The sequence below is a fragment of the Saccoglossus kowalevskii genome, chromosome 1, assembly GCF_978046115.1.
Source record: "Saccoglossus kowalevskii chromosome 1, keSacKowa6.1, whole genome shotgun sequence".
NCBI lineage: Eukaryota > Metazoa > Hemichordata > Enteropneusta > Harrimaniidae > Saccoglossus > Saccoglossus kowalevskii.
Window position 1 is genome coordinate 44498796 of NC_140641.1, and position 144179 is coordinate 44642974.

General features: G+C 31.3%; 1 protein-coding gene and 1 long non-coding RNA gene across 2 annotated transcripts; one reads left to right on the forward strand and one right to left on the reverse strand.

Moving 5' to 3' along the window:
- Positions 1 to 37683: 37683 nt before the first annotated feature.
- On the reverse strand, positions 37684 to 109795 carry LOC102808469 (retinal homeobox protein Rx1-like). Its single transcript, XM_085498068.1, has 5 exons — positions 109720 to 109795; positions 108094 to 108184; positions 105895 to 106018; positions 105179 to 105251; positions 37684 to 38531 (listed from the first exon to the last, which is right to left on the reverse strand). The coding sequence occupies exons 1-5, from the start codon at positions 109793 to 109795 to the stop codon at positions 38089 to 38091; spliced, it is 807 nt and encodes a 268-aa protein (XP_085354194.1). The 3' UTR covers positions 37684 to 38088.
- Positions 102065 to 103065, forward strand: LOC146750920 (uncharacterized). Its single transcript, XR_014928842.1, has 2 exons — positions 102065 to 102394; positions 102888 to 103065. It is a non-coding gene; the product is annotated as an uncharacterized LOC146750920 (long non-coding RNA).
- Positions 109796 to 144179: the final 34384 nt, after the last annotated feature.

The following is a 144179-nucleotide window of genomic DNA, read 5'->3' on the forward strand; positions in this document are numbered from 1 at the left end:
AGATAGTGCATATCAGCTATGTTACCAGTTAACATGAAGTCAGATAGTGTAGATCAGTTATGTTACCAGTTAACATGAAGTCAGATAGTGCATATCAGCTATGTTACCAGTTAACATGAAGTCAGATAGTGTAGATCAGTTATGTTACCAGTTAACATAAAGTCAGATTGTGTAGATCAGTTATGTTACCAGTTAACATAAAGTCAGATAGTGTAGATCAGTTATGTTACCAGTTAACATAAAGTCAGATAGTGCATATCAGCTATGTTACCAGTTAACATAAAGTCAGATAGTGTAGATCAGTTATGTTACCAGTTAACATGAAGTCAGATAGTGTAGATCAGTTACGTTACCAGTTAACATAAAGTCAGATAGTGCATATCAGCTATGTTACCAGTTAACATAAAGTCAGATAGTGTAGATCAGTTATGTTACCAGTTAACATGAAGTCAGATAGTGCATATCAGCTATGTTACCAGTTAACATGAAGTCAGATAGTGCATATCAGCTATGTTACCAGTTAACATGAAGTCAGATAGTGTAGATCAGTTATGTTACCAGTTAACATAAAGTCAGATTGTGTAGATCAGTTATGTTACCAGTTAACATAAAGTCAGATAGTGTAGATCAGTTATGTTACCAGTTAACATAAAGTCAGATAGTGCATATCAGCTATGTTACCAGTTAACATAAAGTCAGATAGTGTAGATCAGTTATGTTACCAGTTAACATAAAGTCAGATAGTGCATATCAGCTATGTTACCAGTTAACATAAAGTCAGATAGTGTAGATCAGTTATGTTACCAGTTAACATGAAGTCAGATAGTGTAGATCAGTTATGTTACCAGTTAACATAAAGTCAGATAGTGCATATCAGCTATGTTACCAGTTAACATAAAGTCAGATAGTGTAGATCAGTTATGTTACCAGTTAACATAAAGTCAGATAGTGCATATCAGCTATGTTACCAGTTAACATAAAGTCAGATAGTGTAGATCAGTTATGTTACCAGTTAACATGAAGTCAGATAGTGCATATCAGCTATGTTACCAGTTAACATGAAGTCAGATAGTGTAGATCAGTTATGTTACCAGTTAACATAAAGTCAGATTGTGTAGATCAGTTATGTTACCAGTTAACATAAAGTCAGATAGTGTAGATCAGTTATGTTACCAGTTAACATAAAGTCAGATAGTGCATATCAGCTATGTTACCAGTTAACATAAAGTCAGATAGTGTAGATCAGTTATGTTACCAGTTAACATGAAGTCAGATAGTGTAGATCAGTTATGTTACCAGTTAACATAAAGTCAGATAGTGCATATCAGCTATGTTACCAGTTAACATAAAGTCAGATAGTGTAGATCAGTTATGTTACCAGTTAACATAAAGTCAGATAGTGCATATCGGCTATGTTACCAGTTAACATTAAGTCAGATAGTGCATATCGGCTTTGTTACCAGTTAACATAAAGTCAGATAGTGCATATCAGTTATGTTAGCAGTTAACATAAAGTCAGATAGTGCATATCAGTTATGTTACCAGTTAACATAAAGTCAGATAGTGTATATCAGTTATGTTACCAGTTAACATAAAGTCAGATAATGTATATCAGTTATGTTACCAGTTAACGTAAAGTCAGATAGTGCATATCGGCTATGTTACCAGTTAACATAAAGTCAGATAGTGTATATCAGCTATGTTACCAGTTAACGTAAAGTCAGATTGTGCATATCAGTTATGTTACCAGTTAACATAAAGTCAGATAGTGCATATCGGCTATGTTACCAGTTAACGTAAAGTCAGATTGTGCATATCGGCTATGTTACCAGTTAACATAAAGTCAGATTGTGCATATCGGCTATGTTACCAGTTAACGTAAAGTCAGATTGTGCATATTGGCTATGTTACCAGTTAACGTAAAGTCAGATTGTGCATATCAGTTATGTTACCAGTTAACATGAAGTCAGATTGTGCATATCGGCTATGTTACCAGTTAACGTAAAGTCAGATTGTGCATATCGGCTATGTTACCAGTTAACATAAAGTCAGATAGTGCATATCGGCTATGTTACCAGTTAACGTAAAGTCAGATTGTGCATATCGGCTATGTTACCAGTTAACATAAAGTCAGATAGTGCATATCAGTTATGTTACCAGTTAACATAAAGTCAGATAGTGCATATCGGCTATGTTACCAGTTAACGTAAAGTCAGATAGTGCATATCGGCTATGTTACCAGTTAACATAAAGTCAGATAGTGTATATCAACTATGTTATCAGTTAACATAAAGTCAGATAGTGTATATCAGCTATGTTACCAGTTAACATAAAGTCAGATAGTGCATATCAGTTATGTTACCAGTTAACATAAAGTCAGATAGTGCATATCGGCTATGTTACCAGTTAACGTAAAGTCAGATTGTGCATATCGGCTATGTTACCAGTTAACATAAAGTCAGATAGTGCATATCAGCTATGTTACCAGTTAACATAAAGTCAGATAGTGTTGATCAGTTATGTTACCAGTTAACATAAAGTCAGATAGTGCATATCGGCTATGTTACCAGTTAACATAAAGTCAGATAGTGCATATCGGCTATGTTACCAGTTAACATAAAGTCAGATAGTGCATATCGGCTATGTTACCAGTTAACATAAAGTCAGATAGTGCATATCAGTTATGTTACCAGTTAACATAAAGTCAGATAGTGCATATCAGTTATGTTACCAGTTAACATAAAGTCAGATAGTGTATATCAGTTATGTTACCAGTTAACATAAAGTCAGATAATGTATATCAGTTATGTTACCAGTTAACATAAAGTCAGATAGTGTATATCAGCTATGTTACCAGTTAACATAAAGTCAGATAGTGTATATCAGCTATGTTACCAGTTAGCGTAAAGTCAGATTGTGCATATCAGTTATGTTACCAGTTAACAAAAAGTCAGATAGTGCATATCGGTTATGTTACCAGTTAACATAAAGTCAGATAGTGCATATCAGTTATGTTACCAGTTAACATGAAGTCAGATAGTGTAGATCAGTTATGTTACCAGTTAACATAAAGTCAGATAGTGTAGATCAGTTATGTTACCAGTCAACATAAAGTCAGATAGTGCATATCAGCTATGTTACCAGTTAACATAAAGTCAGATAGTGCATATCAGCTATGTTACCAGTTAACATAAAGTTAGATAGTGTAGATCAGTTATGTTACCAGTTAACATAAAGTCAGATAGTGCATATCGGCTATGTTACCAGTTAACATAAAGTCAGATAGTGCATATCGGCTTTGTTACCAGTTAACATAAAGTCAGATAGTGCATATCAGTTATGTTAGCAGTTAACATAAAGTCAGATAGTGCATATCAGCTATGTTACCAGTTAACATAAAGTCAGATAGTGCATATCGGCTATGTTACCAGTTAATATAAAGTCAGATAGTGCATATCAGTTATGTTACCAGTTAACATGAAGTCAGATAGTGTAGATCAGTTATGTTACCAGTTAACATAAAGTCAGATAGTGCATATCAGCTATGTTACCAGTTAACATAAAGTCAGATAGTGTAGATCAGTTATGTTACCAGTTAACATAAAGTCAGATAGTGCATACCAGCTATGTTACCAGTTAACATAAAGTCAGATAGTGTAGATCAGTTATGTTACCAGTTAACATGAAGTCAGATAGTGCATATCAGCTATGTTACCAGTTAACATAAAGTCAGATAGTGCATATCAGCTATGTTACCAGTTAACATAAAGTTAGATAGTGTAGATCAGTTATGTTACCAGTTAACATAAAATCAGATAGTGCATATCGGCTATGTTACCAGTTAACATAAAGTCAGATAGTGCATATCGGCTTTGTTACCAGTTAACATAAAGTCAGATAGTGCATATCAGCTATGTTACCAGTTAACATAAAGTCAGATAGTGCATATCAGCTATGTTACCAGTTAACATAAAGTCAGATAGTGCATATCGGCTATGTTACCAGTTAATATAAAGTCAGATAGTGCATATCAGTTATGTTACCAGTTAACATGAAGTCAGATAGTGTAGATCAGTTATGTTACCAGTTAACATAAAGTCAGATAGTGCATATCAGCTATGTTACCAGTTAACATAAAGTCAGATAGTGTAGATCAGTTATGTTACCAGTTAACATAAAGTCAGATAGTGCATATCAGCTATGTTACCAGTTAACATAAAGTCAGATAGTGTAGATCAGTTATGTTACCAGTTTACATGAAGTCAGATAGTGTAAATCAGTTATGTTACCAGTTAACATAAAGTCAGATAGTGCATATCAGCTATGTTACCAGTTAACATAAAGTCAGATAGTGTAGATCAGTTATGTTACCAGTTAACATAAAGTCAGATAGTGCATATCAGCTATGTTACCAGTTAACATAAAGTCAGATATTGTAGATCAGTTATGTTACCAGTTAACATGAAGTCAGATAGTGTAGATCAGTTATGTTACCAGTTAACATAAAGTCAGATAGTGCATATCAGCTATGTTACCAGTTAACATAAAGTCAGATAGTGTAGATCAGTTATGTTACCAGTTAACATGAAGTCAGATAGTGCATATCAGCTATGTTACCAGTTAACATAAAGTCAGATAGTGCATATCAGCTATGTTACCAGTTAACATAAAGTCAGATAGTGCATATCGGCTATGTTACCAGTTAATATAAAGTCAGATAGTGCATATCAGTTATGTTACCAGTTAACATGAAGTCAGATAGTGTAGATCAGTTATGTTACCAGTTAACATAAAGTCAGATAGTGCATATCAGCTATGTTACCAGTTAACATAAAGTCAGATAGTGTAGATCAGTTATGTTACCAGTTAACATAAAGTCAGATAGTGCATATCAGCTATGTTACCAGTTAACATAAAGTCAGATAGTGTAGATCAGTTATGTTACCAGTTAACATGAAGTCAGATAGTGTAGATCAGTTATGTTACCAGTTAACATAAAGTCAGATAGTGCATATCAGCTATGTTACCAGTTAACATAAAGTCAGATAGTGTAGATCAGTTATGTTACCAGTTAACATAAAGTCAGATAGTGCATATCAGCTATGTTACCAGTTAACATAAAGTCAGATAGTGTAGATCAGTTATGTTACCAGTTAACATGAAGTCAGATAGTGTAGATCAGTTATGTTACCAGTTAACATAAAGTCAGATAGTGCATATCAGCTATGTTACCAGTTAACATGAAGTCAGATAGTGTAGATCAGTTATGTTACCAGTTAACATAAAGTCAGATTGTGTAGATCAGTTATGTTACCAGTTAACATAAAGTCAGATAGTGTAGATCAGTTATGTTACCAGTTAACATAAAGTCAGATAGTGCATATCAGCTATGTTACCAGTTAACATAAAGTCAGATAGTGTAGATCAGTTATGTTACCAGTTAACATAAAGTCAGATAGTGCATATCAGCTATGTTACCAGTTAACATAAAGTCAGATAATGTATATCAGTTATGTTACCAGTTAACATAAAGTCAGATAGTGTAGATCAGTTATGTTACCAGTTAACATAAAGTCAGATAGTGCATATCGGCTATGTTACCAGTTAACATAAAGTCAGATAGTGCATATCGGCTTTGTTACCAGTTAACATAAAGTCAGATAGTGCATATCAGCTATGTTACCAGTTAACATAAAGTCAGATAGTGCATATCAGCTATGTTACCAGTTAACATAAAGTCAGATAGTGCATATCGGCTATGTTACCAGTTAATATAAAGTCAGATAGTGCATATCAGTTATGTTACCAGTTAACATGAAGTCAGATAGTGTAGATCAGTTATGTTACCAGTTAACATAAAGTCAGATAGTGCATATCAGCTATGTTACCAGTTAACATAAAGTCAGATAGTGTAGATCAGTTATGTTACCAGTTAACATAAAGTCAGATAGTGCATATCAGCTATGTTACCAGTTAACATAAAGTCAGATAGTGTAGATCAGTTATGTTACCAGTTAACATGAAGTCAGATAGTGTAGATCAGTTATGTTACCAGTTAACATAAAGTCAGATAGTGCATATCAGCTATGTTACCAGTTAACATAAAGTCAGATAGTGTAGATCAGTTATGTTACCAGTTAACATAAAGTCAGATAGTGCATATCAGCTATGTTACCAGTTAACATAAAGTCAGATAGTGTAGATCAGTTATGTTACCAGTTAACATGAAGTCAGATAGTGTAGATCAGTTATGTTACCAGTTAACATAAAGTCAGATAGTGCATATCAGCTATGTTACCAGTTAACATAAAGTCAGATAGTGTAGATCAGTTATGTTACCAGTTAACATGAAGTCAGATAGTGCATATCAGCTATGTTACCAGTTAACATAAAGTCAGATAGTGCATATCAGCTATGTTACCAGTTAACATAAAGTCAGATTGTGCATATCAGCTATGTTACCAGTTAACATAAAGTCAGATAATGTATATTAGTTATGTTACCAGTTAACATAAAGTCAGATAATGTATATCAGTTATGTTACCAGTTAACATAAAGTCAGATAGTGTAGATCAGTTATGCTACCAGTTAACATAAAGTCAGATAGTGTAGATCAGTTATGTTACCAGTTAACATAAAGTCAGATAGTGTAGATCAGCTATGTTACCAGTTAACATAAAGTCAGATAGTGTAGATCAGTTATGTTACCAGTTAACATATAGTCAGATAGTGCATATCAGCTATGTTGCCAGTTAACATAAAGTCAGATTGTGCATATCGGCTATGTTACCAGTTAACATAAAGTCAGATAGTGTAGATCAGTTATGTTACCAGTTAACATAAAGTCAGATAGTGTAGATCAGTTATGTTACCAGTTAACATAAAGTCAGATTGTGCATATCAGTTATGTTACCAGTTAACATAAAGTCAAATAGTGTAGATCAGTTATGTTACCAGTTAACATGAAGTCAGATCGTGCATATCAGCTATGTTACCAGTTAACGTAAAGTCAGATAGTGCATATCAGCTATGGCCGATGACACGCAGCAACAGTAACAGATTATGTGTGAAAGACGAATCAGGAATCAGGATAGTAGGTGCAGTGGGTGGAGCTGACATCATCAGAACCATGCGTTTGTATACAATGGCTGGATAAATGGTGAGTTTGGAATCGCTAGAACCCTGTCGCCAAACTGGATAGTCTTGGACCAGCACCACAAGACCCCGTCAGAAATACGGATTTTTTCACATGTAAGGTGCTTACTGAAGTTAATTTCTGATGGTGAGCGGGGAACCAAATTTGATTTACGAAAAAAAAGTAAAAAAACCAAAGGAGAAAGAAATGCTGCCCACCATGTAATATGAAGCGGACTGTGATGGTTAAGGAGAAGGAAGATGCGAAGCAAGATGTACGGAGTAATGGGCAAACAATGAATAAATAAACGGCTGACTTGATTGAAACAAATAATGAACCTAACAAAACTGAAAAACAAACAAGTGACATGCGCAGATCTCCAAGCGAATGGCGTGAATAATTAACCATTGTGAAATGAATACAAAATTACAAACCAATTGGAAAGTACGGGCAGCTCCAGTTACCGTCTATGATCTTTATGCTTTCTTTCAAAATAATAAATGTATATTATTATGTTTCTATTTTATTTTTGCCATGGAGCCTCCGACCTATAGAGTATGTAGTCATAGTACAAAAGAGGTGTAGATATGGTCAAGGCAGTTTTCCCATTCACAATAATAAAGTTTCTATGACTAATTGTTAATAATGAAAACATAATCATTAAAAATAACATGATTGATAATCATGGCAGATTTATTCAACGAAAGGATATTATCAATCAAAAACTGAAACTGACTATATTCGGTTACTCAATTTATTCTTAAATAATTATGCAGTGAGACGTGCATTACAAATATTAATATTTTGGAAAGATTTTAATTTAACATGCTATTTTGAAAAATAATCCTTAGGTAGGGAGGGAAAAGATCCTTTAAAATCCTGAAGGCAATTATGGTATATTTTAATAAGAAGCTTTACGTGGAGAAAATAATTACCGACTATCATATAGAGAAGATTAGATTATTAAATGTAAGGATGTCGGAGATAATTGCGGGCTTGTGATCTGATTACTCGCCAGTATCAAGTAAAAGAGTGTCAAATTAATTGCCGTTCAAGTTTGATAAAAGTCCGGCATATAAAACCCAACTCGAGAAATTGGTTAAATAATGATACCTGGAATATAAATCTCTCAATCAAAGTATTGGAATTACAGTAAATTTAAACATAACAAACTGCTAACCGATCAAGATTCTTTCAATTTTTACGTCAATATTATATATAGAAAGAGGTCTGCAAATTCAATAAGAATAAATATACAACAATATATTGTAGGATCTATGTAGAGAAAATAGAAACTCGGTCTTCTCTAGTGACATATATAAGCTTGTAGTATGAAGATTTGTAGTATGAAGCTTCATCATTAGAAATAGACTATAAGACACCAGTATGTCGTGAAAAATGATATTAAACTGCAGATAATAGGTTTGAAACATCGACAGACTGAACATCTCATGAATTTGAACTAGAAAAGGTTGATGTTTCTTAATGCCGTTACTTGTCTGGAGACATAATGTCGCCTCATTAGAAGTACGTAGAAGGTAATTTGGTTCACATTAGGAATTAAGAATGTTTTAGGTATCTCGAATATAAACAGGGTACACAACAACTAAAATACGCTAAATATGTTACAATCTATTCGATTAAGTTATTGTCATACAAATTTACGATCTTGTAATTGTTTACCTGTTGAGAAGTTTAACAATTGTCATTCCAAATCAAATCGTCACCTTACCGCGACCACTTTTACGATTTTTATCTTCGGTGTTTTTAAAGAAGTTTCTTCAATTTCCATTAGACCCGTTCAGTAGACCTTTCAAGTTTTTTTTCGCATAATTTCGTACACCATTATTCTGTTTCCCATAAAGTTATCAATCTATCGCAGTAGTTCTTTACTCTGTCAAATAGATGTTAGGCTGCGTACCTCTTCCAGTTAAACTAGTGTTTAAAATATTTAAATGTCAATAGTTGTAAAAATAACATCGTAAATTACGGAAATCACCGAAAATTATTATCGCAGAAAATAAACGGCAGTTTTTGAAATCCAGGCATTGATAGTCCCTTACAGACCGCCTTATAATGTCAATGTGGAATCGTCGTCTACTCAACGCCGATATTTACGCCAGACGTCTGGCAACGTGGGGAATTACAGGAATAATCTTGTCTGGTCAACACGACAACTTACGAGTACAAGGAACAATATAGTCTTGCCTGATCAACACGACAACTTACAAATACAGAGCACAACATAATCTTGCCTGGACAACAAGACAACGTACAAATATAGGGCACAAGATAATCTTGCTTGGACAACACGACAACTTACAGATAAAGGGCACAACATAATCTTGCTTGGACAACACGACAACTTACAGGTACGGGGCACAACATAATCTTGCCTGGCCAACAAGACAACTTACATGTACAGGGCACAACATAATCTTGCCAGGCCAACAAGACAACTTACATGTACAGGGCACAACATAATCTTGCTTGGACAACACGACAACTTACAGATACAGGGCGCAACATAATCTTGCCTGGCCAACACGACAACTTCCAGGTATAGGGCACAACATAATTTTTCTTGGCCAACGCGACAACTTACAGATACGGGGTTAAACATAATCTTGCTTGGACAACACGACAACTTACAAGTACAGGGCACAACATAATCTTACCTGATCAAAACGACAACTTACAGATACAGGGCACAACATAATCTTACCAGGACAACACGACAACTTACAAGTACAGGGCACAACATAATCTTACCAGGACAACACGACAACTTACAGATACAGGGCACAACATAATCTTGCTTGGACAACACGACAACTTACAAGTACGCGGCATAACATAATCTTCCCTGGCCAACACGACAACTTACAGATACAGGGCACAATATAATCTTGCTAGGCCAACACGACAACTTCCAGGTACAGGGCACAACCTAATCTTGCTTGGACAACACGACAACTTACAAGTACGCGGCATAACATAATCTTGCCTGGCCAACACGACAACTTACAAGTGCAGGGCACAACATAATCTTACCAGGACAACACGACAACTTACAGATACAGGGCATAACATAATCTTGCCTGGCCAACACGACAACTTACAGATACAGGGCACAATATAATCTTGCTAGGCCAACACGACAACTTCCAGGTACAGGGCACAACCTAATCTTTCTTGGACAACACGACAACTTACAAGTACGCGGCATAACATAATCTTGCCTGGCCAACACGACAACTTACAAGTGCAGGGCACGACATAATCTTACCAGGACAACACGACAACTTACAGATACAGGGCACAACATAATCTTGTTTGGACAACACGACAACTTACAAGTACGCGGCATAACATAATCTTGCCTGGCCAACACGACAACTTACAGATACAGGGCACAATATAATCTTGCTAGGCCAACACGACAACTTCCAGGTACAGGGCACAACCTAATCTTGCTTGAACAACACGACAACTTACAAGTACGCGGCAAAATATAATCTTGCTTGGACAACACGACAACTTACAAGTACAGGGCACAACATAATCTTGCCTGATCCAACGTACAAGTACAGGGCACAGCAGAATCTTGCCTGGGTAACAAAACAATGCACAGGGACAGGGCACAACATAATCTTGCCTGACCAACAAGACAACTTACAGATACAGGGCACAAGATAATCTTGCCTGGCCAACACGACAACTTACAAGTGCAGGGCACGACATAATCTTACCAGGACAACACGACAACTTACAGATACAGGGCACAACATAATCTTGTTTGGACAACACGACAACTTACAAGTACGCGGCATAACATAATCTTGCCTGGCCAACACGACAACTTACAGATACAGGGCGCAACATAATCTTGCCTGGCCAACACGACAACTTCCAGGTATAGGGCACAACATAATTTTTCTTGGCCAACGCGACAACTTACAGATACGGGGTTAAACATAATCTTGCTTGGACAACACGACAACTTACAAGTACGCGGCATAACATAATCTTGCCTGGCCAACACGACAACTTACAAGTGCAGGGAACAACATAATCTTACCAGGACAGCACGACAACTTACAGATACAGGGCACAACATAATCTTGATTGGACAACACTACAACTTACAAGTACGCGGCATAACATAATCTTGCCTGGCCAACACGACAACTTACAGATACAGGGCACAATACAATCTTGCTAGGCCAACACGACAACTTCCAGGTACAGGGCACAACCTAATCTTGCTTGAACAACACGACAACTTACAAGTACGCGGCATAATATAATCTTGCTTGGACAACACGACAACTTACAAGTACAGGGCACAACATAATCTTGCCTGGGCAACAAAACAATTTACAAGTACAGGGCACAACATAATCTTGCCTGGCCAACACGACAACTTACAAGAACAGGGCACAACATAATCTTGCCTGGCCAACAAGACAACTTACAGATACAGGGCACAACATAATCTTGCCAGGACAACACGACAACTTACAGGTACAGGACACAACATAATCTTGCCTGGCCAACACGACAACTTACAAGAACAGGGCACAACATAATCTTGCCTGGCCAACAAGACAACTTACAGATACAGGGCACAACATAATCTTGCCAGGATAACCCGACAACTTACAGGTACTGGGCTGAACATAATCTTGCCTGGCCAACACGACAACTGCCAGGTATGGGGCACAACATAATCTTTCTTGGCCAACGCGACAACTTACATATACGGGGTTAAACATAATCTTGCCTGGCCAACACGACAACTTCCAGGTACAGGGCACAAAATAGCGTTGCTTGGCGAACAAGACAACGTACAAGTACAGGGCACAGCATAATCTTGCCTGGGCAACAAAACAATGCACAGGTACAGGGCACAATATAATCTTGCCTGGCCAACAAGACAACTTAAAAGTACGGGGCACATAATAAGCTTGCCTGGAGAACAAGACAACGTACAAGCCCCCAGTACGGGGCACAACATAATCTTGCCTGATCAACACGACAACTTACAATTGCAGGGCACAACATAATCTTGCCTGGACAACAAAACAATGCACAGGTACAGGGCACAACACAATCTTGCCTGGCCAACAAGACAACTTACAAGTACAGGGCACAACATAATCTTGCCAGGACAACACGACAACTTACAGGTACAGGACACAACATAATCTTGCCTGGCCAACACGACAACTTACAAGAACAGGGCACAACATAATCTTGCCTGGCCAACAAGACAACTTACAGATACAGGTCACAACATAATCTTGCCAGGATAACACGACAACTTACAGGTACGCGGCTGAACATAATCTTGCCTGGCCAACACGACAACTGCCAGGTATGGGGCACAAAATAACGTTGCTTGGCGAACACGACAACTTACAAGTACAGGGGACATCATAATTTTCCTGGACAACAAGAACACTTCCAGGTACAGGGCACAAAATAACGTTGCTTGGCGAACACGACAACTTACAGATACAGGGCACAACCTAATATTGCTTGGACAACACGACAACTTACAAGTACAGGGCACAACATAAAAATACCTGATCAAAACGACAACTTACAAGTACAGGGCACAACATAATCGTGCCTGGCCAACAAGACAACTTACAGATATAGGTCACAAGATATTCTTGCCAGGACAACAAGACAACTTACAGGTACGGGGCTGAACATAATCTTGCCTGGCCAACACGACAACTTCCAGGTATGGGGCACAACATAATCTTTCTTGGCCAACGCGACAACTTACAGATACGGGGCACAACCTAATCTTGCTTGGACAACACGACAACTTCCAGGTATGGGGCACAACATAATCTTACCTGATCAAAACGACAACTCACAAGTACAGGGCACAATATAATCTTGCTAGGCCAACACGACAACTTACAAGTACAGGGCATAACATAATCTTGCCAGGACAACACGACAACTTACAGGTACAGCGCACAACATAATCTTGCCTGGCCAACACGACAACTTACAGATACAGGGCACAAAATACTCTTGCTTGTCCCGCACGACAACTTACATGTACGGGACACAACATAATCTTGCCTGGACAACACGACAACTTACATGTACGGGACACAACATAATCTTGCCTGGACAACACGACAACTGACAAGTACGGGGCCCAAAATAAGCTTGCCTGGAGAACACGACAACTTACAATTACAGGGCACAACATAACCTTGCATGGCCAACACGACAACTTACAAGTACAGGGCACAACATAATCTTGCCTGGCCAACAAGACAACTTACAAGTACAGGGCACAACATAATCTTGCTTGGCCAACAAGACAACTTACAGATACAGGGCACAACATAATCTTGCCTGGCCAACACGACAACTTACAAGTACAGGGTACAACATAATCTTGCCTGGCCAACAAGACAACTTACAGATACAGGGCACAACATAATCTTGCCAGGACAACACGACAACTTACAGGTACAGGGCACAACATAATCTTGCCTGGCCAACACGACAACTTACAAGTACAGGGCACAACATAATCTTGCCTGGCCAACAAGACAACTTACAGATACAGGGCACAACATAATCTTACCAGGACAACACGACAACTTACAGATACGGGGTTAAACATAATCTTGCCTGGCCAAGACGACAACTTCTGGTACGGGGCACAAAATAACGCTGCTTGGCGAACACGACAACTTACAGATACAGGGCACAACCCAATCTTGCTTGGACAACACGATAACTTCCAGGTACAGGGCACAAAATAACGTTGCTTGGCGAACACGACAACTTACAGATACAGGGCACAACCTAATTTTACCTGATCAAAACGACAACTTACAAGTACAGGGCACAATATAAACTTGCTAGGCCAACACGACAACTTACAAGTACAGGGCACAACATATTCTTGCTTGGACAACACGACCACTTACAAGTACAGCGCACAACATAATCTTGCCTAGCCAACACGACAACTTACAGATACAGGGCACAAAATGCTCTTGCTTGGCCCACACCACAACTTACATGTACGGGACACAACATAATCTTGGCTGGTCAACACGACAACTTACAGATACAGGGCACAACATAATCTTGCTTGGCCAACACGACAACTTACAGGAACGGGGATAAATATAATCTTGCCTAGACAACAAGACAACGTACAAGTATGGGGCACAATATCATCTTGCCTGGAGAACAAGACAACGTATAAGTACAAGGCACAACACAATCTTGCCTGGGCAACAAAATAATGTACAGGATCTGGGCACAACATAATCTTGCCTGGACAACACGACAACATACAAGTACAGGGCACAACATAATCTTCCCAGGACAATCCGACAACGTACAAGTACGGGGCACAATATCATCTTGCCTGGAGAACAAGACAACGTATAAGTACAAGGCACAAATTAATTTTGCCTGGCCAACACAACAACTTACAAGTACAGCGCACAACATAATGTTGCATGGACAACACGACAACTTACAGATACAGGGAATGACATCATCTTGCTTGGCCAACACGACAACGTACAAGTACAGCGCACAACATAATCTTGCCTGGTCAACATGACAACTTACAGATACAGGGCACAACATAATCTTGCCTGGACAACATGACAACTTACAGGTACGGGGCACAACATAATCTTGCCTGGTCAACATGACAACTTACAGATACAGGGCACAAGATAATCTTGCCTGGGTAACAAGACAACGTACAGGTACAGGGCACAACATAATCTTGCCTGGTCAACATGACAACCTACAGATGCAGGGCACAACATAATCTTGCCTGGACAACACGACAGCGTACAAATACAGAGCACGCTATATGGCCTAATGAAAGCATATTATGACATGATGAAAGTATATTATGACATCATGAAAGTATACCATGACATCATGAAAGTATACCGTGACATGATGAAAGTATTCTATGACATGAAAGTAATTTGACATAATGAAAGTGTATTGTGATATGATAAAAGTATATTATGACATGATGAAAGTATACTATGACATGATAAAAGTATACTATGACATGATGAAAGTATACTATGACATGATAAAAGTATACTATGACATGATAAAAGTATACTATGACATGATAAAAGTATACTATGACATGATGAAAGTGTACTATGACATGAAGAAAGTATGTTATGACATGATGAAAGCATACTATGACATGATAAAAGTATATTATGACATGATAAAAGTATATTATGACATGATGAATGTATATTATGACATGATGAATGTATATTATGACATGATGAAGTATATTATGACATGATGAATGTATATTATGACATGATAAAAGTATACTATGACATGATAAAAATATACTGTGACATGATGAAAGTATATTATGACATGATGAAGTATATTATGACATGTTGAAAGTGTACTATGACGTGATGAAAGTATACTATGACATGATAAAAGTATACTATAACATGATAAAAATATACTATGACATGATGAAAGCATACTATGACATGATAAAAGTGTATTATGACATGATGAAAGTATATTATGACATGATGAAAGTATATTATGACATGATGAAAGTATACTATGACATGATAAAAGTATACTATGACATGATAAAAGTATACTATGACATGATAAAAGTATACTATGACATGATGAAAGTGTACTATGACATGAAGAAAGTATATTATGACATGATGAAAGCATACTATGACATGATAAAAGTATATTATGACATGATAAATGTATATTATGACATGATGAATGTATATTATGACATGATAAAAGTATATTATGACATGATAAAAGTATACTATGACATGATAAAAGTATACTATAACATGATAAAAGTATACTATGACATGATGAAAGCATACTATGACATGATGAACGTATACCATGACATGATGAAAGTATTCCGTGACATGATGAAAGTATTCTATGACATCATGAAAGTAATTTGACATTATGAAAGTGTATTGTGACATGATAAAAGTATATTATGACATGATGAAAATATACTATGACATGATAAAAGTATACTATGACATGATGAAAGTATACTATGACATGTTAAAAATATATTATGACATGATAAAAGTATACTATGACATGATAAAAGTATACTATGACATGATAAAAGTATACTATGACATGATAAAAGTATACTTTGACATGATAAAAGTATACTATGACATGATGAAAGTATACTATGACATGATGAAAGTATACTACGACATGATGAAAGTATGTTATGACATGATAAAAGTATACTATGACATGTTAAAAGTATATTATGACATGATAAAAGTATACTATGACATGATAAAAGTATACTATGACATGATAAAAGTGTACTATGACATGATAAAAGTATACTATGACATGATAAAAGTATGCTATGACATGATAAAAGTATACTATGACATGATGAAAGTATACTATAAAATCGCAAGTCTGAACTCAAATAGGCAACGTGAATGCATTTTTTTTAAACATACCATGATGCACACCATAACATATTAAATGCGCAATATGAAATGACAAATGAGTATCATAAAATAACAATAGTGGTCTTATGGCATGTACATTTGATAGATAGTGTAAGAAGCTTATAACCGCAGTGGAAATAGTCATTTGATATTGAATTAGACTCTCTCGCTTGACATTGGCGACTAAGGTGACGAATACATTTCACTTGTATGTCACAGCGTGTGTTATCGAATATAGGTGAAAACAAGCCGCCTGTGTGAATATGGTCTCCACTGAGCACCTTGCTGTTCAACGGATACCACGCGAACATGTTATTTGAGATGCATCATTTGCTCAAATCAAGACGTGTCATTGTGCACAAAATATCATATGAACCTCGATATTTTAGTTAAAAGAAATCGGAACAAATCAAAGAAAAGATATCAAAGCAGTTCAATATAGCCCCGGGATTACGACGGTAGACGTTATCTCTTAGAAAAACAAGGTTTTATAAACAATGACAGACTGTCGATCATATGTACAGTTCAATGCATCTTTACGTCAATATATAGATGCCATGACGCTCAAATGAACGTAAAATTCAACAACAAAGTTCAATATTATTTTAGTTATGATACTGATAATCCACGCTCTAAAAATTATAGTTTTGATTTAACGATACTAAAAATAGTTCATTTCCAATATAATAAGCCTGAAGGCGTATAAGAATAGTTATCAAATGGTCAACTAGACGGCAATCAATAGCTCACATTGTCACTGATGAGGGAAAAGATAAGACAAACACAAATAACTGCATCAGGTCACACTGAGAAATAATTGCGTCCGTTTATACTACATTATTTATAACACTATGTCATACGTAATAATACACCGTTACACCACAACAGAGTCGCATCAATACAAAACAATAAACCCTGTGTCAAACCTAGAAAATACATCGTTACAACACACAAATCACATCAATACACACAATAAACACTGTGTCATGCCTAGAAAATACATCGTTACATCACACAAAAGTCACATCAATACACACCAATAAACACTGTGTCATACCTAGAAAATACATCGTTACAACACACAAGAGTCACATCAATACACAGCAATAAACACTGTGTCATACCTAGAAAATACGTCGTTACATCACACAAGAGTCACATCAATACACACCAATAAACACTGTGTCATACCTAGAAAATACATCGTTACAACACACAAGAGTCACATCAATACACAGCAATAAACACTGTGTCATACCTAGAAAATACGTCGTTACATCACACAAGAGTCACATCAATACAAAACAATTAACACTGTGTCATACCTAGAAAATACATCGTTACATCACACAAGAGTCACATCAATACAAAACAATAAACACTGTGTCACACCTAGAAAATACATCGTTACAACACACAAGTCACATCAATACACACAATAAACACTGTGTCATACATAGAAAATACACCGTTACAACACACAAGAGTCACATCAATACACAACAATAAATACTGTGTCATACCTAAAAAAATACATCGTTACAACGCGCACAGTCACATCAATACACAATAATAAACACTGTGTCATAGCTATAAAATACATTGTTACAACACACAAGCGTCACATCAATACACACAATTAAACACTGTGTCATACCTAGAAAATACATCGTTACAACACACAAGAGTCACATCAATACAAAACAATAAACACTGTGTAACACCTAGAAAATACATCGTTACAACACACAAGTCACATCAATACACAACTATAAACACTGTGTCATACATAGAAAATACATCGTTACAACACACAAGAGTCACATCAATACACACCAATAAACACTGTGTCATGCCTAAAAAATACATCGTTACAACACACAAGCGTCACATCAATACACACCAATAATCACTGTGTCATACCTAGAAAATACATCGTTACAACACACAAGAGTCACATCAATACACACAATAAACACTGTGTCATACATAGAAAATACATCGTTACAACACACAAGAGTCACATCAATACACAACAATTAACACTATGTCATACCTATAAAATACATAGTTACAACACTCAAGAGTAACATCAATACACACAATAAACACTGTGTCATACCTAGAAAATACATCGTTACAGCACACAAGAGTCACATCAATACACACCAATAAACACTGTGTCATACCTAAAAAATACATCCTTACAACACACAAGAGTCACATCAATACACAGCAATAAACACTGTGTCATACCTAGAAAATACATCGTTACAACACACAAGAGTCACATCAATACACACAATAAACACTGTGTCATACCTAGAAAATACATCGTTACAACACACAAGAGTCACATCAATACACACAATAAACACTGTGTCATACCTAGAAAATACATCGTTACAACACACAAGAGTCACATCAATACACAACAATAAACACTGTGTCATACCTAGAAAATACATCGTTACAACACACAAGAGTCACATCAATACACAGCAATAAACACTGTGTCATACCTAAAAAATACATCGTTACATTACACAAGAGTCACATCAATACACAGCAATAAACACTGTGTCATACCTAAAAAATACATCGTTACATTACACAAGAGTCACATCAATACAAAACAATTAACACTGTGTCATACCTAGAAAATACATCGTTACATCACACAAGAGTCACATCAATACAAAACAATAAACTCTGTGCCACACCTAGAAAAACAACATCGTTACAACACACAAGAGTCACATCACTACACACCAATAAACACTGTGTCATACCTAGAAAATACATCGTTACAACAGACAAGAGTCACATCAATACACACAATAAACACTGTGTCATACAGAGAAAATACATCGTTACAACACACAAGAGTCACATCAATACACAACAATAAACACTATGTCATACCTAGAAAATACATCGTTAAAACACTCAAGAGTAACATCAATACACACAATAAACACTGTGTCATACCTAGAAAATACATCGTTACAACACACAAGAGTCACATCAATCCACACCAATAAACACTGTGTCATACCTAAAAAATACATCGTTACAACACACAAGAGTCACATCAATACACAGCAATAAACACTGTGTCATACCTAGAAAATACATCGTTACAACACACCAGAGTCACATCAATACACACAATAAACACTGTGTCATACCTAGAAAATACATCGTTACAACACACAAGAGTCACATCAATACACAACAATAAACACTGTGTCATACCTAGAAAATACATCGTTACAACACACAAGAGTCACATCAATACACAGCAACAAATTCAGCGTCATACATAGAAAATACGTAGTTACATTACACAAGAGTCACATCAATACAAAACAATTAACACTGTGTCATACCTAGAAAATACATTGTTACATCACACAAGAGTCACATCAATACAAAACAATAAACTCTGTGCCACACCTAGAAAAAACATCGTTACAACACACAAGTCACATCAATACACACAATAAACACTGTGTCATACCTAGAAAATACATAGTTACAACACACAAGAGTCACATCAATACACAACAATAAACACTGTCTCATACCTCGAAAATACATCGATACAACGCGCAGAGTCACATCAATACACAACAATAAACACTGTGTCATACCTAGAAAGTACATCGTTACAACACACAAGAGTCACATCAATACACAACAATAAACACTGTGTCATACCTAGAAAATACATCGTTACATCACACAAGAGTCACATCAATACAAAACAATAAACACTGTGTCACACATAGAAAATACATCGTTACAACACACAAGTCACATCAATACACACAATAAACTCTGTGCCACACCTAGAAAATACATCGTTACAACACACAAGTCACATCAATACACAACAATAAACACTGTGTCATACCTAGAAAATACATCGATACAACGCGCAGAGTCACATCAATACACAACAATAAACACTGTGTCATACCTAGAAAATACATCGTTACATCACACAAGAGTCACATCAATACAAAACAATAAACACTGTGTCACACATAAAAAATACATCGTTACAACACACAAGAGTCACATCAATACACGGCAATAAACACTGTGTCATACCTAGAAAATACATCGTTACATCACACAAGAGTCACATCAATACAAAACAATTAACACTGTGTCATACCTAGAAAATACATCGTTACATCACACAAGAGTCACATCAATACAAAACAATAAACACTGTGTCACACATAGAAAATACATCATTACAACACACAAGAGTCACATCAATCCACACCAATAAACACTGTGTCATACCTAAAAAATACATCGTTACAACACACAAGAGTCACATCAATACACAGCAATAAACACTGTGTCATACCTAGAAAATACATCGTTACAACACACCAGAGTCACATCAATACACACAATAAACACTGTGTCATACCTAGAAAATACATCGTTACAACACACAAGAGTCACATCAATACACAACAATAAACACTGTGTCATACCTAGAAAATACATCGTTACAACACACAAGAGTCACATCAATACACAGCAACAAATTCAGCGTCATACATAGAAAATACGTAGTTACATTACACAAGAGTCACATCAATACAAAACAATTAACGCTGTGTCATACCTAGAAAATACATTGTTACATCACACAAGAGTCACATCAATACAAAACAATAAACTCTGTGCCACACCTAGAAAAAACATCGTTACAACACACAAGTCACATCAATACACACAATAAACACTGTGTCATACCTAGAAAATACATAGTTACAACACACAAGAGTCACATCAATACACAACAATAAACACTGTCTCATACCTCGAAAATACATCGATACAACGCGCAGAGTCACATCAATACACAACAATAAACACTGTGTCATACCTAGAAAATACATCGTTACAACACACAAGAGTCACATCAATACACAACAATAAACACTGTGTCATACCTAGAAAATACATCGTTACAACACACAAGAGTCACATCAATACACATCAATAAACACTGTGTCATACTTAGAAAATCGATCGTTACAACGCGCAGAGTCATATCAATACACAACAATAAACACTGTTTCATACCTAGAAAATACATCGTTACAACACACAAGAGTCACATCAATACACAGCAATAAACACTGTGTCATCCCTAGAAAATATATCGTTACATCACACAAGAGTCACATCAATACAAAACAATTAACACTGTGTCATACCTAGAAAATACATCGTTACATCACACAAGAGTCACATCAATACAAAACAATAAACACTGTGTCACACATAGAAAATACATCGTTACAACACACAAGAGTCACATCAATCCACACCAATAAACACTGTGTCATACCTAAAAAATACATCGTTACAACACACAAGATTCACATCAATACACAGCAATAAACACTGTGTCATACCTAGAAAATACATCGTTACAACACACCAGAGTCACATCAATACACACAATAAACACTGTGTCATACCTAGAAAATACATCGTTACAACACACAAGAGTCACATCAATACACAACAATAAACACTGTGTCATACCTAGAAAATACATCGTTACAACACACAAGAGTCACATCAATACACAGCAACAAATTCAGCGTCATACATAGAAAATACGTAGTTACATTACACAAGAGTCACATCAATACAAAACAATTAACGCTGTGTCATACCTAGAAAATACATTGTTACATCACACAAGAGTCACATCAATACAAAACAATAAACTCTGTGCCACACCTAGAAAAAACATCGTTACAACACACAAGTCACATCAATACACACAATAAACACTGTGTCATACCTAGAAAATACATAGTTACAACACACAAGAGTCACATCAATACACAACAATAAACACTGTCTCATACCTCGAAAATACATCGATACAACGCGCAGAGTCACATCAATACACAACAATAAACACTGTGTCATACCTAGAAAATACATCGTTACAACACACAAGAGTCACATCAATACACAACAATAAACACTGTGTCATACCTACAAAATACATCGTTACAACACACAAGAGTCACATCAATACACATCAATAAACACTGTGTCATACTTAGAAAATCGATCGTTACAACGCGCAGAGTCATATCAATACACAACAATAAACACTGTTTCATACCTAGAAAATACATCGTTACAACACACAAGAGTCACATCAATACACAGCAATAAACACTGTGTCATCCCTAGAAAATATATCGTTACATCACACAAGAGTCACATCAATACAAAACAATTAACACTGTGTCATACCTAGAAAATACATCGTTACATCACACAAGAGTCACATCAATACAAAACAATAAACACTGTGTCACACATAGAAAATACATCGTTACAACACACAAGAGTCACATCAATACACAGCAATAAACACTGTGTCATACCTAGAAAATACATCGTTCCTTCACACAAGAGTCACATCAATACAAAACAATTAACACTGTGTCATACCTAGAAAATACATCGTTACATCACACAAGAGTCACATCAATACAAAACAATAAACACTGTGTCACACATAGAAAATACATCGTTACAACACACAAGTCACATCAATACACACAATAAACTCTGTGCCACACCTAGAAAATACATCGTTACAACACACAAGTCACATCAATACACAACAATAAACACTGTGTCATACCTAGAAAATACATCGATACAACGCGCAGAGTCACATCAATATACAACAATAAACACTGTGTCATACCTAGAAAATACATCGTTACATCACACAAGAGTCACATCAATACAAAACAATAAACACTGTGTCATACATAAAAAATACATCGTTACAACACACAAGAGTCACATCAATACACGGCAATAAACACTGTGTCATACCTAGAAAATACATCGTTACAACACACAAGAGTCACATCAATACACAGCAATAAACACTGTGTCATACCTAGAAAAAATATCGTTACATCACACAAGAGTCACATCAATACAAAACAATTAACACTGTGTCATACCTAGAAAATACATCGATACAACGCGCAGAGTCACATCAATACACACAATAAAGACTGTGTCATACCTAGAAAATACATCGTTACATCACACAAGAGTAAAATCAATACAAAACAATAAACACTGTGTCATACCTAGAAAATACATCGATACAACGCGCAGAGTCACATCAATACACACAATAAAGACTGTGTCATACCTAGAAAATACATCGTTACATCACACAAGAGTAACATCAATACAAAACAATTAACACTGTGTCATACCTAGAAAATACATCGTTACATCACACAAGAGTCACATCAATACAAAACAATAAACACTGTGTCACACATAGAAAATACATCGTTACAACACACAAGTCACATCAATACACACAATAAACACTGTGTCATGCATAGAAAATATATCGATACAACACACGAGAATCATATCAATACACGGCAACAAACACTGTGTCATACATGTACCTAGGAAATACATCGTTACTACACACAAGAGTCACATTAATACACACAATAAACACTGTGTCATACCTAGAAAATACATCGTTACATTACACAAGAGTCACATCAATACAAAACAATTAACACTGTGTCATACCTAGAAAATACATCGTTACATCACACAAGAGTCACATCAATACAAAACATTTAACACTGTGTCATACCTAGAAAATACATCGTTACATCACACAAGAGTCACGTCAATACTCAACATTAAACTATGTGTCATACATAGAAAATACATCGTTACAACACACAAGAGTCACATCAATACACACAATAAACACTGTGTCATACCTAGAAAATGCATCGTTACAACACACAAGAGTCACATCAATACAAAACAATAAACACTGTGTCATACCTAGAAAATACATCGTTACAACACACAAGAGTCACATCAATACACAGCAATAAAAACTGTGTCATACCTAGAAAAAATATCGTTACATCACACAAGAGTCACATCAATACAAAACAATTAACACTGTGTCATACCTAGAAAATACATCGTTACATCACACAAGAGTAACATCAATACAAAACAATTAACACTGTGTCATACCTAGAAAATACATCGTTACATCACACAAGAGTCACATCAATACAAAACAATAAACACTGTGTCACACATAGAAAATACATCGTTACAACACACAAGTCACATCAATACACACAATAAACACTGTGTCATGCATAGAAAATATATCGAAACAACACACAAGAATCATATCAATACACGGCAACAAACACTGTGTCATACATGTACCTAGGAAATACATCGTTACAACACACAAGAGTCACATTAATACACACAATGAACACTGTGTCATACCTAGAAAATACATCGTTACATTACACAAGAGTCACATCAATACAAAACAATTAACACTGTGTCATACCTAGAAAATACATCGTTACATCACACAAGAGTCACATCAATACAAAACATTTAACACTGTGTCATACCTAGAAAATACATCGTTACATCACACAAGAGTCACATCAATACTCAACATTAAACTATGTGTCATACATAGAAAATACATCGTTACAACACACAAGTCACATCAATACACACAATAAACACTGTGTCATACATAGAAAATATATCGATACAACACACAAGAATCATATCAAAACACAACAATAAACACTGTGTCATACCTAGAAAATACATCGTTACATCCCAAAAGAGTCACATCAATACACAACAATAACCACTGTGTCATACCTAGAAAATACATCGTTACAACACACACGAGTCACATCAATACAAAACAATTAACACAGTTTCATACCTAGAAAACACATCGTTACATCACAGAAGAGTCTCATCAATACACAACAATAAACTCTGCGTCATACATAGAAAATACATCGTTACAACACACAAGAGTCACATCAATACACAACAATAAACACTGGTTCATACATAGAAAATACATAGTTACAACACACAAGAATCACATCAATACAAAACAATTAACACTGTTTCATACCTAGAAAACACATCGTTACAACACACTAGAGTGACATCAATACACACAATAAAGACTGTGTCATACCTAGAAAATACATTGTTACATCACACAAGAGTCACATCAATACAAAACATTTAACACTGTGTCATACCTAGAAAATACATCGTTACATCACACAAGCGTCACATCAATACGAAACAATAGACACTGTGTCATACATAGAAAATACATCGTTACAACACACAAGAGTCACGTCAATACAAAACAATAAACACTGTGTCATATCTAGAAAATACATCGTTACAACACACAAGAGTCACATCAATACACACAATAAACACTGTGTCATACCTAGAAAATACATCGTTACAACACGCAAGAGTCACATCAATGCACAACAATAAACACTGTGTCATACATAGAAAATACATAGTTACAACACACAAGAATCACATCAATACAAAACAATTAACACTGTTTCATACCTAGAAAATACATCGTTACAACACGCAAGAGTCACATCAATGCACAACAAAAAACACTGTGTCATACATAGAAAATACATAGTTACAACACACAAGAGTCACATCAATACACACAATAAAGACTGCGTCATACCTAGAAAATACATCGTTACATCACACAAGAGTCACATCAATACACAACAATAAACTCTGTGTCATACATAGAAAATACATCGTTACATCACACAAGAGTCACATCAATACACAACAATAAACACTGGTTCATACCTAGAAAATACATCGTTACATCACACAAGGGTCACATCAATACACGCAATAAACACTGTGTCATACCTAGAAAATACATCGTTACAGCACGCAAGAGTCACATCAATACACAACAATAAACACTGCGTCATACCTAGAAAATACATCGTTACATCACACAAGCGTCACATCAATACAAAACAATAGACACTGTGTCATACATAGAAAATACATCGTTACAACACACAAGAGTCACGTAAATACACAGCAATAAACACTGTGTCATATCTAGAAAATACATCGTTACAACACACAAGAGTCACATCAATACACACAATAAACACTGTGTCATACCTAGAAAATACATCGTTACAACACGCAAGAGTCACATCAATGCACAACAATAAGCACTGTGTCATACATAGAAAATACATAGTTACAACACACAAGAATCACATCAATACAAAACAATTAACACTGTTTCATACCTAGAAAACACATCGTGACAACACACTAGAGTGACATCAATACACACAATAAAGACTGTGTCATACCTAGAAAATACATAGTTACATCACACAAGAGTCTCATCAATACACAACAATAAACTCTGCGTCATACATATAATATACATCGTTACATCACACAAGAGTCACATCAATACACACAATAAACACTGTGTCATACCTAGAAAATACATCGTTACAACACACTAGAGTGACATCAATACACACAATAAAGACTGTGTCATACCTAGAAAATACATCGTTACATCACACAAGAGTCACATCAATACACACAATAAACACTGTGTCATACCTAGAACATACATCGTTACATCACACAAGAGTCACATCAATACACACAATAAACACTGCGTCATACCTAGAAAATACATCGTTACATCACACAAGAGTCACATCAATACAAAACAATTAACACTGTGTCATACCTAGAAAATGCATCGTTACATCACACAAGAGTCACATCAATACAAAACAATTAACACTGTGTCATACCTAGAAAATACATCGTTACATCACACAAGAGTCACATCAATACACAACAATAAACACTGTGTCATACCTAGAAAATACATCGTTACATCCCAAAAGAGTCACATCAATACACAACAATAACCACTGTGTCATACCTAGATAATACATCGTTACAACACACAAGAGTCACATCAATACAAAACAATTAACACAGTTTCATACCTAGAAAACACATCGTTACATCACAGAAGAGTCTCATCAATACACAACAATAAACTCTGCGTCATACATAGAAAATACATCGTTACAACACACAAGAGTCACATCAATACACAACAATAAACACTGGTTCATACCTAGAAAATACATCGTTACATCACACAAGAGTCACATCAATACACGCAATAAACACTGTGTCATACCTAGAAAATACATCGTTACAGCACGCAAGAGTCACATCAATACACAACAATAAACACTGCGTCATACCTAGAAAATACATCGTTACATCACACAAGAGTCACATCAATACACACAATAAACACTGCGTCATACCTAGAAAATACATCGTTACATCACACAAAAGTCACATCAATACAAAACAATTAACACTGTGTCATACCTAGAAAATACATCGTTACATCACACAAGAGTCACATCAATACACAACAATAAACACTGTGTCATACCTAGAAAATACATCGTTACATTCCAAAAGAGTCACATCAATACACAACAATAACCACTGTGTCATACCTAGAAAATACATCGTTACAACACACACGAGTCACATCAATACAAAACAATTAACACAGTTTCATACCTAGAAAACACATCGTTACATCACAGAAGAGTCTCATCAATACACAACAATAAACTCTGCGTCATACATAGAAAATACATCGTTACAATACACAAGAGTCACATCAATACACAACAATAAACACTGGTTCATACCTAGAAAATACATCGTTACATCACACAAGAGTCACATCAATACACGCAATAAACACTGTGTCATACCTAGAAAATACATCGTTGCAGCACGCAAGAGTCACATCAATACACAACAATAAACACTGCGTCATACCTGGAAAATACATCGTTACATCACACAAGAGTCACATCAATACACACAATAAACACTGCGTCATACCTAGAAAATACATCGTTACATCACACAAAAGTCACATCAATACAAAACAATTAACACTGTGTCATACCTAGAAAATACATCGTTACATCACACAAGAGTCACATCAATACACAACAATAAACACTGTGTCATACCTAGAAAATACATCGTTACATCCCAAAAGAATCACATCAATACACAACAATAACCACTGTGTCATACCTAGAAAATACATCGTTACAACACACACGAGTCACATCAATACACAACAATAAACACTGCGTCATACCTAGAAAATACATCGTTACATCACACAAGAGTCACATCAATATAAAACAATTAACACGTTGTCATACCTAGAAAATACATCGTTACATCACACAAGAGTCACATCAATACACAACAATAAACTCTGTGTCATACATAGAAAATACATCGTTACATCACACAAGAGTCACATCAATACACAACAATAAACACTGGTTCATACCTAGAAAATACATCGTTACATCACACAAGAGTCACATCAATACACGCAATAAACACTGTGTCATACCTAGAAAATACATCGTTGCAGCACGCAAGAGTCACATCAATACACAACAATAAACACTGCGTCATACCTGGAAAATACATCGTTACATCACACAAGAGTCACATCAATACACACAATAAACACTGCGTCATACCTAGAAAATACATCGTTACATCACACAAGAGTCACATCAATACACAACAATAAACACTGTGTCATACATAGAAAATACGTCGTGACAACACACAAGAGTCACATCAATACACAACAATACACACTGTGTCATACCTAGAAAATACATCGTTACATCACACAAGAGTCACATCAATACACACAATAAACACTGTGTCATAAATCGAAAATACATCGTTACAACACGCAAGAGTCACATCAATACACAACAATAAACACTGTGTCATACATAGAAAATATATCGTTAAAACACTCAAGAGTCACATCAATACAAAACAATTAACACTGTGTCATACCTAGAAAATACATCGTTACATCACACAAGAGTCACTTCAATACACAACAAGAAAAACTGTTTCATACATAGAAAATACGTCGTGACAACACACAAGAGTCACATTAATACACAACAATAAACACTGTGTCATACCTAGAAAATACATCGTTACATCACACAAGAGTCACATCAATACACCCAATAAACACTGTGTCATAAATAGCAAATACATCGTTACAACACGCACGAGTCACATCAACACACAACAATAAACACTGTGTCATACATAGAAAATATATCGTTAAAACACACAAGAGTCACATCAATACCAAACAATTATCACTGTGTCATACCTAGAAAATACATCGTTACATCACACAAGAGTCACATCAATACACCCAATAAACACTGTGTCATAAATAGAAAATACATCGTTACAACACGCACGAGTCACATCAACACACAACAATAAACACTGTGTCATACATAGAAAATATATCGTTACATCACACAAGCGTCACATCAATACCAAACAATTATCACTGTGTCATATCTAGAAAATACATCGTTACATCACACAAGAGTCACATCAATACACCCAATAAACACTGTGTCATAAATAGAAAATACATCGTTACAACACGCACGAGTCACATCAACACACAACAATAAACACTGTGTCATACATAGAAAATATATCGTTAAAACACACAAGAGTCACATCAATACCAAACAATTATCACTGTGTCATACCTAGAAAATACATCGTTACATCACACAAACGTCACATGATTACACACCAATAAACACTGTGTCATACCTAGCAAATACATCGTTACAACACACAAGAGTCACATCATTACACAGCAATAAACACTGTGTCATACCTAGAAAATACATCGTTACATCACACAAGAGTCACATCAATACAAAACAATTAACACTGTGCCATACCTAGAAAATACATCGTTACATCACACAAGAGTCACATCAATAAAAAAACAATAAACACTGTGTCACACCTAGAAAATACATCGTTACAACACACAAGTCACATCAATACACACAATAAACACTGTGTCATACATGTACCTAGGAAGAGATGCTTACAGTGTTATATTGAGGCATGGGACAAGAGATGCTTCCAGTGTTATATTGAGGCATTGGACAAGTGATGTTTCCAGTGTTATATTGAGGCATAGAACAAGAGATGCCTCCAGTGTTTTATTTAGGCATTGGACAAGAGATGCTTCCAGTGTTTTATTGAGGCATTGGACAAGAGATGCTTCTAGTGTTATATTGAGGCATTGTACAAGAGATGTTTCCAATATTATATTGAGGCTTTGGACAAGAGATGCTGCCAGTGTTATATTGAGGCATTAGACAAGAGATATACTTCCAGTGTTATATTGAGGCATTGGACAAGAGAAGCTTACAGTGTTATATTGAGGCATGGGACAAGAGATGCTTCCAGTGTTATATTGAGGCATTGGACAATAGATGATTCTAGTGTGATATTGAGGAATTGTACAATGAGATATTTCCAATGTTATATTGAGGCTTTGGTCAAGAGATGGTTCCTGAGTTATATTGAGGCATTGGACAAGAGATGCTTCCATGGTTATATTGAAGCAATAGAAAAGAGATGCTACCAGTCTTATATTGAGGCATTGAACAAGAGATGCTTCCAGTGTTTTATTGAGGCATTGGACAAGAGATGCTTCCAGTGTTTTATTGAGGCATTGGACAAGAGATGCTTCTAGTGTTATATTGAGGCATTGTACAAGAGATGTTTCCAATATTATATTGAGGCTTTGGACAAGAGATGCTGCCAGTGTTATATTGAGGCTTTGGACAAGAGATGCTGCCAGTGTTATATTGAGGCATTGGACATGAGATGGTTCCTGAGTTATATAGAGGCATTGGACAAGCGATGCTTCCATGGTTATATTGAAGCAATGGAAAAGAGGTGCTACCAGTCGTATATTGATGCATTGACAAAGAGATGCTTCTAGTGTTATATTTAAGCATTGAACAGGAGATGCTCCTAGTGTTATATTGAGGCATTGGACAAGAGATACTTACAGTATTATACTAAGGCATTGAACAAGAAATGCCCCCAGTGTTATATTGAGGCATTGGACAAGAGATGCTTCCAGTGTTATATTGAGGCTTTGGACAAGGGATACTTTCAGTGTTATACTAAGGCATTGTGCAAGAGATGCCTCCTGTCTTATATTCAGGCATTGGACAAGAGATACTTACAGTGTTATATTGAGTCATTCGATACGTGATGCTTCCAGTGTTATAGTGAGGCATTGGACAAGAGATAAATACAGTGATATATTGAGACATTGGACAATAGATACTTACAGTGTTATACTGAGGCATTGGACAAGAGATGCTTACAGTGTTATATTGAGGCATTTGACAAGAGATGCTTCCAGTGTTATATTGAGGCTTTGGACAAGGGATACTTTCAGTGTTATACTAAGGCATTGTGCAAGAGATGCCTCCTGTCTTATATTCAGGCATTGGACAAGAGATACTTACAGTGTTATATTGAGTCATTCGATACGTAATGCTTCCAGTGTTATAGTGAGGCATTGGACAAGAGATAAATACAGTGATATATTGAGACATTGGACAATAGATACTTACAGTGTTATACTGAGGCATTGGACAAGAGATGCTTACAGTGTTATATTGAGGCATTTGACAAGAGATGCTTCCTGTGTTATATTGAGGCTTTGGACAAGACATGCTGCCAGTGTTATATTGAGGCATTGGACAAGTGATACTTACAGTGTTATATTGAGGCATTAGACATGATATGCTTCCTGAGTTTTATTGAGGCATTGGACAAGCGATACTTCCATGGTTATATTGAAGCAATGGAAAAGAGATGCTACCAGTGTTATATTGATGCATTGTACAAGAGATGGTTCCAGTGTTATATTGAAGCAAGAGATACCTACAGTTATATACTTAGGCGTTGGACAAGAGATAGTGTTATATTACAGTGTTATATTGAGGTATTGGACATGAGATGCTTACTGTGTTATATTGAGGCATGGGACAAGAGATGCTTCCAGTGTTATATTGAGGCATTGGACAAGAGATACTTACAGTGTTATATTGAGGCATTGGAAAAAATATGCTTCCAGTGCTATCTATATTGTAGCTTTGAACGAGAGATGCCTCCAGTGTTATAATGAGACATTGGACAAGAGATGCTTCCAGTGTTATATTGAGGCATGGTACATGAGATGTTTCCAATATTATATTGAGGCTTTGGACAAGAGATGCTGCCAGTGTTATATTGAGGCATTGACAAGAGATATACTTCCAGTGTTATATTGAGGCGTTGGACAAGAAATGCTCCCAGTGTTATATTGAGGCATTGTACATGAGATGTTTCCAATATTATATTGAGGCTTTGGACAAGAGATGCTGCCAGTGTTATATTGAGGCATTGACAAGAGATACTTATGGTGTAATATTGAGGCAATGGCAAAGAGATGCTTCCAGTGTTATGTTGAGGCATTGAAAAAGAGATGCCTCCAGTGTTATATTGATGCATTGACAAGAGATATACTTCCAGTGTTATATTGATGCATTGGACATAAGATGGTTCCTGAGTTATACTAAGGCATTAGACAATAGATGCTTCCAGTGTTATATTGAGGCATTGTACAAGAGACGGTTCCAGATTTATATTGAGGCATTGGACAAGCGATGCTTCCATGGTTATATTGAAGCAATGGAAAAGAGATGCTTCCAGTGTTATACTGAGACATTGGACAAGAGATTCTTCCAGTGTTATATTGAGGCATTGTGCAAGAGATGGTTCCAATGTTATATTGAGGCAAGAAACACTTACAGTGTTATACTAAGGCATTGGACAAGAGATGCTTCCTGTGTTATACTGAGGCATTGATCATGAGATGCTTCCAGTGTTATATTGAGGCATTGAATAAGAGATGTTTCCATTGTTCTATAGAGGCATTGGACAAGAGATGCTTCCAGTGTTATATTGAGACATTGGACAAGAGATGTTTAAAGTGTTATACTAAGGCATTGGACAAGAAATGCTCCCAGTGTTATATTGAGGCATTGGACAAGAGACGCTTCCAGTGTTATATTGAGGCTTTGGACAAGAGATACTTACAGTGTTATACTAAGGCATTGTGCGAGAGATGCTTCCAGTCTTATATTCAGGCATTGGACAAGAGATGCTTCCAGTGTTGTATTGAGGCATTGGAAATGAGATATACTTCCAGCGTTATATTGAGGCATTAAACAAGAGATGATTCCAGTGTTATAATAAAGCATTGTACAAGAGATGCTTCCAGTGTTATATTGAGGCATTGAACAATAGATGATTCCAGTGTTATATTGAGGCATTGGACAAGAGATGCTTACAGTGTTATACTGAGGCATTGAACAGGAGATGCTCCCAGTGTTATATTGAGACATTGGACAAGAGCTACTTACAGTGTTATATTGAGACATTGGACAAGAGATGCTTGAAGTGTAATATTGAGACATTAGACAAGAGATGCTTCCAGTGTTATATTGAGGCATTGAACAATAGATGATTCCAGTGTTATATTGAGGCATTGGACAAGAGATGCTTCAATGTCATATTGAGGCATTGAAGAACAGATGCTTTCCGTGTTATCTTGAGACATTGGGCAAGAGATACTTACAGTGTTATATTGAGGCATTGAACAAGCGGTGATTCCAGTCTTATATTGATGCTTTGAAAAAGAGATGCTTCCAGTGTTATATTGAGGCATTGGACAAGAGATGCTTACAGTGTTATACTAAGGCATTGGACAAGAGATGCTTCCTGTGTTATATTGAGGCATTGGACAAGGGATGCTTCCGGTGTTAAATTGAGGCATTGGACAAGAGATATACTTCCAGTGTTATATTGAGGCCTTGAACAAGAGATGCTTCCAGTGTTATACTAAGGCATTGTACAAGAGATGTTTATAGTGTTATAGTGAGGCATTGTACAAGAGATGCTTACAGTGTTATATTGAGGCATTGAACAATAGATGCTCCTAGTGTTATTCTAAGGCATTTTACAAGAGATGGTTCCATTATTATATTGAGGCATTGAACAGGAGATGCTTCCAGTGTTATACTGAGACATTGGACAAGAGATGCTTCCAGTGTCATATTGAGGCATTGTGCAAGAGATGGTTCCAATGTTATATTGAGGCAAGAAATACTTACAGTGTTATACTAAGGCATTGGACAAGAGATGCTTCCTGTGTTATATTGAGGCATTGGACAAGGGATGCTTCCGGTGTTAAATTGAGGCATTGGACAAGAGATATACTTCCAGTGTTATATTGAGGCCTTGAACAAGAGATGCTTCCAGTGTTATACTAAGGCATTGTACAAGAGATGTTTATAGTGTTATAGTGAGGCATTGTACAAGAGATGCTTACAGTGTTATATTGAGGCATTGAACAATAGATGCTCCTAGTGTTATTCTAAGGCATTTTACAAGAGATGGTTCCATTATTATATTGAGGCATTGAACAAGAGATGCTTCTAGTGTTATAGTGAGGCATTGAACAAGAGATGCTTCAATGTTATATTGAGGCATTGAACAAGAGATGATTCAATTGTTATATTGAGGCATTGGACAAGAGATGCTTCCATGGTTATACTGAAGCAATGGAAAAGAGATGCTACCAGTGATATATTGAGGCATTGGACAAGAGATGTTTCCAGTGTTATATTGAGGCATTGTACAATAGATGCTTCAATGTTATATTGAGGCATTGAACAAGAGATGATTCCAGTGTTATATTGAGGCATTGGACAAGAGATGTTTCCAGATTTATATTGAGGCATTGAACAAGCGATACTTCCAGTGTTATAATAAGGCATTGTACAAGAGATGCTTCCAGTCTTATTTTGAGGCATTGAACAAGAGATGCTTCCAGTGTTATATTGACGCATTGGACAAGAAATGATTCCAGTGTCATATTGAGGCATTGGACAAGATACACTTACAGTGTTATTTTGAGTCATTTGACATGAGATGCTTACAGTGTTATAGTGAGGCATTGTACAAGAGATACTCCCAGTGTTATATTGAGGCATTGGACAAGCGATGCTTCCATGGTTGTACTGATGTATTGTACAAGAGATGCTTACAGTGTTATATTGAGGCATTGAACAATAGATGCTCCTAGTGTTATTCTAAGGCATTGTACAAGAGATGCTTCTATTATTATATTGAGGCATTGAACAAGAGATGCTTCTAGTGTTATAGTGAGGCATTGAACAAGAGATGCTTGCAGTGTTATATTGAGGCAAGAGATACTTACAGTGTTATATTGAGGCATGGGACAAGAGATACTTACAGTGTTGTATTGAGGCATTGGACAAGAGATGCTTCCATTATTATATTGAGGCATTGGACAAGAGATAATTTTAGTGTTACATTGAAACAATTGACAAGAGATACTTTTAGTGTTATATTGAGACATTGGACAAGAGATGCTTCCAGTGTTATATGGAGGCATTGGACAAGAGATGCTTCCAGTGTCATATTGAGGCTTTGGACAGGAGATACTTACGGTGTTATACTAAGGCATTGGACAAGAGCTACTTCCAGTGCTATATTTAGGCATTGGACAAGAGATGCTTACATTGTTATATTCAGGTATTGGGCAAGGGGCATAATTAACGTATCAGCTGACTATATATGATGATGGGATCTCATTAATTTTGCCAGCATATCAAATTAGTAGACTTAGAGATGTTTAACAAACTATTTATCAGGAAATGCTTCAAGGTGTATACAGCACATGTTCTAGCGCCCTTAGTCACGAGAGGCTCGAAACCTGGTCTTGCTGCTATGCATCTATATTTGGATTTGGGTTGTTTCAGTCATTTCGGCCTGGCATTGTGCAGCACATGTTTTATAGCATAGCAATCGAGTTCGTCGGCAAGCACGGCATAGGTGTTTGTTTCTACTACGATATATTAGAATGGCATATAATACTTAAACTATCAATTCATGCGTACACCAAGCACGACATATCAATTTGCGTCTACAAATATTTTGTTCGTACTAATATATACTCGCCAATCGAGCGGGATTTTAGTTGAAAAAACATACAATGCGAACGAGGTATCAGTACACGAAAATAAATACGCCGTGCTTGTAACGAACGAGCTGTTACTAAAGGACACCAGTATATACTAGTTATAACGAACGAGCTGTCACTAAAAGACACGAGTATATACTATTTAAATTCAGTTAACTAGTTATAAACGCATTGGAGAAAGCGAACACAAACTCTAATAATTGTTTACAATGACAACATACTTTAATATTTGTAATCTGCATTTGTGAGTCGACTGTTAAATCAACAATATAAAATATGTTACACAAGTATATTTTTAACAAGTGTTATTATTCTGAAGTCTGCGAACATGATGTAACAGTTATGCTGTGAATGCATAAAAACACTACACTTTTAAAATAGAAAACAATGAAAGAAAATAAATAGAAATAGAAATATGGGTAACAATGGTTATAGTTAAACGGAAATTTGGCTCTAGCGCCCCCAATCACATCAATCTATGAATGTGGGAATAACTTGTGGTAATTTGAAAATATAGATATTATTTGTTTTATTTTTTCTACTCTCAATTATTATGCTATCATCTTTATCATAGTTGATATGTTCATCTGAACAACAAAAAGTCTTGATTTATAATCCTTACACATCGTGAATAACCTCTGTAACTTTCTAAATAGCACAAGGGTTGAAACTAACGCAGATCATATCCATGGACCGACCTGAAATTAGCCGGACAATTAATGATATGCAGAAATAAACATAAATAAAGTGCCCGCACACTATTGGCAAAGATACTCAGACGGAGACAGTCAAGAGTTAGTTTTATTGTTGACATAAAGCAAACGAAAAAAACTCATGACTGAAACTGAATTGACTATTGGGAAATTTGTTGTTTTCAAGTCACTTCCGTCTAGCAGTATTCAGGCCAATCTCGTGCCAAACTCTTTGAAAAACGAAATGGTCTGCCAAAGTTTCATCCCTTGTTTTTAGTTTTTGTTGTTTTTTGTTTGTTTTTTAGTGTAGTCAAAGGATATCATTTGAATAAAGTTGATAACGAGCTAGGGTTAGGTGGGGTACTGTAAATATATATATTTATAGTTTTGCTATTAGAATTTCACTCGTGTCTGTTTCGTTTTTTTTTTACACTTACGTATCCGGCAACGACTGACTCTTATTGTGTTAGCGCTGAATATTCACTCTTATTGTGCTAGCGGTGAATATCGACTTCTGCCGATACCCGCTCTCAGAATGGATACACTGACACGTACTTCCTCATAAAGAACACTCAGGACGCTATTATCGTGAACACACTCAAAACGAAGCGCTACTAGCACTGGTAGCACTGGCTGAAGTCTGACCTAACAAAGTATGGAATGATTGTTTTGTTATACAGCTGACATCGAAAGTTCATTTGCTTTTGATCGCAATACATTTAAACTCTGCATTCGTTTCGATTCACCTTCTTCCTCGTCCGAGTGCTCATCAGTTGGATGCTTGTATTTGTCACCTTTCTTACCGGTAACCTCAAACGACGGGTGTACACGAAACGGTACATTCTGTGATGATTGGATGACTGTTGCCATAGGCGCTGTAGGCATCAATCCGGCATAGCCAATATCAGCCATGTGATGGCCCCGCAATCCATGCATCATTGGCTGTGTGAAATATGGTGATATTGCAGTCGGTGTCACGGGAAACATAGGCCACAAGTCACGTGAGGTATCCATATGTATCGTGCAACTAGGGATATCATCAAGCTGATTGGAATCGTTGTTTACTGTCGGTGATGATCTGTTTATTGCTTGCATGGACAACTCATCGTATATTCCTAAAAAAAAAGTACGTATGAATAACGTACTGTTAGTGATGCGCGGTGACGTAGTGATTTAGATATATAGTGTAATCAGTTGATATAGTGATTTAGATGCATAGTGTAATCAGTTGATATAGTGATTTAGATACAAGTAACGTAAATGAAAGCAATAAAACGTACAACGTTAAGCTTTGGAACCCTGCAAGTAGGCCAGTCTAACTGGTTCTCACCACAAGGGGTTATGATCTCCCCTACCAGTCCCAAAACAGAAATAAAACACACAACAAAGTTTAAAAACTACGTGATAATACTACCAGTTGATTTATTCGTGATGAAAAGTGGGCATGATTTAAAATGACAGTAGGCGAGTTCAGTGTGTGAAAAAACAATACTTTATTTGAGATTTGACAGTCACCCGTGACACGACGTGGCGGAGCGTACTCAGGCCACCCAACGTAGCTAACTGGAAGCTTGGTGTTTATAGAAACCGACCAAAACTTGAAGTGAAAATCAACGTGATATACATAAAGTATGTCACCCCACGAAGCCGACTTAAAGCCGGGTACACCAGCACCTATGGGTCTACTCAACTGTGACGACCTTACCCGTGAAAACAATACCAATACAACAGACTGGTCCAGGAATATGAATAATAATGGGATATTAACTTGTAGCAGACTACAAACGTACTTCTAAGTAAACAGCAAGCTCGTCATTGTGCACAGAACATAGCGCATCGCATATAGCCCACTTATTGGTTAAAACCTGTAATTTATTACTTATTTTGAAAAAGTCAAATTCGGCTTTTAACCTTGAAATGAAGCGCTGCTTAAAGATTTCAAGTTGTTCGATCACGCCATTTTCTTGGCGTTTGTTGCGCCTACTGATGTGGATCGAAATCATAGCAGTACAGGCAATATAATTAAATAAGTTACGTGCTTGAAGAGATACGAATAAACCAGATCTACAAGGAGGCAATAAAATAAACCACCACACAGGTATGTCAGCATCGGATACAACAAGATTTTTTATTATTGTTTTGATACAGTTGAACAGAGGAACAATAACAGGACAATCAAGAAATATGTGACGTAAGGAGTCGTTGTCCCCGCAAAGTGGGCACGTGTTCGATTGCGGAAAAGTGGCATGAACCAGAAATCTGCCAGTAGTGTATGCTCCATGTATAATGCGCCACTGTAAGTCCCTTTCTAACTTAGTAACCGGGGAAGCATAGCAAGCTTTGAAGTTTGGTTTATCTTCGTCCGAGAGATTCAAGATTTCCCGCCACACTGTGTTACATTTATCCGGATGCCGTTTAATATGAAGCAATGTAATCATGTATTTATACACTGTCCCTTTTTCTAGTTTATATAGGGGCAAGTTTATTTCATTAGAATGATGAAGTTGGTAGTAGTCATTCCAGGGTTGGGGTGATTTAATCTCGTTATCAGTAGATATAGTGGTTTAGATATATAGTGCAATCAGTAGAAATAGTGATTTAGATATATAGTGTAATCAGTAGATAAAAGTGATTTAGATATATAGTGTAGTCACTATATATAGTGATTTAGATATATAGTATAATCAGTAGATATAGTGATTTAGATATATAGTGTAATCAGTAGATATAGTGATTTAAATATATAGTGTAATCAGAAGATATAGTGATTTAGATATATAGTGCAATCAGTAGATATATAGTGTAATCAGTAGATATAGTGATTGAGATATATAGTGTAATCAGTAGATAAAAGTGATTTAGATATATAGTGTAATCAGTAGATATAGTGATTTAGATATATAGTGTAGTCAGTAGATATAGTGATTGGGATATATAGTGTAGTCAGTAGTTATAGTGAATTAGATATATAGTGTAATCAGTAGATATAGTGATTTAGATATATAGCGTAGTCAGTAGTTATAGTGATTTAGTTAGATAGTGTAATCAGTAGATATAGTGGTTGAGATATATAGTGTAGTCAGTAGATAAAAGTGATTTAGATATATAGTGTAGTCACTAGATATAGTGATTTAGATATATAGTATAATCAGTAGATATAGTGATTTAGATATATAGTGTAATCAGTAGATATAGTGATTTAGATATATAGTGTAGTCAGTAGAAATAGTGATTGAGATATATAGTGTAATCAGTAGATAAAAGTGATTTCGATATATAGTGTAATCAGTAGATATAGTGGTTAAGATATATGGTGTAGTCAGTAGATATAGTGATTTAGATATATAGTGTAGTCAGTAGATATAGTGATTGAGATATATAGTGTAATCAGTAGATAAAAGTGATTTAGATATATAGTGTAATGAGTAGATATAGTGGTTTAGATATATGGTGTAGTCAGTAGATATAGTGATTTAGATATTTAGTGTAGTCAGTAGTTATAGTGAATTAGATATATAGTGTAATCAGTAGATATAGTGATTTAGATATATAACGTAGTCAGTAGTTATAGTGATTTAGTTAGATAGTGTAATCAGTAGATATAGTGGTTGAGATATATAGTGTAGTCAGTAGATATATAGTGAAATAGATATATAGTGTAATCAGTAGATATAGTGATTTAGATTTATAGTGTAATCAGTAGATATAGTGATTCAGATATATAGTGTAATCAGTAGATATAGTGATTTAGATGCATAGTGTAATCAGTTGATATAGTGATTTAGATATATAGTGTAATCAGAAGATATAGTGATTTAGATATATAGTGTAATCAGTAGATATAGTGATTTAGATTGATAGTGTAATCAGTAGATATAGTGATTTAGATATATAGTGTAATCAGTAGATATAGAGATATAGATGCATAGTGTAATCAGTTGATATAGTGATTTAGATATATAGTGTAATCAGAAAATATAGTGATTTAGATTTATAGTGTAATCAGTAGATATAGTGATTTAGATATATAGTGTAATCAGTAGATATAGTGATTTGGATGCATAGTGTAATCAGTTGATATAGTGATTTAGATATATAGTGTAGTCAGTAGAAATAGTGATTGAGATATATAGTGTAATCAGTAGATAAAAGTGATTTAGATATATAGTGTAATGAGTAGATATAGTGGTTTAGATATATGGTGTAGTCAATAGATATATAGTTATTTAGATATATAGTGTAATCAGTAGATATAGTGATTTAGATTTATAGTGTAATCAGTAGATACAGTGGTTTAGATATATGGTGTACTCAGTAGATATATAGTGAAATAGATATATAGTGTAATCAGTAGTTATAGTGATTTAGTTAGATAGTGTAATCAGTAGATATAGTGGTTTAGATATATAGTGTAGTCAGTAGATATAGTGATTTAGATATTTAGTGTAGTCAGTAGTTATAGTGAATTAGATATATAGTGTAATCAGTAGATATAGTGATTTAGATATATAGTGTAATCAGTAGATATAGTGATTTAGATGCATAGTGTAATCAGTAGATATAGTGGTTGACATATATAGTGTAATCAGAATATATAGTGATTTAGATATATGGTGTAGTCAGTAGATATATAGTGAAATAGATAAATAGTGTAATCAGTAGATATAGTGATTTAGATGCATAGTGTAATCAGTAGATATAGTGATTTAGATTTATAGTGTAATCAGTAGATACAGTGGTTTAGATATATGGTGTACTCAGTATATATATAGTGAAATAGATATATAGTGTAATCAGTAGTTATAGTGATTTAGTTAGATAGTGTAATCAGTAGATATAGTGGTTTAGATATATAGTGTAGTCAGTATATATATAGTGAAATAGATATATAGTGTAATCAGTAGATATAGTGATTTAGATTTATAGAGTAATCAGTAGATATAGTGATTTAGATATATAGTGTAATCAGTAGATATAGTGATTTAGATATATAGTGTAATCAGAAGATATAGTGATTTAGATTTATAGTGTAATCAGTAGATATAGTGATTTAGATATATAGTGTAATCAGTAGATATAGTGATTTAGATGCATAGTGTAATCAGTTGATATAGTGATTTAGATATATAGTGTAATCAGAAGATATAGTGATTTAAATATATAGTGCAATCAGTAGATATAGTGATTTAAATATATAGTGTAATCAGTAGATAAAAGTGATTTAGATATATCGTGTAATCAGTAGATATAGTGATTTAGATATATAGTGTAGTCAGTAGAAATAGTGATTGAGATATATAGTGTAATCAGTAGAAAAAAAGTGATTTAGATATATAGTGTAATCAGTAGATATAGTGGTTTAGATATATGGTGTAATCAGTAGATATAGTGATTTAGATACATAGTGTGATCGGTAGATATAGTGATTGAGATATATAGTGTAATCAGTAGATATAGTGTTTTAGATATATAGTGTAGTCAGTACATATAGTGAATTAGATATATAGTGTAATCAGTAGATATAGTGATTTAGATTTATAGTGTAATCAGTAGATATAGTGATTTAGATTGATAGTGTAATCAGTAGATATAGTGATTTAGATATATAGTGTAAACAGTAGATATAGTGATTTAAATGCATAGTGTAATCAGTTGATATAGTGATTTAGATATATAGTGTAATCAGAAGATATAATGATTTAGATACACAGTGCAATCAGTAGATATAGTGATTTAAATATATAGTGTAATCAGTAGATAAAAGTGATTTAGATATATAGTGTAATCAGTAGATATTGTGATTTAGATATATAGTGTAGTCAGTTGATATAGTGATTGAGATATATAGTGTGATCAGTAGATATAGTGATTTAGATATATAGCGTAGTCAGTAGATGTACTGAATTAGTTAGATATTGTAATCAGTAGATATAGTGATTTAGATATACAGTGTAATCAGTAGATATAGTGATTTAGATATATAGCGTAGTCAGTAGATGTACTGATATAGTTAGATATTGTAACCACTAGATATAGTGATTTAGATATATAGTGTAATCAGTAGATATAGTGATTAAGATATACAGTGTAATCAGTAGATAAAAGTGATTTAGATATATAGTGTAATCAGTAGATATAGTGGTTTAGATATATAGTGTAGTCAGTAGATATAGTGAATTAGATATATAGTGTAATCAGTTGATAGAGTGATTTAGATATAAAGTGTAAACAGTAGATATAGCGATTTAGATATATACTCTAATCAGTAGATATAGTGATTTAGTTTTATAGTGTAGTCAGTAGATATATAGTGAAATAGATATATAGTGTAATCAGTAGATATAGTGATTTAGATTTATAGTGTAATCAGTAGATATAGCGATTTAGATATATAGTGTAATCAGTAGATATAGTGATTTAGATGCATAGTGTAATCAGTAGATATAGTGACTTAGATATATAGTGTAATCAGTAGATATAGTGATTTAGATGCATAGTGTAATCAGTTGATATAGTGATTTAGATATATAGTGTAATCAGAAGATATAGTGATTTAGATATATAGTGCAATCAGTAGATATAGTGATTTAAATATATAGTGTAATCAGTAGATAAAAGTGATTTAGATATATAGTGTAATCAGTAGATATAGTGATTTAGATATATAGTGTAGTCAGTAGAAATAGTGATTTAAATATATAGTGTAATCAGTAGATAAAAGTGATTTAGATATACAGTGTAATCAGTAGATATAGTGATTTAGATATATAGTGTAGTCTGTAGAAATAGTGATTGAGATATATAGTGTAATCAGTAGAAAAAAGTGATTTAGATATATAGTGTAATCAGTAGATATAGTGGTTTAGATATACGGTGTAATCAGTAGATATAGTGATTTAGATATATAGTGTGATCAGTAGATATAGTGATTGAGATATATAGTGTAATCAGTAGATATAGTGGTTTAGATATATAGTGTAGTCAGTACATATAGTGAATTAGATATATAGTGTAATCAGTAGATATAGTGATTTAGATTTATAGTGTAATCAGTAGATATAGTGATTTAGATTGATAGTGTAATCAGTAGATACAGTGATTTAGATATATAGTGTAAACAGTAGATATAGTGATTTAGATGCATAGTGTAATCAGTTGATATAGTGATTTAGATATATAGTGTAATCAGAAGATATAGCGATTTAGATATATAGTGCAATCAGTAGATATAGTGATTTAAATATATAGTGTAATCAGTAGATAAAAGTGATTTAGATATATAGTGTAATCAGTAGATATTGTGATTTAGATATATAGTGTAGTCAGTTGATATCGTGATTGAGATATATAGTGTAATCAGTAGATATAGTGATTTAGATATATAGCGTAGTCAGTAGATGTACTGAATTAGTTAGATATTGTAATCAGTAGATATAAAGTGTAATCAGTAGATATAGTGATTTAGATATATAGTGTAATCAGTAGATATAGTGATTAAGATATACAGTGTAATCAGTAGATAAAAGTGATTTAGATATATAGTGTAATCAGTAGATATAGTGGTTTAGATATATAGTGTAGTCAGTAGATATAGTGAATTAGATATATAGTGTAATCAGTTGATATAGTGATTTAGATATAAAGTGTAATCAGTAGATATAGCGATTTAGATATATACTGTAATCAGTAGATATAGTGATTTAGATTTATAGTGTAATCAGTAGATATAGTTATTTAGATATATAGTGTAATCAGTAGATATAGTGATTTAGATGCATAGTGTAATCAGTTGATATAGTGATTTAGATTGATAGTGTAATCAGTAGATAGAGTGATTTAGATATATAGTGTAAACAGTAGATATAGTGATTTGGATGCATAGTGTAATCAGTTGATATAGTGATTTAGATATATAGTGTAATCAGAAGATATAGCGATTTAGATATATAGTGCAATCAGTAGATATAGTGATTTAAATATATAGTGTAATCAGTAGATAAAAGTGATTTAGATATATAGTGTAATCAGTAGATATTGTGATTTAGATATATAGTGTAGTCAGTAGATATCGTGATTGAGATATATAGTGTAATCAGTAGATATAGTGATTTAGATATATAGCGTAGTCAGTAGATGTACTGAATTAGTTAGATATTGTAATCAGTAGATATAAAGTGTAATCAGTAGATATAGTGATTTAGATATATAGTGTAATCAGTAGATATAGTGATTAAGATATACAGTGTAATCAGTAGATAAAAGTGATTTAGATATATAGTGTAATAGTAGATATAGTGGTTTAGATATATAGTGTAGTCAGTAGATATAGTGAATTAGATATATAGTGTAATCAGTTGATATAGTGATTTAGATATAAAGTGTAATCAGTAGATATAGCGATTTAGATATATACTGTAATCAGTAGATATAGTGATTTAGATTTATAGTGTAATCAGTAGATATAGTTATTTAGATATATAGTGTAATCAGTAGATATAGTGATTTAGATGCATAGTGTAATCAGTTGATATAGTGATTTAGATATATAGTGTAATCAGAAGATATAGTGATTTAGATATATAGCGCAATCAGTAGATATAGTGATTTAGATATTTAGTGTTATCAGTAGATATAGTGATTGAGATATATAGTGCAATCAGTAGATAAAAGTGATTTAGATATATATAGTAATCAGTAGATATAGTGATTTAGATATCTAGTGTAGTCAGTAGATATAGAGATTGAGATATATAGTGTAGTCAGTAGATATAGTGAATTAGATATATAGTGTAATCAGTTGATATAGTGAATTAGATATAAAGTGTAATCAGTAGATATAGCGATATAGATATATACTGTAATCAGTAGATATAGTGATTTAGATTTATAGTGTAATCAGTAGATATAGTTATTTAGATGCATCGTGTAATCAGTAGATATAGTGATTAAGATATATAGTGTAATCAGAAGATATAGTGATTTAGATATATAGTGCAATCAGTATATATAGTGATTAATATATATAGTGTAATCAGTAGTTATAGTGATTTAGATATATAGCGTAGTCAGTAGATGTAGTGATTTAGATATATAGTGCAATCAGTAGATATAGTGATTTAAATATATAGTGTAATCAGTAGATATAGTGATTAAGATATACAGTGTAAACAGTAGATAAAAGTGATTTAGATATATAGTGTAATCAGTAGATATAGTGGTTTAGATATATAGTGTAGTCAGTAGATATATGATTTAGATATATAGTGTAATCAGTAGATATAGAGATTTAGATATATAGCGTAGTCAGTAGATATAGCGATTTAGATGTATAGTGTAGTCAGTAGTTATAGTGATTTAGTTTGATAGTGTAATCAGTAGATATAGTGGTTTTGATATATAGTGTAGTCAGTAGATATAGTGAATTAGATATATAGTGTAATCAGTTGATATAGTGATTTAGATATAAAGTGTAATCAGCAGATATAGCGATTTAGATTTATAGTGTAATCAGTAGATATAGTTATTTAGATATATAGTGCAATCAGTAGATATAGTGATTTAGATATAAAGTGTAATCAGTATATATAATGATTGAGATATATAGTGTAATCAGTAGATAAAAGTGATTTAGATATATAGTGTAATCAGTAGAAAAAAGTGATTTAGATATATAGTGTAATCAGTAGATATAGTGATTTAGATATATAGTGTAGTCAGTAGATATAGTGATTGAGATATATAGTGTAGTCAGTAGATATAGTTAATTAGATATGTAGTGAAATCAGTTAATATAGTGATTTAGATATAAAGTGTAATCAGTAGATATAGCGATTTAGATATATACTGTAATCAGCAGATATAGTTATTTAGATATATAGTGTAATCAGTAGATATAGTGATTTAGATGCATAGTGTAATCAGTTGTTATAGTGATTTAGATATATAGTGTAAACAGTAGATATAGTGATTTAGATGTATAGTGTAATCAGTAGATACAGTGGTTTAGATATATGGTGTACTCAGTAGATATATAGTGAAATAGATATATAGTGTAATCAGTAGTTATAGTGATTTAGTTAGATAGTGTAATCAGTAGATATAGTGGTTTAGATATATAGTGTAGTCAGTAGATATAGTGATTTAGATATTTAGTGTAGTCAGTAGTTATAGTGAATTAGATATATAGTGTAATCAGTAGATATAGTGATTTAGATATATAGTGTAATCAGTAGATATAGTGATTTAGATGCATAGTGTAATCAGTAGATATAGTGGTTGAGATATATAGTGTAATCAGAAGATATAGTGATTTAGATATATAGTGTAATAAGTAGATATAGTGATTTAGATTTATAGTGTAATCAGTAGATATAGTGATTTAGATATATAGTGTAATCAGTAGATATAGTGATTTAGATGCATAGTGTAATCAGTAGATATAGTGATTTAGATATATAGCGTAGTCAGTAGATGTACTGAATTAGTTAGATATTGTAATCAGTAGATATAAAGTGTAATCAGTAGATAAAAGTGATTTAGATATATAGTGTAATCAGTAGATATAGTGGTTTAGATATATAGTGTAGTCAGTAGATATAGTGAATTAGATATATAGTGTAATCAGTTGATATAGTGATTTAGATATAAAGTGTAATCAGTAGATATAGCGATTTAGATATATACTGTAATCAGTAGATATAGTGATTTAGATTTATAGTGTAATCAGTAGATATAGTTATTTAGATATATAGTGTAATCAGTAGATATAGTGATTTAGATGCATAGTGTAATCAGTTGATATAGTGATTTAGATTGATAGTGTAATCAGTAGATACAGTGATTTAGATATATAGTGTAAACAGCAGATATAGTGATTTAGATGCATAGTGTAATCAGTTGATATAGTGATTTAGATATATAGTGTAATCAGAAGATATAGCGATTTAGATATATAGTGCAATCAGTAGATATAGTGATTTAAATATATAGTGTAATCAGTAGATAAAAGTGATTTAGATATATAGTGTAATCAGTAGATTTTGTGATTTAGATATATAGTGTAGTCAGTTGATATCGTGATTGAGATATATAGTGTAATCAGTAGATATAGTGATTTAGATATATAGCGTAGTCAGTAGATGTACTGAATTAGTTAGATATTGTAATCAGTAGATATAAAGTGTAATCAGTAGATATAGTGATTTAGATATATAGTGTAATCAGTAGATATAGTGATTAAGATATACAGTGTAATCAGTAGATAAAAGTGATTTAGATATATAGTGTAATCAGTAGATATAGTGGTTTAGATATATAGTGTAGTCAGTAGATATAGTGAATTAGATATATAGTGTAATCAGTTGATATAGTGATTTAGATATAAAGTGTAATCAGTAGATATAGCGATTTAGATATATACTGTAATCAGTAGATATAGTGATTTAGATTTATAGTGTAATCAGTAGATATAGTTATTTAGATATATAGTGTAATCAGTAGATATAGTGATTTAGATGCATAGTGTAATCAGTTGATATAGTGATTTAGATATATAGTGTAATCAGAAGATATAGTGATTTAGATATATAGCGCAATCAGTAGATATAGTGATTTACATATTTAGTGTTATCAGTAGATATAGTGATTGAGATATATAGTGCAATCAGTAGATAAAAGTGATTTAGATATATATAGTAATCAGTAGATATAGTGATTTAGATATCTAGTGTAGTCAGTAGATATAGAGATTGAGATATATAGTGTAGTCAGTAGATATAGTGAATTAGATATATAGTGTAATCAGTTGATATAGTGATTTAGATATAAAGTGTAATCAGTAGATATAGCGATATAGATATATACTGTAATCAGTAGATATAGTGATTTAGATTTATAGTGTAATCAGTAGATATAGTTATTTAGATGCATCGTGTAATCAGTAGATATAGTGATTAAGATATATAGTGTAATCAGAAGATATAGTGATTTAGATATATAGTGCAATCAGTATATATAGTGATTAATATATATAGTGTAATCAGTAGTTATAGTGATTTAGATATATAGCGTAGTCAGTAGATGTAGTGATTTAGATATATAGTGCAATCAGTAGATATAGTGATTTAAATATATAGTGTAATCAGTAGATATAGTGATTAAGATATACAGTGTAAACAGTAGATAAAAGTGATTTAGATATATAGTGTAATCAGTAGATATAGTGGTTTAGATATATAGTGTAGTCAGTAGATATATGATTTAGATATATAGTGTAATCAGTAGATATAGAGATTTAGATATATAGCGTAGTCAGTAGATATAGCGATTTAGATGTATAGTGTAGTCAGTAGTTATAGTGATTTAGTTTGATAGTGTAATCAGTAGATATAGTGGTTTTGATATATAGTGTAGTCAGTAGATATAGTGAATTAGATATATAGTGTAATCAGTTGATATAGTGATTTAGATATAAAGTGTAATCAGCAGATATAGCGATTTAGATTTATAGTGTAATCAGTAGATATAGTTATTTAGATATATAGTGCAATCAGTAGATATAGTGATTTAGATATAAAGTGTAATCAGTAGATATAGTGATTGAGATATATAGTGTAATCAGTAGATAAAAGTGATTTAGATATATAGTGTAATCAGTAGATAAAAGTGATTTAGATATATAGTGTAATCAGTAGATATAGTGATTTAGATATATAGTGTAGTCAGTAGATATAGTGATTGAGATATATAGTGTAGTCAGTAGATATAGTTAATTAGATATGTAGTGAAATCAGTTAATATAGTGATTTAGATATAAAGTGTAATCAGTAGATATAGCGATTTAGATATATACTGTAATCAGCAGATATAGTTATTTAGATATATAGTGTAATCAGTAGATATAGTGATTTAGATGCATAGTGTAATCAGTTGTTATAGTGATTTAGATATATAGTGTAAACAGTAGATATAGTGATTTAGATGTATAGTGTAATCAGTAGATACATTGGTTTAGATATATGGTGTACTCAGTAGATATATAGTGAAATAGATATATAGTGTAATCAGTAGTTATAGTGATTTAGTTAGATAGTGTAATCAGTAGATATAGTGGTTTAGATATATAGTGTAGTCAGTAGATATAGTGATTTAGATATTTAGTGTAGTCAGTAGTTATAGTGAATTAGATATATAGTGTAATCAGTAGATATAGTGATTTAGATATATAGTGTAATCAGTAGATATAGTGATTTAGATGCATAGTGTAATCAGTAGATATAGTGGTTGAGATATATAGTGTAATCAGAAGATATAGTGATTTAGATATATAGCGTAGTCAGTAGATGTAGTGATTTAGATATATAGTGCAATCAGTAGATATAGTGATTTAAATATATAGTGTAATCAGTAGATATAGTGATAAAGATATACAGTGTAAACAGTAGATAAAAGTGATTTAGATATATAGTGTAATCAGTAGATATAGTGGTTTAGATATATAGTGTAGTCAGTAGATATATGATTTAGATATATAGTGTAATCAGTAGATATAGAGATTTAGATATATAGCGTAGTCAGTAGATATAGCGATTTAGATGTATAGTGTAGTCAGTAGTTATAGTGATTTAGTTTGATAGTGTAATCAGTAGATATAGTGGTTTTGATATATAGTGTAGTCAGTAGATATAGTGAATTAGATATATAGTGTAATCAGTTGATATAGTGATTTAGATATAAAGTGTAATCAGCAGATATAGCGATTTAGATTTATAGTGTAATCAGTAGATATAGTTATTTAGATATATAGTGCAATCAGTAGATATAGTGATTTAGATATAAAGTGTAATCAGTAGATATAGTGATTGAGATATATAGTGTAATCAGTAGATAAAAGTGATTTAGATATATAGTGTAATCAGTAGAAAAAAGTGATTTAGATATATAGTGTAATCAGTAGATATAGTGATTTAGATATATAGTGTAGTCAGTAGATATAGTGATTGAGATATATAGTGTAGTCAGTAGATATAGTTAATTAGATATGTAGTGAAATCAGTTAATATAGTGATTTAGATATAAAGTGTAATCAGTAGATATAGCGATTTAGATATATACTGTAATCAGCAGATATAGTTATTTAGATATATAGTGTAATCAGTAGATATAGTGATTTAGATGCATAGTGTAATCAGTTGTTATAGTGATTTAGATATATAGTGTAAACAGTAGATATAGTGATTTAGATGTATAGTGTAATCAGTAGATACAGTGGTTTAGATATATGGTGTACTCAGTAGATATATAGTGAAATAGATATATAGTGTAATCAGTAGTTATAGTGATTTAGTTAGATAGTGTAATCAGTAGATATAGTGGTTTAGATATATAGTGTAGTCAGTAGATATAGTGATTTAGATATTTAGTGTAGTCAGTAGTTATAGTGAATTAGATATATAGTGTAATCAGTAGATATAGTGATTTAGATATATAGTGTAATCAGTAGATATAGTGATTTAGATGCATAGTGTAATCAGTAGATATAGTGGTTGAGATATATAGTGTAATCAGAAGATATAGTGATTTAGATATATAGTGTAATAAGTAGATATAGTGATTTAGATTTATAGTGTAATCAGTAGATATAGTGATTTAGATATATAGTGTAATCAGTAGATATAGTGATTTAGATGCATAGTGTAATCAGTAGATATAGTGATTTAGATATATAGCGTAGTCAGTAGATGTACTGAATTAGTTAGATATTGTAATCAGTAGATATAAAGTGTAATCAGTAGATATAGTGATTCAGATATATAGTGTAATCAGTAGATATAGTGATTAAGATATACAGTGTAATCAGTAGATAAAAGTGATTTAGATATATAGTGTAATCAGTAGATATAGTGGTTTAGATATATAGTGTAGTCAGTAGATATAGTGAATTAGATATATAGTGTAATCAGTTGATATAGTGATTTAGATATAAAGTGTAATCAGTAGATATAGCGATTTAGATATATACTGTAATCAGTAGATATAGTGATTTAGATTTATAGTGTAATCAGTAGATATAGTTATTTAGATATATAGTGTAATCAGTAGATATAGTGATTTAGATGCATAGTGTAATCAGTTGATATAGTGATTTAGATTGATAGTGTAATCAGTAGATACAGTGATTTAGATATATAGTGTAAACAGTAGATATAGTGATTTAGATGCATAGTGTAATCAGTTGATATAGTGATTTAGATATATAGTGTAATCAGAAGATATAGCGATTTAGATATATAGTGCAATCAGTAGATATAGTGATTTAAATATATAGTGTAATCAGTAGATAAAAGTGATTTAGATATATAGTGTAATCAGTAGATTTTTTGATTTAGATATATAGTGTAGTCAGTTGATATCGTGATTGAGATATATAGTGTAATCAGTAGATATAGTGATTTAGATATATAGCGTAGTCAGTAGATGTACTGAATTAGTTAGATATTGTAATCAGTAGATATAAAGTGTAATCAGTAGATATAGTGATTTAGATATATAGTGTAATCAGTAGATATAGTGATTAAGATATACAGTGTAATCAGTAGATAAAAGTGATTTAGATATATAGTGTAATCAGTAGATATAGTGGTTTAGATATATAGTGTAGTCAGTAGATATAGTGAATTAGATATATAGTGTAATCAGTTGATATAGTGATTTAGATATAAAGTGTAATCAGTAGATATAGCGATTTAGATATATACTGTAATCAGTAGATATAGTGATTTAGATTTATAGTGTAATCAGTAGATATAGTTATTTAGATATATAGTGTAATCAGTAGATATAGTGATTTAGATGCATAGTGTAATCAGTTGATATAGTGATTTAGATATATAGTGTAATCAGAAGATATAGTGATTTAGATATATAGCGCAATCAGTAGATATAGTGATTTACATATTTAGTGTTATCAGTAGATATAGTGATTGAGATATATAGTGCAATCAGTAGATAAAAGTGATTTAGATATATATAGTAATCAGTAGATATAGTGATTTAGATATCTAGTGTAGTCAGTAGATATAGAGATTGAGATATATAGTGTAGTCAGTAGATATAGTGAATTAGATATATAGTGTAATCAGTTGATATAGTGATTTAGATATAAAGTGTAATCAGTAGATATAGCGATATAGATATATACTGTAATCAGTAGATATAGTGATTTAGATTTATAGTGTAATCAGTAGATATAGTTATTTAGATGCATCGTGTAATCAGTAGATATAGTGATTAAGATATATAGTGTAATCAGAAGATATAGTGATTTAGATATATAGTGCAATCAGTATATATAGTGATTAAGATATATAGTGTAATCAGTAGTTATAGTGATTTAGATATATAGCGTGGTCAGTAGATGTAGTGATTTAGATATATAGTGCAATCAGTAGATATAGTGATTTAAATATATAGTGTAATCAGTAGATATAGTGATTAAGATATACAGTGTAAACAGTAGATAAAAGTGATTTAGATATATAGTGTAATCAGTAGATATAGTGGTTTAGATATATAGTGTAGTCAGTAGATATATGATTTAGATATATAGTGTAATCAGTAGATATAGAGATTTAGATATATAGCGTAGTCAGTAGATATAGCGATTTAGATGTATAGTGTAGTCAGTAGTTATAGTGATTTAGTTTGATAGTGTAATCAGTAGATATAGTGGTTTTGATATATAGTGTAGTCAGTAGATATAGTGAATTAGATATATAGTGTAATCAGTTGATATAGTGATTTAGATATAAAGTGTAATCAGCAGATATAGCGATTTAGATTTATAGTGTAATCAGTAGATATAGTTATTTAGATATATAGTGCAATCAGTAGATATAGTGATTTAGATATAAAGTGTAATCAGTAGATATAGTGATTGAGATATATAGTGTAATCAGTAGATAAAAGTGATTTAGATATATAGTGTAATCAGTAGATAAAAGTGATTTAGATATATAGTGTAATCAGTAGATATAGTGATTTAGATATATAGTGTAGTCAGTAGATATAGTGATTGAGATATATAGTGTAGTCAGTAGATATAGTTAATTAGATATGTAGTGAAATCAGTTAATATAGTGATTTAGATATAAAGTGTAATCAGTAGATATAGCGATTTAGATATATACTGTAATCAGCAGATATAGTTATTTAGATATATAGTGTAATCAGTAGATATAGTGATTTAGATGCATAGTGTAATCAGTTGTTATAGTGATTTAGATATATAGTGTAAACAGTAGATATAGTGATTTAGATGTATAGTGTAATCAGTAGATACATTGGTTTAGATATATGGTGTACTCAGTAGATATATAGTGAAATAGATATATAGTGTAATCAGTAGTTATAGTGATTTAGTTAGATAGTGTAATCAGTAGATATAGTGGTTTAGATATATAGTGTAGTCAGTAGATATAGTGATTTAGATATTTAGTGTAGTCAGTAGTTATAGTGAATTAGATATATAGTGTAATCAGTAGATATAGTGATTTAGATATATAGTGTAATCAGTAGATATAGTGATTTAGATGCATAGTGTAATCAGTAGATATAGTGGTTGAGATATATAGTGTAATCAGAAGATATAGTGATTTAGATATATAGTGTAATCAGTAGATATAGTGATTTAGATTTATAGTGTAATCAGTAGATATAGTGATTTAGATATATAGTGTAATCAGTAGATATAGTGATTTAGATGCATAGTGTAATCAGTTGATATAGTGATTTAGATATATAATGTAATCAGAAGATATAGTGATTTAGATATATAGTGTAATCAGTAGATATAGTGATTTAGATTTATAGTGTAATCAGTAGATATAGTGATTTGATATATAGTGTAATCAGTAGATATAGTGATTTAGATGCATAGTGTAATCAGTTGATATAGTGATTTAGATATATAGTGTAATCAGAAGATATAGTGATTTAGATTTATAGTGTAATCAGTAGATATAGTGATTTAGATATATAGTGTAATCAGTAGATATAGTGATTTAGACGCATAGTGTAATCAGTTGATATAGTGATTTAGATATATAGTGTAGTCAGTAGAAATAGTGATTGAGATATATAGTGTAATCAGTAGATAAAAGTGATTTACATATATAGTGTAATGAGTAGATATAGTGATTTAGATATATGGTGTAGTCAGTAGATATATAGTGAAATAGATATATAGTGTAATCAGTAGTTATAGTGATTTAGTTAGATAGTGTAATCAGTAGATATAGTGGTTTAGATATATAGTGTAGTCAGTAGATATATAGTGAAATAGATTTAGATGCATAGTGTAATCAGTAGATATAGTGGTTGGGATATATAGTGTAATCAGAAGATATAGTGATTTAGATATATAGTGTAATCAGTAGATATAGTGATTTAGATTTATAGTGTAATCAGTAGATATAGTGATTTTGATATATAATGTAATCAGTAGATATAGTGATTTAGATGCATAGTGTAATCAGTTGATATAGTGATTTAGATATATAGTGTAATCAGAAGATATAGTGATTTAGATATATAGTGTAATCAGTAGATATAGTGATTTAGATTTATAGTGTAATCAGTAGATATAGTGATTTAGATATATAGTGTAATCAGTAGATATAGTGATTTAGATGCATAGTGTAATCAGTTGATATAGTGATTTAGATATATAGTGTAATCAGTAGATATAGTGATTTAGATATATAGTGTAGTCAGTAGAAATAGTGATTGAGATATATAGTGTAATCAGTAGAAAAAAGTGATTTAGATATATAGTGTAATCAGTAGATATAGTGATTTAGATGTATAGTGTAGTCAGTAGTTATAGTGATTTAGATACATAGTGTGATCAGTAGATATAGTGATTTAGATATATGGTGTAATCAGTAGATATAGTGATTTAGATACATAGTGTGATCAGTAGATATAGTGATTGAGATATATAGTGTAATCAGTAGATATAGTGGTTTAGATATATAGTGTAGTCAGTACATATAGTGAATTAGATATATAGTGTAATCAGTAGATATAGTGATTTAGATTTATAGTGTAATCAGTAGATATAGTGATTTAGATTGATAGTGTAATCAGTAGATATAGTGATTTAGATATATAGTGTAAACAGTAGATATAGTGATTTAGATGCATAGTGTAATCAGTTGATATAGTGATTTAGATATATAGTGTAATCAGAAGATATAGTGATTTAGATATATAGTGCAATCAGTAGATATAGTGATTTAGATATATAGTGTAGTCAGTTGATATAGTGATTGAGATATATAGTGTAATCAGTAGATATAGTGATTTAGCTACATAGCGTAGTCAGTAGATGTACTGAATTAGTTAGATATTGTAATCAGTAGATATAGTGATTTAGATATACAGTGTAATCAGTAGATATAGTGATTTAGATATATAGCGTAGTCAGTAGATGTACTGATATAGTTAGATATTGTAACCACTAGATATAGTGATTTAGATATATAGTGTAATCAGTAGATATAGTGATTAAGATATACAGTGTAATCAGTAGATAAAAGTGATTTAGATATATAGTGTAATCAGTAGATATAGTGGTTTAGATATATAGTGTAGTCAGTAGATATAGTGAATTAGATATATAGTGTAATCAGTTGATAGAGTGATTTAGATATAAAGTGTAATCAGTAGATATAGCGATTTAGATATATACTCTAATCAGTAGATATAGTGATTTAGATTTATAGTGTAGTCAGTAGATATATAGTGAAATAGATATATAGTGTAATCAGTAGATATAGTGATTTAGATATATAGTGTAGTCAGTAGATATAGTGAATTAGATATATAGTGTAATCAGTTGATATAGTGATTTAGATATAAAGTGTAATCAGTAGATATAGCGATTTAGATATATACTCTAATCAGTAGATATAGTGATTTAGATTTATAGTGTAATCAGTAGATATAGTTATTTAGATATATAGTGTAATCAGTAGATATAGTGATTTAGATGTATAGTGTAATCAGTAGATACAGTGGTTTAGATATATGGTGTACTCAGTAGATATATAGTGAAATAGATATATAGTGTAATCAGTAGTTATAGTGATTTAGTTAGATAGTGTAATCAGTAGATATAGTGGTTTAGATATATAGTGTAGTCAGTAGTTATAGTGAATTAGATATATAGTGTAATCAGTAGATATAGTGATTTAGATATATAGTGTAATCAGTAGATATAGTGATTTAGATGCATAGTGTAATCAGTAGATATAGTGGTTGAGATATATAGTGTAATCAGAAGATATAGTGATTTAGATATATAGTGTAATCAGTAGATATAGTGATTTAGATTTATAGTGTAATCAGTAGATATAGTGATTTAGATATATAGTGTAATCAGTAGATATAGTGATTTAGATGCATAGTGTAATCAGTTGATATAGTGATTTAGATATATAATGTAATCTGAAGATATAGTGATTTAGATATATAGTGTAGTCAGTAGAAATAGTGATTGAGATATATAGTGTAATCAGTAGATAACAGTGATTTACATATATAGTGTAATGAGTAGATATAGTGATTTAGATATATGGTGTAGTCAGTAGATATATAGTGAAATAGATATATAGTGTAATCAGTAGATATAGTGATTTAGATTTATAGTGTAATCAGTAGATACAGTGGTTTAGATATATGGTGTACTCAGTAGATATATAGTGAAATAGATATATAGTGTAATCAGTAGTTATAGTGATTTAGTTAGATAGTGTAATCAGTAGATATAGTGGTTTAGATATATAGTGTAGTCAGTAGATATATAGTGAAATAGATTTAGATGCATAGTGTAATCAGTAGATATAGTGGTTGAGATATATAGTGTAATCAGAAGATATAGTGATTTAGATATATAGTGTAATCAGTAGATATAGTGATTTAGATTTATAGTGTAATCAGTAGATATAGTGATTTTGATATATAATGTAATCAGTAGATATAGTGATTTAGATGCATAGTGTAATCAGTTGATATAGTGATTTAGATATATAGTGTAATCAGAAGATATAGTGATTTAGATATATAGTGTAATCAGTAGATATAGTGATTTAGATTTATAGTGTAATCAGTAGATATAGTGATTTAGATATATAGTGTAATCAGTAGATATAGTGATTTAGATGCATAGTGTAATCAGTTGATATAGTGATTTAGATATATAGTGTAATCAGTAGATATAGTGATTTAGATATATAGTGTAGTCAGTAGAAATAGTGATTGAGATATATAGTGTAATCAGTAGAAAAAAGTGATTTAGATATATAGTGTAATCAGTAGATATAGTGATTTAGATGTATAGTGTAGTCAGTAGTTATAGTGATTTAGATACATAGTGTGATCAGTAGATATAGTGATTTAGATATATGGTGTAATCAGTAGATATAGTGATTTAGATACATAGTGTGATCAGTAGATATAGTGATTGAGATATATAGTGTAATCAGTAGATATAGTGGTTTAGATATATAGTGTAGTCAGTACATATAGTGAATTAGATATATAGTGTAATCAGTAGATATAGTGATTTAGATTTATAGTGTAATCAGTAGATATAGTGATTTAGATTGATAGTGTAATCAGTAGATATAGTGATTTAGATATATAGTGTAAACAGTAGATATAGTGATTTAGATGCATAGTGTAATCAGTTGATATAGTGATTTAGATATATAGTGTAATCAGAAGATATAGTGATTTAGATATATAGTGCAATCAGTAGATATAGTGATTTAGATATATAGTGTAGTCAGTTGATATAGTGATTGAGATATATAGTGTAATCAGTAGATATAGTGATTTAGCTACATAGCGTAGTCAGTAGATGTACTGAATTAGTTAGATATTGTAATCAGTAGATATAGTGATTTAGATATACAGTGTAATCAGTAGATATAGTGATTTAGATATATAGCGTAGTCAGTAGATGTACTGATATAGTTAGATATTGTAACCACTAGATATAGTGATTTAGATATATAGTGTAATCAGTAGATATAGTGATTAAGATATACAGTGTAATCAGTAGATAAAAGTGATTTAGATATATAGTGTAATCAGTAGATATAGTGGTTTAGATATATAGTGTAGTCAGTAGATATAGTGAATTAGATATATAGTGTAATCAGTTGATAGAGTGATTTAGATATAAAGTGTAATCAGTAGATATAGCGATTTAGATATATACTCTAATCAGTAGATATAGTGATTTAGATTTATAGTGTAGTCAGTAGATATATAGTGAAATAGATATATAGTGTAATCAGTAGATATAGTGATTTAGATATATAGTGTAGTCAGTAGATATAGTGAATTAGATATATAGTGTAATCAGTTGATATAGTGATTTAGATATAAAGTGTAATCAGTAGATATAGCGATTTAGATATATACTCTAATCAGTAGATATAGTGATTTAGATTTATAGTGTAATCAGTAGATATAGTTATTTAGATATATAGTGTAATCAGTAGATATAGTGATTTAGATGTATAGTGTAATCAGTAGATACAGTGGTTTAGATATATGGTGTACTCAGTAGATATATAGTGAAATAGATATATAGTGTAATCAGTAGTTATAGTGATTTAGTTAGATAGTGTAATCAGTAGATATAGTGGTTTAGATATATAGTGTAGTCAGTAGTTATAGTGAATTAGATATATAGTGTAATCAGTAGATATAGTGATTTAGATATATAGTGTAATCAGTAGATATAGTGATTTAGATGCATAGTGTAATCAGTAGATATAGTGGTTGAGATATATAGTGTAATCAGAAGATATAGTGATTTAGATATATAGTGTAATCAGTAGATATAGTGATTTAGATTTATAGTGTAATCAGTAGATATAGTGATTTAGATATATAGTGTAATCAGTAGATATAGTGATTTAGATGCATAGTGTAATCAGTTGATATAGTGATTTAGATATATAATGTAATCTGAAGATATAGTGATTTAGATATATAGTGTAATCAGTAGAAATAGTGATTTAGATTTATAGTGTAATCAGTAGATATAGTGATTTGATATATAGTGTAATCAGTAGATATAGTGATTTAGATGCATAGTGTAATCAGTTGATATAGTGATTTAGATATATAGTGTAATCAGAAGATATAGTGATTTAGATTTATAGTGTAATCAGTAGATATAGTGATTTAGATATATAGTGTAATCAGTAGATATAGTGATTTAGATGCATAGTGTAATCAGTTGATATAGTGATTTAGATATATAGTGTAGTCAGTAGAAATAGTGATTGAGATATATAGTGTAATCAGTAGATAAAAGTAATTTACATATATAGTGTAATGAGTAGATATAGTGATTTAGATATATGGTGTAGTCAGTAGATATATAGTGAAATAGATATATAGTGTAATCAGTAGATATAGTGATTTAGATTTATAGTGTAATCAGTAGATACAGTGGTTTAGATATATGGTGTACTCAGTAGATATATAGTGAAATAGATATATAGTGTAATCAGTAGTTATAGTGATTTAGTTAGATAGTGTAATCAGTAGATATAGTGGTTTAGATATATAGTGTAGTCAGTAGATATATAGTGAAATAGATTTAGACGCATAGTGTAATCAGTAGATATAGTGGTTGAGATATATAGTGTAATCAGAAGATATAGTGATTTAGATATATAGTGTAATCAGTAGATATAGTGATTTAGATTTATAGTGTAATCAGTAGATATAGTGATTTAGATATATAGTGTAATCAGTAGATATAGTGATTTAGATGCATAGTGTAATCAGTTGATATAGTGATTTAGATATATAGTGTAATCAGAAGATATAGTGATTTAGATATATAGTGTAATCAGTAGATATAGTGATTTAGATTTATAGTGTAATCAGTAGATATAGTGATTTAGATATATAGTGTAATCAGTAGATATAGTGATTTAGATGCATAGTGTAATCAGTTTATATAGTGATTTAGATATATAGTGTAATCAGAAGATATAGTGATTTAGATATATAGTGTAGTCAGTAGAAATAGTGATTGAAATATATAGTGTAATCAGTAGAAAAAAGTGATTTAGATATATAGTGTAATCAGTAGATATAGTGGTTTAGATATATGGTGTAATCAGTAGATATAGTGATTTAGATACATAGTGTGATCAGTAGATATAGTGATTGAGATATATAGTGTAATCAGTAGATATAGTGGTTTAGATATATAGTGTAGTCAGTACATATAGTGAATTAGATATATAGTGTAATCAGTAGATATAGTGATTTAGATTTATAGTGTAATCAGTAGATATAGTGATTTAGATTGATAGTGTAATCAGTAGATATAGTGATTTAGATTGATAGTGTAATCAGTAGATATAGTGATTTAGATATCTAGTGTAAACAGTAGATATAGTGATTTAGATGCATAGTGTAATCAGTTGATATAGTGATTTAGATATATAGTGTAATCAGAAGATATAGTGATTTAGATTGATAGTGTAATCAGTAGATATAGTGATTTAGATATATAGTGTAAACAGTAGATATAGTGATTTAGATGCATAGTGTAATCAGTTGATATAGTGATTTAGATATATAGTGTAATCAGAAGATATAGTGATTTAGATATATAGTGCAATCAGTAGATATAGTGATTTAGATATATAGTGTAGTCAGTTGATATAGTGATTGAGATATATAGTGTAATCAGTAGATATAGTGATTTAGCTACATAGCGTAGTCAGTAGATGTACTGAATTAGTTAGATATTGTAATCAGTAGATATAGTGATTTAGATATACAGTGTAATCAGTAGATATAGTGATTTAGATATATAGCGTAGTCAGTAGATGTACTGATATAGTTAGATATTGTAACCACTAGATATAGTGATTTAGATATATAGTGTAATCAGTAGATATAGTGATTAAGATATACAGTGTAATCAGTAGATAAAAGTGATTTAGATATATAGTGTAATCAGTAGATATAGTGGTTTAGATATATAGTGTAGTCAGTAGATATAGTGAATTAGATATATAGTGTAATCAGTTGATAGAGTGATTTAGATATAAAGTGTAATCAGTAGATATAGCGATTTAGATATATACTCTAATCAGTAGATATAGTGATTTAGATTTATAGTGTAGTCAGTAGATATATAGTGAAATAGATATATAGTGTAATCAGTAGATATAGTGATTTAGATATATAGTGTAGTCAGTAGATATAGTGAATTAGATATATAGTGTAATCAGTTGATATAGTGATTTAGATATAAAGTGTAATCAGTAGATATAGCGATTTAGATATATACTCTAATCAGTAGATATAGTGATTTAGATTTATAGTGTAATCAGTAGATATAGTTATTTAGATATATAGTGTAATCAGTAGATATAGTGATTTAGATGTATAGTGTAATCAGTAGATACAGTGGTTTAGATATATGGTGTACTCAGTAGATATATAGTGAAATAGATATATAGTGTAATCAGTAGTTATAGTGATTTAGTTAGATAGTGTAATCAGTAGATATAGTGGTTTAGATATATAGTGTAGTCAGTAGTTATAGTGAATTAGATATATAGTGTAATCAGTAGATATAGTGATTTAGATATATAGTGTAATCAGTAGATATAGTGATTTAGATGCATAGTGTAATCAGTAGATATAGTGGTTGAGATATATAGTGTAATCAGAAGATATAGTGATTTAGATATATAGTGTAATCAGTAGATATAGTGATTTAGATTTATAGTGTAATCAGTAGATATAGTGATTTAGATATATAGTGTAATCAGTAGATATAGTGATTTAGATGCATAGTGTAATCAGTTGATATAGTGATTTAGATATATAATGTAATCTGAAGATATAGTGATTTAGATATATAGTGTAATCAGTAGAAATAGTGATTTAGATTTATAGTGTAATCAGTAGATATAGTGATTTGATATATAGTGTAATCAGTAGATATAGTGATTTAGATGCATAGTGTAATCAGTTGATATAGTGATTTAGATATATAGTGTAATCAGAAGATATAGTGATTTAGATTTATAGTGTAATCAGTAGATATAGTGATTTAGATATATAGTGTAATCAGTAGATATAGTGATTTAGATGCATAGTGTAATCAGTTGATATAGTGATTTAGATATATAGTGTAGTCAGTAGAAATAGTGATTGAGATATATAGTGTAATCAGTAGATAAAAGTAATTTACATATATAGTGTAATGAGTAGATATAGTGATTTAGATATATGGTGTAGTCAGTAGATATATAGTGAAATAGATATATAGTGTAATCAGTAGATATAGTGATTTAGATTTATAGTGTAATCAGTAGATACAGTGGTTTAGATATATGGTGTACTCAGTAGATATATAGTGAAATAGATATATAGTGTAATCAGTAGTTATAGTGATTTAGTTAGATAGTGTAATCAGTAGATATAGTGGTTTAGATATATAGTGTAGTCAGTAGATATATAGTGAAATAGATTTAGACGCATAGTGTAATCAGTAGATATAGTGGTTGAGATATATAGTGTAATCAGAAGATATAGTGATTTAGATATATAGTGTAATCAGTAGATATAGTGATTTAGATTTATAGTGTAATCAGTAGATATAGTGATTTAGATATATAGTGTAATCAGTAGATATAGTGATTTAGATGCATAGTGTAATCAGTTGATATAGTGATTTAGATATATAGTGTAATCAGAAGATATAGTGATTTAGATATATAGTGTAATCAGTAGATATAGTGATTTAGATTTATAGTGTAATCAGTAGATATAGTGATTTAGATATATAGTGTAATCAGTAGATATAGTGATTTAGATGCATAGTGTAATCAGTTTATATAGTGATTTAGATATATAGTGTAATCAGAAGATATAGTGATTTAGATATATAGTGTAGTCAGTAGAAATAGTGATTGAAATATATAGTGTAATCAGTAGAAAAAAGTGATTTAGATATATAGTGTAATCAGTAGATATAGTGGTTTAGATATATGGTGTAATCAGTAGATATAGTGATTTAGATACATAGTGTGATCAGTAGATATAGTGATTGAGATATATAGTGTAATCAGTAGATATAGTGGTTTAGATATATAGTGTAGTCAGTACATATAGTGAATTAGATATATAGTGTAATCAGTAGATATAGTGATTTAGATTTATAGTGTAATCAGTAGATATAGTGATTTAGATTGATAGTGTAATCAGTAGATATAGTGATTTAGATTGATAGTGTAATCAGTAGATATAGTGATTTAGATATCTAGTGTAAACAGTAGATATAGTGATTTAGATGCATAGTGTAATCAGTTGATATAGTGATTTAGATATATAGTGTAATCAGAAGATATAGTGATTTAGATATATAGTGCAATCAGTAGATATAGTGATTTAGATATATAGTGTAGTCAGTTGATATAGTGATTGAGATATATAGTGTAATCAGTAGATATAGTGATTTAGATACATAGCGTAGTCAGTAGATGTACTGAATTAGTTAGATATTGTAATCAGTAGATATAGTGATTTAGATATACAGTGTAATCAGTAGATATAGTGATTTAGATATATAGCGTAGTAGGTAGATGTACTGATATAGTTAGATATTGTAACCACTAGATATAGTGATTTAGATATATAGTGTAATCAGTAGATATAGTGATTAAGATATACAGTGTAATCAGTAGATAAAAGTGATTTAGATATATAGTGTAATCAGTAGATATAGTGGTTTAGATATATAGTGTAGTCAGTAGATATAGTGAATTAGATATGTAGTGTAATCAGTTGATAGAGTGATTTAGATATAAAGTGTAATCAGTAGATATAGCGATTTAGATATATACTCTAATCAGTAGATATAGTGATTTAGATTTATAGTGTAGTCAGTAGATATATAGTGAAATAGATATATAGTGTAATCAGTAGATATAGTGATTTAGATTTATAGTGTAATCAGTAGATATAGTGATTTAGATATATAGTGTAATCAGTTGATATAGTGATTTAGATATATAGTGTAATCAGAAGATATAGTGATTTAGATATATAGTGCAATCAGTAGATATAGTGATTTAAATATATAGTGTAATCAGTAGATAAAAGTGATTTAGATATGTAGTGTAATCAGTAGATATAGTGGTTTAGATATATAGTGTAGTCAGTACATATAGTGAATTAGATATATAGTGTAATCAGTAGATATAGTGATTTAGATTTATAGTGTAATCAGTAGATATAGTGATTTAGATTGATAGTGTAATCAGTAGATATAGTGATTTAGATATCTAGTGTAAACAGTAGATATAGTGATTTAGATGCATAGTGTAATCAGTTGATATAGTGATTTAGATATATAGTGTAATCAGAAGATATAGTGATTTAGATATATAGTGCAATCAGTAGATATAGTGATTTAGATATATAGTGTAGTCAGTTGATATAGTGATTGAGATATATAGTGTAATCAGTAGATATAGTGATTTAGATACATAGCGTAGTCAGTAGATGTACTGAATTAGTTAGATATTGTAATCAGTAGATATAGTGATTTAGATATACAGTGTAATCAGTAGATATAGTGATTTAGATATATAGCGTAGTAGGTAGATGTACTGATATAGTTAGATATTGTAACCACTAGATATAGTGATTTAGATATATAGTGTAATCAGTAGATATAGTGATTAAGATATACAGTGTAATCAGTAGATAAAAGTGATTTAGATATATAGTGTAATCAGTAGATATAGTGGTTTAGATATATAGTGTAGTCAGTAGATATAGTGAATTAGATATATAGTGTAATCAGTTGATAGAGTGATTTAGATATAAAGTGTAATCAGTAGATATAGCGATTTAGATATATACTCTAATCAGTAGATATAGTGATTTAGATTTATAGTGTAGTCAGTAGATATATAGTGAAATAGATATATAGTGTAATCAGTAGATATAGTGATTTAGATTTATAGTGTAATCAGTAGATATAGTGATTTAGATATATAGTGTAATCAGTTGATATAGTGATTTAGATATATAGTGTAATCAGAAGATATAGTGATTTAGATATATAGTGCAATCAGTAGATATAGTGATTTAAATATATAGTGTAATCAGTAGATAAAAGTGATTTAGATATGTAGTGTAATCAGTAGATATAGTGGTTTAGATATATAGTGTAGTCAGTACATATAGTGAATTAGATATATAGTGTAATCAGTAGATATAGTGATTTAGATTTATAGTGTAATCAGTAGATATAGTGATTTAGATTGATAGTGTAATCAGTAGATATAGTGATTTAGATATCTAGTGTAAACAGTAGATATAGTGATTTAGATGCATAGTGTAATCAGTTGATATAGTGATTTAGATATATAGTGTAATCAGAAGATATAGTGATTTAGATATATAATGCAATCAGTAGATATAGTGATTTAGATATATAGTGTAGTCAGTTGATATAGTGATTGAGATATATAGTGTAATCAGTAGATATAGTGATTTAGATACATAGCGTAGTCAGTAGATGTACTGAATTAGTTAGATATTGTAATCAGTAGATATAGTGATTTAGATATACAGTGTAATCAGTAGATATAGTGATTTAGATATATAGCGTAGTAGGTAGATGTACTGATATAGTTAGATATTGTAACCACTAGATATAGTGATTTAGATATATAGTGTAATCAGTAGATATAGTGATTAAGATATACAGTGTAATCAGTAGATAAAAGTGATTTAGATATATAGTGTAATCAGTAGATATAGTGGTTTAGATATATAGTGTAGTCAGTAGATATAGTGAATTAGATATATAGTGTAATCAGTTGATAGAGTGATTTAGATATAAAGTGTAATCAGTAGATATAGCGATTTAGATATATACTCTAATCAGTAGATATAGTGATTTAGATTTATAGTGTAGTCAGTAGATATATAGTGAAATAGATATATAGTGTAATCAGTAGATATAGTGATTTAGATTTATAGTGTAATCAGTAGATATAGTGATTTAGATATATAGTGTAATCAGTTGATATAGTGATTTAGATATATAGTGTAATCAGAAGATATAGTGATTTAGATATATAGTGCAATCAGTAGATATAGTGATTTAAATATATAGTGTAATCAGTAGATAAAAGTGATTTAGATATGTAGTGTAATCAGTAGATATAGTGATTTAGATATATAGTGTAATCAGTTGATATAGTGATTTAGATATATAGTGTAATCAGAAGATATAGTGATTTAGATATATAGTGCAATCAGTAGATATAGTGATTTAAATATATAGTGTAATCAGTAGATAAAAGTGATTTAGATATGTAGTGTAATCAGTAGATATAGTGATTTAGATATATAGTGTAATCAGTAGAAAAAAGTGATTTAGATATATAGTGTGATCAGTAGATATAGTGATTGAGATATATAGTGTAATCAGTAGATATAGTGGTTTAGATATATAGTGTAGTCAGTACATATAGTGAATTAGATATATAGTGTAATCAGTAGATATAGTGATTTAGATTTATAGTGTAATCAGTGGATATAGTGATTTAGATTGATAGTGTAATCAGTAGATATAGTGATTTAGATATATAGTGTAAACAGTAGATATAGTGATTTAGATGCATAGTGTAATCAGTTGATATAGTGATTTAGATATATAGTGTAATCAGAAGATATAGTGATTTAGATATATAGTGCAATCAGTAGATATTGTGATTTAAATATATAGTGTAATCAGTAGATAAAAGTGATTTAGATATATAGTGTAATCAGTAGATATTGTAATTTAGATATATAGTGTAGTCAGTTGATATAGTGATTGAAATATATAGTGTAATCAGTAGATATAGTGATTTAGATATATAGCGTAGTCAGTAGATGTACTGAATTAGTTAGATATTGTAATCAGGAGATATAGTGATTTAGATATATAGTGTAATCAGTAGATATAGTGATTTAGATATTTAGCGTAGTCAGTAGATGTACTGATTTAGATAGATATTGTAACCACTAAATATAGTGATTTAGATATATAGTGTAATCAGTAGATATAGTGATTAAGATATACAGTGTAATCAGTAGATAAAAGTGATTTAGATATATAGTGTAATCAGTAGATATAGTGGTTTAGATATATAGTGTAGTCAGTAGATATAGTGAATTAGATATATAGTGTAATCAGTTGATATAGTGATTTAGATATAAAGTGTAATCAGTAGATATAGCGATATTGATATATACTGTAATCAGTAGATATAGTGATTTAGATTTATAGTGTAATCAGTAGATATAGTTATTTAGATATATAGTGTAATCAGTAGATATAGTGATTTAGATATATAGTGTAATCAGAAGATATAGTGATTTAGATATATAGTGCAATCAGTAGATATAGTGATTTAGATATTTAGTGTTATCAGTAGATATAGTGATTGAGATATATAGTGCAATCAGTAGATAAAAGTGATTTAGATATATAGTGTAATCAGTAGATATAGTGATTTAGATATATAGTGTAGTCAGTAGATATAGAGATTGAGATATATAGTGTAGTCAGTAGATATAGTGAATTAGATATATAGTGTAATCAGTTGATATAGTGATTTAGATATAAAGTGTAATCAGTAGATATAGCGATTTAGATATATACTGTAATCAGTAGATATAGTGATTTAGATTTATAGTGTAATCAGTAGATATAGTTATTTAGATGCATAGTGTAATCAGTTGATATTGTGATTTAGATATATAGTGTAAACAGTAGATATAGTGATTTAGATGCATAGTGTAATCAGTTGATATAGTGATTTAGATATATAGTGTAATCAGAAGATATAGTGATTTAGATATATAGTGCAATCAGTAGATATAGTGATTTAGATATATAGTGTAATTAGTAGTTATAGTGATTTAGATATATAGCGTAGTCAGTAGATGTAGTGATTTAGATATATAGTGCAATCAGTAGATATAGTGATTTAGATATATAGTGTAATCAGTAGATATAGTGATTTAGATTTATAGTGTAATCAGTAGATATAGTGATTTAGATATATAGTGCAATCAGTAGATATAGTGATTTAGATATATAGGGTAGTCAGTAGATATAGTGATTTAGATGTATAGTGTAGTCAGTAGTTATAGTGATTTAGTTAGATAGTGTAATCAGTAGATATAGTGGTTTAGATATATAGTGTAGTCAGTAGATATAGTGAATTAGATATATAGTGTAATCAGTTGATATAGTGATTTAGATATAAAGTGTAATCAGTAGATATAGCGATTTAGATATATACTGTAATCAGTAGATATAGTGATTTAGATTTATAGTGTAATCAGTAGATATAGTTATTTAGATATATAGTGTAATCAGTAGATATAGTGATTTAGATGCATAGTGTAATCAGTTGATATAGTGATTTAGATATATAGTGTAATCAGTTGATATAGTGATTTAGATATATAGTGCAATCAGTAGATATAGTGATTTAGATATATAGTGTAATCAGTAGTTATAGTGATTTAGATATATAGCGTAGTCAGTAGATAAAAGTGATTTAGATATATAGTGTAATCAGTAGATATAGTGGTTTAGATATATAGTGTAGTCAGTAGATATATGATTTAGATATATAGTGTAATCAGTAGATATAGTGATTTAGATATATAGCGTAGTCAGTAGATATAGTGATTTAGATGTATAGTGAAATCAGTAGATATAGTGATTTAGATTTATAGTGTAATCAGTAGATATAGTTATTTAGATATATAGTGTAATCAGAAGATATAGTGATTTAGATGCATAGTGTAATCAGTTGATATAGTGATTTAGATATATAGTGTAATCAGAAGATATAGTGATTTAGATATATAGTGCAATCAGTAGATATAGTGATTTAGATATATAGTGTAATCAGTAGATAAAAGTGATTTAGATATATAGTGTAATCAGTAGATATAGTGATTTAGATATATAGTGTAGTCAGTAGATATAGTGATAGAGATATATAGTGTAGTCAGTAGATATAGTGAATTAGATATGTAGTGTAATCAGTTGATATAGTGATTTAGATATAAAGTGTAATCAGTAGATATAGCGATTTAGATATATACTGTAATCAGTAGATATAGTGATTTAGATTTATAGTGTAATCAGTAGATATAGTTATTTAGATATATAGTGTAATCAGAAGATATAGTGATTTAGATGCATAGTGTAATCAGTTGATATAGTGATTTAGATATATAGTGTAATCAGAAGATATAGTGATTTAGATATATAGTGCAATCAGTAGATATAGTGATTTAGATATATAGTGTAATCAGTAGATATAGTGATTGAGATATATAGTGTAATCAGTAGATATAGTGATTTAGATATATAGTGTAGTCAGTAGATATAGTGATTGAGATATATAGTGTAGTCAGTAGATATAGTGAATTAGATATGTAGTGAAATCAGTTGATATAGTGATTTAGATATAAAGTGTAATAAGTAGATATAGCGATTTAGATATATACTGTAATCAGTAGATATAGTTATTTAGATATATAGTGTAATCAGTAGATATAGTGATTTAGATGCATAGTGTAATCAGTTGATATAGTGATTTAGATATATAGAGTAAACAGTAGATATAGTGATTTAGATGCATAGTGTAATCAGTTGATATAGTGATTGAGATATATAGTGTAATCAGAAGATATACTGATTTAGATATATAGTGTAATCAGAAGATATAGTGATTTAGATATATAGTGCAATCAGTAGATATAGTGATTTAGATATATAGTGTAATCAGAAGATATAGTGATTTAGATATATAGTGCAATCAGTAGATATAGCGATTTAGATATATACTGTAATCAGTAGATATAGTGATTTAGATTTATAGTGTAATCAGTAGATATAGTTATTTAGATATATAGTGTAATCAGTAGATATAGTGATTTAGATGCATAGTGTAATCAGTTGATATAGTGATTTAGATATATAGTGTAATCAGAAGATATAGTGATTTAGATATATAGTGCAATCAGTAGATATAGTGATTTAGATATTTAGTGTTATCAGTAGATATAGTGATTGAGATATATAGTGCAATCAGTAGATAAAAGTGATTTAGATATATAGTGTAATCAGTAGATATAGTGTTTTAGATATATAGTGTAGTCAGTAGATATAGAGATTGAGATATATAGTGTAGTCAGTAGATATAGTGTATTAGATATATAGTGTAATCAGTTGATATAGTGATTTAGATATAAAGTGTAATCAGTAGATATAGCGATTTAGATATATACTGTAATCAGTAGATATAGTGATTTAGATTTATAGTGTAATCAGTAGATATAGTTATTTAGATGCATAGTGTAATCAGTTGATATTGTGATTTAGATATATAGTGTAAACAGTAGATATAGTGATTTAGATGCATAGTGTAATCAGTTGATATAGTGATTTAGATATATAGTGTAATCAGAAGATATAGTGATTTAGATATATAGTGCAATCAGTAGATATAGTGATTGAGATATATAGTGTAATCAGTAGATATAGTGATTTAGATATATAGTGTAGTCAGTAGATATAGTGATTGAGATATATAGTGTAGTCAGTAGATATAGTGAATTAGATATGTAGTGAAATCAGTTGATATAGTGATTTAGATATAAAGTGTAATCAGTAGATATAGCGATTTAGATATATACTGTAATCAGTAGATATAGTTATTTAGATATATAGTGTAATCAGTAGATATAGTGATTTAGATGCATAGTGTAATCAGTTGATATAGTGATTTAGATATATAGAGTAAACAGTAGATATAGTGATTTAGATGCATAGTGTAATCAGTTGATATAGTGATTGAGATATATAGTGTAATCAGAAGATATACTGATTTAGATATATAGTGTAATCAGAAGATATAGTGATTTAGATATATAGTGCAATCAGTAGATATAGTGATTTAGATATATAGTGTAATCAGAAGATATAGTGATTTAGATATATAGTGCAATCAGTAGATATAGCGATTTAGATATATACTGTAATCAGTAGATATAGTGATTTAGATTTATAGTGTAATCAGTAGATATAGTTATTTAGATATATAGTGTAATCAGTAGATATAGTGATTTAGATGCATAGTGTAATCAGTTGATATAGTGATTTAGATATATAGTGTAATCAGAAGATATAGTGATTTAGATATATAGTGCAATCAGTAGATATAGTGATATAGATATTTAGTGTTATCAGTAGATATAGTGATTGAGATATATAGTGCAATCAGTAGATAAAAGTGATTTAGATATATAGTGTAATCAGTAGATATAGTGATTTAGATATATAGTGTAGTCAGTAGATATAGAGATTGAGATATATAGTGTAGTCAGTGGATATAGTGTATTAGATATATAGTGTAATCAGTTGATATAGTGATTTAGATATAAAGTGTAATCAGTAGATATAGCGATTTAGATATATACTGTAATCAGTAGATATAGTGATTTAGATTTATAGTGTAATCAGTAGATATAGTTATTTAGATGCATAGTGTAATCAGTTGATATTGTGATTTAGATATATAGTGTAAACAGTAGATATAGTGATTTAGATGCATAGTGTAATCAGTAGATATAGTGATTTAGATATATAGTGTAATCAGAAGATATAGTGATTTAGATATATAGTGCAATCAGTAGATATAGTGATTTAGATATATAGTGTAATTAGTAGTTATAGTGATTTAGATATATAGCGTAGTCAGTAGATGTAGTGATTTAGATATATAGTGCAATCAGTAGATATAGTGATTTAGATATATAGTGTAATCAGTAGATATAGTGATTTAGATTTATAGTGTAATCAGTAGATATAGTGATTTAGATATATAGTGCAATCAGTAGATATAGTGATTTAGATATATAGCGTAGTCAGTAGATATAGTGATTTAGATGTATAGTGTAGTCAGTAGTTATAGTGATTTAGTTAGATAGTGTAATCAGTAGATATAGTGGTTTAGATATATAGTGTAGTCAGTAGATATAGTGAATTAGATATATAGTATAATCAGTTGATATAGTGATTGAGATATAAAGTGTAATCAGTAGATATAGCGATTTAGATATATACTGTAATCAGTAGATATAGTGATTTAGATTTATAGTGTAATCAGTAGATATAGTTATTTAGATATATAGTGTAATCAGTAGATATAGTGATTTAGATGCATAGTGTAATCAGTTGATATAGTGATTTAGATATATAGTGTAATCAGTTGATATAGTGATTTAGATATATAGTGTAATCAGAAGATATAGTGAATTAGATATGTAGTGAAATCAGTTGATATAGTGATTTAGATATAAAGTGTAATCAGTAGATATAGCGATTTAGATATATACTGTAATCAGTAGATATAGTTATTTAGATATATAGTGTAATCAGTAGATATAGTGATTTAGATGCATAGTGTAATCAGTTGATATAGTGATTTAGATATATAGAGTAAACAGTAGATATAGTGATTTAGATGCATAGTGTAATCAGTTGATATAGTGATTGAGATATATAGTGTAATCAGAAGATATACTGATTTAGATATATAGTGTAATCAGAAGATATAGTGATTTAGATATATAGTGCAATCAGTAGATATAGTGATTTAGATATATAGTGTAATCAGAAGATATAGTGATTTAGATATATAGTGCAATCAGTAGATATAGCGATTTAGATATATACTGTAATCAGTAGATATAGTGATTTAGATTTATAGTGTAATCACTAGATATAGTTATTTAGATATATAGTGTAATCAGTAGATATAGTGATTTAGATGCATAGTGTAATCAGTTGATATAGTGATTTAGATATATAGTGTAATCAGAAGATATAGTGATTTAGATATATAGTGCAATCAGTAGATAAAAGTGATTTAGATATATAGTGTAATCAGTAGATATAGTGATTTAGATATATAGTGTAGTCAGTAGATATAGAGATTGAGATATATAGTGTAGTCAGTAGATATAGTGTATTAGATATATAGTGTAATCAGTTGATATAGTGATTTAGATATAAAGTGTAATCAGTAGATATAGCGATTTAGATATATACTGTAATCAGTAGATATAGTGATTTAGATTTATAGTGTAATCAGTAGATATAGTTATTTAGATGCATAGTGTAATCAGTTGATATTGTGATTAAGATATATAGTGTAAACAGTAGATATAGTGATTTAGATGCATAGTGTAATCAGAAGATATAGTGATTTAGATATATAGTGCAATCAGTAGATATAGTGATTTAGATATATAGTGTAATTAGTAGTTATAGTGATTTAGATATATAGCGTAGTCAGTAGATGTAGTGATTTAGATATATAGTGCAATCAGTAGATATAGTGATTTAGATATATAGTGTAATCAGTAGATATAGTGATTTAGATTTATAGTGTAATCAGTAGATATAGTGATTTAGATATATAGTGCAATCAGTAGATATAGTGATTTAGATATATAGCGTAGTCAGTAGATATAGTGATTTAGATGTATAGTGTAGTCAGTAGTTATAGTGATTTAGTTAGATAGTGTAATCAGTAGATATAGTGGTTTAGATATATAGTGTAGTCAGTAGATATAGTGAATTAGATATATAGTATAATCAGTTGATATAGTGATTGAGATATAAAGTGTAATCAGTAGATATAGCGATTTAGATATATACTGTAATCAGTAGATATAGTGATTTAGATTTATAGTGTAATCAGTAGATATAGTTATTTAGATATATAGTGTAATCAGTAGATATAGTGATTTAGATGCATAGTGTAATCAGTTGATATAGTGATTTAGATATATAGTGTAATCAGTTGATATAGTGATTTAGATATATAGTGTAATCAGAAGATATAGTGATTTAGATATATAGTGCAATCAGTAGATATAGTGATTTAGATATATAATGTAATAAGTAGTTATAGTGATTTAGATATATAGCGTAGTCAGTAGATAAAAGTGATTTAGATATATAGTGTAATCAGTAGATATAGTGGTTTAGATATATAGTGTATTCAGTAGATATATGATTTAGATATATAGTGTAATCAGTAGATATAGTGATTTAGATATATAGCGTAGTCAGTAGATATAGTGATTTAGATGTATAGTGAAATCAGTAGATATAGTGATTTAGATTTATAGTGTAATCAGTAGATATAGTTATTTAGATATATAGTGTAATCAGAAGATATAGTGATTTAGATGCATAGTGTAATCAGTGGATATAGTGATTTAGATATATAGTGTAATCAGAAGATATAGTGATTTAGATATATAGTGCAATCAGTAGATATAGTGATTTAGATATATAGTGTAATCAGTAGATAAAAGTGATTTAGATATATAGTGTAATCAGTAGATATAGTGATTTAGATATATACTGTAATCAGTAGATATAGTGATTTAGATATATAGTGTAGTCAGTAGATATAGTGATTGAGATATATAGTGTAGTCAGTAGATATAGTGAATTAGATATGTAGTGTAATCAGTTGATATAGTGATTTAGATATAAAGTGTAATCAGTAGATATAGCGATTTAGATATATACTGTAATCAGTAGATATAGTGATTTAGATTTATAGTGTAATCAGTAGATATAGTTATTTAGATATATAGTGTAATCAGAAGATATAGTGATTTAGATGCATAGTGTAATCAGTTAATATAGTGATTCAGATATATAGTGTAATCAGAAGATATAGTGATTTAGATATATAGTGCAATCAGTAGATATAGTGATTAAGATATATAGTGTAATCAGTAGATATAGTGATTGAGATATATAGTGTAATCAGTAGATATAGTGATTTAGATATATAGTGTAGTCAGTAGATATAGTGATTGAGATATATAGTGTAGTCAGTAGATATAGTGAATTAGATATGTAGTGAAATCAGTTGATATAGTGATTTAGATATAAAGTGTAATCAGTAGATATAGCGATTTAGATATATACTGTAATCAGTAGATATAGTTATTTAGATATATAGTGTAATCAGTAGATATAGTGATTTAGATGCATAGTGTAATCAGTTGATATAGTGATTTAGATATATAGAGTAAACAGTAGATATAGTGATTTAGATGCATAGTGTAATCAGTTGATATAGTGATTGAGATATATAGTGTAATCAGAAGATATACTGATTTAGATATATAGTGTAATCAGAAGATATAGTGATTTAGATATATAGTGCAATCAGTAGATATAGTGATTTAGATATATAGTGTAATCAGTAGTTATAGTGATTTAGATATATAGCGTAGTCAGTAGATGTAGTGATTTAGATATATAGTGCAATCAGTAGATATAGTGATTTAGATATATAGTGTAATCAGTAGATATAGTGATTAAGATATACAGTGTAAACAGTAGATAAAAGTGATTTAGATATATAGTGTAATCAGTAGATATAGTGGTTTAGATATATAGTGTAGTCAGTAGATGTATGATTTAGATATATAGTGTAATCAGTAGATATAGTGATTTAGATATATAGCGTAGTCAGTAGATATAGTGATTTAGATGTATAGTGTAGTCAGTAGTTATAGTGATTTAGTTTGATAGTGTAATCAGTAGATATAGTGATTTAGATATATAGTGCAATCAGTAGATATAGTGATTTAGATATATGGTGTAATCAGTAGATATAGTGATTTAGATATATAGCGTAGTCAGTAGATGTAGTGATTTAGATATCTAGTGTAGTCAGTAGATATAATGAATTACATATATATTGTAAGCAGTTGATATAGTGATTTAGAGATAAAGTGTAATCAGTAGATATAGTGATTTAGATATATAGTGTAATCAGTAGATATAGTGATTTAGATTTATAGTGTAATCAGTAGATATAGTGATTGAGATGCATAGTGTAATCAGTTGATATAGTGGTTTAGATATATAGTGTAATCAGAAGATATAGTGATTTAGATATATAGTGCAATCAGTAGATATAGTGATTTAGATATATAGTGTAATCAGTAGATATAGTGATTTAGATTTATAGTGTAATCAGTAGATATAGTGATTTAGATATATAGTGCAATCAGTAGATATAGTGATTTAGATATATAGCGTAGTCAGTAGATATAGTGATTTAGATGTATAGTGTAGTCAGTAGTTATAGTGATTTAGTTAGATAGTGTAATCAGTAGATATAGTGGTTTAGATATATAGTGTAGTCAGTAGATATAGTGAATTAGATATATAGTGTAATCAGTTGATATAGTGATTTAGATATAAAGTGTAATCAGTAGATATAGCGATTAAGATATATACTGTAATCAGTAGATATAGTGATATAGATTTATAGTGTAATCAGTAGATATAGTTATTTAGATATATAGTGTAATCAGTAGATATAGTGATTTAGATGCATAGTGTAATCAGTTGATATAGTGATTTAAATATATAGTGTAATCAGAAGATATAGTGATTTAGATATATAGTGCAATCAGTAGATATATAGTGTAATCAGTAGATATAGTGATTGAGATATATAGTGTAATCAGTAGATAAAAGTGATTTAGATATATAGTGTAATCAGTAGATATAGTGATTTAGATATATAGTGTAGTCAGTAGATATAGTGATTGGGATATATAGTGTAGTCAGTAGATATAGTGAATTAGATATGTAGTGTAATCAGTAGATATAGTGATTTAGATGCATAGTGTAATCAGTTGATATAGTGATTTAGATATATAGTGTGAACAGTAGATATAGTGATTTAGATATATAGTGTAAACAGTAGATATAGTGATTTAGATATATAGTGTAATCAGAAGATATAGTGATTTAGATATATAGTGCAATCAGTAGATATAGTGATTTAGATATATAGTGTAATCAGTAGATATAGTGATTTAGATATATAGCGTAGTCAGTAGATGTAGTGGTTTAGATATATAGTGCAATCAGTAGATATAGTGATTTAGATATATAGTGTAATCAGTAGATATAGTGATTCAGATATACAGTGTAAACAGTAGATAAAAGTTATTTAGATATATAGTGTAATCAGTAGATATAGTGATTTAGATATATAGTGTAAACAGTAGATATAGTGATTTAGATATATAGTGTAAACAGTAGATATAGTGATTTAGATATATAGTGTAATCAGAAGATATAGTGATTTAGATATATAGTGCAATCAGTAGATATAGTGATTTAGATATATAGTGTAATCAGTAGATATAGTGATTTAGATATATAGCGTAGTCAGTAGATGTAGTGGTTTAGATATATAGTGCAATCAGTAGATATAGTGATTTAGATATATAGTGTAATCAGTAGATATAGTGATTCAGATATACAGTGTAAACAGTAGATAAAAGTTATTTAGATATATAGTGTAATCAGTAGATATAGTGGTTTAGATATATAGTGTAGTCAGTAGATATAGTGATTTATATATATAGTGTAATCAGTAGATATAGTGATTTAGATATATAGCGTATTCAGTAGATATAGTGATTTAGATGTATAGTGTAGTCAGTAGTTATAGTGATTTAGTTAGATAGTGTAATCAGTAGATATAGTGGTTTAGATATATAGTTTAGTCAGTAGATATAGTGAATTAGATATATAGTGTAATCAGTTGATATAGTGATTTAGATATAAAGTGTAATCAGTAGATATAGCGATTTAGATATATACTGAAATCAGTAGATATAGTGATTTAGATTGATAGTGTAATCAGTAGATATAGTTATTTAGATATATAGTGTAATCAGTAGATATAGTGATTTAGATGCATAGTGTAATCAGTTGATATAGTGATTTAGATATATAGTGTAATCAGTAGATATAGTGATTAAGATATACAGTGTAAACAGTAGATAAAAGTGATTTAGATATATAGTGTAATCAGTAGATATAGTGCTTTAGATATATAGTGTAGTCAGTAGATGTATGATTTAGATATATAGTGTAATCAGTAGATATAGTGATTTAGATATATAGCGTAGTCAGTAGATATAATGATTTAGATGTATAGTGTAGTCAGTAGTTTTAGTGATTTAGTTTGATAGTGTAATCAGTAGATATAGTGATTTAGATATATAGTGCAATCAGTAGATATAGTGATTTAGATATATAGTGTAATCAGTAGATATAGTGATTTAGATATATAGCGTAGTCAGTAGATGTAGTGATTTAGATATCTAGTGTAGTCAGTAGATATAATGAATTACATATATATTGTAATCAGTTGATATAGTGATTTAGAGATAAAGTGTAATCAGTAGATATAGTGATTTAGATATATAGTGTAATCAGTAGATATAGTAATTTAGATTTATAGTGTAATCAGTAGATATAGTGATTGAGATGCATAGTGTAATCAGTTGATATAGTGGTTTAGATATATAGTGTAATCAGAAGATATAGTGATTTAGATATATAGTGCAATCAGTAGATATAGTGATTTAGATATATAGTGTAATCAGTAGATATAGTGATTTAGATTTATAGTGTAATCAGTAGATATAGTGATTTAGATATATAGTGCAATCAGTAGATATAGTGATTTAGATATATAGCGTAGTCAGTAGATATAGTGATTTAGATGTATAGTGTAGTCAGTAGTTATAGTGATTTAGTTAGTTAGTGTAATCAGTAGATATAGTGGTTTAGATATATAGTGTAATCAGTAGATATAGTGATTCAGATATACAGTGTAAACAGTAGATAAAAGTTATTTAGATATATAGTGTAATCAGTAGATATAGTGGTTTAGATATATAGTGTAGTCAGTAGATATAGTGATTTATATATATAGTGTAATCAGTAGATATAGTGATTTAGATATATAGCGTATTCAGTAGATATAGTGATTTAGATGTATAGTGTAGTCAGTAGTTATAGTGATTTAGTTAGATAGTGTAATCAGTAGATATAGTGGTTTAGATATATAGTTTAGTCAGTAGATATAGTGAATTAGATATATAGTGTAATCAGTTGATATAGTGATTTAGATATAAAGTGTAATCAGTAGATATAGCGATTTAGATATATACTGAAATCAGTAGATATAGTGATTTAGATTGATAGTGTAATCAGTAGATATAGTTATTTAGATATATAGTGTAATCAGTAGATATAGTGATTTAGATGCATAGTGTAATCAGTTGATATAGTGATTTAGATATATAGTGTAATCAGTAGATATAGTGATTAAGATATACAGTGTAAACAGTAGATAAAAGTGATTTAGATATATAGTGTAATCAGTAGATATAGTGCTTTAGATATATAGTGTAGTCAGTAGATGTATGATTTAGATATATAGTGTAATCAGTAGATATAGTGATTTAGATATATAGCGTAGTCAGTAGATATAATGATTTAGATGTATAGTGTAGTCAGTAGTTTTAGTGATTTAGTTTGATAGTGTAATCAGTAGATATAGTGATTTAGATATATAGTGCAATCAGTAGATATAGTGATTTAGATATATAGTGTAATCAGTAGATATAGTGATTTAGATATATAGCGTAGTCAGTAGATGTAGTGATTTAGATATCTAGTGTAGTCAGTAGATATAATGAATTACATATATATTGTAATCAGTTGATATAGTGATTTAGAGATAAAGTGTAATCAGTAGATATAGTGATTTAGATATATAGTGTAATCAGTAGATATAGTGATTTAGATTTATAGTGTAATCAGTAGATATAGTGATTGAGATGCATAGTGTAATCAGTTGATATAGTGGTTTAGATATATAGTGTAATCAGAAGATATAGTGATTTAGATATATAGTGTAATCAGTAGATATAGTGATTTAGATTTATAGTGTAATCAGTAGATATAGTGATTTAGATATATAGTGCAATCAGTAGATATAGTGATTTAGATATATAGCGTAGTCAGTAGATATAGTGATTTAGATGTATAGTGTAGTCAGTAGTTATAGTGATTTAGTTAGTTAGTGTAATCAGTAGATATAGTGGTTTAGATATATAGTGTAGTCAGTAGATATAGTGAATTAGATATATAGTGTAATCAGTAGATATAGCGATTTAGATATATACTGTAATCAGTAGATATAGTGATTTAGATTTATAGTGTAATCAGTAGATATAGTTATTTAGTTTGATAGTGTAATCAGTAGATATAGTGATTTAGATATATAGTGCAATCAGTAGATATAGTGATTTAGATATATAGTGTAATCAGTAGATATAGTGATTTAGATATATAGCGTAGTCAGTAGATGTAGTGATTTAGATATCTAGTGTAGTCAGTAGATATAATGAATTACATATATATTGTAATCAGTTGATATAGTGATTTAGAGATAAAGTGTAATCAGTAGATATAGTGATTTAGATATATAGTGTAATCAGTAGATATAGTAATTTAGATTTATAGTGTAATCAGTAGATATAGTGATTGAGATGCATAGTGTAATCAGTTGATATAGTGGTTTAGATATATAGTGTAATCAGAAGATATAGTGATTTAGATATATAGTGCAATCAGTAGATATAGTGATTTAGATATATAGTGTAATCAGTAGATATAGTGATTTAGATTTATAGTGTAATCAGTAGATATAGTGATTTAGATATATAGTGCAATCAGTAGATATAGTGATTTAGATATATAGCGTAGTCAGTAGATATAGTGATTTAGATGTATAGTGTAGTCAGTAGTTATAGTGATTTAGTTAGTTAGTGTAATCAGTAGATATAGTGGTTTAGATATATAGTGTAATCAGTAGATATAGTGATTCAGATATACAGTGTAAACAGTAGATAAAAGTTATTTAGATATATAGTGTAATCAGTAGATATAGTGGTTTAGATATATAGTGTAGTCAGTAGATATAGTGATTTATATATATAGTGTAATCAGTAGATATAGTGATTTAGATATATAGCGTATTCAGTAGATATAGTGATTTAGATGTATAGTGTAGTCAGTAGTTATAGTGATTTAGTTAGATAGTGTAATCAGTAGATATAGTGGTTTAGATATATAGTTTAGTCAGTAGATATAGTGAATTAGATATATAGTGTAATCAGTTGATATAGTGATTTAGATATAAAGTGTAATCAGTAGATATAGCGATTTAGATATATACTGAAATCAGTAGATATAGTGATTTAGATTGATAGTGTAATCAGTAGATATAGTTATTTAGATATATAGTGTAATCAGTAGATATAGTGATTTAGATGCATAGTGTAATCAGTTGATATAGTGATTTAGATATATAGTGTAATCAGTAGATATAGTGATTAAGATATACAGTGTAAACAGTAGATAAAAGTGATTTAGATATATAGTGTAATCAGTAGATATAGTGCTTTAGATATATAGTGTAGTCAGTAGATGTATGATTTAGATATATAGTGTAATCAGTAGATATAGTGATTTAGATATATAGCGTAGTCAGTAGATATAATGATTTAGATGTATAGTGTAGTCAGTAGTTTTAGTGATTTAGTTTGATAGTGTAATCAGTAGATATAGTGATTTAGATATATAGTGCAATCAGTAGATATAGTGATTTAGATATATAGTGTAATCAGTAGATATAGTGATTTAGATATATAGCGTAGTCAGTAGATGTAGTGATTTAGATATCTAGTGTAGTCAGTAGATATAATGAATTACATATATATTGTAATCAGTTGATATAGTGATTTAGAGATAAAGTGTAATCAGTAGATATAGTGATTTAGATATATAGTGTAATCAGTAGATATAGTGATTTAGATTTATAGTGTAATCAGTAGATATAGTGATTGAGATGCATAGTGTAATCAGTTGATATAGTGGTTTAGATATATAGTGTAATCAGAAGATATAGTGATTTAGATATATAGTGTAATCAGTAGATATAGTGATTTAGATTTATAGTGTAATCAGTAGATATAGTGATTTAGATATATAGTGCAATCAGTAGATATAGTGATTTAGATATATAGCGTAGTCAGTAGATATAGTGATTTAGATGTATAGTGTAGTCAGTAGTTATAGTGATTTAGTTAGTTAGTGTAATCAGTAGATATAGTGGTTTAGATATATAGTGTAGTCAGTAGATATAGTGAATTAGATATATAGTGTAATCAGTAGATATAGCGATTTAGATATATACTGTAATCAGTAGATATAGTGATTTAGATTTATAGTGTAATCAGTAGATATAGTTATTTAGATATATAGTGTAATCAGTAGATATAGTGATTTAGATGCATAGTGTAATCAGTTGATATAGTGATTTAAATATATAGTGTAATCAGAAGATATAGTGATTTAGATATATAGTGCAATCAGTAGATATATAGTGTAATCAGTAGATATAGTGATTGAGATATATAGTGTAATCAGTAGATAAAGTGATTTAGATATATAGTGTAATCAGTAGATATAGTGATTTAGATATATAGTGTAGTCAGTAGATATAGTGATTGGGATATATAGTGTAGTCAGTAGATATAGTGAATTAGATATGTAGTGTAATCAGTAGATATAGTGATTTAGATGCATAGTGTAATCAGTTGATATAGTGATTTAGATATATAGTGTAAACAGTAGATATAGTGATTTAGATATATAGTGTAAACAGTAGATATAGTGATTTAGATATATAGTGTAATCAGAAGATATAGTGATTTAGATATATAGTGCAATCAGTAGATATAGTGATTTATATATATAGTGTAATCAGTAGATATAGTGATTTAGATATATAGCGTATTCAGTAGATATAGTGATTTAGATGTATAGTGTAGTCAGTAGTTATAGTGATTTAGTTAGATAGTGTAATCAGTAGATATAGTGGTTTAGATATATAGTTTAGTCAGTAGATATAGTGAATTAGATATATAGTGTAATCAGTTGATATAGTGATTTAGATATAAAGTGTAATCAGTAGATATAGCGATTTAGATATATACTGAAATCAGTAGATATAGTGATTTAGATTGATAGTGTAATCAGTAGATATAGTTATTTAGATATATAGTGTAATCAGTAGATATAGTGATTTAGATGCATAGTGTAATCAGTTGATATAGTGATTTAGATATATAGTGTAATCAGTAGATATAGTGATTAAGATATACAGTGTAAACAGTAGATAAAAGTGATTTAGATATATAGTGTAATCAGTAGATATAGTGCTTTAGATATATAGTGTAGTCAGTAGATGTATGATTTAGATATATAGTGTAATCAGTAGATATAGTGATTTAGATATATAGCGTAGTCAGTAGATATAATGATTTAGATGTATAGTGTAGTCAGTAGTTTTAGTGATTTAGTTTGATAGTGTAATCAGTAGATATAGTGATTTAGATATATAGTGCAATCAGTAGATATAGTGATTTAGATATATAGTGTAATCAGTAGATATAGTGATTTAGATATATAGCGTAGTCAGTAGATGTAGTGATTTAGATATCTAGTGTAGTCAGTAGATATAATGAATTACATATATATTGTAATCAGTTGATATAGTGATTTAGAGATAAAGTGTAATCAGTAGATATAGTGATTTAGATATATAGTGTAATCAGTAGATATAGTGATTTAGATTTATAGTGTAATCAGTAGATATAGTGATTGAGATGCATAGTGTAATCAGTTGATATAGTAGTTTAGATATATAGTGTAATCAGAAGATATAGTGATTTAGATATATAGTGCAATCAGTAGATATAGTGATTTAGATATATAGTGTAATCAGTAGATATAGTGATTTAGATTTATAGTGTAATCAGTAGATATAGTGATTTAGATATATAGTGCAATCAGTAGATATAGTGATTTAGATATATAGCGTAGTCAGTAGATATAGTGATTTAGATGTATAGTGTAGTCAGTAGTTATAGTGATTTAGTTAGTTAGTGTAATCAGTAGATATAGTGGTTTAGATATATAGTGTAGTCAGTAGATATAGTGAATTAGATATATAGTGTAATCAGTTGATATAGTGATTTAGATATAAAGTGTAATCAGTAGATATAGCGATTTAGATATATACTGTAATCAGTAGATATAGTGATTTAGATTTATAGTGTAATCAGTAGATATAGTTATTTAGATATATAGTGTAATCAGTAGATATAGTGATTTAGATGCATAGTGTAATCAGTTGATATAGTGATTTAAATATATAGTGTAATCAGAAGATATAGTGATTTAGATATATAGTGCAATCAGTAGATATATAGTGTAATCAGTAGATATAGTGATTGAGATATATAGTGTAATCAGTAGATAAAGTGATTTAGATATATAGTGTAATCAGTAGATATAGTGATTTAGATATATAGTGTAGTCAGTAGATATAGTGATTGGGATATATAGTGTAGTCAGTAGATATAGTGAATTAGATATGTAGTGTAATCAGTAGATATAGTGATTTAGATGCATAGTGTAATCAGTTGATATAGTGATTTAGATATATAGTGTAAACAGTAGATATAGTGATTTAGATATATAGTGTAAACAGTAGATATAGTGATTTAGATATATAGTGTAATCAGAAGATATAGTGATTTAGATATATAGTGCAATCAGTAGATATAGTGATTTAGATATATAGTGTAATCAGTAGATATAGTGATTTAGATATATAGCGTAGTCAGTAGATGTAGTGGTTTAGATATATAGTGCAATCAGTAGATATAGTGATTTAGATATATAGTGTAATCAGTTGATATAGTGATTCAGATATACAGTGTAAACAGTAATAAAAGTTATTTAGATATATAGTGTAATCAGTAGATATAGTGATTTAGATATATAGTGTAAACAGTAGATATAGTGATTTAGATATATAGTGTAAACAGTAGATATAGTGATTTAGATATATAGTGTAATCAGAAGATATAGTGATTTAGATATATAGTGCAATCAGTAGATATAGTGATTTAGATATATAGTGTAATCAGTAGATATAGTGATTTAGATATATAGCGTAGTCAGTAGATGTAGTGGTTTAGATATATAGTGCAATCAGTAGATATAGTGAATTAGATATGTAGTGTAATCAGTAGATATAGTGATTTAGATGCATAGTGTAATCAGTTGATATAGTGATTTAGATATATAGTGTAAACAGTAGATATAGTGATTTAGATATATAGTGTAAACAGTAGATATAGTGATTTAGATATATAGTGTAATCAGAAGATATAGTGATTTAGATATATAGTGCAATCAGTAGATATAGTGATTTAGATATATAGTGTAATCAGTAGATATAGTGATTTAGATATATAGCGTAGTCAGTAGATGTAGTGGTTTAGATATATAGTGCAATCAGTAGATATAGTGATTTAGATATATAGTGTAATCAGTTGATATAGTGATTCAGATATACAGTGTAAACAGTAATAAAAGTTATTTAGATATATAGTGTAATCAGTAGATATAGTGATTTAGATATATAATGTAAACAGTAGATATAGTGATTTAGATATATAGTGTAAACAGTAGATATAGTGATTTAGATATATAGTGTAATCAGAAGATATAGTGATTTAGATATATAGTGCAATCAGTAGATATAGTGATTTAGATATATAGTGTAATCAGTAGATATAGTGATTTAGATATATAGCGTAGTCAGTAGATGTAGTGGTTTAGATATATAGTGCAATCAGTAGATATAGTGATTTAGATATATAGTGTAATCAGTAGATATAGTGATTTAGATATATAGCGTATTCAGTAGATATAGTGATTTAGATGTATAGTGTAGTCAGTAGTTATAGTGATTTAGTTAGATAGTGTAATCAGTAGATATAGTGGTTTAGATATATAGTTTAGTCAGCAGATATAGTGAATTAGATATATAGTGTAATCAGTTGATATAGTGATTTAGATATAAAGTGTAATCAGTAGATATAGCGATTTAGATATATACTGTAATCAGTAGATATAGTGATTTAGATTTATAGTGTAATCAGTAGATATAGTTATTTAGATATATAGTGTAATCAGTAGATATAGTGATTTAGATGCATAGTGTAATCAGTTGATATAGTGATTTAAATATATAGTGTAATCAGAAGATATAGCGATTTAGATATATAGTGCAATCAGTAGATATATAGTGTAATCAGTAGATATAGTGATTGAGATATATAGTGTAATCAGTAGATAAAAGTGATTTAGATATATATTGTAATCAGTAGATATAGTGATTTAGATATATAGTGTAGTCAGTAGATATAGTGATTGGGATATATAGTGTAGTCAGTAGATATAGTGAATTAGATATGTAGTGTAATCAGTAGATATAGTGATTTAGATGCATAGTGTAATCAGTTGATATAGTGATTTAGATATATAGTGTAAACAGTAGATATAGTGATTTAGATATATAGTGTAAACAGTAGATATAGTGATTTAGATATATAGTGTAATCAGAAGATATAGTGATTTAGATATATAGTGCAATCAGTAGATATAATGATTTAGATATATAGTGTAATCAGTAGATATAGTGATTTAGATATATAGCGTAGTCAGTAGATGTAGTGGTTTAGATATATAGTGCAATCAGTAGATATAGTGATTTAGATATATAGTGTAATCAGTAGATATAGTGATTCAGATATACAGTGTAAACAGTAGATAAAAGTTATTTAGATATATAGTGTAATCAGTAGATATAGTGATTTAGATATATAGTGTAAACAGTAGATATAGTGATTTAGATATATAGTGTAAACAGTAGATATAGTGATTTAGATATATAGTGTAATCAGAAGATATAGTGATTTAGATATATAGTGCAATCAGTAGATATAGTGATTTAGATATATAGTGTAATCAGTAGATATAGTGATTTAGATATATAGCGTAGTCAGTAGATGTAGTGGTTTAGATATATAGTGCAATCAGTAGATATAGTGATTTAGATATATAGTGTAATCAGTAGATATAGTGATTCAGATATACAGTGTAAACAGTAGATAAAAGTTATTTAGATATATAGTGTAATCAGTAGATATAGTGGTTTAGATATATAGTGTAGTCAGTAGATATAGTGATTTAGATATATAGTGTAATCAGTAGATATAGTGATTTAGATATATAGCGTATTCAGTAGATATAGTGATTGAGATATATAGTGTAAAGTGTAGATACAAGTGATTTGGATATATAGTGTAATCAGTAGATATAGTGATTTAGATATATAGTGTAGTCAGTAGATATAGTGATTGAGATATATAGTGTAAAGTGTAGATACAAGTGATTTAGATGTATAGTGTAGTCAGTAGTTATAGTGATTTAGTTAGATAGTGTAATCAGTAGATATAGTGGTTTAGATATATAGTTTAGTCAGTAGATATAGTGAATTAGATATATAGTGTAATCAGTTGATATAGTGATTTAGATATAAAGTGTAATCAGTAGATATAGCGATTTAGATATATACTGAAATCAGTAGATATAGTGACTTAGATTGATAGTGTAATCAGTAGATATAGTTATTTAGATGCATAGTGTAATCAGTTGATATAGTGATTTAGATATATAGCGTAATCAGAAGATATAGTGATTTAGATATATAGTGCAATCAGTAGATATAGTGATTTAGATATATAGTGTAATCAGTAGATATAGTGATTGAGATATATAGTGTAATCAGTAGATAAAAGTGATTTAGATATATAGTGCAATCAGTAGATATAGTGATTTAGATATATAGTGTAATCAGTAGATATAGTGATTTAGATATATAGCGTAGTCAGTAGATGTAGTGGTTTAGATATATAGTGCAATCAGTAGATATAGTGATTTAGATATATAGTGTAATCAGTTGATATAGTGATTCAGATATACAGTGTAAACAGTAATAAAAGTTATTTAGATATATAGTGTAATCAGTAGATATAGTGATTTAGATATATAGTGTAAACAGTAGATATAGTGATTTAGATATATAGTGTAAACAGTAGATATAGTGATTTAGATATATAGTGTAATCAGAAGATATAGTGATTTAGATATATAGTGCAATCAGTAGATATAGTGATTTAGATATATAGTGTAATCAGTAGATATAGTGATTTAGATATATAGCGTAGTCAGTAGATGTAGTGGTTTAGATATATAGAGCAATCAGTAGATATAGTGATTTAGATATATAGTGTAATCAGTAGATATAGTGATTCAGATATACAGTGTAAACAGTTGATAAAAGTTATTTAGATATATAGTGTAATCAGTAGATATAGTGGTTTAGATATATAGTGTAGTCAGTAGATATAGTGATTTAGATATATAGTGTAATCAGTAGATATAGTGATTTAGATATATAGCGTATTCAGTAGATATAGTGATTTAGATGTATAGTGTAGTCAGTAGTTATAGTGATTTAGTTAGATAGTGTAATCAGTAGATATAGTGGTTTAGATATATAGTTTAGTCAGCAGATATAGTGAATTAGATATATAGTGTAATCAGTTGATATAGTGATTTAGATATAAAGTGTAATCAGTAGATATAGCGATTTAGATATATACTGTAATCAGTAGATATAGTGATTTAGATTTATAGTGTAATCAGTAGATATAGTTATTTAGATATATAGTGTAATCAGTAGATATAGTGATTTAGATGCATAGTGTAATCAGTTGATATAGTGATTTAAATATATAGTGTAATCAGAAGATATAGCGATTTAGATATATAGTGCAATCAGTAGATATATAGTGTAATCAGTAGATATAGTGATTGAGATATATAGTGTAATCAGTAGATAAAAGTGATTTAGATATATATTGTAATCAGTAGATATAGTGATTTAGATATATAGTGTAGTCAGTAGATATAGTGATTGGGATATATAGTGTAGTCAGTAGATATAGTGAATTAGATATGTAGTGTAATCAGTAGATATAGTGATTTAGATGCATAGTGTAATCAGTTGATATAGTGATTTAGATATATAGTGTAAACAGTAGATATAGTGATTTAGATATATAGTGTAAACAGTAGATATAGTGATTTAGATATATAGTGTAATCAGAAGATATAGTGATTTAGATATATAGTGCAATCAGTAGATATAATGATTTAGATATATAGTGTAATCAGTAGATATAGTGATTTAGATATATAGCGTAGTCAGTAGATGTAGTGGTTTAGATATATAGTGCAATCAGTAGATATAGTGATTTAGATATATAGTGTAATCAGTAGATATAGTGATTCAGATATACAGTGTAAACAGTAGATAAAAGTTATTTAGATATATAGTGTAATCAGTAGATATAGTGATTTAGATATATAGTGTAAACAGTAGATATAGTGATTTAGATATATAGTGTAAACAGTAGATATAGTGATTTAGATATATAGTGTAATCAGAAGATATAGTGATTTAGATATATAGTGCAATCAGTAGATATAGTGATTTAGATATATAGTGTAATCAGTAGATATAGTGATTTAGATATATAGCGTAGTCAGTAGATGTAGTGGTTTAGATATATAGTGCAATCAGTAGATATAGTGATTTAGATATATAGTGTAATCAGTAGATATAGTGATTCAGATATACAGTGTAAACAGTAGATAAAAGTTATTTAGATATATAGTGTAATCAGTAGATATAGTGGTTTAGATATATAGTGTAGTCAGTAGATATAGTGATTTAGATATATAGTGTAATCAGTAGATATAGTGATTTAGATATATAGCGTATTCAGTAGATATAGTGATTGAGATATATAGTGTAAAGTGTAGATACAAGTGATTTGGATATATAGTGTAATCAGTAGATATAGTGATTTAGATATATAGTGTAGTCAGTAGATATAGTGATTGAGATATATAGTGTAAAGTGTAGATACAAGTGATTTAGATGTATAGTGTAGTCAGTAGTTATAGTGATTTAGTTAGATAGTGTAATCAGTAGATATAGTGGTTTAGATATATAGTTTAGTCAGTAGATATAGTGAATTAGATATATAGTGTAATCAGTTGATATAGTGATTTAGATATAAAGTGTAATCAGTAGATATAGCGATTTAGATATATACTGAAATCAGTAGATATAGTGACTTAGATTGATAGTGTAATCAGTAGATATAGTTATTTAGATGCATAGTGTAATCAGTTGATATAGTGATTTAGATATATAGCGTAATCAGAAGATATAGTGATTTAGATATATAGTGCAATCAGTAGATATAGTGATTTAGATATATAGTGTAATCAGTAGATATAGTGATTGAGATATATAGTGTAATCAGTAGATAAAAGTGATTTAGATATATAGTGCAATCAGTAGATATAGTGATTTAGATATATAGTGTAATCAGTAGATATAGTGATTTAGATATATAGCGTAGTCAGTAGATGTAGTGGTTTAGATATATAGTGCAAACAGTAGATATAGTGATTTAGATATATAGTGTAATCAGTTGATATAGTGATTCAGATATACAGTGTAAACAGTAATAAAAGTTATTTAGATATATAGTGTAATCAGTAGATATAGTGATTTAGATATATAGTGTAAACAGTAGATATAGTGATTTAGATATATAGTGTACACAGTAGATATAGTGATTTAGATATATAGTGTAATCAGAAGATATAGTGATTTAGATATATAGTGCAATCAGTAGATATAGTGATTTAGATATATAGTGTAATCAGTAGATATAGTGATTTAGATATATAGCGTAGTCAGTAGATGTAGTGGTTTAGATATATAGTGCAATCAGTAGATATAGTGATTTAGATATATAGTGTAATCAGTAGATATAGTGATTCAGATATACAGTGTAAACAGTTGATAAAAGTTATTTAGATATATAGTGTAATCAGTAGATATAGTGGTTTAGATATATAGTGTAGTCAGTAGATATAGTGATTTAGATATATAGTGTAATCAGTAGATATAGTGATTTAGATATATAGCGTATTCAGTAGATATAGTGATTTAGATGTATAGTGTAGTCAGTAGTTATAGTGATTTAGTTAGATAGTGTAATCAGTAGATATAGTGGTTTAGATATATAGTTTAGTCAGCAGATATAGTGAATTAGATATATAGTGTAATCAGTTGATATAGTGATTTAGATATAAAGTGTAATCAGTAGATATAGCGATTTAGATATATACTGTAATCAGTAGATATAGTGATTTAGATTTATAGTGTAATCAGTAGATATAGTTATTTAGATATATAGTGTAATCAGTAGATATAGTGATTTAGATGCATAGTGTAATCAGTTGATATAGTGATTTAAATATATAGTGTAATCAGAAGATATAGCGATTTAGATATATAGTGCAATCAGTAGATATATAGTGTAATCAGTAGATATAGTGATTGAGATATATAGTGTAATCAGTAGATAAAAGTGATTTAGATATATATTGTAATCAGTAGATATAGTGATTTAGATATATAGTGTAGTCAGTAGATATAGTGATTGGGATATATAGTGTAGTCAGTAGATATAGTGAATTAGATATGTAGTGTAATCAGTAGATATAGTGATTTAGATGCATAGTGTAATCAGTTGATATAGTGATTTAGATATATAGTGTAAACAGTAGATATAGTGATTTAGATATATAGTGTAAACAGTAGATATAGTGATTTAGATATATAGTGTAATCAGAAGATATAGTGATTTAGATATATAGTGCAATCAGTAGATATAATGATTTAGATATATAGTGTAATCAGTAGATATAGTGATTTAGATATATAGCGTAGTCAGTAGATGTAGTGGTTTAGATATATAGTGCAATCAGTAGATATAGTGATTTAGATATATAGTGTAATCAGTAGATATAGTGATTCAGATATACAGTGTAAACAGTAGATAAAAGTTATTTAGATATATAGTGTAATCAGTAGATATAGTGATTTAGATATATAGTGTAAACAGTAGATATAGTGATTTAGATATATAGTGTAAACAGTAGATATAGTGATTTAGATATATAGTGTAATCAGAAGATATAGTGATTTAGATATATAGTGCAATCAGTAGATATAGTGATTTAGATATATAGTGTAATCAGTAGATATAGTGATTTAGATATATAGCGTAGTCAGTAGATGTAGTGGTTTAGATATATAGTGCAATCAGTAGATATAGTGATTTAGATATATAGTGTAATCAGTAGATATAGTGATTCAGATATACAGTGTAAACAGTAGATAAAAGTTATTTAGATATATAGTGTAATCAGTAGATATAGTGGTTTAGATATATAGTGTAGTCAGTAGATATAGTGATTTAGATATATAGTGTAATCAGTAGATATAGTGATTTAGATATATAGCGTATTCAGTAGATATAGTGATTGAGATATATAGTGTAAAGTGTAGATACAAGTGATTTGGATATATAGTGTAATCAGTAGATATAGTGATTTAGATATATAGTGTAGTCAGTAGATATAGTGATTGAGATATATAGTGTAAAGTGTAGATACAAGTGATTTAGATGTATAGTGTAGTCAGTAGTTATAGTGATTTAGTTAGATAGTGTAATCAGTAGATATAGTGGTTTAGATATATAGTTTAGTCAGTAGATATAGTGAATTAGATATATAGTGTAATCAGTTGATATAGTGATTTAGATATAAAGTGTAATCAGTAGATATAGCGATTTAGATATATACTGAAATCAGTAGATATAGTGACTTAGATTGATAGTGTAATCAGTAGATATAGTTATTTAGATGCATAGTGTAATCAGTTGATATAGTGATTTAGATATATAGCGTAATCAGAAGATATAGTGATTTAGATATATAGTGCAATCAGTAGATATAGTGATTTAGATATATAGTGTAATCAGTAGATATAGTGATTGAGATATATAGTGTAATCAGTAGATAAAAGTGATTTAGATATATAGTGCAATCAGTAGATATAGTGATTTAGATATAAAGTGTAATCAGTAGATATAGCGATTTAGATATATACTGTAATCAGTAGATATAGTTATTTAGATATATAGTGTAATCAGTAGATATAGTGATTTAGATGCATAGTGTAATCAGTTGATATAGTGATTTAGATATATAGTGTAATCAGAAGATATAGTGATTTAGATATATAGTGCAATCAGTAGATATTGTGATTTAGATATATAGTGTAATCAGTAGATGTAGTGGTTTAGATATATAGTGCAATCAGTAGATATAGTGATTTAGAGGTATAGTGTAATCAGTAGATATAGTGATTCAGATATACAGTGTAAACAGTAGATAAAAGTTATTTAGATATATAGTGTAATCAGTAGATATAGTGGTTTAGATATATAGTGTAGTCAGTAGATATAGTGATTTAGATATATAGTGTAATCAGTAGATATAGTGATTTAGATATATAGCGTAGTCAGTAGATGTAGTGGTTTAGATATATAGTGCAATCAGTAGATATAGTGATTTAGATATATAGTGTAATCAGTAGATATAGTGATTCAGATATACAGTGTAAACAGTTGATAAAAGTTATTTAGATATATAGTGTAATCAGTAGATATAGTGGTTTAGATATATAGTGTAGTCAGTAGATATAGTGATTTAGATATATAGTGTAATCAGTAGATATAGTGATTTAGATATATAGCGTATTCAGTAGATATAGTGATTTAGATGTATAGTGTAGTCAGTAGTTATAGTGATTTAGTTAGATAGTGTAATCAGTAGATATAGTGGTTTAGATATATAGTTTAGTCAGCAGATATAGTGAATTAGATATATAGTGTAATCAGTTGATATAGTGATTTAGATATAAAGTGTAATCAGTAGATATAGCGATTTAGATATATACTGTAATCAGTAGATATAGTGATTTAGATTTATAGTGTAATCAGTAGATATAGTTATTTAGATATATAGTGTAATCAGTAGATATAGTGATTTAGATGCATAGTGTAATCAGTTGATATAGTGATTTAAATATATAGTGTAATCAGAAGATATAGCGATTTAGATATATAGTGCAATCAGTAGATATATAGTGTAATCAGTAGATATAGTGATTGAGATATATAGTGTAATCAGTAGATAAAAGTGATTTAGATATATATTGTAATCAGTAGATATAGTGATTTAGATATATAGTGTAGTCAGTAGATATAGTGATTGGGATATATAGTGTAGTCAGTAGATATAGTGAATTAGATATGTAGTGTAATCAGTAGATATAGTGATTTAGATGCATAGTGTAATCAGTTGATATAGTGATTTAGATATATAGTGTAAACAGTAGATATAGTGATTTAGATATATAGTGTAAACAGTAGATATAGTGATTTAGATATATAGTGTAATCAGAAGATATAGTGATTTAGATATATAGTGCAATCAGTAGATATAATGATTTAGATATATAGTGTAATCAGTAGATATAGTGATTTAGATATATAGCGTAGTCAGTAGATGTAGTGGTTTAGATATATAGTGCAATCAGTAGATATAGTGATTTAGATATATAGTGTAATCAGTAGATATAGTGATTCAGATATACAGTGTAAACAGTAGATAAAAGTTATTTAGATATATAGTGTAATCAGTAGATATAGTGATTTAGATATATAGTGTAAACAGTAGATATAGTGATTTAGATATATAGTGTAAACAGTAGATATAGTGATTTAGATATATAGTGTAATCAGAAGATATAGTGATTTAGATATATAGTGCAATCAGTAGATATAGTGATTTAGATATATAGTGTAATCAGTAGATATAGTGATTTAGATATATAGCGTAGTCAGTAGATGTAGTGGTTTAGATATATAGTGCAATCAGTAGATATAGTGATTTAGATATATAGTGTAATCAGTAGATATAGTGATTCAGATATACAGTGTAAACAGTAGATAAAAGTTATTTAGATATATAGTGTAATCAGTAGATATAGTGGTTTAGATATATAGTGTAGTCAGTAGATATAGTGATTTAGATATATAGTGTAATCAGTAGATATAGTGATTTAGATATATAGCGTATTCAGTAGATATAGTGATTGAGATATATAGTGTAAAGTGTAGATACAAGTGATTTGGATATATAGTGTAATCAGTAGATATAGTGATTTAGATATATAGTGTAGTCAGTAGATATAGTGATTGAGATATATAGTGTAAAGTGTAGATACAAGTGATTTAGATGTATAGTGTAGTCAGTAGTTATAGTGATTTAGTTAGATAGTGTAATCAGTAGATATAGTGGTTTAGATATATAGTTTAGTCAGTAGATATAGTGAATTAGATATATAGTGTAATCAGTTGATATAGTGATTTAGATATAAAGTGTAATCAGTAGATATAGCGATTTAGATATATACTGAAATCAGTAGATATAGTGACTTAGATTGATAGTGTAATCAGTAGATATAGTTATTTAGATGCATAGTGTAATCAGTTGATATAGTGATTTAGATATATAGCGTAATCAGAAGATATAGTGATTTAGATATATAGTGCAATCAGTAGATATAGTGATTTAGATATATAGTGTAATCAGTAGATATAGTGATTGAGATATATAGTGTAATCAGTAGATAAAAGTGATTTAGATATATAGTGCAATCAGTAGATATAGTGATTTAGATATAAAGTGTAATCAGTAGATATAGCGATTTAGATATATACTGTAATCAGTAGATATAGTTATTTAGATATATAGTGTAATCAGTAGATATAGTGATTTAGATGCATAGTGTAATCAGTTGATATAGTGATTTAGATATATAGTGTAATCAGAAGATATAGTGATTTAGATATATAGTGCAATCAGTAGATATTGTGATTTAGATATATAGTGTAATCAGTAGATGTAGTGGTTTAGATATATAGTGCAATCAGTAGATATAGTGATTTAGATGTATAGTGTAATCAGTAGATATAGTGATTCAGATATACAGTGTAAACAGTAGATAAAAGTTATTTAGATATATAGTGTAATCAGTAGATATAGTGGTTTAGATATATAGTGTAGTCAGTAGATATAGTGATTTAGATATATAGTGTAATCAGTAGATATAGTGATTTAGATATATAGCGTAGTCAGTGGATATAGTGATTTAGATGTATAGTGTAGTCACTAGTTATAGTGATTTAGTTAGATAGTGTAATCAGTAGATATAGTGGTTTAGATATATAGTTTAGTCAGTAGATATAGTGAATTAGATGTATAGTGTAATCAGTAGATATAGTGATTGAGATATATAGTGTAATCAATAGATATAGTGATTTAGATATAAAGTGTAATCAGTTGATATAGTGATTTAGATATATAGTGTAATCAGAAGATATAGTGATTTAGATATATAGTGCAATCAGTAGATATAGTGATTTAGATAGATAGCGTAGTCAGTAGATGTAGTGATTTAGATATATAGTGCAATCAGTAGATATAGTGATTTAGATATATAGTGTAATCAGTAGATATAGTGATTAAGATATACAGTGTAAACAGTCGATAAAAGTGATTTAGATATATAGTGTAATCAGTAGATATAGTGGTTTAGATATATAGTGTAGTCAGTAGATATAGTGATTTAGATATATAGTGCAATCAGTAGATATAGTGATTTAGATATATACTGTAATCAGTAGATATAGTGATTGAGTTATATAGTGTAATCAGTAGATATAGCGATTTAGATATATAGTGTAATCAGTAGATATAGTGATATAGATACATAGTGTAGTCAGTAGATATAGTAATTTAGATATATAGTGTAATCAGTAGATATAGTGATATAGATACATAGTGTAGTCAGTAGATATAGTAATTTAGATATATACTGTAATCAGTAGATATAGCGATTTAGATATATAGTGTAATCAGTAGATATAGTGATTTAGATATATAGCGTAGTCAGTAGATATAGTGATTTAGATGTATAGTGTAGTCAGTAGTTATAGTGATTTAGTTAGATAGTGTAATCAGTAGATATAGTGGTTTAGATATATAGTGTAGTCAGTATATATAGTGAATTAGATATATAGTGTAATCAGTTGATATAGTGATTTAGATATAAAGTGTAATCAGTAGATATAGCGATTTAGATATATACTGTAATCAGTAGATATAGTGATTTAGATTTATAGTGTAATCAGTAGATATAGTTATTTAGATATATACTGTAATCAGTAGATATAGTGATTTAGATTTATAGTGTAATCAGTAGATATAGTGATTTAGATGCATAGTGTAATCAGTTGATATAGTGATTTAGATATATAGTGTGATCAGAAGATATAGTGATTTAGATATATAGTGCAATCAGTAGATATAGTGATTGAGACATATAGTGTAATCAGTAGATATAGTGATTGAGATATATAGTGTAATCAGTAGATAAAGTGATTTAGATATATAGTGTAATCAGTAGATATAGTGATTTAGATATATAATGTAGTCAGTAGATATAGTGATTGAGATATATAGTGTAGTCAGTAGATATAGTGAATTAGATATATAGTGTAATCAGTTGATATAGTGATTTAGATATAAAGTGTAATCAGTAGATATAGCGACTTAGATATATTCTGTAATCAGTAGATATAGTGATTTAGATTGATAGTGTAATCAGTAGATATAGTTATTTAGATATATAGTGTAATCAGTAGATATAGTGATTTAGATGCATAGTGTAATCAGTTGATATAGTGATTTAGATATATAGTGTAATCAGAAGATATAGTGATTTAGATATATAGTGCAATCAGTAGATATAGTGATTTAGATATATAGTGTAATCAGTAGATATAGTGATATAGTTACATAGTGTAGTCAGTAGATATAGTAATTTAGATATATACTGTAATCAGTAGATATAGCGATTTAGATATATAGTGTAATCAGTAGATATAGTGATTTAGATATATAGCGTAGTCGGTAGATATAGTGATTTAGATGTATAGTGTAGTCAGTAGTTATAGTGATTTAGTTAGATAGTGTAATCAGTAGATATAGTGGTTTAGATATATAGTGTAGTCAGTATAGATAGTGAATTAGATTGATAGTGTAATCAGTTGATATAGTGATTTAGATATAAAGTGTAATCAGTAGATATAGCGATTTAGATATATACTGTAATCAGTAGATATAGTGATTTAGATTTATAGTGTAATCAGTAGACATAGTTATTGAGATATATAGTGTAATCAGTAGATATAGTGATTTAGATATATAGTTCAATCAGTAGATATAGTGATTTAGATATATAGTGTAATCAGTAGATATAGTGATTGAGATATAGAGTGTAATCAGTAGATAAAAGTGATTTAGATATATAGTGTAATCAGTAGATATAGTGATTTAGATATATAGTGTAGTCAGTAGATATAGTGATTGAGATATATAGTGTAGTCAGTTGATATAGTGATTTAGATATAAAGTGTAATCAGTAGATATAGCGACTTAGATATATTCTGTAATCAGTAGATATAGTGATTTAGATTTATAGTGTAATCAGTAGATATAGTTATTTAGATATATAGTGTAATCAGTAGATATAGTGATTTAGATGCATAGTGTAATCAGTTGATATAGTGATTTAGATATATAGTGTAGTCAGTAGATATAGTAAATTAGATATATAGTGTAATCAGTTGATATAGTGATTTAGATATAAAGTGTAATCAGTAGATATAGTTATTTAGATATATAGTGTAATCAGTAGATATAGTGATTTAGATGCATAGTGTAATCAGTTGATATAGTGATTTAGATATATAGTGTAATCAGAAGATATAGTGATTTAGATATATAGTGCAATCAGTAGATATAGTGATTTAGATATTTAGTGTTATCAGTAGATATAGTGATTGAGATATATAGTGCAATCAGTAGATAAAAGTGATTTAGATATATAGTGTAATCAGTAGATATAGTGATTTAGATATATAGTGTAGTCAGTAGATATAGAGATTGAGATATATAGTATAGTCAGTAGATATAGTGAATTAGATATATAGTGTAATCAGTTGATATAGTGATTTAGATATAAAGTGTAATCAGTTGATATAGTTATTTAGATGCATAGTGTAATCAGTAGATATAGTGATTTAGATATACAGTGTAATCAGAAGATATAGTGATTTAGATATATAGTGCAATCAGTATATATAGTGATTTAGATATATAGTGTAATCAGTAGTTATAGTGATTTAGATATATAGCGTAGTCAGTAGATGTAGTGATTTAGATATATAGTGCAATCAGTAGATATAGTGATTTAGATATATAGTGTAATCAGTAGATATAGTGATTGAGATATATAGTGTAATCAGTAGATAAAAGTGATTTAGATATATAGTGTAATCAGTAGATATAGTGATTTAGATATATAGTGTAGTCAGTAGATATAGTGATTGAGATATATAGTGTAGTCAGTAGATATAGTGAATTAGATATATAGTGTAATCAGTTGATATAGTGATTTAGATATAAAGTGTAATCAGTAGATATAGCGACTTAGATATATTCTGTAATCAGTAGATATAGTGATTTAGATTTATAGTGTAATCAGTAGATATAGTTATTTAGATATATAGTGTAAGCAGTAGATATAGTGATTTAGATGCATAGTGTAATCAGTTGATATAGTGATTTAGATATATAGTGTAATCAGAAGATATAGTGATTTAGATATATAGTGCAATCAGTAGATATAGTGATTTAGATATATAGTGTAATCAGTAGATATAGTGATATAGATACATAGTGTAGTCAGTAGATATAGTAATTTAGATATATACTGTAATCAGTAGATATAGCGATTTAGATATATAGTGTAATCAGTAGATATAGTGATTTAGATATATAGCGTAGTCAGTAGATATAGTGATTTAGATGTATAGTGTAGTCAGTAGTTATAGTGATTTAGTTAGATAGAGTAATCAGTAGATATAGTGGTTTAGATATATAGTGTAGTCAGTATATATAGTGAATTAGATATATAGTGTAATCAGTTGATATAGTGATTTAGATATAAAGTGTAATTTAGATATAGTGATTTAGATTTATAGTGTAATCAGTAGATATAGTTATTTAGATATATAGTGTAATCAGTAGATATAGTGATTTAGATTCATAGTGTAGTCAGTTGATATAGTGATTTAGATATATAGTGTAATCAGAAGATATAGTGATTTAGATATATAGTGCAATCAGTTGATATAGTGATTTAGATATATAGTGTAATCAGTAGATATAGTGATTGAGATATATAGTGTAATCAGTAGATAAAAGTGATTTAGATATATAGTGTAATCAGTAGATATAGTGATTTAGATATATAGTGTAGTCAGTAGATATAGTGATTGAGATATATAGTGTAGTCAGTAGATTTAGTGAATTAGATATATAGTGTAATCAGTTGATATAGTGATTTAGATATAAAGTGTAATCAGTAGATATAGCAATCTGATTAAAATCTGATGTAGTGTACGGGCTTTAATTATTTTGGCTATAAACTTATTTTAATTTTATGTTTTATTACTTTTGTTATTAATGCCTTTTTATTTTATTATTTTACTTTGATTTTGATTTTGTGATTTTTTTAAAATTCCGCCCTACATACATCTGAGCCGATGCCTATGTAACGAGATTTCAACGAGACCCACTGTCGACGATTTTAGTCAACGAATCACAGACCTTCTTCTATAGCGCACATGATGACGTCACTGGGCAGAGTCAGGTGGCAAACACACTCAAACATAAAATGGCGGATTATACCGACGTTAGGACCGAGAAGAACATGGCTTTTCGGTAAGTTTATCATTGTCAAATGCAACGAAAGTCATTTTTTTATGTTTATATTGTGGCTCGAATGGTTCGAGTTTAGATCGTTACTTTGCGTAGTTATTCTGGGAGTGACGATTTTGTTTCCACCGGTTCGACCGAACACCGGTGTCTTTTTCCAGTCGCTTGCCCTGGAGACGGGTGATGTTTTGTTGACGATCGGGTCAAAACCGTCTACGGTATTGAAGCCGTAGCTGTAAATATTCATCAAAATGTATCAACATTTTGTACATTATACAATAACTCTTTATCAAAGTAATTGAGCTGATTTGGACTGGAATAAAATATTTTTTATTTGGAACACATCGCAATTGATCAGGAAATATTTTATTGCTCCAATTTTCTGCGTCGATGCCGTGGGCCGGTGACCGTTATACAATTTAAAATTTGCATTGTTTACTATAGCTGTTTACAGTGTTCTAATCATTACGATTTACTTTTTTTTTTGCTTCCATTTTAGATAATTATGCTCAGTGTTTGATGTAAAATTGAAGCGATGACTGAATAAACGAACCTTGGCTGGCGAAGATGTATCAGGAAGTGTACACATTTGTTGGAAGTGAACAAAATATTCAATGTAATGACAAAAATTGGAAAATGCTGTGGAATTTCTTTTGTAAATAAAAATATACTAGCAATTTTCTATTAATGGTTTATTCAAGTGGGCAAAATATAATGTACAGAAAGATTGCCCGTAGAGTATCGCTACACTGAAAAGTAAGCAACCGACAGACTCTATAAAAGGGGGCCTGTGATTGGCTGTTACTTACGCGAGATTTGAACGGGACTTACGTAGGCGTCGGATCAGATGTATGTAGGGCGGAATTAAAAAAAATCAAAATCAAAGTAAAATAATAAAATAAAAAGGCATTAATAACAAAAGTAATAAAAAATAAAATTAAAATAAGTTTATAGCCAAAATAATTAAAGCCCGTACACTACATCAGATTTTAATCAGATTGTAGATATAGCGACTTAGATATATTCTGTAATCAGTAGATACAGTGATTTAGATTTATAGTGTAATCAGTAGATATAGTTATTTAGATATATAGTGTAATCAGTAGATATAGTGATTTAGATGCATAGTGTAATCAGTTGATATAGTGATTTAGATATATAGTGTAATCAGAAGATATAGTGATTTAGATATATAGTGCAATCAGTAGATATAGTGATTTAGATATATAGTGTAATCAGTAGATATAGTGATTGCGATATATAGTGTAATCAGTAGATAAAAGTGATTTAAATATATAGTGTAGTCAGTAGATATAGTGATTGAGATATATAGTGTAATCAGTAGATATAGTGATTTAGATATTTAGCGTAGTCAGTAGTTGTAGTGATTTAGTTAGATATTGTAATCAGTAGATATAGTGATTGAGATATATAGTGTAATCAGTTGATATAGTGATTTAGATATATAGCGGAGTCAGTAGATATAGTGATTTAGATATATAGTGTAGTCAGGAGATATAGTGATTTAGATATATTGTGTAGTCTGTAGATATAGTGATTTAGATATATAGTGTAATACGTAGATATAGTGATTTAGATGCATAGTGTAATCAGTTGATATAGTGATTTAGATATAAAGTGTAATCAGTAGATATAGCGATTTAGATATATACTGAAATCAGTAGATATAGTGATTTAGATTGATAGTGTAATCAGTAGATATAGTGATTTAGATATATAGTGTAGTCAGTAGATATAGTGATTTAGATATATAGTGTAGTCAGTAGATATAGTGATGTAGATATATAGTGTAATCAGTAGATATAGTGATTTAGATATATAGTGTAGTCAGTAGATATAGTGATTGAGATATATAGTGTAAAGTGTAGATACAAGTGATTTGGATATATAGTGTAATCAGTAGATATAGTGATTTAGATATATAGTGTAGTCAGTAGATATAGTGATTGAGATATATAGTGTAAAGTGTAGATACAAGTGATTTAGATATATAGTATAGTCAGTAGATATAGAGATTGAGATATATAGTGTAATCAGTAGATATAGTGATTTAGATATCGTACCCGTGTATATATCAAGGGCCCTCCATTGGTTCATTAGCAAAAACAGCGCCATGTTTTTGTACCAATTTGTACCCAAATAACACCATGTTCTCTAAGAAGGGCGATGCCATAAACGGTTCAGAAATTCGGTTGCGTAGGTGAATCGAAATAGCAACTTTTTACCAAAGAGGACACTATATATTTAGCTTTTCTGTCCATCGATTCCTATTTTTCGTGAGTTGATTCATATAGTTTGCTTTGTAGCATTCACAAAACCCCACTGCGGTGTGTGCTTTAATCAATTAGTCTGTTATATGCATATAGTGCATGTGATTTATATAGAGGTTCTGGGATATAGAATATGAAACCCTGCCCGTGCCAAGATTAGGTGCCTGGACACTCGGCCCGAACCGAAATCACGCCCTCGGTGATGAACTTACGAGAACACATACTGATTCATACTAGTATGGCATGACTAGATATGGTCGGATGCTGCAATAATGAATGAAATGAATACAGAACGTTGTCTGCAGCTTATGATTATATGCTGCTGTAGTTTAGTGTGTAATTTAGATAAATAGTTTGTGGTTTAGATAAAGAGCATGCGATATAGATATGGTGTAAGCGGTATTGGTAAAGAGTCTGTAGTATTAGAGTCAGTGATTTCGATATATAATTTGTGATTTCGATATAAAATGTGAAATTAGACAAAGTATATATTACTCACTATTCAAATGCGTCGGTGATTTGCTAGATGTCTTGATTTTTCTCCATTTCGCACGCCGATTTTGAAACCATACCTGAAGATGAGAGTTCATGCCAATATAAGGTACTTCACCGAGGCGGATTTAGAGGTGGCACCCGCCCCTAAGATCACCTCACAGGGGAGGATTTTTAAAAGATGAAATCAACCCCCAGTTTAATTACCCAGAAAAGATTTATAAGTGGCATTCGTCCCTCAGGTTACTACTTCATAGGAGAGGATTTAGAGAAGATAGTACCTGCCACTCAGGTTACTTTACATGGGTCGGGTTAGTACCTGCCACTCGGGTTACTTTCCATGGGTCGGGTTTAGAGGTGGTACATACTCCGGGTTAATACTCGAATTTATAGGTAATCCAGTCAAGACAGGTACTCGCCCCTCGGGTTATTTCCAATGGGAGGATTTATAGGTGACACCCGCCCTCAGGTTACTTCCCAGGTAATGAAAGTAGAGGTGGCAAACGACCCTAGGATTAGTCCTCAGTGGCAGATTTAGAGGAGGTGGCACGTGGCCATCTGGCTATTTCCCAGAAGAGAATTTATATGATGTAGCACGTCGTCATGACCCTCTGGTTACTTCAATCACGTTTCACCAGTACTATTATAGGATACAAATACAGTGTGCTAGGGAATGTTTCGTGTGTGATACCCCCGTGAAATAGTATTATATGGCACTAGTACCTGCACCCTCGACTCTGTCAAATCAATTCGCAATGCTAATTCTTGTCTCGCCATAGTATCCGGGTATGGTGCCTTCTCGAAAGCTCTCTCCATCTGTTCCAGCTGGTAAGCACTAAATTTTGTCCTGCAAAGCGTTACGAAGACGTTATTAGAAATGATATGTACTTCAGCAGCCGTGTACTGTAGATCTGAGAGATGGTGTGTGTACTCTATCTATTATGTGCCGTAGATCTGAGAAATGGTGTGTGTACTCTATCTGTTATGTGCCGTAGATCTGGGAAATGGTGTGTGTACTCTATCTATTATGTGCCGTGGAGCTGAGAAATTGTGTGTGTACTCTATCTGTTATGTGCCGTAGATCTGAGAGATGGTGTGTGTACTCTATCTATTATGTGCCGTAGATCTGGGAAATGGTGTGTGTACTCTATCTGTTATGTGCCGTAGATCTGAGAGATGGTGTGTGTACTCTTATTTGTTATGTGCCGTAGATCTGAGAAATGGTGTGTGTACTCTGCCTGTTATGTGCCGTAGATCTGAGAAATGGTGTGTGTACTCTATCTGTTATGTGCCGTAGATCTGGGAAATGGTGTGTGTACTCTATCTATTATGTTCCGTAGATCTGAAAAATGGTGTGTGTACTCTATCTGTTATGTGCCGTAGATCTGAGAAATGGTGTGTGTACTCTATCTGTTATATGCCGTAAATCTCAGAAATGGTGTGTGTACTCTATCTGTTATGTGCCGTATATCTGAGAAATGGTGTGTGTACTCTATCTGTTATGTGCCGTAGATCTGAGAAATGGTGTGTGTACTCTATCTGTTATGCGCCGTGGAGCTGAGAAATTGTGTGTGTACTCTATCCGTTATGTGCCGTAGATCTGAGAAATGGTGTGTGTACTCTATCTGTTATATGCCGTAAATCTCAGAAATGGTGTGTGTACTCTATCTGTTATGTGCCGTAGATCTGAGAGATGGTGTGTCTACTCTATCTGTTATGTGCCGTAGATCTGAGAAATGGTGTGTACTCTATCTGTTATGTGCCGTAGATCTGGGAAATGGTGTGTGTACTCTATCTATTATGTTCCGTAGATCTGAAAAATGGTGTGTGTACTCTATCTGTTATGTGCCGTAGATCTGAGAAATGGTGTGTGTACTCTATCTGTTATATGCCGTAAATCTCAGAAATGGTGTGTGTACTCTATCTGTTATGTGCCGTATATCTGAGAAATGGTGTGTGTACTCTATCTGTTATGTGCCGTAGATCTGAGAAATGGTGTGTGTACTCTATCTGTTATGCGCCGTGGAGCTGAGAAATTGTGTGTGTACTCTATCCGTTATGTGCCGTAGATCTGAGAAATGGTGTGTGTACTCTATCTGTTATATGCCGTAAATCTCAGAAATGGTGTGTGTACTCTATCTGTTATGTGCCGTAGATCTGAGACATGGTGTGTGTACTCTATCTGTTATGTGCCGTAGATCTGAGAGATGGTGTGTCTACTCTATCTGTTATGTGCCGTAGATCTGAGAAATGGTGTGTGTACTCTTACCGTTATGTGCCGTAGATCTGAGAAATGATGTGTGTACTCTATCTGTTATGTGCCGTGGAGCTGAGAAATGGTGTGTGTACTCTATCTGTTATGTGCCGTAGATCTGAGAAATGGTGTGTGTACTCTATTATGTGCCGTGGAGCTGAGAAATGGTGTGTGTACTCTATCTGTTATGTGCCGTAGATCTGAGAGATGGTGTGTGTACTCTATCTGTTATGTGCCGTAGATCTGAGAAATGGTGTGTGTACTCTATTATGTGCCGTGGAGCTGAGAAATGGTGTGTGTACTCTATCTGTTATGTGCCGTAGATCTGAGAAATGGTGTGTGTACTCTATCCGTTATGTGCCGTAGATCTGAGAAATGGTGTGTGTACTCTATCTGTTATGTGCCGTGGAGCTGAGAAATGGTGTGTGTACTCTGTCTGTTATGTGCCGTAGATCTGAGAAATGGTGTGTGTACTCTATTATGTGCCGTGGAGCTGAGAAATGGTGTGTGTACTCTATCCGTTATGTGCCGTAGATCTGAGAAATGGTGTGTGTACTCTATCTATTATGTGCCGTAGATCTGAGAAATGGTGTGTGTACTGTATCTGTTATGCGCCGTAAATCTGAAAATGGCATGTGTACTGTACGGCGGAAATATAGAAGTCTCACCTATACCTTGTCTTCTTCCTCTTCTCGGGTGTACTGGAGACAGTTGCGTCCGATGAACTTTCAGGGACGGCACACGAAGAAGGCCTCGATTCTAAAGAGGGGGGAAAGGACAAAGAGTTGGGTTATAATTTATCGTTTAGTGTAGGCAATGACTTTGTATGTACCCAAACCATTGTGGTTCATTGTGGGACACCTGTTGATACTGAAAAACACAGGACTGTGTGTCACGTGATCTTGTTTCACAACATGTACAATGTGTATTCGTCGTCTGACGATGACATACGAAATTGAGCTTTATTACGATGACCATTAGTATATCCTCATTACAACTCATGTTTCACTGTCATTAAGGTAATTATCTCAATTACCCATATAATTGATTTCAGTAAACACTAATTTTAACAATTTCACTGAAACTGGCATGCCCTCATGAAATATAGACACTTTTCCTAATTGACTATTAATATCGTTGACATGCCGAGTTTTTAATTTGTCAGTCATTTTAAAACTAGCAAATATGCCAGTTATGTATTAATCGTATTTATTAGTTACTCTCCAGTTTACGTCATTTAAATGGAATTCATTTGAAGTGGTGACTTGGTCTTTATCTTGTAAATGAGTGATTTAGTCGTGATACAGTGTGATAAAATCATTCTCGTAGACGACACCACAACCCACAATACATCGCGTTGACGACACCGCAACCCACAATACATTGCCTGGACGACACCACAACCCACAATATATCACGTGGACGACAACACAACCCACAATACATCGCGTGAACGACATCACAAACCACTATACATCACGTGGACGACACCGCAACCCACAATACATCGCGTGAACGACACCACAACCCACAATACATCGCGTGGACGACATCACAACCCACAATACATTGCCTAGACGACATCATAACCCACAATACATCGCGTGGACGACATCACAACCCACAATACATCGCCTGGACGACACCACAACCCACAATACATCGCGTGGACGACATCACAACCCACAATACATCGCGTGGACGACACCACAACCCACAATACATCGCGTGGACGACATCACAACCCACAATACATCGCGTGGACGACACCACAACCCACAATACATCGCGTGGACGACACCACAACCCACAATACTGCGCGTGGACGACACCACAACCCACAATACTGCGCGTGGACGACACCACAACCCACAATACTGCGCGTGGACGACACCACAACCCACAATACACTGAAGTAACGCTAATCTGTGTTGCTAAATCAATGTACATTTTCTGCCTATAAAATAGTTTGTGAGGGGTGGCCAAGTCAACATATTTCGTGTATTTGTATTATTAGCACCTTCTGATATTATTACAGTAGATGTGACTGCTCATTGCATAGTCATGAAAATCATAATCACGTTACATGATAGCAGAATAATGGGTTCAACGAAGACAACACGGAAAACATATTACCGCTTTTATGATTTTAGTCAGAATATCTTCTGAACTAAATTATTACACATGATTTGCATTTGTATCATTCAGCGTTTGTAATTGTGTCCTAGACATAAAACCATGAACTGACATTCTAGTGTTAAGACCGAATGAAGTACATTACGTATTTACTGTACCGTGTTTATGAATTCTGTGTCTAGTCTTGGCAACTTTAACATGGTCCTCTCTGATGTTTTCACTAGCCTTGCCCATTTCTAGTATGCTGTGTATACTGTATGATGTAGACTCGGAGCTATGCGCAGTTCGGTGTGACCTGTCCCAGGGAGACGTTGTAGTGCTCATAGTGGTGTTACGGGTACTTGTTTTAATCTGTGATCCTAGAACGCTTTCTCTACGCTACTTATATAAGTTTTTCAGGACAATGTCAATACAGGTCATGTGATATAATTGACACCTTATTGGTAGAGTTCAATCAGAATTCACATGCCACGTCTGAATCCAACAAATTATGCTAATTAGGATCGATAGTTTTAGGGACAATGAAACCTGCACCCTTGACTGATTGCAATCTTGATATTATATATATTTATATATACATTGAATTGTAATTTACAGCTGGCATAGAAAAATAATATGAACAACGGTAACTTTGAACATAGTACGTATTGATGATAAATTATTGCATTGTTACGCCCCTGTCACTTGAATGGAATCGTCTAAATTTAATAGCATGAAATCAATTACAAGCAAGAATCCAAATTATCTCGCCATTAACATACTTCTATTGATTAGGCGATACGAATTACGATTCAATCTATGAACCTATTTATTAAGAAATGATAAACTAAATTAACAATATGCAATTGGCCGGCTGCCTGTATAATGGTATCTATTATAACCATCAGTTCAATCCCTTGCAATCATTTAGCTCGCCCAGATAACTTTCTATTCTACATGTCAACAACTATTTGTCATTACTTTCGTTTTGAAATTCTCCAAAAAGTCACACTCTGGGTTTTTTTTTTTTTCGTTTCGTTTCTTTTATGCATTATCACATTTAATATCAATAATATTCCCCCAAGATATCACTGTTTCTTACTGGTCAAAACCTATTTACGCTCACCGTGTCTCATATACTATGTACTACACTTGTATATCTTTGAATTAAAAGGAAAAAAACGTCTCCATTGTAAATACATACGTCTGAAAACTTAACATCCCACAAAACGTAACAAGCAGAAACCGGAAAACTTCTACACGAATTAGGCGGATGTTTATAAGATGTATTAGAATGGAATAGAATAGAATAGAATAATGCTTTATTAATACCGTAAAGAAAGAGTTAACATTTCCTTTTAGGTTTTCAGATTAATAAAGTAAATAATAAAAGTACATGAAATATAAAAATTGATTTAAAAAGAATTCAACATTAGTGAACGACAAGAATACTACAGACAAATATTAATAATAAAAGAAATATTAAAATACTGTGATATGTAAGTATTCTGTTATTAGCTCACACGAAATATCTCTCACTTGACATGAATATCCTCCATTGATGAAACCGGAACTGTATCAACTGTGTTCACGGATGTTGTATTAATTAATGACCTATGTTAGTCTGCGAATAATTGAAGTTTAAATCGAACAAATTTAAATTTTAGATGTTCTATGCAAGTGGTCATTTTGCGTTATTCATAGTACTATTGATATATTATCTTAATTGTTGCAATAATTAAAGAATAACCATCCAAGAGACCATTATATCACGTGATTTACACGAGCGTGATTTACACGAGTTACACGAGCGATAGTAAACTGGTCAAAATCTCGTGGTATATTGGGGTCGTTATTCTTATTATATTATACAAACTTCATTTTAAAGGTAATCCTGAAACCCCAAAAATAGATTTAAAGAACCAAAAACCTGCATACTGCAATTAGAATAATAATAACTTAATCACACTACTGAAACCACCCAGGGGTTCAGAATGGTAAACTACAAAAACATAATACAAGTACAAATAGTAAAAAAAAAGGAACCCGCAAATAAATATTTTCTTATTTTGCTAAAGGGAGATCGTGATTCAGAATGTCAATGAAGATGGACTGTACACGAATGTCACCATCACTCATATAATACTGAAGTTTCACTTATTAAACAATATGTATGACAACGTACCACATATATACACACACGTTAAGCATACCCTCTAAAACACACACAATCATATCCACACATTACTTTACCTACAGTATTCTAGCAAGTACGTGTTATTGTTAAGTTAATTTTCTTAATTATTATATGGAGTGAGGGTTTATGTGAACTAATAAAGTTATGTCGTACATGATGTATGAAGGGTTATGGAAATTCACAGCACACATAATGTAATAACATGAAAATAAAGCTTGTTAATATAAAATAACTAACGAATTGAATTGATGCGATTACGTTCATATATTACTCGATGATATAGATGACTAATTAACATGACTTCAGTAAAAATTAGCAATAAATACGTTAATAGAATAAGTTAACAATAAATTATTGTACGTTTAAGCAATTTCTGGCAGTGTTTAGGAATATGCTGTTGTTATCAGAAAAGAAATATGCCTGACATATTCTGACAGTGTTTAGGAATATTCTGCTGTTATCTGAAAAGAAATATGCCTGACATATTCTGACAGTGTTTAGGAATATTCTGCTGTTATCAGAAAAGAAATATGACTGACATATTCTGACAGTGTTTAGGAATATTCTGCTGTTATCAGAAAAGAAATATGCCTGACATATTCTGACAGTGTTTAGGAATATTCTGCTGTTATCAGAAAATAAATATGCCTGACATATTCTGACAGTGTTTAGGTATATTCTGCTGTTATCAGAAAAGAAATATGCCTGGCATATTCTGACAGTGTTTAGGAATATTCTGCTGTTATCAGAAAAGAAATATGCCTGACATATTCTGACAGTATTTAGGAATATTCTGCTGTTATCAGAAAAGAAATATGCCTGACATATTCTGACAGTGAGTAGGAATATTCTGCTGTTATCTGAAAAGAAATATGCCTGACATATTCTGACAGTGTTTAGGAATATTCTGCTGTTATCAGAAAAGAAATATGCCTGACATATTCTGACAGTGAGTAGGAATATTCTGCTGTTATCAGAAAAGAAATATGACTGACATATTCTGACAGTGTTTAGGAATATTCTGCTGTTATCAGAAAAGAAATATGCCTGACATATTCTGACAGTGTTTAGGAATATTCTGCTGTTATCAGAAAATAAATATGCCTGACATATTCTGACAGTGTTTAGGTATATTCTGCTGTTATCAGAAAAGAAATATGCCTTGCATATTCTGACAGTGTTTAGGAATATTCTGCTGATATCAGAAAAGAAATATGCCTGACATATTCTGACAGTGTTTAGGAATATTCTGCTGTTATCAGAAAAGAAATATGCCTGACATTTTCTGACAGCGTTTAGGAAAATTCTGCTGTTATCTGAAAAGAAATATGCCTGGCATATTCTGACAGTGTTTAGGAATATTCTGCTGTTATCAGAATAAAAGATGCCTGACATATTCTGACAGTGAGTAGGAATATTCTGCTGTTATAAGAAAAGAAATATGCCTGACATATTCTGACAGTGTTTAGGAATATTCTGCTGTTATCAGAAAAGAAATATGCCTGGCATATTCTGACAGTGTTTAGGAATATTCTGCTGTTATCAGAAAAGAAATATGCCTGGCATATTTTGACAGTGTTTAGGAATATTCTGCTGTTATCAGAAAAGAAATATGCCTGGCATATTCTGACAGGGTTTAGGAATATTCTGTTGTTATCAGAAAAGAAATATGCCTGACATATTCTGACAGTGTTTAGGAATATTCTGCTGTTATCAGAAAATAAATATGCCTGGCATATTCTGACAGGGTTTAGGAATATTCTGTTGTTATCAGAAAAGAAATATGCCTGACATATTCTGACAGTGTTTAAGAATATTCTGCTGTTATCAGAAAATAAATATGCCTGACATATTCTGACAGTGTTTAGGAATATTCTGCTGTTATCAGAAAAGAAATATGCCTGACATATTCTGACAGTGAGTAGGAATATTCTGCTGTTATCAGAAAAGAAATATGCCTGACATATTCTGACAGTGTTTAGGAATATTCTGCTGTTATCAGAAAAGAAATATGCCTGGCATATTCTGACAGTGTTTAGGAATATTCTGCTGTTATCAGAAAAGAAATATGCCTGACATATTCTGACAGTGAGTAGGAATATTCTGCTGTTATCAGAAAAGAAATATGCCTAGCATATTCTGACAGTGTTTAGGAATATTCTGCTGTTATCAGAAAAGAAATATGCCTGACATATTCTGACAGTGAGTAGGCATATTCTGCTGTTATCTGAAAAGAAATATGCCTGACATATTCTGACAGTGTTTAGGAATATTCTGCTGTTATCAGAAAAGAAATATGCCTGACATATTCTGACAGTGTTTAGGAGTATTCTGTTGTTATCAGAAAAGAAATATGCCTGACATATTCTGACAGTGAGTAGGAATATTCTGCTGTTATCAGAAAAGAAATATGCCTGACATATTCTGACAGTGTTTAGGAATATTCTGCTGTTATCTGAAAAGAAATATGCCTGACATATTCTGACAGTGTTTAGGAATATTCTGCTGTTATCTGAAAAGAAATATGCCTGACATATTCTGACAGTGTTTAGGAATATTCTGCTGTTATCAGAAAAGAAATATGCCTGACATATTCTGACAGTGTTTAGGAATATTCTGCTGTTATTTGAAAAGAAATATGCCTGACATATTCTGACAGTGTTTAGGAATATTCTGCTGTTATCAGAAAAGAAATATGCCTGGCATATTCTGACAGTGTTTAGGAATATCCTGCTGTTATAAGAAAAGAAAAATGTCTGGCATATTCTGACAGTGTTTAGGAATATTCTGCTGTTATCAGAAAAGAAATATGCCTGACATATTCTGACAGTGTTTAGGAATATTCTGCTGTTATCAGAAAAGAAATATGCCTGACATATTCTGACAGTGTTTAGGAATATTCTGCTGTTATCAGAAAAGAAATATGCCTGACATATTCTGACAGTGTTTAGTAATATTCTGCTGTTATCAGAAAAGAAATATGCCTGACATATTCTGACAGTGTTTAGGAATATTCTGCTGTTATCTGAAAAGAAATATGCCTGACATATTCTGACAGTGAGTAGGAATATTCTGCTGTTATCAGAAAAGAAATATGCCTGACATATTCTCGCAAAAACTGTGCGTTTCGATAAACTCAAACTCTGTCAAATGTTGTATGAGCGTGTCAAGTCACGTGATTGCATATTCGTCGGTCTAAATCCAATCTCCATGTATTTTTCTCATCTTTGTTCTTTTATACAGAAAAACAAAGTACATTCTAACGATTAGTTGAACAAAATGAATAGGGGCCATGCCCCGCGACGCACGGTAACATCGGTGTATCTGTCATACATATATTGAAATGAAATGGTGATGACTGTGTGTAAGTCGCCACTTCTTGAACGCCAAAATTAAAGACACTATATTTGTTTTAGAACAAAAACTGTTTGATTTTTTTTTCAAATAATGTTCGCCTATGATCTTGTATATAAGTAATCTATTGACAAAGACATTGTTCTATGAAACTGTATCGAACAACCTTAATTCCTTAATTACGATAATATGTAATTACAATATTCTGACATGTTGCGTGCTAGTATACATTCACGACAAGCCTGAAGTTAAAGCTACAATCACACAACCTAGTTTTGGGATCATCTTGGTTGCAGCTTTATTCCCGGAAACGTCATTGTTTTGGCCACGTTAGTTTGAACATGGTGGTTTGATGGACTTAGTCCCGATGACTGGCCTCGGTTTGTAAAGCACTGAAGTCATGCATTATTATGTAAATTGAGTAATCACGGGAGAGACTAATATATTTGTTCTGTACATGGGTAGATGGGGATAGGGGCGATTACAAGTCAAAAACATATCACATTTCTGAAGGATCAGGCCCACACCATCAAAAAAAATATTTTTAAAATAAATATTTACAGAAATTAAATTCCTGATAGATTACAGAAAGACAGGTTTCGTAGTATACGAATATTTAGAAGCTTAAATTTGAAATCATTTGTCTGCATTATGAATTGTGCCCTTAGTACTTAATAATGCAAAGACGACAGAAATGAAATTCAATTTCCTCACTTACTAAATTTCAAATTTTGCAAAAATAACCAACGAAAGGCAACCACAGCGGAAACATTCAAGCACTTTAATAAATTAGCAGTTTAAAAATAAACATCTTCCAGTCTCCAATGCGCGTTTGGGTTTATTCACACACGTCAGGGTTCTTTCAGTATTGGCAGTAGACATCTCGAACACTGGATGTAAAGTTCGAGACAATGAAAATAAAATTTTAGGTATAACCATGAACAATTCCCCATATATATATATATTTTTATGGTTTAATCGCACATCAGGTCGTTAATAATTATTGACGGTATGGCACTAACGCGCTACTTCAGTTGTATAGGAGAGTCTCACTGTCTCGTAGATTTAAACGTTATCAAATAACAACAATAGTTAAAGATCCCTGCCATCTCTCTGATTAGATAGAAGTTTCACACTTAAAGCGCAGTGGTCGTCGGGCAGCGCGTGTTCGATTTGATGTAAATAAACAATTTACACGCGTCGTATACGTCGCTATGAGTTCTATATCGAACAGGACGCGGCACGACGACTGCCGCCCTTTAACATTTTAAATAGAAAATATAATTCATATCTTACTTACTTACAGTGAGACTTAAAAGCACGGGTCTTTAAAAATAACGTATTAATATTTGTGGTGTTTTAGTAAAGATAGCATGTGACATGTTGTTGATTACTTAGGCAAGTTTCTGCACAACAGCCCAAACTAACACGATTTTCCCGATTTCAGTTGTCTTGTTTGTGTGTTTTTTTTTTTTTTGTATTTTTGTGTGTGTGTGTTTTTTTGTTGTTGTAAAGTGTGTACTACGAACACAGATTTATCGGGGATACAGAGTACGATACAGAGCTCATTTATCACGTTGCTGGCCAACTAAATGTAGCACTAAAATGGCTTTTGTTCGATTCGACGCCGAAATAAAATTAATGACGATCTCTTATACGAGAGATAGAGCCACTACTACACAAACAACACGTGCAGAGTGTCAGAATGAACTGTGTCAGTGTTCTTTGGGAGAACAATAGCTAGGAACACCAGGTCTAATCTATTATCTTTCACACGTGACTGAAATATGATATGAATGGTGGCTGTACTGAGAGGTCGCGGTACGTGTTTAGGAGATGTAATCAAAAGCGAAATCAAAACAAACTAAAGAACACGGTTCCAATAGCAACTCGTCATAGACCAATGAGTGCTAAGGGCGTGTTATCGGAAGCTTTCAGTTACATACAAGTCTGTGGTCGATGCGGTTTACAAACGCCGCTGTTTGAAGAGCGGATAAGCACCCGCATCCGTCGGAAATTTTAAGATCGTTTTGAATGTTAATTAACTTGGAATGATACTGGAGATAGCTGTATCCTATCCCAATCGTACTCAGTCAACAAATGGTGACATTATATAGACAATGCTTCACCTTCTCGGCTGCCACAGGCCAGGCTTCCGATATAAAGAATCGTTAATAAGCCAACCTCGGCTTCATCCCCCCTATGATCAGCAGTTGATAAATATTCCAGGGTCAACTGTCAATTGCTAATTTTCATGTTCACAATTAAATAATTAGAAGTATAGGTTGGTGGTGAACACGTCCCGGGTACACGATTCCTTTCAGTCCTATTACTGTCTATCAACAGTGGCGTGATGATCACGTTATAAGTTGCTGTCAATGCATTTGGGGTGTGCAATATGTTGAGTGGTGTACCCCTCCCCAATACTGCACCTGAAACAGCCACATTAACAGATATAATGTATCAACTCAATTTAAATAATTTCATTATGGGGCGTCAAACGTTTTTCATGAAAATAAAACAATAACAACATACATTTCAAGCGATTTTCTTTCCCAGGCACAAGCACAACACGGTGTGAAGTATGCAACAAAGCATGTCTGTTAATTAGTGGTAATTTTCTACTCACCGCTGATTGACTTTTTATTGCATAGTTAATAATACTGCACTTGAATGTAACAATTGTTGCAATCTGAGAAATTGTCTCTCATATAAATGAACTCTTCTGTTCACGCCTGATTTGTATTAAGAGGAAAATTACGTAACGATTCAGTCGGATAGTTTAAAATTAGAAATGAGTTGAGAGGTAGATTTATTATGTTTACATACAGTCGGATAGTTTAAGCCTGATATGAGTTGAGAGGTAGATTTATTATGTTTCCATGCAGTCGGATAGTTTAAACCAGAAATGAGTTGAGGGGTAGATTTATTATGTTTCCATACAGTCGGATAGTTTAAACCAGAAATGAGTTGAGGGGTAGATTTATTATGTTTCCATACAGTAGGATAGTTTAAACCAGAAATGAGTTGAGAGGTAGATTTATTATGTTTCCATACAGTCGGATAGTTTAAACCAGAAATGAGTTGAGGGGTAGATTTATTATGTTTCCATACAGTAGGATAGTTTAAACCAGAAATGAGTTGAGAGGTAGATTTATTGTGTTTCCATACAGTCGGATAGTTTAAGCCTGATATGAGTTGAGAGATAGATTGATTATGTTTCCATACAGTCGGATAGTTTAAGCCTGATATGAGTTGAGAGATAGATTGATTATGTTTCCATACAGTCGGATAGTTTAAGCCTGATATGAGTTGAGAGGTAGATTTATTATGTTTCCATACAGTCGGATAGTTTAAGCCTGATATGAGTTGAGAGATAGATTGATTATGTTTCCATACAGTCGGATAGTTTCAACCAGATATGAGTTGAGAGGTAGATTTATTATGTTTCCATACAGTCGGATAGTTTAAGCCTGATATGAGTTGAGAGGTAGATTGATCATGTTTCCATACAGTCGGATAGTTTAAACCAGAAATGAGTTGAGAGGTAGATTGATTATGTTTCCATACAGTCGGTTGGCTTAAGCCTGATATGAGTTGAGAGGTAGATTTATTATGTTTCAATACAGTCGGATAGTTTAAACCAGAAATGAGTTGAGAGGTAGATTTATAATGTTTCCACAAAGTCGGATAGCTTAAACCTGATATGAGTTGAGAGGGAGAATTATAATGTTTCCATACAGTCCGATAGTTTAAACCAGAAATGAGTTGAGAGGTAGATTCATTATGTTTCCATACAGTCGGATAGCTTATGCCTGATATGAGTTGAGAGGTAGATTGATTATGTTTCCATACAGTCGGATAGTTTAAATTAGAAATTAGTTGAGAGGAAGATTTATTATGTTTCCATACAGTCGGATAGTTTAAGCCTGTTATGAGTTGAGAGGTAGATTTATAATGTTTCCATACAGTCGGATAGTTTAAACCAGAAATGAGTTGAGAGGTAGATTTATAATGTTTCCTTACAGTCGGATAGTTTAAACCAGAAATGAGTTGAGAGGTAGATTGATTATGTTTCCATACAGTCGGATAGTTTAAACCAGAAATGTGTTGAGAGGTAGATTTATTATGTTTCCATACAGTCGGATAGCTTAAGCCTGATATGAGTTGAGTGGTAGATTTATTATGTTTCCATACAATCGGATAGTTTAAACCAGAAACGAGTTGAGAAGTAGATTTATTATGTTTCCATACAGTTGGATAGTTTAAGCCTGATATGAGTTGAGAGGTAGATTTATTATATTTCCATTCAGTCGGATAGTTCAAACCAGAAATGAGTTGAGAGGTAGATTTATTATGTTTCCATACAGTCGGATAGTTTAAGCCTGTTATGAGTTGAGAGGTAGATTGATTATGTTTCCATACAGTCGGATAGTTTAAACCAGAAATGAGTTGAGAGGTAGATTTATTATGTTTCCATACAATCGGATAGCTTAAGCCTGATATGAGTTGAGAGGTAGATTTATTATGTTTCCATGCAGTCGGATAGTTTAAACCAGAAATGAGTTGAGAGGTAGATTTATTATGTTTCCATACAGTCGGATAGTTTAAGCCTGATATGAGTTGAGAGGTAGATTGATTATGTTTCCATACAGTCGGATAGTTTAAACCAGAAATGAGTTGAGAGGTAGATTTATTATGTTTCCATACAGTCGGATAGTTTAAGCCTGATATGAGTTGAGAGGTAGATTGATTATGTTTCCATACAGTCGGATAGTTTAAACCAGAAATGAGTTGAGAGGTAGATTGATTATGTTTCCATACAGTCGGTTGGCTTAAGCCTGATATGAGTTGAGAGGTAGATTTATTATGTTTCAATACAGTCGGATAGTTTAAACCAGAAATGAGTTGAGAGGTAGATTTATAATGTTTCCACAAAGTCGGATAGCTTAAACCTGATATGAGTTGAGAGGGAGAATTATAATGTTTCCATACAGTCCGATAGTTTAAACCAGAAATGAGTTGAGAGGTAGATTCATTATGTTTCCATACAGTCGGATAGCTTATGCCTGATATGAGTTGAGAGGTAGATTGATTATGTTTCCATACAGTCGGATAGTTTAAATTAGAAATTAGTTGAGAGGAAGATTTATTATGTTTCCATACAGTCGGATAGTTTAAGCCTGTTATGAGTTGAGAGGTAGATTTATAATGTTTCCATACAGTCGGATAGTTTAAACCAGAAATGAGTTGAGAGGTAGATATATAATGTTTCCTTACAGTCGGATAGTTTAAACCAGAAATGAGTTGAGAGGTAGATTGATTATGTTTCCATACAGTCGGATAGTTTAAACCAGAAATGTGTTGAGAGGTAGATTTATTATGTTTCCATACAGTCGGATAGCTTAAGCCTGATATGAGTTGAGTGGTAGATTTATTATGTTTCCATACAATCGGATAGTTTAAACCAGAAATGAGTTGAGTGGTAGATTTATTATGTTTCCATACAATCGGATAGTTTAAACCAGAAATGAGTTGAGAGGTAGATTTATAAAGTTTCCTTACAGTCGGATAGTTTAAACCAGAAACGAGTTGAGAAGTAGATTTATTATGTTTCCATACAGTCGGATAGTTTAAGCCTGATATGAGTTGAGAGGTAGATTTATTATATTTCCATGCAGTCGGATAGTTTAAACCAGAAATGAGTTGAGAGGTAGATTTATTATGTTTCCATACAATCGGATAGTTTAAACCAGAAATGAGTTGAGAGGTAGATTTATTATGTTTCCATACAGTCGGATAGTTTAAGCCTGATATGAGTTGAGAGGTATATTGATTATGTTTCCAAACAGTCGGATAGTTTAAACCAGAAATGAGTTGAGAGGTAGATTTATTATGTTTCCATACAGTCGGATAGTTTAAACCAGAAATGAGTTGAGAGGTAGATTTATTATGTTTCCATACATTCGGATAGTTTAAACCAGAAATGAGTTGAGAGGTAGATTTATTATGTTTCCATACAATCGGATAGTTTAAACCAGAAATGAGTTGAGAGGTAGATTTATTATGTTTCCATACAGTCGGATAGTTTAAGCCTATTATGAGTTGAGAGGGAGATTTATTATGTTTCCACAAAGTCGGATAGTTTAAACCTGATATGAGTTGAGAGGGCGAATTATAATGTTTCCATACAGTCCGATAGTTTAAACCAGAAATTAGTTGAGAGGAAGATTTATTATGTTTCCATACAGTCGGATAGTTTAAGCTTGATATGAGTTGAGAGGTAGATTTATAATAATTCCATACATTCGGATAGTTTATATTGGAAATGAGTTGAGAGGTAGATTTATCATGTTTCCATACAGTCGGATAGTTTAAACCAGAAATGAGTTGAGAGGTAGATTTATTATGTTTCCATACAGTCGGATAGTTTAAGCCTAATATGAGTTGAGAGGTAGATTAATTATGTTTCCATACAGTCGGATAGTTTAAAACAGAAATGTGTTGAGAGGTAGATTTATTATGTTTCCATACAGTCGGATAGTTTAAGCCTGATATGAGTTGAGAGGTAGATTGACTATGTTTCCATACAGTCGGATAGTTTAAACCAGAAATGAGTTAAGAGGTAGATTTATTATGTTTCCAAACAGTCGGATAGTTTAAACCAGAAATGAGTTGAGAGGTAGATTTATTATGTTTCCATACAGTCGGATAGTTTAAACCAGAAATGAGTTGAGTGGTAGATTTATTATGTTTCCATACAGTCGGATAGTTTAAGCCTGATATGAGTTGAGAGGTAGATTGATTATGTTTCCAAACAGTCGGATAGTTTAAACCAGAAATGAGTTGAGAGGTAGATTTATTATGTTTCCATGCAGTCGGATAGTTTAAACCAGAAATGAGTTGAGAGGTAGATTTATTATGTTTCCATACAGTCGGATAGTTTAAACCAGAAATGAGTTGAGAGGTAGATTTATTATGTTTCCATACAATCGGATAGTTTAAACCAGAAATGAGTTGAGAGGTAGATTTATTATGTTTCCATACAGTCGGATAGTTTAAGCCTATTATGAGTTGAGAGGCAGATTGATTATGTTTCCTTACAGTCGGATAGTTTAAACCAGAAATGAGTTGAGAGGTAGATTCATTATGTTTCCATACAGTCGGATAGCTTAAGCCTCATATGAGTTGAGAGGTAGATTTATTATGTTTCCATGCAGTCGGATAGTTTAAACCAGAAATGAGTTGAGAGGTAGATTTATTATGTTTCCATACAAATGAGTTGAGAGGTAGATTTATTATGTTTCCACTAAGTTGGATAGTTTAAACCTGATATGAGTTGAGAGGGAGAATTATAATGTTTCCATACAGTCGGATAATTTCAACCAGAAATGAGTTGAGAGGTAGATTTATTATGTTTTCATACAATCGGATAGTTTAAGCCTGATATGAGTTGAGAAGTAGATTTAATATGTTTCCATACAGTCGGATAGTTTAAGCCTGATATGAGTTGAGAGGTAGATTGATTATGTTTCCATACAGTCGGATAGTTTAAATTAGAAATGAGTTGAGAGGGAGATTTATTATGTTTCCATACAGTCGGATACGTTAAACCAGAAATGAGTTGAGAGGTAGATTTATTATGTTTCCATACAGTTGGATAGTTTAAACCAGAAATGAGTTGAGAGGTAGATTTATTATGTTTCCAAACAGTCGGATAGTTTAAGCCTGATATGAGTTGAGAGGTAGATTGATTATGTTTCCATACAGTCGGATAGTTTAAACCAGAAATGAGTTGAGAGGTAGATTTATTATGTTTCCATACAGTGGGATAGTTTAAGCCTGATATGCGTTGAGAGGTAGATTTATAATGTTTCCATACAGTCGGATACTTTAAACCAAAAATGAGTTGAGAGGTAGATTTATTATGTTTCCATACAGTCGGATAGTTTAAGCCTGATATGAGTTGAGAGGTAGATTAATTATGTTTACATACCGTCGGTTAGTTTAAATTAGAAATTAGTTGAGAGGAAGATTTATTATGTTTCCATACAGTCGGATAGTTTAAACCAGAAATGAGTTGAGAGGTAGATTTATTATGTTTCCAAACAGTCGGATAGTTTAAACCAGAAATGAGATGAGAGGTAGATTTATTATGTTTCCTTACAGTCGGATAGTTTAATCCTGATATGAGTTGAGAGGTAGATTTATTATGTTTCCATACAGTCGGATAGTTTAATCCTGATATGTGTTGAGAGGTAGATTTATTATGTTTCCTTACAGTCGGATAGTTTAATCCTGATATGAGTTGAGAGGTAGATTTATTATGTTTCCATACAGTCGGATAGTTTAATCCTGATATGTGTTGAGAGGTAGATTTATTGTGTTTCCATACAGTCGGATAGTTTAAACCTGATATGAGTTGAGAGGGAGAATTATAATGTTTCGATACAGTCGGATAGTTTAAACCAGAAATGAGTTGAGAGGTAGATTTATTATGTTTTCATACAATCGGATAGTTTAAGCCTGATATGAGTTGAGAAGTAGATTTAATATGTTTCCATACAGTCGGATAGTTTAAGCCTGATATGAGTTGAGAGGTAGATTGATTATGTTTCCATACAGTCGGATAGTTTAAATTAGAAATGAGTTGAGAGGGAGATTTATTATGTTTCCATACAGTCGGATACGTTAAACCAGAAATGAGTTGAGAGGTAGATTTATTATGTTTCCATACATTTGGATAGTTTAAACCAGAAATGAGTTGAGAGGTAGATTTATTATGTTTCCAAACAGTGGATAGTTTAAGCCTGATATGAGTTGAGAGGTAGATTGATTATGTTTCCATACAGTCGGATAGTTTAAACCAGAAATGAGTTGAGAGGTAGATTTATTATGTTTCCATACAGTGGGATAGTTTAAGCCTGATATGCGTTGAGAGGTAGATATATAATGTTTCCATACAGTCGGATACTTTAAACCAAAAATGAGTTGAGAGGTAGGTTTATTATGTTTCCATACAATCCGATAGCTTAAGCCTGATATGAGTTGAGAGGTAGATTTATTATGTTTCCATGCAGTCGGATAGTTTAAACCAGAAATGAGTTGAGAGGTAGATTTAATATGTTTCCATACAGTCGGATAGCTTAAGCCTGATATGAGTTGAGAGGTAGATTTATTATGTTTCCATGCAGTCGGATAGTTTAAACCTGATATGTGTTGAGAGGTAGATTTATTATGTTTCCATACAGTCGGATAGTTTAAACCAGAAATGAGTTGAGAGGTAGATTTATTATGTTTCCGTACAAATGAGTTGAGAGGTAGATTTATTATGTTTCCACAAAGTCGGATAGTTTAAACCTGATATGAGTTGAGAGGGCGAATTATAATGTTTCCATACAGTCCGATAGTTTAAACCAGAAATGAGTTGAGAGGTAGATTTATTATGATTCCATACAGTCGGATAGTTTAAACCAGAAATGAGTTGAGAGGTAGATTTATTATGTTTCCATACAGTCGGATAGTTTAAGCCTGATATGAGTTGAGAGGTAGATTTATTATGTTTCCACAAAGTCGGATAGTTTAAACCTGATATGAGTTGAGAGGGCGAATTATAATGTTTCCATACAGTCCGATAGTTTAAACCAGAAATTAGTTGAGAGGAAGATTTATTATGTTTCCATACAGTCGGATAGTTTAAGCTTGATATGAGTTGAGAGGTAGATTTATAATGATTCCATACATTCGGATAGTTTATATTGGAAATGAGTTGAGAGGTAGATTTATCATGTTTCCATACAGTCGGATAGTTTAAACCAGAAATGAGTTGAGATGTAGATTTATTATGTTTCCATACAGTCGGATAGTTTAAGCCTGATATGAGTTGAGAGGTAGATTAATTATGTTTCCATACAGTCGGATAGTTTAAAACAGAAATGTGTTGAGAGGTAGATTTATTATGTTTCCATACAGTCGGATAGTTTAAGCCTGATATGAGTTGAGAGGTAGATTTATTATGTTTCCATACAGTCGGATAGTTTAAACCAGAAATGAGTTGAGAGGTAGATTTATTATGTTTCCAAACAGTCGGATAGTTTAAACCAGAAATGAGTTGAGAGGTAGATTTATTATGTTTCCATACAGTCGGATAGTTTAATCCTGATATGAGTTGAGAGGTAGATTTATTGTGTTTCCATACAGTCGGATAGTTTAAACCTGATATGTGTTGAGAGGTAGATTTATTATGTTTCCATACAGTCGGATAGTTTAAACCAGAAATGAGTTGAGAGGTAGATTTATTATGTTTCCGTACAAATGAGTTGAGAGGTAGATTTATTATGTTTCCACAAAGTCGGATAGTTTAAACCTGATATGAGTTGAGAGGGCGAATTATAATGTTTCCATACAGTCCGATAGTTTAAACCAGAAATGAGTTGAGAGGTAGATTTATTATGTTTCCATACAGTCGGATAGTTTAAACCAGAAATGAGTTGAGAGGTAGATTTATTATGTTTCCATACAGTCGGATAGTTTAAGCCTGATATGAGTTGAGAGGTAGATTTATTATGTTTCCACAAAGTCGGATAGTTTAAACCTGATATGAGTTGAGAGGGCGAATTATAATGTTTCCATACAGTCCGATAGTTTAAACCAGAAATTAGTTGAGAGGAAGATTTATTATGTTTCCATACAGTCGGATAGTTTAAGCTTGATATGAGTTGAGAGGTAGATTTATAATAATTCCATACATTCGGATAGTTTATATTGGAAATGAGTTGAGAGGTAGATTTATCATGTTTCCATACAGTCGGATAGTTTAAACCAGAAATGAGTTGAGAGGTAGATTTATTATGTTTCCATACAGTCGGATAGTTTAAGCCTGATATGAGTTGAGAGGTAGATTAATTATGTTTCCATACAGTCGGATAGTTTAAAACAGAAATGTGTTGAGAGGTAGATTTATTATGTTTCCATACAGTCGGATAGTTTAAGCCTGATATGAGTTGAGAGGTAGATTGATTATGTTTCCATACAGTCGGATAGTTTAAACCAGAAATGAGTTGAGAGGTAGATTTATTATGTTTCCAAACAGTCGGATAGTTTAAACCAGAAATGAGTTGAGAGGTAGATTTATTATGTTTCCATACAGTCGGATAGTTTAAACCAGAAATGAGTTGAGTGGTAGATTTATTATGTTTCCATACAGTCGGATAGTTTAAGCCTGATATGAGTTGAGAGGTATATTGATTATGTTTCCAAACAGTCGGATAGTTTAAACCAGAAATGAGTTGAGAGGTAGATTTATTATGTTTCCATGCAGTCGGATAGTTTAAACCAGAAATGAGTTGAGAGGTAGATTTATTATGTTTCCATACATTCGGATAGTTTAAACCAGAAATGAGTTGAGAGGTAGATTTATTATGTTTCCATACAATCGGATAGTTTAAACCAGAAATGAGTTGAGAGGTAGATTTATTATGTTTCCATACAGTCGGATAGTTTAAGCCTATTATGAGTTGAGAGGCAGATTGATTATGTTTCCTTACAGTCGGATAGTTTAAACCAGAAATGAGTTGAGAGGTAGATTCATTATGTTTCCATACAGTCGGATAGCTTAAGCCTCATATGAGTTGAGAGGTAGATTTATTATGTTTCCATGCAGTCGGATAGTTTAAACCAGAAATGAGTTGAGAGGTAGATTTATTATGTTTCCATACAAATGAGTTGAGAGGTAGATTTATTATGTTTCCACAAAGTTGGATAGTTTAAACCTGATATGAGTTGAGAGGGAGAATTATAATGTTTCCATACAGTCGGATAATTTCAACCAGAAATGAGTTGAGAGGTAGATTTATTATGTTTTCATACAATCGGATAGATTTAATATGTTTCCATACAGTCGGATAGTTTAAGCCTGATATGAGTTGAGAGGTAGATTGATTATGTTTCCATACAGTCGGATAGTTTAAATTAGAAATGAGTTGAGAGGGAGATTTATTATGTTTCCATACAGTCGGATACGTTAAACCAGAAATGAGTTGAGAGGTAGATTTATTATGTTTCCATACAGTTGGATAGTTTAAACCAGAAATGAGTTGAGAGGTAGATTTATTATGTTTCCAAACAGTCGGATAGTTTAAGCCTGATATGAGTTGAGAGGTAGATTGATTATGTTTCCATACAGTCGGATAGTTTAAACCAGAAATGAGTTGAGAGGTAGGTTTATTATGTTTCCATACAGTGGGATAGCTTAAGCCTGATATGCGTTGAGAGGTAGATTTATAATGTTTCCATACAGTCGGATACTTTAAACCAAAAATGAGTTGAGAGGTAGATTTATTATGTTTCCATACAGTCGGATAGTTTAAGCCTGATATGAGTTGAGAGGTAGATTAATTATGTTTACATACCGTCGGTTAGTTTAAATTAGAAATTAGTTGAGAGGAAGATTTATTATGTTTCCATACAGTCGGATAGTTTAAACCAGAAATGAGTTGAGAGGTAGATTTATTATGTTTCCATACAGTCGGATAGTTTAAACCAGAAATGAGATGAGAGGTAGATTTATTATGTTTCCTTACAGTTGGATAGTTTAATCCTGATATGAGTTGAGAGGTAGATTTATTATGTTTCCATACAGTCGGATAGTTTAATCCTGATATGAGTTGAGAGGTAGATTTATTGTGTTTCCATACAGTCGGATAGTTTAAACCTGATATGAGTTGAGAGGGAGAATTATAATGTTTCGATACAGTCGGATAGTTTAAACCAGAAATGAGTTGAGAGGTAGATTTATTATGTTTTCATACAATCGGATAGTTTAAGCCTGATATGAGTTGAGAAGTAGATTTAATATGTTTCCATACAGTCGGATAGTTTAAGCCTGATATGAGTTGAGAGGTAGATTGATTATGTTTCCATACAGTCGGATAGTTTAAATTAGAAATGAGTTGAGAGGGAGATTTATTATGTTTCCATACAGTCGGATACGTTAAACCAGAAATGAGTTGAGAGGTAGATTTATTATGTTTCCATACAGTTGGATAGTTTAAACCAGAAATGAGTTGAGAGGTAGATTTATTATGTTTCCAAACAGTCGGATAGTTTAAGCCTGATATGAGTTGAGAGGTAGATTGATTATGTTTCCATACAGTCGGATAGTTTAAACCAGAAATGAGTTGAGAGGTAGGTTTATTATGTTTCCATACAGTGGGATAGCTTAAGCCTGATATGCGTTGAGAGGTAGATTTATAATGTTTCCATACAGTCGGATACTTTAAACCAAAAATGAGTTGAGAGGTAGATTTATTATGTTTCCATACAGTCGGATAGTTTAAGCCTGATATGAGTTGAGAGGTAGATTAATTATGTTTACATACCGTCGGTTAGTTTAAATTAGAAATTAGTTGAGAGGAAGATTTATTATGTTTCCATACAGTCGGATAGTTTAAACCAGAAATGAGTTGAGAGGTAGATTTATTATGTTTCCATACAGTCGGATAGTTTAAACCAGAAATGAGATGAGAGGTAGATTTATTATGTTTCCTTACAGTCGGATAGTTTAATCCTGATATGAGTTGAGAGGTAGATTTATTATGTTTCCATACAGTCGGATAGTTTAATCCTGATATGAGTTGAGAGGTAGATTTATTGTGTTTCCATACAGTCGGATAGTTTAAACCTGATATGAGTTGAGAGGGAGAATTATAATGTTTCGATACAGTCGGATAGTTTAAACCAGAAATGAGTTGAGAGGTAGATTTATTATGTTTCCATACAGTCGGATAGTTTAAACCAGAAATGAGTTGAGAGGTAGATTTATTATGTTTCCATACAATCGGATAGTTTAAACCAGAAATGAGTTGAGAGGTAGATTTATTATGTTTCCATACAGTCGGATAGTTTAAGCCTATTATGAGTTGAGAGGCAGATTGATTATGTTTCCTTACAGTCGGATAGTTTAAACCAGAAATGAGTTGAGAGGTAGATTCATTATGTTTCCATACAGTCGGATAGCTTAAGCCTCATATGAGTTGAGAGGTAGATTTATTATGTTTCCATGCAGTCGGATAGTTTAAACCAGAAATGAGTTGAGAGGTAGATTTATTATGTTTCCATACAAATGAGTTGAGAGGTAGATTTATTATGTTTCCACAAAGTTGGATAGTTTAAACCTGATATGAGTTGAGAGGGAGAATTATAATGTTTCCATACAGTCGGATAATTTCAACCAGAAATGAGTTGAGAGGTAGATTTATTATGTTTTCATAGAATCGGATAGTTTAAGCCTGATATGAGTTGAGAAGTAGATTTAATATGTTTCCATACAGTCGGATAGTTTAAGCCTGATATGAGTTGAGAGGTAGATTGATTATGTTTCCATACAGTCGGATAGTTTAAATTAGAAATGAGTTGAGAGGGAGATTTATTATGTTTCCATACAGTCGGATACGTTAAACCAGAAATGAGTTGAGAGGTAGATTTATTATGTTTCCATACAGTTGGATAGTTTAAACCAGAAATGAGTTGAGAGGTAGATTTATTATGTTTCCAAACAGTCGGATAGTTTAAGCCTGATATGAGTTGAGAGGTAGATTGATTATGTTTCCATACAGTCGGATAGTTTAAACCAGAAATGAGTTGAGAGGTAGATTTATTATGTTTCCATACAGTGGGATAGTTTAAGCCTGATATGCGTTGAGAGGTAGATTTATAATGTTTCCATACAGTCGGATACTTTAAACCAAAAATGAGTTGAGAGGTAGATTTATTATGTTTCCATACAGTCGGATAGTTTAAGCCTGATATGAGTTGAGAGGTAGATTAATTATGTTTACATACCGTCGGTTAGTTTAAATAAGAAATTAGTTGAGAGGAAGATTTATTATGTTTCCATACAGTCGGATAGTTTAAACCAGAAATGAGTTGAGAGGAAGATTTATTATGTTTCCATACAGTCGGATAGTTTAAACCAGAAAAGAGTTGAGAGGTAGATTTATTATGTTTCCATACAGTCGGATAGTTTAAACCAGAAATGAGATGAGAGGTAGATTTATTATGTTTCCTTACAGTCGGATAGTTTAATCCTGATATGAGTTGAGAGGTAGATTTATTATGTTTCCATACAGTCGGATAGTTTAATCCTGATATGAGTTGATAGGTAGATTTATTGTGTTTCCATACAGTCGGATAGTTTAAGCCTGATATGAGTTGAGAGGTAGATTAATTATGTTTACATACCGTCGGTTAGTTTAAATTAGAAATTAGTTGAGAGGAAGATTAATTATGTTTCCATACAGTCGGATAGTTTAAAACAGAAATGTGTTGAGAGGTAGATTTATTATGTTTCCATACAGTCGGATAGTTTAAACCAGAAATGAGTTGAGTGGTAGATTTATTATGTTTCCATACAGTCGGATAGTTTAACCTGATATGAGTTGAGAGGTAGATTGATTATGTTTCCAAACAGTCGGATAGTTTAAACCAGAAATGAGTTGAGAGGTAGATTTATTATGTTTCCATGCAGTCGGATAGTTTAAACCAGAAATGAGTTGAGAGGTAGATTTATTATGTTTCCATACAGTCGGATAGTTTAAACCAGAAATGAGTTGAGAGGTAGATTTATTATGTTTCCATACAATCGGATAGTTTAAACCAGAAATGAGTTGAGAGGTAGATTTATTATGTTTCCATACAGTCGGATAGTTTAAGCCTATTATGAGTTGAGAGGCAGATTGATTATGTTTCCTTACAGTCGGATAGTTTAAACCAGAAATGAGTTGAGAGGTAGATTCATTATGTTTCCATACAGTCGGATAGCTTAAGCCTCATATGAGTTGAGAGGTAGATTTATTATGTTTCCATGCAGTCGGATAGTTTAAACCAGAAATGAGTTGAGAGGTAGATTTATTATGTTTCCATACAAATGAGTTGAGAGGTAGATTTATTATGTTTCCACTAAGTTGGATAGTTTAAACCTGATATGAGTTGAGAGGGAGAATTATAATGTTTCCATACAGTCGGATAATTTCAACCAGAAATGAGTTGAGAGGTAGATTTATTATGTTTTCATACAATCGGATAGTTTAAGCCTGATATGAGTTGAGAATTAGATTTAATATGTTTCCATACAGTCGGATAGTTTAAGCCTGATATGAGTTGAGAGGTAGATTGATTATGTTTCCATACAGTCGGATAGTTTAAATTAGAAATGAGTTGAGAGGGAGATTTATTATGTTTCCATACAGTCGGATACGTTAAACCAGAAATGAGTTGAGAGGTAGATTTATTATGTTTCCATACAGTTGGATAGTTTAAACCAGAAATGAGTTGAGAGGTAGATTTATTATGTTTCCAAACAGTCGGATAGTTTAAACCAGAAATGAGTTGAGAGGTAGATTTATTATGTTTCCATACAATCGGATAGTTTAAACCAGAAATGAGTTGAGAGGTAGATTTATTATGTTTCCATACAGTCGGATAGTTTAAGCCTATTATGAGTTGAGAGGCAGATTGATTATGTTTCCTTACAGTCGGATAGTTTAAACCAGAAATGAGTTGAGAGGTAGATTCATTATGTTTCCATACAGTCGGATAGCTTAAGCCTCATATGAGTTGAGAGGTAGATTTATTATGTTTCCATGCAGTCGGATAGTTTAAACCAGAAATGAGTTGAGAGGTAGATTTATTATGTTTCCATACAAATGAGTTGAGAGGTAGATTTATTATGTTTCCACTAAGTTGGATAGTTTAAACCTGATATGAGTTGAGAGGGAGAATTATAATGTTTCCATACAGTCGGATAATTTCAACCAGAAATGAGTTGAGAGGTAGATTTATTATGTTTTCATACAATCGGATAGTTTAAGCCTGATATGAGTTGAGAATTAGATTTAATATGTTTCCATACAGTCGGATAGTTTAAGCCTGATATGAGTTGAGAGGTAGATTGATTATGTTTCCATACAGTCGGATAGTTTAAATTAGAAATGAGTTGAGAGGGAGATTTATTATGTTTCCATACAGTCGGATACGTTAAACCAGAAATGAGTTGAGAGGTAGATTTATTATGTTTCCATACAGTTGGATAGTTTAAACCAGAAATGAGTTGAGAGGTAGATTTATTATGTTTCCAAACAGTCGGATAGTTTAAGCCTGATATGAGTTGAGAGGTAGATTGATTATGTTTCCATACAGTCGGATAGTTTAAACCAGAAATGAGTTGAGAGGTAGATTTATTATGTTTCCATACAGTGGGATAGTTTAAGCCTGATATGCGTTGAGAGGTAGATTTATAATGTTTCCATACAGTCGGATACTTTAAACCAAAAATGAGTTGAGAGGTAGATTTATTATGTTTCCATACAGTCGGATAGTTTAAGCCTGATATGAGTTGAGAGGTAGATTGATTATGTTTCCATACAGTCGGATAGTTTAAATTAGAAATGAGTTGAGAGGGAGATTTATTATGTTTCCATACAGTCGGATACGTTAAACCAGAAATGAGTTGAGAGGTAGATTTATTATGTTTCCATACAGTTGGATAGTTTAAACCAGAAATGAGTTGAGAGGTAGATTTATTATGTTTCCAAACAGTCGGATAGTTTAAGCCTGATATGAGTTGAGAGGTAGATTGATTATGTTTCCATACAGTCGGATAGTTTAAACCAGAAATGAGTTGAGAGGTAGATTTATTATGTTTCCATACAGTGGGATAGTTTAAGCCTGATATGCGTTGAGATGTAGATTTATAATGTTTCCATACAGTCGGATACTTTAAACCAAAAATGAGTTGAGAGGTAGATTTATTATGTTTCCATACAGTCGGATAGTTTAAGCCTGATATGAGTTGAGAGGTAGATTAATTATGTTTACATACCGTCGGTTAGTTTAAATTAGAAATTAGTTGAGAGGAAGATTAATTATGTTTCCATACAGTCGGATAGTTTAAAACAGAAATGTGTTGAGAGGTAGATTTATTATGTTTCCATACAGTCGGATAGTTTAAACCAGAAATGAGTTGAGTGGTAGATTTATTATGTTTCCATACAGTCGGATAGTTTAAGCCTGATATGAGTTGAGAGGTAGATTGATTATGTTTCCAAACAGTCGGATAGTTTAAACCAGAAATGAGTTGAGAGGTAGATTTATTATGTTTCCATGCAGTCGGATAGTTTAAACCAGAAATGAGTTGAGAGGTAGATTTATTATGTTTCCATACAGTCGGATAGTTTAAACCAGAAATGAGTTGAGAGGTAGATTTATTATGTTTCCATACAATCGGATAGTTTAAACCAGAAATGAGTTGAGAGGTAGATTTATTATGTTTCCATACAGTCGGATAGTTTAAGCCTATTATGAGTTGAGAGGCAGATTGATTATGTTTCCTTACAGTCGGATAGTTTAAACCAGAAATGAGTTGAGAGGTAGATTCATTATGTTTCCATACAGTCGGATAGCTTAAGCCTCATATGAGTTGAGAGGTAGATTTATTGTGTTTCCATACAGTCGGATAGTTTAAACCTGATATGAGTTGAGAGGGAGAATTATAATGTTTCGATACAGTCGGATAGTTTAAACCAGAAATGAGTTGAGAGGTAGATTTATTATGTTTCCATACAATCGGATAGTTTAAACCAGAAATGAGTTGAGAGGTAGATTTATTATGTTTCCATACAGTCGGATAGTTTAAGCCTATTATGAGTTGAGAGGCAGATTGATTATGTTTCCTTACAGTCGGATAGTTTAAACCAGAAATGAGTTGAGAGGTAGATTCATTATGTTTCCATACAGTCGGATAGCTTAAGCCTCATATGAGTTGAGAGGTAGATTTATTATGTTTCCATGCAGTCGGATAGTTTAAACCAGAAATGAGTTGAGAGGTAGATTTATTATGTTTCCATACAAATGAGTTGAGAGGTAGATTTATTATGTTTCCACAAAGTTGGATAGTTAAACCTGATATGAGTTGAGAGGGAGAATTATAATGTTTCCATACAGTCGGATAATTTCAACCAGAAATGAGTTGAGAGGTAGATTTATTATGTTTTCATACAATCGGATAGTTTAAGCCTGATATGAGTTGAGAAGTAGATTTAATATGTTTCCATACAGTCGGATAGTTTAAGCCTGATATGAGTTGAGAGGTAGATTGATTATGTTTCCATACAGTCGGATAGTTTAAATTAGAAATGAGTTGAGAGGGAGATTTATTATGTTTCCATACAGTCGGATACGTTAAACCAGAAATGAGTTGAGAGGTAGATTTATTATGTTTCCATACAGTTGGATAGTTTAAACCAGAAATGAGTTGAGAGGTAGATTTATTATGTTTCCAAACAGTCGGATAGTTTAAGCCTGATATGAGTTGAGAGGTAGATTGATTATGTTTCCATACAGTCGGATAGTTTAAACCAGAAATGAGTTGAGAGGTAGATTTATTATGTTTCCATACAGTGGGATAGTTTAAGCCTGATATGCGTTGAGAGGTAGATTTATAATGTTTCCATACAGTCGGATACTTTAAACCAAAAATGAGTTGAGAGGTAGATTTATTATGTTTCCATACAGTCGGATAGTTTAAGCCTGATATGAGTTGAGAGGTAGATTGATTATGTTTCCATACAGTCGGATAGTTTAAATTAGAAATGAGTTGAGAGGGAGATTTATTATGTTTCCATACAGTCGGATACGTTAAACCAGAAATGAGTTGAGAGGTAGATTTATTATGTTTCCATACAGTTGGATAGTTTAAACCAGAAATGAGTTGAGAGGTAGATTTATTATGTTTCCAAACAGTCGGATAGTTTAAGCCTGATATGAGTTGAGAGGTAGATTGATTATGTTTCCATACAGTCGGATAGTTTAAACCAGAAATGAGTTGAGAGGTAGATTTATTATGTTTCCATACAGTGGGATAGTTTAAGCCTGATATGCGTTGAGAGGTAGATTTATAATGTTTCCATACAGTCGGATACTTTAAACCAAAAATGAGTTGAGAGGTAGATTTATTATGTTTCCATACAGTCGGATAGTTTAAGCCTGATATGAGTTGAGAGGTAGATTAATTATGTTTACATACCGTCGGTTAGTTTAAATTAGAAATTAGTTGAGAGGAAGATTAATTATGTTTCCATACAGTCGGATAGTTTAAAACAGAAATGTGTTGAGAGGTAGATTTATTATGTTTCCATACAGTCGGATAGTTTAAACCAGAAATGAGTTGAGTGGTAGATTTATTATGTTTCCATACAGTCGGATAGTTTAAGCCTGATATGAGTTGAGAGGTAGATTGATTATGTTTCCAAACAGTCGGATAGTTTAAACCAGAAATGAGTTGAGAGGTAGATTTATTATGTTTCCATGCAGTCGGATAGTTTAAACCAGAAATGAGTTGAGAGGTAGATTTATTATGTTTCCATACAGTCGGATAGTTTAAACCAGAAATGAGTTGAGAGGTAGATTTATTATGTTTCCATACAATCGGATAGTTTAAACCAGAAATGAGTTGAGAGGTAGATTTATTATGTTTCCATACAGTCGGATAGTTTAAGCCTATTATGAGTTGAGAGGCAGATTGATTATGTTTCCTTACAGTCGGATAGTTTAAACCAGAAATGAGTTGAGAGGTAGATTCATTATGTTTCCATACAGTCGGATAGCTTAAGCCTCATATGAGTTGAGAGGTAGATTTATTGTGTTTCCATACAGTCGGATAGTTTAAACCTGATATGAGTTGAGAGGGAGAATTATAATGTTTCGATACAGTCGGATAGTTTAAACCAGAAATGAGTTGAGAGGTAGATTTATTATGTTTCCATACAATCGGATAGTTTAAACCAGAAATGAGTTGAGAGGTAGATTTATTATGTTTCCATACAGTCGGATAGTTTAAGCCTATTATGAGTTGAGAGGCAGATTGATTATGTTTCCTTACAGTCGGATAGTTTAAACCAGAAATGAGTTGAGAGGTAGATTCATTATGTTTCCATACAGTCGGATAGCTTAAGCCTCATATGAGTTGAGAGGTAGATTTATTATGTTTCCATGCAGTCGGATAGTTTAAACCAGAAATGAGTTGAGAGGTAGATTTATTATGTTTCCATACAAATGAGTTGAGAGGTAGATTTATTATGTTTCCACAAAGTTGGATAGTTAAACCTGATATGAGTTGAGAGGGAGAATTATAATGTTTCCATACAGTCGGATAATTTCAACCAGAAATGAGTTGAGAGGTAGATTTATTATGTTTTCATACAATCGGATAGTTTAAGCCTGATATGAGTTGAGAAGTAGATTTAATATGTTTCCATACAGTCGGATAGTTTAAGCCTGATATGAGTTGAGAGGTAGATTGATTATGTTTCCATACAGTCGGATAGTTTAAATTAGAAATGAGTTGAGAGGGAGATTTATTATGTTTCCATACAGTCGGATACGTTAAACCAGAAATGAGTTGAGAGGTAGATTTATTATGTTTCCATACAGTTGGATAGTTTAAACCAGAAATGAGTTGAGAGGTAGATTTATTATGTTTCCAAACAGTCGGATAGTTTAAGCCTGATATGAGTTGAGAGGTAGATTGATTATGTTTCCATACAGTCGGATAGTTTAAACCAGAAATGAGTTGAGAGGTAGATTTATTATGTTTCCATACAGTGGGATAGTTTAAGCCTGATATGCGTTGAGAGGTAGATTTATAATGTTTCCATACAGTCGGATACTTTAAACCAGAAATGAGTTGAGAGGTAGATTTATTATGTTTCCATACAGTCGGATAGTTTAAACCAGAAATGAGATGAGAGGTAGATTTATTATGTTTCCTTACAGTCGGATAGTTTAATCCTGATATGAGTTGAGAGGTAGATTTATTATGTTTCCATACAGTCGGATAGTTTAATCCTGATATGTGTTGAGAGGTAGATTTATTATGTTTCCTTACAGTCGGATAGTTTAATCCTGATATGAGTTGAGAGGTAGATTTATTATGTTTCCATACAGTCGGATAGTTTAATCCTGATATGTGTTGAGAGGTAGATTTATTGTGTTTCCATACAGTGGGATAGTTTAAACCTGATATGAGTTGAGAGGGAGAATTATAATGTTTCGATACAGTCGGATAGTTTAAACCAGAAATGAGTTGAGAGGTAGATTTATTATGTTTTCATACAATCGGATAGTTTAAGCCTGATATGAGTTGAGAAGTAGATTTAATATGTTTCCATACAGTCGGATAGTTTAAGCCTGATATGAGTTGAGAGGTAGATTGATTATGTTTCCATACAGTCGGATAGTTTAAATTAGAAATGATTTGAGAGGGAGATTTATTATGTTTCCATACAGTCGGATACGTTAAACCAGAAATGAGTTGAGAGGTAGATTTATTATGTTTCCATACAGTTGGATAGTTTAAACCAGAAATGAGTTGAGAGGTAGATTTATTATGTTTCCAAACAGTGGATAGTTTAAGCCTGATATGAGTTGAGAGGTAGATTGATTATGTTTCCATACAGTCGGATAGTTCAAACCAGAAATGAGTTGAGAGGTAGATTTATTATGTTTCCATACAGTGGGATAGTTTAAGCCTGATATGAGTTGAGAGGTAGATTTATTATGTTTCCATACAGTCGGATAGTTTAATCCTGATATGAGTTGAGAGGTAGATTTATTGTGTTTCCATACAGTCGGATAGTTTAAACCTGATATGAGTTGAGAGGGAGAATTATAATGTTTCGATACAGTCGGATAGTTTAAACCAGAAATGAGTTGAGAGGTAGATTTATTATGTTTCCATACAATCGGATAGTTTAAACCAGAAATGAGTTGAGAGGTAGATTTATTATGTTTCCATACAGTCGGATAGTTTAAGCCTATTATGAGTTGAGAGGCAGATTGATTATGTTTCCTTACAGTCGGATAGTTTAAACCAGAAATGAGTTGAGAGGTAGATTCATTATGTTTCCATACAGTCGGATAGCTTAAGCCTCATATGAGTTGAGAGGTAGATTTATTATGTTTCCATGCAGTCGGATAGTTTAAACCAGAAATGAGTTGAGAGGTAGATTTATTATGTTTCCATACAAATGAGTTGAGAGGTAGATTTATTATGTTTCCACAAAGTTGGATAGTTAAACCTGATATGAGTTGAGAGGGAGAATTATAATGTTTCCATACAGTCGGATAATTTCAACCAGAAATGAGTTGAGAGGTAGATTTATTATGTTTTCATACAATCGGATAGTTTAAGCCTGATATGAGTTGAGAAGTAGATTTAATATGTTTCCATACAGTCGGATAGTTTAAGCCTGATATGAGTTGAGAGGTAGATTGATTATGTTTCCATACAGTCGGATAGTTTAAATTAGAAATGAGTTGAGAGGGAGATTTATTATGTTTCCATACAGTCGGATACGTTAAACCAGAAATGAGTTGAGAGGTAGATTTATTATGTTTCCATACAGTTGGATAGTTTAAACCAGAAATGAGTTGAGAGGTAGATTTATTATGTTTCCAAACAGTCGGATAGTTTAAGCCTGATATGAGTTGAGAGGTAGATTGATTATGTTTCCATACAGTCGGATAGTTTAAACCAGAAATGAGTTGAGAGGTAGATTTATTATGTTTCCATACAGTGGGATAGTTTAAGCCTGATATGCGTTGAGAGGTAGATTTATAATGTTTCCATACAGTCGGATACTTTAAACCAAAAATGAGTTGAGAGGTAGATTTATTATGTTTCCATACAGTCGGATAGTTTAAGCCTGATATGAGTTGAGAGGTAGATTAATTATGTTTACATACCGTCGGTTAGTTTAAATTAGAAATTAGTTGAGAGGAAGATTAATTATGTTTCCATACAGTCGGATAGTTTAAAACAGAAATGTGTTGAGAGGTAGATTTATTATGTTTCCATACAGTCGGATAGTTTAAACCAGAAATGAGTTGAGTGGTAGATTTATTATGTTTCCATTCAGTCGGATAGTTTAAGCCTGATATGAGTTGAGAGGTAGATTGATTATGTTTCCAAACAGTCGGATAGTTTAAACCAGAAATGAGTTGAGAGGTAGATTTATTATGTTTCCATGCAGTCGGATAGTTTAAACCAGAAATGAGTTGAGAGGTAGATTTATTATGTTTCCATACAGTCGGATAGTTTAAACCAGAAATGAGTTGAGAGGTAGATTTATTATGTTTCCATACAATCGGATAGTTTAAACCAGAAATGAGTTGAGAGGTAGATTTATTATGTTTCCATACAGTCGGATAGTTTAAGCCTATTATGAGTTGAGAGGCAGATTGATTATGTTTCCTTACAGTCGGATAGTTTAAACCAGAAATGAGTTGAGAGGTAGATTCATTATGTTTCCATACAGTCGGATAGCTTAAGCCTCATATGAGTTGAGAGGTAGATTTATTATGTTTCCATGCAGTCGGATAGTTTAAACCAGAAATGAGTTGAGAGGTAGATTTATTATGTTTCCATACAAATGAGTTGAGAGGTAGATTTATTATGTTTCCACTAAGTTGGATAGTTTAAACCTGATATGAGTTGAGAGGGAGAATTATAATGTTTCCATACAGTCGGATAATTTCAACCAGAAATGAGTTGAGAGGTAGATTTATTATGTTTTCATACAATCGGATAGTTTAAGCCTGATATGAGTTGAGAAGTAGATTTAATATGTTTCCATACAGTCGGATAGTTTAAGCCTGATATGAGTTGAGAGGTAGATTGATTATGTTTCCATACAGTCGGATAGTTTAAATTAGAAATGAGTTGAGAGGGAGATTTATTATGTTTCCATACAGTCGGATACGTTAAACCAGAAATGAGTTGAGAGGTAGATTTATTATGTTTCCATACAGTTGGATAGTTTAAACCAGAAATGAGTTGAGAGGTAGATTTATTATGTTTCCAAACAGTCGGATAGTTTAAGCCTGATATGAGTTGAGAGGTAGATTGATTATGTTTCCATACAGTCGGATAGTTTAAACCAGAAATGAGTTGAGAGGTAGATTTATTATGTTTCCATACAGTGGGATAGTTTAAGCCTGATATGCGTTGAGAGGTAGATTTATAATGTTTCCATACAGTCGGATACTTTAAACCAAAAATGAGTTGAGAGGTAGATTTATTATGTTTCCATACAGTCGGATAGTTTAAGCCTGATATGAGTTGAGAGGGCGAATTATAATGTTTCCATACAGTCCGATAGTTTAAACCAGAAATGAGTTGAGAGGTAGATTTATTATGTTTCCATACAATCGGATAGTTTAAACCAGAAATGAGTTGAGAGGTAGATTTATTATGTTTCCATACAGTCGGATAGTTTAAGCCTATTATGAGTTGAGAGGCAGATTGATTATGTTTCCTTACAGTCGGATAGTTTAAACCAGAAATGAGTTGAGAGGTAGATTCATTATGTTTCCATACAGTCGGATAGTTTAATCCTGATATGTGTTGAGAGGTAGATTTATTATGTTTCCTTACAGTCGGATAGTTTAATCCTGATATGAGTTGAGAGGTAGATTTATTATGTTTCCATACAGTCGGATAGTTTAATCCTGATATGTGTTGAGAGGTAGATTTATTGTGTTTCCATACAGTCGGATAGTTTAAACCTGATATGAGTTGAGAGGGAGAATTATAATGTTTCGATACAGTCGGATAGTTTAAACCAGAAATGAGTTGAGAGGTAGATTTATTATGTTTTCATACAATCGGATAGTTTAAGCCTGATATGAGTTGAGAAGTAGATTTAATATGTTTCCATACAGTCGGATAGTTTAAGCCTGATATGAGTTGAGAGGTAGATTGATTATGTTTCCATACAGTTGGATAGTTTAAACCAGAAATGAGTTGAGAGGTAGATTTATTATGTTTCCATACAGTCGGATAGTTTAAACCAGAAATGAGTTGAGAGGTAGATTTATTATGTTTCCAAACAGTGGATAGTTTAAGCCTGATATGAGTTGAGAGGTAGATTGATTATGTTTCCATACAGTCGGATAGTTTAAATTAGAAATGAGTTGAGAGGGAGATTTATTATGTTTCCATACAGTCGGATACGTTAAACCAGAAATGAGTTGAGAGGTAGATTTATTATGTTTCCATACAGTTGGATAGTTTAAACCAGAAATGAGTTGAGAGGTAGATTTATTATGTTTCCAAACAGTGGATAGTTTAAGCCTGATATGAGTTGAGAGGTAGATTGATTATGTTTCCATACAGTCGGATAGTTTAAACCAGAAATGAGTTGAGAGGTAGATTTATTATGTTTCCATACAGTGGGATAGTTTAAGCCTGATATGCGTTGAGAGGTAGATATATAATGTTTCCATACAGTCGGATACTTTAAACCAAAAATGAGTTGAGAGGTAGGTTTATTATGTTTCCATACAGTCCGATAGCTTAAGCCTGATATGAGTTGAGAGGTAGATTTATTATGTTTCCATGCAGTCGGATAGTTTAAACCAGAAATGAGTTGAGAGGTAGATTTAATATGTTTCCATACAGTCGGATAGCTTAAGCCTGATATGAGTTGAGAGGTAGATTTATTATGTTTCCATGCAGTCGGATAGTTTAAACCTGATATGTGTTGAGAGGTAGATTTATTATGTTTCCATACAGTCGGATAGTTTAAACCAGAAATGAGTTGAGAGGTAGATTTATTATGTTTCCGTACAAATGAGTTGAGAGGTAGATTTATTATGTTTCCACAAAGTCGGATAGTTTAAACCTGATATGAGTTGAGAGGGCGAATTATAATGTTTCCATACAGTCCGATAGTTTAAACCAGAAATGAGTTGAGAGGTAGATTTATTATGATTCCATACAGTCGGATAGTTTAAACCAGAAATGAGTTGAGAGGTAGATTTATTATGTTTCCATACAGTCGGATAGTTTAAGCCTGATATGAGTTGAGAGGTAGATTTATTATGTTTCCACAAAGTCGGATAGTTTAAACCTGATATGAGTTGAGAGGGCGAATTATAATGTTTCCATACAGTCCGATAGTTTAAACCAGAAATTAGTTGAGAGGAAGATTTATTATGTTTCCATACAGTCGGATAGTTTAAACCTGATATGTGTTGAGAGGTAGATTTATTATGTTTCCATACAGTCGGATAGTTTAAACCAGAAATGAGTTGAGAGGTAGATTTATTATGTTTCCGTACAAATGAGTTGAGAGGTAGATTTATTATGTTTCCACAAAGTCGGATAGTTTAAACCTGATATGAGTTGAGAGGGCGAATTATAATGTTTCCATACAGTCCGATAGTTTAAACCAGAAATGAGTTGAGAGGTAGATTTATTATGTTTCCATACAGTCGGATAGTTTAAACAAGAAATGAGTTGAGAGGTAGATTTATTATGTTTCCATACAGTCGGATAGTTTAAGCCTGATATGAGTTGAGAGGTAGATTTATTATGTTTCCACAAAGTCGGATAGTTTAAACCTGATATGAGTTGAGAGGGCGAATTATAATGTTTCCATACAGTCCGATAGTTTAAACCAGAAATTAGTTGAGAGGAAGATTTATTATGTTTCCATACAGTCGGATAGTTTAAGCTTGATATGAGTTGAGAGGTAGATTTATAATAATTCCATACATTCGGATAGTTTATATTGGAAATGAGTTGAGAGGTAGATTTATCATGTTTCCATACAGTCGGATAGTTTAAACCAGAAATGAGTTGAGAGGTAGATTTATTATGTTTCCATACAGTCGGATAGTTTAAGCCTGATATGAGTTGAGAGGTAGATTAATTATGTTTCCATACAGTCGGATAGTTTAAAACAGAAATGTGTTGAGAGGTAGATTTATTATGTTTCCATACAGTCGGATAGTTTAAGCCTGATATGAGTTGAGAGGTAGATTGATTATGTTTCCATACAGTCGGATAGTTTAAACCAGAAATGAGTTGAGAGGTAGATTTATTATGTTTCCAAACAGTCGGATAGTTTAAACCAGAAATGAGTTGAGAGGTAGATTTATTATGTTTCCATACAGTCGGATAGTTTAAACCAGAAATGAGTTGAGTGGTAGATTTATTATGTTTCCATACAGTCGGATAGTTTAAGCCTGATATGAGTTGAGAGGTAGATTGATTATGTTTCCAAACAGTCGGATAGTTTAAACCAGAAATGAGTTGAGAGGTAGATTTATTATGTTTCCATGCAGTCGGATAGTTTAAACCAGAAATGAGTTGAGAGGTAGATTTATTATGTTTCCATACAGTCGGATAGTTTAAACCAGAAATGAGTTGTGAGGTAGATTTATTATGTTTCCATACAATCGGATAGTTTAAACCAGAAATGAGTTGAGAGGTAGATTTATTATGTTTCCATACAGTCGGATAGTTTAAGCCTATTATGAGTTGAGAGGCAGATTGATTATGTTTCCTTACAGTCGGATAGTTTAAACCAGAAATGAGTTGAGAGGTAGATTCATTATGTTTCCATACAGTCGGATAGCTTAAGCCTCATATGAGTTGAGAGGTAGATTTATTATGTTTCCATGCAGTCGGATAGTTTAAACCAGAAATGAGTTGAGAGGTAGATTTATTATGTTTCCATACAAATGAGTTGAGAGGTAGATTTATTATGTTTCCACAAAGTTGGATAGTTTAAACCTGATATGAGTTGAGAGGGAGAATTATAATGTTTCCATACAGTCGGATAATTTCAACCAGAAATGAGTTGAGAGGTAGATTTATTATGTTTTCATACAATCGGATAGTTTAAGCCTGATATGAGTTGAGAAGTAGATTTAATATGTTTCCATACAGTCGGATAGTTTAAGCCTGATATGAGTTGAGAGGTAGATTGATTATGTTTCCATACAGTCGGATACGTTAAACCAGAAATGAGTTGAGAGGTAGATTTATTATGTTTCCATACAGTTGGATAGTTTAAACCAGAAATGAGTTGAGAGGTAGATTTATTATGTTTCCAAACAGTCGGATAGTTTAAGCCTGATATGAGTTGAGAGGTAGATTGATTATGTTTCCATACAGTCGGATAGTTTAAACCAGAAATGAGTTGAGAGGTAGATTTATTATGTTTCCATACAGTGGGATAGTTT

Excerpts from the sequence above, each read along its gene's own strand:
- LOC102808469 (XM_085498068.1), bottom strand. The coding sequence starts at position 109,795 with ATGGGCAAGGCTAGTGAAAACATCAGAGAGGACCATGTTAAAGTTGCC. Across the intron at positions 106,019-108,093 it reads AGGAAGAAGACAAGGTATAG|GACAAAATTTAGTGCTTACC; the intron begins GTGAGACTTCTA and ends AACGCTTTGCAG. Across the intron at positions 38,532-105,178 it reads ATCACCGACGCATTTGAATA|GAATATACGATGAGTTGTCC; the intron begins GTGAGTAATATA and ends CTTTTTTTTTAG.